The sequence below is a fragment of the Hemicordylus capensis genome, chromosome 4 (assembly GCF_027244095.1).
Source record: "Hemicordylus capensis ecotype Gifberg chromosome 4, rHemCap1.1.pri, whole genome shotgun sequence".
NCBI classification, from domain to species: Eukaryota; Metazoa; Chordata; class Lepidosauria; order Squamata; family Cordylidae; genus Hemicordylus; species Hemicordylus capensis.
In genome coordinates, this window is record NC_069660.1 from 251,798,341 (window position 1) to 251,920,236 (window position 121,896).

At 43.3% G+C, this 121,896-nt stretch overlaps 1 protein-coding gene and 1 long non-coding RNA gene across 7 annotated transcripts; one reads left to right on the forward strand and one right to left on the reverse strand.

Moving 5' to 3' along the window:
- Positions 1 to 53,454: 53,454 nt before the first annotated feature.
- Positions 53,455 to 119,149, reverse strand: LOC128325119 (opsin-5-like). 5 transcript variants are annotated; one of them, XM_053250592.1, is made up of 7 exons: positions 118,754 to 119,149; positions 89,255 to 89,467; positions 88,024 to 88,111; positions 84,899 to 85,061; positions 74,493 to 74,620; positions 69,643 to 69,977; positions 53,455 to 54,643 (listed from the first exon to the last, which is right to left on the reverse strand). In XM_053250592.1, exons 3-7 carry the CDS (start codon positions 88,109 to 88,111, stop codon positions 54,026 to 54,028), a joined length of 1,332 nt encoding a protein of 443 aa, XP_053106567.1. In that variant the 5' UTR covers positions 89,255 to 89,467; positions 118,754 to 119,149; the 3' UTR covers positions 53,455 to 54,025. The 5 variants fall into 5 exon arrangements, with proteins under 5 accessions (XP_053106567.1, XP_053106566.1, XP_053106568.1 ...); XM_053250591.1 differs by lacking the exon at positions 118,754 to 119,149 and adding an exon at positions 94,928 to 95,132; XM_053250593.1 differs by lacking the exon at positions 89,255 to 89,467.
- On the forward strand, positions 94,011 to 107,478 carry LOC128325120 (uncharacterized). Of its 2 annotated transcripts, none has more exons than XR_008307270.1 (4): positions 94,011 to 94,167; positions 101,916 to 102,106; positions 105,010 to 105,100; positions 107,327 to 107,478. It is a non-coding gene; the product is annotated as an uncharacterized LOC128325120 (long non-coding RNA). The 2 variants fall into 2 exon arrangements; XR_008307271.1 differs by lacking the exon at positions 94,011 to 94,167 and adding an exon at positions 95,995 to 96,099.
- Positions 119,150 to 121,896: the final 2,747 nt, after the last annotated feature.

Consider the following 121,896-nt stretch of genomic DNA (forward strand, 5'->3'; position numbering starts at 1 on the left):
GACTGGTCAGTGGATGGATTCCTTCTATCTTAACTACCACTTAGCTGATACTAACGATGAAGTCACCAAAGTTGTAGCCAAATTTATTTATGGGGCGATGAGACAGACATCCCGCCACGGTCTTTTATGGGTTTGATTTTATGGTAGTTTTAGTTTTATCTGAATATGTATTGTTATATTTCCTCTATTTACTGTAATTCTGAATTACTGAAGTGTTATTGTCAAGTGTTATTGTAAGTGTTATTGTCACTTTTGTTTCTGTTTGGCCTACGTGCAATAAAAGAACTAACTAAGATCATCTGCAGTCTCAGCTATCAGAGTAGTGTCATCAGTATAGCACAGGTTATTGATGTTTCTTCATCCAACTTTAAAACCATGCTCATCTTCTTCTAATCCATCTTCTCTCAGTATATGTTCAGCATATAAATTGAATAAAGAAGGAGAAAGTAGACAGCCTTGTCTTACTCGTTTGCTGATCTGGAACTAGTCTGTTTCACCATGTTCCATCTGGGCTGTGGCTTCCCGTCTTGTGTATAGGTTTCTCATGAGAACGATGAGATATTCTGGGATGCCCATTTTCCTAAGGATATTCCATAACTTGACATGGTTGACACAATCAAAGGCTTTTCTGTAGTCAATAAAACACATATTGACTTCTTTTTTTAATTCTTTGGCTTTCTCAGTTTTCTCATGCATCAGCAATGATGTCTGTAGTTCCTCAGCCTTTTCTGAAACCAACTTGAACACCCGACATTTCCCTTTCCATGTAGGGCTCTAATCTGCGTTGGATGATTAAAATAATCCTGAGCATTATTTTGCTAGACATATATTAACACATTAGCTATATGAACCCCATATACTCCATTTCAGCAGAACACCCATTCCCACCCAGTTCTGCTGGTTTTTTCCAAGTGATCCTCAACATTTCATGGTTCCTGGGAGCCAATGAGCACTTCTAGTCCATGTCATGTTGTTTTGTCTGTGTGTTGATAGCAGGAGTCCTTTTGCTTTTAAGCTACAAACATATATACTTCTGCATATCTAGGGATTTTTCCAAGACCACTACCTTATTTTTATTTCCAAACCATCATCATCATTATTATTATTATTACATTTATATCCCGCTCTTCCTCCAAGGAGCCCAGAGCACTGTACTACATACTTGAGTTTCTTTCACAACAACCCTGTGAAGTAGGTTAGGCTGAGAGAGAAGTGACTGGCCCAGAGTCACCCAGCTAGTTTCATGGCTGAATGGGGATTTGAACTCGGGTCTCCCCAGTCCTAGTCCAGCACTCTAACCACTACACCACACTGGCTCTCTCAATAGGCACTAAACCACCTGAGTTTACTAACAGTATATGGTGGACATCCTGACTATTGCTGTCTGCATGCAGAGGCTGTGTTCCTACTTCAACAGCACAGGTGGGCATGAGTGGGGCAGGGGTGTGTGATTTTTTCTGATCTCACCTTTCCCTGGAAGCATTCTGTGCAATCTGTAAATATATCCTTGAAGGCTTCTTTTTGGCTGTATACACACAATGTTAACTGGGATGTCGGCCTATATAATTATGATTCCATTAATTAAAAATATTTTGGTGTAATAAGTTATATTAAGGGCTTTCCATGTTTACTCAAGCTCCAAACTGCTGGAAAATGGTGGTTGTTAAAGGCCATGCCCTTAAGAGATGCATTATTTAGGCAACATGCTTGTTGTATCCTATGCTTTGGTTAGTTCCAGCTTCATTACTGGATGGCTGTTGATGACAGAGTGGTGAACCTAAGTCCCAGATTTGTCTCTTCACTGGAATAGGCACATTGAGTCTATGCTATTGAAGCTATCATACATTACAACTTCCTGACATTTTGCAGCTTCAGTGAACATAGAAAGCACTTAACACAATATGTTAAGGCTATTCTTACATCTCTCTGATCACTTGAAATTGAAATTGGGAAATTCAGTAAAGAAAAAAAAAGGAAGAAATATGATAATAAGGAATGATGCACCATTTAGAATGGTAAGAATTAAAATACAACTTCTTATATGCCTGTAAGTGGTTAATTTATTAAGTATATGTTTAAAAATTAAATTAAATTCACATATTTATTGCTACCACCATGGAGTACCACCATATTTATTTTTAGAATTTTCTGCTCATCCATTCATGACTTTAAAAATGTATTTTTATTTAAAATTTCATTAAAAAATAAACCAGGGAACTAATTTACTTCATACTGCACCCAGTTAATTATATCACTGTGGACTGCAACCATGAAAATTTTGATAACTTTCTGCCAAGTCATACACAACTTTATGTAAACCACTATGAGACTCTGTTTTTGGCAGTATAGAAATGTGAGAAATAAATAAATAAAAGTACTTGTTTTGATGGAAATTGGTCCTTGCCATCAATTTGGCAATTGCCAATCATATGCATTAGGTGTTGCCTATCAGAGTCTAACCACTGGTTACTCCACCTAGTTTGACAGGCAGCATCTCACTGAGAAATCAGGAATGACACTTGGAAAATATGCATTCCACAAAAATAGCATTGAGTGTAAGTAAGTAATAAGTTTATTGTTGTAACTACAGGTCATAACACAATAGCATTAAATGTGTGCAGTATGAGGGAGATTGTTCCATTGGTTTATTTTTAAATTTTATACATGGTCTGATGAACTCCCTTGTCTTAATAGTTTGCTTGGTTAAATGTCCATGTATTTTCATAATTATCCTCTGAAAGTTTTTGTTGAATATTCTTCAAATTGTCAATGAATTCTAAGTTCACAACTGACTGGAGAAATGGCCTATGCTGGTCTTAAGTCTCCTGATTAAAATTGCTCTCCTGAACTATTATTTGCCCTGTGGGGTGAAATGTACAAGTATCTATATGACAGGCAGGCAGAGAGGTTCAAACTTTGCACAGTAAAGGAGGGAGAAATTGTGTTGGAAGTGTGAACTCCTTAACAATAATTTTAGCTAAGGAACAAAATGGGAAAGTACAAGGAACCTTTAAAAAAAAAACATTATCAGCTCCCCTCTGCCAAAAGCATACAAACATACATTCACACTCCCCAAACTCCAGAGATATATCTGCTGTAGAAGTATTCACAATCCCAACAGTGCCTTAAGCAGACACCATTTCCCCCCTGTTGGGGAAACCCCTCCCCCAGCATTAAACCCAGAATTGTGTAGGATTCAAGTCTGTGTCTGATTACATTTTATTAAGAGTTCAATTAAATGCCTGAACTCAAGGTGAACTGACACCCAGGTCTCATGACTGCCTTTGCTAACTGCTCTGTGAAAGAGGAGGCAATCCAGCATTGTATTGTGAAATGGGCACTCACAGAAACACAAGGGCTAGGCCTGAGCTATCAATATGCTAAAATGTAACTCACTATCAGATAATGTCTGTGGAAGAGGCCAGAGGCTGAGCTCCCCTTTCCTGTTGCAAGAAGTCTATGTTAATCCTTGTCAATGATTGCTCTGCCGAAAGGGGATACTCAGTCGCTGTCTATAGAAATTCCACTCTAGGAAAACACCTGTAGATTTAGTCCTTTTATTAACACCTTTTAACACCTTCTGGGACCAGGCCAGAAATCTGGGGACAAGAGAAGATGCCCATTTGCAGCTCAGAGATACAGATTTGCTTGGGGCAAAATAGAACCCCTCCCCAAAATAACAGATAACAGAAGATGGGATTGAGATTACTCTGGACTGACCAAATATCCTGAGCTAATTTTGATAATTAAAGGACAATATCCAGAGGATAACAGGAATGGACACCTTTTGTGATCCAGGAGACTCAAATAGACATCAAAGGATGGAACCACTATAAGAAGGAGTCCCTGGATATGGCAGATTAGCAATCTTTTGCCTACAAGCAAGACTTGCTCATGAGCAATCCAAGGGTTTGGTGCCCAAGCCATGGGGCTAGAGGTAGGAACTCTTTCCAGGGAGGAGGGACTGTTTGTGACTTCTGCTGCACAGTGAGAAGTCAAGACTCCCCAGCCATGATACGCCCAAGCAATCTTGCCTAACAAGAATATTTGCTCAAGAGCCATCTCAGAGTTTACTGCCAAAGCCATGGGGCAACAAGCAGGAACTCTGCCCATGGACAGGAAATGTCTGTGACTTCTGCTGCGCAGTGAGAAGTCAAGAGTTCCCCAGCCATGGTACTCTCACTCTCTGCCTCACTTTGAGCAAACTGCCTGCTTGACCAGCCTGCTTGACTGCTAGAAGATTGTATCGCTCCCAAGCTGCTGTTCCCAGCTACAGCCTCTCTCCTTCAGCTGAAAGCCCCACTGCTCTCAAGCCTCTGACCCTGGTAATATGCTGCTCCACAAGCCTTGGATCTCTCTTCCTTCTTCCCTACTAATCACTGCCATCCCTCTCCTAAGCCCTTCCTTCTTTCTCTGCTCGCCTCTAAATGTTTTATTTAGGACTTGTTAGATTATTAGATATCTGTAATTACTGATTGCACACACATGTGTTAGTTAGGCACATCACACTACACTTTGAATCGGAAACATGCTTTTAATGTGGATTATTTTATCCTGATGAGCAACTTTCTATAATAAAGCCCATTGAATTTTCTGAGTGTGTCTCTCTCTATCTCTGTTTGCACGCCCAAATCCTACATGGTCACCATCTCCAAGAACCAATTCAGTTTGTGTATGATGTGACTTTGCCTCTTTCCCTCTGAGCATGTACAGAGTGCGAAACCAGGTGTAGTTCACAACACCCCTCTCTAGAGTTAGCTAGGTGAACTGGTGGTTAATCAACACAGGCTCATCGTGAGGTCTATCAATGGCTACTAGTCTGAGGGCTGTAATGTAGGCCACCTCCAGCCTCAGAGGCAAGATGCCTCTAAATACCTGTTGCAGGGAAGCAACAGCAGGAGAGAGAGAGCATGCCCTCACCTCTTGCATGTAGGCTTCTGAAAGACATCTGGTGGGCCGCTGTGTGAAACAGGATGCTGGACTGTTCTTATGTTCTTAATGTGCAACAACAGACATTTTGAACCCCATAAGGTAAAATGGGACAACTACATTGTTGTTGTTTTAAACTACAAACAGTACTACTGCTAGGGCAAAGCACATACTAGACATTCCCCTTGAACTAACAAAAAACCAGTTTATTTTAAGACAGTGCGGATGAAGAAATCACCAAATAAACTCTTTCCCATTCCCACTCTTTCTACCTCAAAATCAGCATGGATCATCAAACCCACTTCTCCTACACTGCCAGTTTTAAATCAAGCCATATTTTCTAACTATAGCACCTACTGCCCCCACCCCCCAATTTCTGATTATAATGGTGGGTTGCAATCTGCTCCTTTAACATAGGACTACTATTGCAGCCTTATAATTAGATTATTAAATGGGAGTTATTCGCACATGGCTTCATGCTGTGGGGTAAATGCTGAGCGAAGCCACTTCGAATTACATTCATGGCATTGAGTGAAGCAGCCCCTCCCCTCTGCTCTCGGTTTTTGTTTTTGCAAGTTCACATGGCATGCTTCCGTGTTTTCCTTCTAGCCAATGGCAGGGGGCAGGGGGAGAGAGAGATTACTAAAGAGCTATATCTGCATTTCAATGACAGTTTCCCTCTTATCATGCTAATGATTCTACCAGTGCCTCTCCCTATTTGCATTTTCAGAAAAAGTAGCTTAAAAAAACATTTTAAAAACCCCGGAAATAACTTGAGATAAGCTAGAATTCGCAAGACAAAGCCCAACATTTGTGTGGAGTGGGTCCAAGAATCTTGAAGGGACTTCAGGGTAAGTTTGGCTGGTGTGTGAACGCACACGCTCTCTTCTGAAGGAGATTCGGGTTAGAAGCCCTGTCTGTAAAGCCTCCTGAAGAGGTAGGACCAACAACTGGGCAGCAAGAATTTGAAGCACATTACTTGATACTGCCACCAGATGTCACCATTTTAACATATTCCAAAGTTTCTTTTCTGGAAAAATTGGAAAGGACAACAGGTTTTGTTAGAGCTCCTGTTAACTGAGCTCTAATTCATGTCATCCTTTTTGTAGTAACCCTGGAAGTTCTTTTTTCAGAGCATAAAAATTAAGAATAGCCTTAAGTGTTTGATAGAGATTTGGGGATGATACAAGTCCACCCTACTTTCTCCCTCTGGTGGTGTCCTGATTGGTGTTTCCGAGTCTCATGGTACTAATAATGTCTCCATTAAAATGTTGCTAAAGAGTGGTTAAGCCAGACCTGAAACAGAACCAGCCCTGAAGCCCTCGGGTCCCAGTTACACTGCGCTAAGGGACAGAGAGCTGCTGGCCAGTCTGCAATTTAAAGTGGAGGAGAGGAGAGCTGGTCTTGTGGTAGCAAGCATGACTTGTCCCCATAGCTAAGCAGGGTCTGCCCTGGTTGCATCTGAATGGGAGACTTGATGTGTGAGCACTGCAAGATATTCCCCTCAGGGGATGAAGCCGCTCTGGGAAAAGCAGAAGATTTCAAGTTCCCTCCCTGGCTTCTCCAAGATAGGGCTGAGAGCGATTCCTGCCTGCAACCTTGGAGAAGCCGCTGCCAGTCTGTGAAGACAATACTGAGCTAGATAGACCAATGATCTGACGGTATATGGCAGATTCCTATGTTCCTGTGTTCCTATGTTCTAATATGCTGTTTATTCAAGAATTAAGGCTTTTTTCATTGAAATCTGCACTTGCCAGTACACATTTCCCAAGAATCCCCTGTAAATTCTGTCAGCCTTCCCTCCAAAAGGGCTAGTTTATTTGTTAGGAGACCAGCTTGGGCCTTAAAGCTCAAAGCCAGCTTTGACCTGTGATTCTGAGTGCAAACAGCTGCCCTTTTAAACTCACATACACAGCTCACACACCTGAAAGAGACACCATCCAATTTCCCACTCCTGCAAAAAGAGAAGATGCTAACTTAGATGACTTTTAAGCAGGCTTAGTCAAATTCATAGAAGATACATCTATCAATGGATACCAGCCATAATATCCAAAAGGTAAATTTCATGTTCAGAGACAGTATACATCTCATACCAGATGCTGCAGAAAACACTGGGGAATGGTTCTCTCTCCTGTGCCCTGTTCATTATCTTCCCTGAGCCATTTGGCTGATCACTCCTTGATTTTAATTTAATTTGATTTTTACATTTCTGTTTATCCTCATGACAACCCTGTGAGGTAGGTTAGGTTGAGAGATAAATGACTGGCCCAGAGTCAATTAGTGAGGTCATTTATGCAATCAAAAACTGTGTTCTTCCTGGGTTTGGGAGATGGATGTGCTCCCAATTTTTGGTTGTGTGGAAGCAAGGTAAGAGGAAAACCTGCGTAGAGGTGATTGTGTGGAAGCAAGGTAGGAGGAAAAGCTACCCAGGTTTTCCTCCTACCTTGCTTTCACACAACCAAAAATTGGGAGTACACACAGATCCCAAACCTGGGTAAAACGTGTTTTTTGCTTTGTGAATGATCTCAGTGAGTTGCATGGCTGAATGGAGATTGAATTCATGGAGCTCAGAGCTGCTCTTACCCCTGGACTTCCAGGCCAAAGTCCAGGGCCTCCACACCCCCTGGGGGCCTCCAAATCCTCCTTAGTCTGTCCTGGGTGGCACTGCCCGCCACTGTGCCAGGCGGCCAAGCACTCCCCCCTGTTTAGCAACAGGGGGGAGTGAGAAAAGAAATATGTGGGGTGGGAATATTGCCTGTTGAAATGTTTTTGCTAATGCATATTTGCATAAATATACCTGTTTTATATTCTTACATTCTTCTGAGTTGAGTTGCCGTTTGTACCCTCAAGAACTGTGTGTGTGTGTGTATGTGTGTGAAGCGGGAGGGGGGAGGCCTCCAAAGTCCAGGCTCCAAAATTACCTAGTTGCACCTTTGGAGGAGCTCAGCAAAACTTGCCCCTCCCCTGTAGCGTCAGCACAGTGTTAGTTTAATGTGAACCTTTGTTGTGATGCAGCAGTTCTTATGCTGCTGGAATGCCCTCACTAGGAAGATCTGTCTAAGAAGATCTGCCTGTTTGTCTTCCTGGCCATCTTTAAGCAGCTGAAGGTGTGTTTTTTTGGTTGTTTTTTTAAATCAGGTCCGCTTTCAACTTACTTTAACATTGTGGGTTTATTACTGTTGTTGCTGCTGTTTTACTTGATGTTTTTCTTCTTCTTTTGTATGCATTTTGGTTTTTTTAAGAGTAAAAATACCTTAAATAAATTATATATTCTTAAATTATTTCACCATCTTATCTCATTTTCCATTCAATACACACTTCTTAGAAAGGGGTATACTTGTGAGTCAAATGGGCCGTAAGCCAGAATTTGGCTTTTTAAAAGCCAAATCTGGCCACCTAGTTGGGGATGGTGATCTTCAAAATGAGGGCCAGCCTAATGACCCTGGTTAACTGCCCCAAATACAGCTGTGAAACTGACAACTCTTTGCAATACCAGTCTGGAAAATGAAATGGGTTGGACCCAAAGGTGTCCATTCCACATGCAGAAGGTGTCTTTTGCTCACAGAAGGACTGCTTTACACCTAATGTCAAAGCATCATTTCTCTGGGCCCAGTGCAAACTTTGAATATGGCCCCTTCCCCACTCTCCTTCCCCTCATGAAAGGCCTTGTTTGTTTTCCATGGTTGAAGGATTGACTGGTGTCTCTTAGCTTCAAGTTCTCCTTGTTTAAGCTTCTTACATTTTTGGCCACCTGATCACATATTTATAACCTCACATAGCAATATGTCATGTATATTTATTCATTATGCACAACTGTACTGACAAGATAGATAGACAGACAGATAATACCCTTCAGACATTGTTCTCTGTCCCTGGGGTCTAGTGGCAGTACACTCTAGAGATCAGAGAGGCTTAACTCATTTGCTCATATATGTTCTGCAGCCTGTAAATCCCATCAACTGCATAGACTCTTGCTGTATCCAGGATCTCAAAGACTGTTGTCGTGCTTGTCTATCTGTCCTGCAGCCAGTTAGAGATGTTCTGCCTGCTTGTGTATAGAAAATGCCAGCAGGAATTCAGGAAATCTGGGACTTGTAGTTCTTGAAAGAGCATCAGAACTTTTTTCTGTTTCTCAGAACAGCAAACTTTCAAAATGGCTGGTCCAGCAAATCCTTTAAAATCTTAAAGAATTTGGACATGTTATAGATACGGGGAAATAGGTTTCCATAAACATCCTCATCTGCAATTTAACCTCAATTTTTCCCTCATGAGAATGGACTTGCAAACCAGGTCAGCCATCCCGGATAATATGATTCCTTCCTTCCCTCCATCCTGCTACTTGTGCCATGTTTATACCTTACATTAGAATACTGAAGGTGAAATTATATCAAAATATGTTTGTATACTTGAGCAGCTGACTGTGCAAAAGTTTATGTAGCCTTTTGCATAAGCAGAAGCATGAGACAGGTAGACTGTAGAACCTACCTATTGTAGCATTGCATGAGCAGTTGTGAAAGCTCTTGTACAACTGTTTGTGGAATACCACTAGCAGTGTTTTTCTATCTCTAGGTTCATTAGACCCAACCCTGAAGTATCTGCAGATATATCCTTATTTGGTCTTGTATCAACTTAGCAAAACTAATTAGAGTTCTGGTCTCCAACACTGACAGCCACAGTGGGATTGCAATGCTGAGTACAGTGACAGATTGGAATATGCTTATTTTCACCCACATTAGGATAAGTGTGAAATGTGGAGAGTGAAGTGTGAAACAATTAGGAACAATTGTTTTCAAAAAATACTTATCTTTTATACATATTGGAAGGTAAATATGATGTAATTGTGATTTTTGAAATATTTAAGCCATGATCCAATCATCTTCGTACCTCAAAACCAACAGTTCAGAGTAAAGTTACTCTCCAGCACTTGCTGCATAGGCCAGAGGGAAAGGGGAGATGGGAAGGGCAGCCCCAGACAAGTAGCTTGCCTATCCACATCTGAACCCGAGGTAACTTGAAGATACGGTACTTTTCACATGCTCAGAGTTCCCCATGGGTTGACTTCTGGTTATGTTCAAGATGGAAGCATTAAGGTGAAATATACTGTTATTTTTCTTTCAAAAATCTAACATTTAACAAAAGGTTCCCTCCCACCCAAAATGCTGTTCATTTACGGTGCTGCCACTGCCCTTCTGAAGATGGATGCTAATAATTTGTTCAGCCTCTCCACTGTGTCTCTCTCTTCCATCACTTCTCTTTGCATCTGTATTGTCTTGCTCCTCAAATTCCTTCCAGCCTTGCCTGGCTGTTCTTTGTCTCTGAGCTGTTTAGGAGAACGAGCTCTGGATAAGACATGCAATAGACTTCCTATTTCTCAAGCTTCTCCATATTGTCCAAATGAGAATGTTTATACCACATGCACTACACACACCTCATGCACCCACACAAATGAGTGAGCTGTTCTTTATCCTGCTGGTTTATCTTCCTTTCCAAAATGGCACTCTGTCTGATCATTGCAATACTGCCAGTTCTCCCTCAAGCCCCAAACCAGGCCCCTGCTGGCCCGCATGGATGGGGGGAAGTCAGGGGCGTAGCAAGGTTGGAGTGGGCCCAGAGACAAGATTGTAAAAAGGCCCCCTCTCACTGAAGCTCAGCTCATGAAGTAAAGAAATCTTAAATGAGGCTAAATAGTGGTAACAAAAAGCATGCATATATATATATATATATATATATATATATATATATATATATATATATATGCTTTTTGTTACCACTATTCAGCCTCATTTATATATGCTTTTTGTTAACACTATTCAGCCTCATTTAAGATTTCTTTACATATATATATATACACACACACACACACACACACACACACACACACATATATATATATATATATATATATATATATATATATATATATATATATATATATAAAAAACACCTATGTGCCATAATAGAACCTCATCCTAAATTATTATTTTTAAAGTTTTTGTAAATTGTGGATGATGCAAGTCATTTAATGGTACTAGAGAAAGACATGCTGTCCTAGTAGCTCCAGGTCTTAACACTCACATCAATTTTGAAGGATGAATACAACTGAAGGTCTGAATAGAACTGAAGGTCTGCACACACCAGGCGGGTGTGCAGCTGGGGGAGTCGGTCATGTGACTTGCTTCTGGGGGGGCCCCCAAGGCAGTGAGCCCCCAGACAACTATCTCCCCTTGCCCTGTTATAGTTACGCCCCTGAGGGAAGTGCCAGCGGGGCCTAGAAGAGCTGCCACAGCCTGCTGCCACGGTCACCCTGAAGATGCCACTCTTAAGGTGATCTCCCATCCACCCACCACTCTTTTGAACCCACTTTTAGATGTTAGGAATCCTTACTGGATTCCCCTTTACAAGCAACCCAACCGGTTTAACCCAATTCGTGTGCACAAACCAAACCTCCCCACTGGTTCTAATGAACCGGTTCACAGTCCGGCAGTTTGGTTTGAATTTGGTTCGAATTCAAACCAAACCACTGCTGGTGGTTCCATACACACCCCTATCCCTGGCATTTCCAGGTTGAGCTAGAAAAGACTTCTGCCTGAAACTTCGGAGAGTTGGTGTGAGCTAGTAGGCATATTAAGCTAGATGGGCCAATGGTCTGACACTTTATAAAGCAGCTTCCTATATTCCTAATGTGGCATTGCTGCAGCAGAGCAACTGTTACATTGCCATACTTCATCCATGTTACATGAATTACCCTGATTATTTCTACAACTGCCATCCTCTCTAATAAAACGCTTGGTGTCCGTCCGTGGACGGACACCAAGCGTGTGTCCGTGCCTCCCTGCCCTGTTCTGCGCCTGCGTGAAGCGCAGGCGCAGAACAGGGCAAGGGAGACATGACGGCCGGCACCCGGTGGCCATCTTGGGCGGCCAGAAGCGGCCGCCCCGAAGAAGCCGGGAATGCGGGGAAGGAGGAGACTGGCCGAGGCGGCGGCAAAGCCGCCGCCTCGGCCAGAGGACGCAGCGCGGCCAAGGTGGCGGTGGAGCCGCGCCGCCGAAGCCAGGCGGGGGGAGGAGGCGACGGGGTAAGCCGGCCGAGGCGGCGGCAGAGCCGCCACCGAGGCCTGGTGCCGCCGCCGCAGCCAGGCGGCTGCGAGTCCTTGGGGCCCTTGCCCGTCCGGGGAGACCGGCCAGGAATGTGAGGCGGAGGCGGACCGGACCGGCAGCGGCGCCCCCAGAATCTGCCCGGCCGCCGCCACCGCCCACTCTCCCGCCCTCCCAGCTGCCCAAATACTCCTTCCCCGCTCCCCCACGCAAATGATTAAGGGCCAAAACGGCCCAGAAGAATGCCTCCGCGGCCGCCGCCATGGCCGCCAACCGCCCTCCCAGCTGGCCGAGACTTCCTTACCCAAAGCAGCCCGCGACAGTCGGGCGATCAAAAATCCATTTTTTGCGAAGAAGAGAGGAGCTCCCGAACAGAGCTCCTCTCTGTGCTAAGCCAATGCCCAAACTGCTGCTATGGACGCAAAGGACGCAATAGGCGTCCTTTGCGTCCATAGCAGCAGTTTGGGCATTGGCTTAACACAGAGAGGAGCTCTGTTCGGGAGCTCCTCTCTTCTTTGCAAAAAATGGATTTTTGATCGCCCGACTGTCGCGGGCTGCTTTGGGTAAGGAAGTCTCGGTCAGCTGGGAGGGCGTGGGCGGGGGAGGCCAGAGGAAGTGGGGTGGGGGGGGAAACTCTCCCTTACTAGCGCCCGTTATCACAACGGGCCTGAAAACACTAGTATATAATACTATTTGAACAGCACTAGCCTTGCTGTTCAGCAGAATGCTGCTGAATATGCACACAGGTTCACAAACACCCCTGGCCCAACACTCACCCTCCCAGGCCACTCTTCAGGCTAATTGCAGCATTCATCTGTAGATATGGATGCTGTAAGCATGACTGTGCCTGTGTTCAGGAGACTATGGCATCCCAGTCTCCCAATCACGGAAATGAGCACTATCACGCTGATCGTTCATCTCTTCAAATGCTGCAGTAAGCGTGAAGAGCGAGTTGAGGAGAGTGAGTGATGGGTTGTCGGCAGGACTTCCAACCTGTTTGCACTGCTGTACATGGCTACAATGTCACTTTTAGAAACATCTTAATATAGCTACTGTTTCTGGTTAAATAGAAACAATCTGGATCAGTCACATTCATAGAGGCTATTCACATGTGCATGCAAAACCGGGCTAAGGGAGGCCAGCCCAGTTTTGCACATGCTTGTGAACCACCAGGATCAGGCCAATCCCAGCAATTCCACAGTGGCAAACCCACCTAAATAACACCCTATAAAATGTGATTAAGGGAGCGAGTGCTCCCTTTAACCCTGTTTTTTGGAGAGTGTGGCTGCTACGGCTGCTTGTTGTGGAATGGAGAGGAAAGCTGATCTTGTGGTAGCAAGCATGACTTGTCCCCTTTGCTAAGCAGGGTCCACCCTGGTTGCATATGAATGGGAGACTAGAAGTGTGAGCACTGTAAGATAGTCCCCTCAGGATGGAGCTGCTCTGGGAAGAGCATCTAGGTTCCAATTTCCCTCCCTGGCATCTCCAAGATAGGACTGAGAGAGATTTCTGCCTGCAACCTTAGAGAAAGCGCTGCCAGTCTGTGAAAACAATACTGAGCTAGATAGAGACCAATGGTCTGACTCAGTTTATGGCAGCTTCCTATGTTCCTAAGTTCCTTGCAGCTGTGACTGCCATACTGCGGGGAGCCTGGGGAGGGAGATCCCCATAATGCACTGCACACTCATTGACTACAGAGAGCCTGTTCTCCTGAATGTCCCAATTTAGACTGGAGAGTGGGTGGATGGGGCACAGAACTGCAGGACCATTGGATCCACGGTTCTGTGTTACATGCTAATATGGCCACCATGTTTAAACAGCTCTTGGGCCTAACATACCACAGGTTTGTTTTAGAGATCGGAAGGCATTTTGTGGGCTTGGAGTGTGGAGGTGAGAGAGGAATGTATCATGTGCATTACTTAACCATATAAGTGGGACTAGAAGCTATGTTTCCTCTTAGGCAATAGTTACTTTTTGTTTGTTTGTTTAAAGTGTAAATAGCTGAGTAGAGTGGGAGTAAATCATGTATCTATCAGGGCACCAAGACCGGGGGAAAAAAAAGGCCCAATCCCACCATCATTCCCACATTGCACAAAGCATCCAGGAAGGTCAAAGTCACCATGAGAGCATTCTCAATCTGCCACTTCACATCTTCCAGACTGAATGACCCCTTTCCAAATCTTGAAGCCAAACCTGCATTTACAGACTGGTAACTGACCGTGGTGTGCATGCAACCACTTTGCAAAGTGCTGGTCTATGTTGCAGTGCCGGATGGTAAAGACTTGACCTTTTCCTATACCAAATTAAGACACTCTTCACTCTTCGCTCAAGGACCTCCACTGCCTCTCAATTCCATGCTGCTTGCCTATCTGGCAGTTCTCTTCATATACAGTCTATTTCCTTGAAAACCTTGAAGGAAAAGACACGAGATGCATTTATTCTAGGCATGACTCTTACGTACAGTTTCTCCTTGGCAACATCTCTCTTTTGAGCTCTGCAGTTGGATTTCACCAGCTACTCCCTAGTCGATCATGGTGTTTAAAAAGGAGGAAACTGAACAAGCTTCTAATAGCTTTGACTTTTCATCGAGAGCTGCCATCACTCTGGGAGCCTGCAACGGCATCCCTTAATTGCCCGCACGTGAATTTCCACTGACAGGCAAGTGAGAGGCTGGGTAAAAATAACTTTTTCTACCAGGAACACTTATTAATTATCCATGAGAGGGAAAGTAGGTCGAGTATGTACCTCGACATTACAGGCTGTGACGTTTGTTCAACAGCCATAGTCTGCAACATAGGCTCCACGTGCCTGCCTGAAACGTTTCTTCAGCAGAGTACAAGCTGTGAATAAGAGTCCTGCAAGCAGAGAATATAGCCTGTACGTTCATTGAAGGAAAAACATGTTGCTTGCTCAAAAGAGGCAAAGCCTTTCCTGCTTGTAAGTCATTCAGCTTTTTTTCTACGTCTGCTAGGAAATGAACATGCTATTAATAACATTTTGAACTGTTTGGAGCATTACAAGTCTGGGGGCCATTTCCGATATGATTAAAGGTCCTACACCAAAGCTTCACCATGGACGTACAAAGCGATGCGTACCTCTTGAAATAGATGTGTGTGCATTTGTCACACCTAATGAACTTACACATGTGATTCACGCAATTTCCTACTTGACTTCTGTATAGAAAATTAATCTCATGGCAAGTGGCACAGAACACTTTTTGATGCCTCTTTGACCAGAGAATATTAGGCATACATACAAGCCTTCACTTTACTAGTTCCTTCCATCCCTACATTGAAGTGAAATAATGACTTAATTTATAACTTTCATTTGAATTTCTCATCGTACCTTGTTGAATGTAACTAAAAAAAATGCCTACAGAGAGGTTTGTGAACATACCGATAGTTCATCTCTTCTTCTTTCCTGATATGTTTGTGCCTATTGTTTTCTGCATAAAACAGATGACTCGAGGCTAATCTTGTGAATACAATATTGACTAATCTCATGGATGCAATACTAATACTAAATAAATACTGGGGCTATTTTCACGACCAACAAAAGTTGGGCTAGCAGAGACTAGCCCGATTTTTGTTGGTCATTAGAACCACTGGGCTCGCAGCCGAGCCCGGTGGTTCTGGAGAGGCTAACCTGCTCGAGAACCCCTGGCAAAAAGCAGGTTTGCGGAGCGAGCACTCCTGCAAACCTGCTTTTTGTGATCGTGAGTAGCCGCGGCGTGCCTTTGTGCCATGCCTACTCATGAGTAGACCCCCCCCCCGGCTGGGAGGCTTAAAAGCAGCCTCCCGGCTCAGGGGTCTCCCCAGTATGCCCTGCGCACTCGCGCAGAGCATACTGGGGCTTGCGGAGGCCATGCAGCCCCCGCTCCCCCCACACCCCGCCGGCTCCGTCTCAGAGCCTGCCATCGTGTGGGTGGCCGATCCAGCCACCCAGGGCTCCCTGCTCGCTCTTCCCGCTCACCGGACTGATCGTGAGACCCGGTCCACTGAATTTAGTTCCATTGATAAGGAAAAAAATGGAGTCTTCATTCTATCACTCACATGCCATCATTTTATCCACTGTTTATACAATTAGGAGTCATTAATATGCTTACTGCACATAGCTACATCTCCCCGGTTTCATCTGACTCTTAGGAAGCTATTCTGACAGTCACCAGAAAGCAGGCTAAGGGGTTACAAGGCAGCTAGCCCGCCTAATTCCCTTTCCTATTAAATGAGGTTAACGGAGCGAGCGCTCCATTAACCTCATTATTTTCTGCTCATGTGTTGCCGCAGTGCAGGATGACACACGAGTAGACCCCCGACCGGGAGGCTACAAGCAGCCTCCCAGGCTTGGGGGTCTCTCCAGAATGCCCCACACACTTGAGTGGCCCCCAATCCCTGCAGCCCCCACCGCCTCCATGTCGGAGCTAGTAGTCATGTGGGTGGCTGATCTGACCACTTAGGGCACCACAGGCGATCATTAGGAGTGTGCACGGAACCAGCGGGGACCGGTTCAATGGCGGGAGGTGGCTTTAAGGGCAGGGAGGATGCACTTACCCCCCCCCAGACACACACACGTCTCCCCCGCTGACACATGTCTTTGTAAAAGCCTGTTGGGTGGCAGCGTACTTCCCTGCCACCCCGCTCTGATGTTATCCAGAAGTATCAGCTGTGACTGCACGTGTCGCTCGCATGCACGTCACAATCTAACATGAATGCGAGTGTGACACGCACAGTCACAGCTGCTACTTCCGGTTACTTCCAGATAACATTGGAGCAGGGCAGCAGGGTGGTACACTGCCGCCCAACAGGCTTTTATAAAGACGTGTGCCGGCAGGGGAGACGCATGTGTGGGGTAAGTGGGGTAAGTCATGTCATGTTTATTTATGGTCATAGACCAAAATTTAAAGCATACATAATAATACACATATGATATAATAGTAATACACACAGAGATCCAATATTATCTCATAAGTGCATCCTTCCCCGCCCTTAAAGCCACCACCACCCACGCCGTCGAACCGTTGAGCCGGGCAACATTCAAACCGATTTGGAGGCCCATAAAAGGGCCTCCGAACCTATTCGTGCACATCCCTAGCAATCATCTGCGGAGAGAGCGGGCTAAGCTCTTCATCTTGCAGGTTCAATGTTTATTCAGTTTCTGGGTGGTGTTGTAGAGGACCAAATGAAGTGAGCTAACTGAAGCAGTATATAGACAAAACTGAAGTAATGATGAATGTATGAACATTTGAAGCTGCCTTATACTGAGTCAGACTGCTGGTCCATCAAGTCCAGTAGTCTCTGTTTGCTCTGACGAGCAGCTGCTTAGCTTAAAGGATGTCAGATGTGTGGTAAATTTCTTAATCATCATGACTTGAAGGACTATTAGAAGCCTGTTCTGTTACTATGGCTTATCTCTGGCCAGCCATCAGTAGGGAAGAGCTTCTTCTGTCGAATTCCAGCAGGAAAAAAATCCTGCTCTCAACCTCTCATTTTTTCCCCAAATCAATATCATTCACTTATATTTATAACTTTGTTCCAGCTGCTTGAATGGAAGCTGACTGAGCATCGCATCAATGATAGATATCTTGATTGGAATTCTTATTTGCTACATGTGCCAAAGAATTGTTTCCCTTTGACCACTTTCTCATTGTTAGTTGACCATGTCATCAAATATGCTGATGAAACTCAACTGCCTTTTTATCTAATCTGTCCGATGCCATGGAATAATGAAGAGTAAGAGCAGGACCCCAGTCAAGTCAATGTAGTAGTGCCAAATTACTCTCATGATTGATTGTCAACTTCATGAATGCATTTGGAAACTGGGTAAGAACATCTTGACTGAAGTTCTAGCTATACATAGAGAATGGAGGTGCTGGCAAAGTAATTTTGCCTCTTTTAAAGGTCTACGGCATAGCCTTGAAATTCAGGCAGCTCATACTCTTGGTTGTTTAGGGTCCTCAAACAGAGCAGTATCACCGGGCTGTTTTAATACACTTCTTAAGTGAAGGGTGATGTTGTCATGCCGCTGTAATATATGCCCAATGCACATTGAGAGCCAAACTAGACATGATGGAGCAGCCATATTTGTTGATTTATATATAATGATGATTTTTATTTATGTCATAACTTTGCACCATTCATATACAGAGTGAAGGAGGGTCTAATATTTAAAATTGACAAGGTGATTTGGGGAGCTAAATCCTCCCCTTACCTCCCTGCAACCCATCATTCCAGGTACTTTCCCCCTTGTCCCAGCTCTCTTCTGGTATTGGAGTATTTGAAGCGATGGAGCACAAGGAGGCAACATAGTTCCCCTCACCTGCAAAACCTTTTGTTGTAAAAATTAGACTCCACACACTGTATATGTGAATAGGACAGATACTTGAACACCAAATGTGCCTGTCCCTATCACATCCAGTTTGTTCCCAAAACTAGTGTGTGAGGCTGTTCTCACACACAACCAAGACCAGGCTAAGGCAGCCACAACCAGGCTTTGCTGCATGTAAGAAGAACTGCCGGCAGGTGCGTGGCTGCCAGTGGCACCTCAGCCGCAAACCCATCAAAGGGGCCTGCCCATTAATTGACATTAAGAGCACAAGTGCGCCCTTAATCTGGGCTAAATGATCATGTGTTGGTGCCATGCAGTGCCGACACAGGATCAGCCTCCCGGCCACTGCCAAACAGATCTCCAAAGTGCACCACACACTCGTGTGGTGACCCAGACGTGTCCCAGTCCCCAAACTTCCATGCTGCCGGGAAAAGCCAGTGTCCATCTGGGCGGACTCAACAATCATCTGTGGGGGAAGTAAGCTTCTCTAGCCTTCCTCCCCATATGCCCTCCGGGGCTCAAACCCTTCTCACTGATCATGAGTAAGGGCTCTATATCTTTTGTTTAAGATTGTTTGACTAAGCTATACTGCATTCCCTTCACCATGTAAACAAATCAATGTGACAAACAGGGCCTTGACTGTAAACACTGCAAGATTCTGGAAGGATCTGCTGATTGCAGTCAAAACTAGTTCCTCCCTTATCTCCCTTTGAGAGAACTATAAAAACTATTTTGAAAGACCTTTGGGAACTGAGATAAGAGTCTGTCCTGAATTTTATTTTCTGGCTGCAAAATGCTGTTTGTGATAAAACAAGAAAATAATGTGTAACTATGGTTTTCTATTATAGTATTGCCTTTGCAAAGTGACTTGAGCCTAGGAAAGGCAGCACAGACACATTTTATTTTATTTATTATTTTTATTTAGCGTATTTCTATAGCGCCCCAAACTTGCATCTCTTCCTATAGTGCCCCAAAATTATAATCATTTAAACATTAAAATCATTAACATCAAAATCATTTAAAACCCAATATTAAAACTATAAGTATAAAAAATTATAGCTTTTAAAGAAAGAGTATTTCATGCCTAACGCTGCTTCTCTTACAGCCTGTTTTGAGACTGCTAACAGGACACTTAGAGGTGGCACATCACAACAAAATGTGTCACTGACAAGATGTTTTTAATAGATTGGTTTTTCACACAAATGCCTGCTTTGTGGTTGGTAATGTGAAATGGACAAAACTAGAAGTTTGTTTGTTTGTTTGTTTGATTGATTGATTTCTATACCGCCCTTCCAAAAATGGCTCAGGGCGGTTTACACAGAGAAATAATAAATAAATAAGATGGCTCCCTGTCCCCAAAGGGCTCACAATCTAAAAAGAAACATAAATTAGACACCAGCAACAGTCACTGGAGGTACTGTCCTGAGGGTGAATAGGGCCAGTTACTCTCCCCCTGCTAAATAAAGAGAATCACCACGTTAAAAGATGCCTCTTTGCCAAGTTAGTTCAAAGTTCTTCATTCATATCAACCACGGGGTGGGGTGGGGATCAAATTAAACTACATATTACTTAAACACATGCTTGGAGCTGACATTCTTGCTTTTTATTCTCTGAAATGGCAGGGAGCTGGTCCAGAAAGTCAGTAGGGAGGAGTCAGTCATGACTGCAGCATGGGAAAATTTAATAAGGCTGTGCAATGTCAGATTAGGAATGTTTATTTATTTTATTTATTTTTACATTTATATACCGCCTTTCATTAAAAGAAAACCCCAGGCGGAAATGTTGGAAATGGCCCAATATGGGCCATTTTGGAAGAGGTTGGATACATTTCTGATCTGAACTAGGGAAGCCAATTTTGGTTCTCTGACCCTGGGTCAGACTTCTCTGACCCTGTTTGGGGGAAATCATTCCAAAGTTCCAAATGGCGAGAATTTACCCTCTCTCTCTTTTTTTTTTCCGTGATTGCGGCTGGCAAAATACCCCCATCATGTGCCCACCTGCCTGCCTGTGCATACATTATCTCCTTTTAAAACATTTTTTTAAAAATAAAAAAGGGTTTTAGCCCATTTTTAAACTCAGATTTTAAAAGCAGCCAATTTCCAAGTTTCGCTCTGTGATTCTCTGATGTTACACTACTTCCCATGCGATTCTCTGGTATTACATTACTTTTCTTCTTGGTTTCTTCCCAGTTACTTTTAAAAATTAATTGGTCAGGAAAACGCCTGACCCCCAATCCCAAACCTAATCCTAATGGGTCCTGAACTGACATTTGTAGGAGCCAGTCAGATTGGGTCAGATCTGATCTCAACATTTGCAAATATGCACAGCTCTAAAATTTAACCCCTGCTATGGCTCTGTTCTGGTTCTGCTTGCCTGCCCCACGACTGCTATTTGCCCTGGGATGGAAACTCTTTTTTGGGCTGCTATTTAAAGGGTTTAAAATACACGCACATCACCTTCAAGCATATTTTGCCCTAGACCTCTCCCCATAGCTTGCTTGCTTTGTGGCATATGAGAGAAGACCTAATTGGGATTAAATGGCTGCAAGAAATGAAGCACACGTAAACCTGAGTTTATATGTACAGCCCTATTAGAGAATCAATGCTACCACAAAGCAGCTGTTTAAGAAGAGGAGCTAGATTTAGTTTTTCCTTCTCCGAACCAAAAATTGGCTCAATGCTCTGTGTGCAGTCCCATTTTGGTGAGCATGCTTGCCCTTATATTAGGGTCTGTCTTTGTTCTGCATTCATTTTGCAGGCATTTCCCTCTCGGTGGGCCAAAAAGATGTACAATACATACCTATGGGATAAATCAATGCAGCTCCATTGAAGAGCCTGCTCTTGAAATCTAGCAGGACTGTAAAAGCAACACGTGACAGATCAGGTCAGGTTCATCATAACTACTGGAATTTAAGAAGCAGCTAGTCTCCTTGCCCTTTGCACTTTTCTGGGAATAACAGCCTTTCTAACTGTCACAGTTAATGGTATCCAAGCTGTTAAAAAGAAAAATTCATACCATATATTGTCTGGCTTTCACAGCCAACTTATCTTAGTGTGCTTGCGCTCTCTCGCGTGCTCTCCACACACACACACACACACACACACACACACACACACACACTTTATGCAAATTTTTCTAAGTTGACCATCTGGCTAACATTAGCAATGAGTTCAGAACTGAATCACATGAGGCTACACTTTCTCAGAGAGAGAGAGAGAGCATCTCCCCAGCAGAACAAAGATAGGCATAATAAACATCTTGTTGGGAATGAATGTAGTCACGCTCAAACTGAATTTAATTTGCATGATCTCTCCTGTGCTTTACTAAAGATAAACAAGAAGCCAACCAGCCTTGAGAACACAACCCATTTTTAAGCATGATCATCATAAGACCTTTCCTGATTGAGATGCCCTTAGAAGTGCATGTTCGGAAGGGATCTAACTGTATGTCTACAAAAATGAGTAAAGTTTTCCCCATTGCCCTTTATCAAACTTAAATAGTTGTATCATTTCTTTCTTTCTCTTTTTGGGGGTGTGGGGTGGGGAATAGCATGTGAGATTTAAGAGAAGTGGAGAAAATACCTAAGAATAATTCCAGTATGGGACTCATAAACTGCTTTTGCTGCAAAAGATTTTGAAAATAATAATAGCTCATTATGGACTCGTTCCAAAACCCACTTAATTTATCAAAAGTGTTCTATCCTCCAGCAAAGTTATCACCTGGGGTTCTTGTACTTTATTTAGCCTTATTCCCAAAGGGGATTGAGAAACATCAGTTCTGCAAATAAAATAATCATCCAAACGCACCTTCTGCAAAATCTGGAGAATCTCCTGGCATTAGACTAGAGGAAGAGCTCTGTCGAAGTCTTTTATTTTTGACCATTGCTGACTCAATTATTAGCAACGCAGCTGAGGCAAAACAGAGAATGTCTTATCAAGGTTCTTGACGACAGTTGTCTCAATTTAGAAAAGATTTATGGTCAGCCCATTTTCTAGCAAAGTCCAGCAAACAAGATATGGCCATTCGTTCTTCGGACTCCATCACGGCTTTTAGAAAGCTTGTAAAAACTTGGCTTTTTACCCAGGCTTTTACATAATCGTTTTTACTGCTGCTTCTGTGTGTTTTTACCTGTTGTATTGTTTTTATGCCTGTTTTTTATATGTTTTTATATTTTTTAGCTTGATGTTTTTATTGCCTTTTTATTGTATGTTTTAACTTTTGTAAACCGCCTTGGGGTTGTCTTTTAATGAAAGGCGGTATATAAATGCAAAAATAAATAAATAAAATAAGGTAATAAATTTTGCTTTATCTTAATCAGAGCAAAGAATTAGACATATCGGCAAAAAACTACTACCAGAGCTGCTTCTAGTGCGTCCTCCTTTCAGCGTTCCGGAACCGGAACCCCAAAAGTGTTCTATAAAGGCTTTAGTTTTTGACATATTTTCAAAAATGATTGAACTTTGTCTTCCATATCTCCTTCCAAATGTCACTACTAGGACAATGGTGGGAGCCCCCAAACAGAAAGCATCTTATTTAAAAAATATTTCTTATTGCAGGGTTTTTAAAGTACCATTGCTAGATAGGTTGCTCCACCACTACGTCAGTACTTCACCCCTTCCTCCACCTATATCTGTGGTTCATGGGTGATCAGCATAATGCAAACTTTGGTGTAGAGTGAATTCTGCATTTTTACACTGTCCACTCATGCAACTTTTTGAGTTCTCAGACAAGCTTGCCTCCAATATTTGATTCTGCAGTCACAGTGTAAGAAAGTTATCTCCATCACCAAGCTATCACTAGGGCTATGTGAAGTTTCAGTGGCATGTTTGCTTTGGCAGAGGTTCTGCCCAATTAAGCTTCCATTCAGACCTGAACAGCTAGACTACCACCAGTCTGGTCTAAGTCAAAGCCACCATGGCCTTCAGAAGGACTTCAGCCCCTTCTCCCACATCCACACTCCCTCAAGCCCCATAGTTACTTATCAGACATAGGCAGCAGGAGACCGGGCAGGCTGTACTTAATCTTCACTCCTGATGACAAAAGAGCAGCATTTTCCACAGCTTCAATTTTTAAATGAATGACCATCAGTAGGGGTTGTTTCCTTTTCCTCTTCCTCCCTGGGAAAGGTGCGGAGTTTGAGGGGAAATGTAGCCTTTTCTGAGGCTGTAGCAGTAGTATGTTGTGATGAGAAACTTAGCAAAACTGTTCAGGAGTAAAGGACCTTTCAGGTCAAGATAATGATATAAAATATATGACAGATAACCCCAGAGAACTCAAGAATTGGTGTTGAGTACCAATCTAATCAACTTTTATTCTAGTCATTGTATTGATAAATATCCCAATTCACCAGTCACAGAAGATAAGGATATGCAAAACTCAGGCTGGTTTGAATTTTTGTAGTGACAGATGCTGTATGAGCTACGGCCCCATCTCCAAAGGTGACATAGATGGGTCTTCAATCCATGCCACACCAAGACCTGCTCAGGTTCAGCAAGGTAGCTGTAGCATGTGCCCTTACTTGCACATGCGACATGCCCATTTGCTGACAGAGCTACACATGCACAACCCCAGCAGCTGGATTTTGGGAGGAACTGTTTGTTTACAGCACTCGTTTGCATACACAGTTCTTCAAGCAACCAAGAATATGAGGCGAGTCTCACGATCAGTGAGACCTGCCAGAGGGGGTTCTGCGGGGAGAGCGGGCTTATGCGCCGTGGCAATAGATGATCAGGAAGCCAAGGTTAGCGGAGCACTCGCTCCACTAACCTGGGCTAAGGGAAGGGCTACTTTGGTGGGCTAGCCGCCAGGGAACCACTTGGCTTGCCTGTGAGCCCGCTGGTTCTCACGGTGACTGGAAAGTTAGCTAAGCTCCCTTAGCCCATTTTCCAGTGATCATGAGTATACCCTATATGTATGCAGAAGCCTGCTTCTGCCTATTTACACTCCCTAACTGGATCAGAGCATTTTTGTATATACGCATGACTTCTTAAATGCTCACTGCACTTCCATTACATTCTCACAGTAATCTTCACAACAACCCTGTAAAATTGGCCAGGGGTGTCAAACTGCAGCCCTCCAGCTGTTGTTGACCTACAACTCCCACCATCTCCAATCACAGTCACCAGTATCCAGGGATGATGGGAGCTGTAGACCAACATCTGCAGGAGAGTCGCAGTTTGACACCCCTACGCTAGGCTATATCAGTTCTCATTACTATTATGTTCAACATCCTGCCAGGTAATATATTATACATGAAACTGTCTGATGAGCTAAATTGTTCATGACTGGATCTATCTAATTAATCAATATTGCCCACAATCCTGCACTATGCCAGTTCAATATATATCTTACTCAGATTGCTGTAAGTGCAAGTGGTGGCAGTTTAATCTCTTTCATTATCATTTATTTATTTATTTAAATAATAAATTTAAATTTATTTATTTAAGTGCTGCTCCTATTTGATGGTGAGTCTTAGTGAATAAATCTTCTCAATTTTTGTTCAGGCACTTTACAAAAATGATTGAGATCATATTGTTTCTGGAGTTTCCTAAAAAAGGAAACATATTTCCATGTTGCAGCACAAACTGCATTTTATTAGGCATGACTAATAATATAAAACATCATTACTTAAGGTTCCAGTTGTCCCACAATATCCAGCTTTTAGAACAACCATAACAAAAACTGACACACTGTTTAGTTCTGCTAGGCACAGATTTAAGACAAGAGTGGTGTAACTCCATGGAAGTACTAAATATCCCACAAATAATTACCATTATGCTAAAATAGAATAAGTGATTAAAGTCTGGAAAATAGGGTGGCTATTCCCATGATCAGCCGGAATCGGGCTAGGGGAGCCTAGCCCGATTTTGGATGATCATGGGAGTCACAGCTGAGCCCAGTTGCCTTCCGGTGGTTAACCTGCCTAAGTACCCCTCCCCTTAAACCGGGTTTGCGGAGCGAGTGTAGATATATTAGATATAGATATAACATGATATAACATGAGAGCTTAACCCGCTCTCCCCGCTTCCTTTCCCAAACCAGGTCTCACTGATCATGAGATCTGGCTCAACATGTTCTAAGGCAGATATAACATGATAGTACTGAACTTACGAGACAGGAGGGGCTGGTCCTTTTTCCTGGCCCCTGTAGCTCCAGGTGTAATATGATAAATTGGGGGGGATTCAGAGGTCGGGGCTTATGAATGTCATTGAGGATGTCCTGCCTATTCTCCCATAATTAGAGCACTGCAGGGCCAGGCAAATAGTCATAGGTCACACTCTTTTCCTTGCTCTGACTTTTCAGGATATCCCAGTTCAGTTAAATGCCCATTAAATGGCGAAAAGCACCATTATGATGTTGTCTAGCCTGAGTACATACCCCGCTAAGCCCAGACCCAGGGCTCACAAGAGTGGGACTTGGATATAGATATGACTGTGTGAGAAACTGATGTGAGGAGCTTGCAGAAGCTTGAGATAAGAATGTAATAAGAGCTCAGTCCAGACATGGGAATGCCAGACCATATTTATTGTCTATGCTTGAGATTAGATACAACATATTTTTTTTGTGTGTGTGTGTGTATAAAATATAAATAATAGCAATGTCTTAAATGATAGATGGATAGATAGATAGACACAAATAATGCGTTGAAATTCTATCTAACTATCTATCTATCTATCTATCTATCTATCTATCTATCTATCTATCTATCTACCTACCTACCTACAGAGATATTTTTTGATATAAAATGATGATTATAAACAGTAGGAATACGCCAAGCCCTATTACATTTAAAAATTGTTACTGTTTATGGATTCCAGAGGAGACAGATGATGCATTGTCTATTTATTTCAAGTATCTGCCTCCATTACTGTGACTGTGATGTGGTTTACATGTGATTAAGAGGACATCCCAAAATTAACTTTGTTATTCAGCCTGAGGCTCCTAAAAAGTGTGGGATAAACTTTCTGGACCACACTGAGGTAAAATCATGAAAGGAAAGATTGTGCCATCAAGTCAGTGTCGACTCATGCATGGATGGCATTAAATACTTTGCATTTCTAAGTTAGAGTTTTGCTTGCTTGCTTGTTCCAAAAAGCACTTGCAGGAAGCCTGACCTGGCAAAGTGTAGCCAGCCACTACTTCTTAGGAATCAGGGAGGAGATGGAGATGTGGGAGCCACAGCAACAAGTGACGACAATGAAGAGGAAAGGAGAGGAGGGAAAACCAGCAAGTACTCTGCCCAGAGAGACCCATACCTCCAAGGAGGAGACAAGAGGAAGCCGTGTATCTCCATGCAGTGATGCTCCCACAAGGGGCTGAAGCATCTCTATAACTGGAGCCATGGAGTATGTCTCTTGTCACTCAGCACAAAGTCACTGAGATCTCCTCGCTCTTCTGTCTTCCTTGTTATTAAACATCTTTTATTTGGATTTGTGATTATTTTTAAAAACAGTTGCACAACTGTTCCAAGGAAGAAGAAAGATATAAGAACATAAGAACAGCCCTGTTGGATCAGGCACAAGGTCCATCTAGTCCAGCATCCTGTTTCGCACAGTGGCCCACCAGATGCCGGTGGAAGCCACAGGCAGGGACTGAAGGCATGCCCCCTCGCCCGCTGCCACGCCCCTGCAACTGGTACTCAGAAGCATCCTGCCTTTTAGGCTGAAGGTGGCCTTTAGCCCTCCAACTAGTAGCCAATGATAGACCTCTCCTCCATGAAGTTATCCAAACCCCTTTTAAAGCCATCCAGGTTGTTGACTGTCACCACATCTCGTGGCAGAGAATTCCACAAGTTGATTATGCGTTGTGTGAAAAAGTGCTTCCGTTTGTGGGTCCTAGATTTCCTGGAAATCAATTTCATGGGATGACCCTGGTTCTAGTGTTATGTGAGAGAGAAAAGAATTTTTCTCTATCCACTTTCTCCACACCATGCATGATTTTATAGACCTCTATCATGTCTCCCAGCAGTTGTCTTTTTTCTAAACTAAAAAGCCCCAGGTGTTGTAGCCTTGCATCATAAGAAAGGTGCTCCAGGTCCCTGATCGTCTTGGTTGCCCCTTCTGCACCTTTTCCAGTCCTACAATGTCCTTTTTGTTGGAAATTCTCTGTGGTGAGAGAATCCCCTTCTCATTATAGCAGAGTGCACAGAGGCACAACACAGCGGAATTTAGTTAGGCATGCATGTATGCTGAGAGTAAAGTAACTTGGAGCCAGTTCATAGTTTAAAATCCATATATATGGCATTTATTAAAGAACTCCATTCTAGACAGGAAAGTGAGGAGTTAGGATCTCTAATCTATCTAGCTGGATGCAGATGGATTCTGCATCTTCTCTGCACACATGGTGCAGGGAGAGGAGCTTGCCATGTTGCAAGGTAGAAGGGCAGGTAGGGAAGAGAGAGAGGAAGGAAGTTAATCCCTAAGAGTACCAATCTACATTTCAAAGGGATAGTGTCAGAGCAGTGGAGAAGAGATGACCAGTGTCTTGACCCTCTAGCCTTCTGACTCACTAGTCTGTCCTCCACTGTCTGAGACAAGACAGCGCAAAGTCCTTAACTTCCAACACCCCCTCTCGATGTCTCGTGACTCAGTTTACAAGATTCATTTTCTCTCTCAGCTTTTCAAAGCGGGGTCTTGGTAGTGGCTTAGTGAGTATGTCTGCAAGCATTTCATTTGTTGGGCAGTAGATCAGCTTGATTAGTCCATCCTTTTGCAGACTTCTCACTACATGGTACTTCACATCAATATGTTTGGTACGCCTCTTTACATCTTCTTGTTTGGAGCGTTTAATGCAGCTTTGGTTGTCTTCATACACTAGTATGCGCTGTGGTACATCTGTACCTAGATCTTTCAGTAGTTGACACAGCCATTGTATCTCGTGACTGCCCTGTGCAGCTGATACATATTCCACTTCAGTGGTTGATGATGCTACTATGTCTTGCTTTGTGCTTGACCAGCTTATGGCCCCATCTCCATAGAAAATTATGTGACCGCTGGTGGATTTCCTTTTTGTTAGGTCTCCACCCCAGTCTGCATCTACGTATGCTTCTAGTTTTGGTTACCTGTTAGCTGGTAGCTTGAGCTTAAAGTGTGCAGTACCCTTTAGGTACCTAACAAGTCTCTTAATTGCATTCCAGTCCTTGACTGTTGGTGATGCAGTCTTTCTGCAAAGTAAGCCAACTGCTGTACTAATATCTGACCTAGTGAATGTACTAATGTATAGAAGCTTACCCAATGCTTCACGATATCTGTGGTTGTCAGATAGTTGCTCAGTTTGATCTTCTTGCTTTATGTAGTTCACTTCCATTGGAGTTGGTATAGGATTCACATTTTCCAGTCTGAGCAGATTTATCAAGTCTTTAATTTTCTGTTCTTGGTTGATGAGGAAACTTCCATCTTTCTCTCTATGTACTTGAATGCCCAAGTAGTGTGCAATGTTGCCAAGTTGCTTGACTTCCACATCTCTGTTCAGATGATGCATTGTTTCCTTGCTGTCATCTGGATTTTCATAGGCAAGAATCAAATCATCAACATACGCCAAAATGTAGGTCCACTTGCCATCTATGCATCTTGTGCATAGGCAGGGATTCGCGTTGCTTCTTTTGAAGTTTGCTTGAAGCAGCATATCATTTAGTTTTATGTTCCATGCTCTGGCAGCCTGTTTTAAACCATAAATACTCTTTTGCAGTTTGCATACATAGTCCTCTTTGCCTTTCTCTAAGAAACCTGGTGGTGGTTGCATGTAAATGTCCTCTTCTAGATCGCCATGCAAGAATGCAGTTTTCACGTCTAGGTGTTCAACATGCATTCCTTTGCTAGCAGCAATACTTAACAGAGTCCTTACTGTGGTATGTTTAACCACTGGTGCAAAGGTTTCATCATAATCTTCTCCATATTTCTGTGAATATCCTTTTGCTACTAATCTGGCTTGGTAGCGCTGAATCTCACCATCAGCATCATGTTTGAATTTGAAAACCCATTTGCAGCCTATAACTTTCCTTCATTGAGGTAACTTAGTAAGAGTCCAGGTTTTGTTTTTCTGTAGAGCCTCAAGCTCTTCAATTGCAGCTTGTTTCCACTTCTGGGCTTCTGGTTGTGGCAGCTGGGATATTTTCTCCCATGATGAAGGTTCTGGTTGTTCTGCTGTTCTTGCGAGGTATGACAGTCTCGGGGCTGGAACACCTCTGTTTGAGCGCGTTGATCGCCTCACCTCACCATCTGTGGTCCCTTCCATTACCTCAGGTGCGTCTGGTGGATTGCTGGAGGTCTCTGTGTCGAGTGTGGTTGGATCTGGATCTGCTGTCTCCTCCTCCTCAATTTCTCTGAGATCAAGAAACATAATCCAGTCATCAGGGTGTTTGGTCTGGTTGCTTGCTTCGGTGTAGGCCCCCTCTGAAGGTGTAGCTCTTTCATTCTCATCAAAATACACCGTTCTGCTTATGATTATCTTGTTGGTGTCAGAATCCAGAATTCTGTAGGAATTTGGATTGTGTTGAGTAGCCTACAAAAATCCCTTTTGTGGCCCTAGCCCCTAACTTAGTCCTTTTTTCCTTTGGGATGTATGAGTAAGCCGTGCTTCCAAAGACACGCAGATGCGTCATGGACGGCTTATGACCATGCCAAAGTTCATGTGGTGTTGTTCCTATAGGTTTTGTGTGCATTCTGTTTTGTATGTATGTAGCAGTCATGATGCCTTCTCCCCAGAGTTTCTGTGGGAGGTGTGCATCAGCAAGCATGCATCTTACCATGTCCAGTAGAGTTCTGTTCTTTCTTTCTGAGACTCCATTTTGGGATGGGCTGTAAGCTACCGTGGTTTGATGCACGATTCCATGTTCTCTCAGGAACTGCTGTGTGGCGCTGGACATATATTCTCCTCCATTGTCTGTGCGCAGGATCTTTGGCTTCCAGCCAAATTTGTTGCTTGCCATGGCCACATGGTCCTGGAGTTTCTCCAGCATCTGTGATTTCTCCTTCAGTAGAAATACAACTGAATATCGTGAGAAATCATCTGTGATTGTTAAAAAATAGTTTTGATTACCTATGGTTGCTGGTAGTGGTCCAGATATATCGCTGCGGATCAGCTCCAGGGGTCTTCTGGTCTTCCTTTCACTCTGCTTAGGAAATGGCTTGTTAACTGCTTTGGACTCAAGACAAAAAACACAGTTAGTTACAATGTCACATGGTACAAAATCAATGCCATTAGCTAACCCCTTTTACTTCATGTTCTGGATTGACTCATAGCTCCTGTTTCCTAGGCGTCTATGCCACAGTTGCAAGCTGTTTTCATGCAGGCATGACTTAGCAAGGTTCACTTCATTAGGCTGGTATGCCTCAGGTTTGGACTGGGCTGGTCTTTCTCTGTCTGTCTTTGATACAGGTTGCTCCTGCACACTATACAGGCCTTTGAATTTAGAGCCTACAAGGCAAACCTCTCCATTCTGGGTAACAACACATTGTCCCTTTTTAATATACAGTTCACAACCTTGTTTCTCTAGCTTGGATATTGAAATCAAGGAGCTTGAGAAGTCAGGGATATACAAAACATCTTTAAGAAAAAATGGTTTAACAGATCCATCCAGCAATTTACAATACAAAATTCCTCCGTCTTTCTTCTTGGCTTTAATTGTAGTATTATTGCCTAAATAAACAGTCTATTCAGGAATATCAAACAGTTCAGTATAGAAATCCAGATGATTTGATATATGAACCGAAGAATCAGTATCCAAAAAAATGAACTTTTCATCGCTTTGCATCAGGTAAACATTAAAACTCTTGTTCGAATATCTTTCTGTATGCTTAAAATCCTGATTCAAATTTCTCTCAGTAAAATGAATCCTTCTTGTCTGAATCTTGGGACAGTTTGCCACCTTGTGGCCAAATTGGTTACACAGAAAACATCTAAAGGCATCTAAAGGCATCAGTCCCAGTTGGCCTTACTTCAGGAGCAGTCTCCCTGCTGGCGGTCATGTGACCTCTCTCTCTGGACTGAGTTTCCTTGGCAACAAAGCCAGATCTCTTTGTATGTAAATGTGGGGGCCCCATGCGGTTTCCTCTTGCAGCATTCCCTCCCCACCTTGGATTTCCCCTGGAATGATCAATTGTTGCTTTAAGAGCAAAGTTACTTGCCAATTCACTTTCATAGCGAGAATTCAAAACTTTCCTTCTTCATATGCAAGGAATCTAGCTTGCTTAGCATTTCCTTTGAGGTTCAAAGATCACATATCGTGTAAAGATAATTTTTACTCACAGAAGCTGCGATCAAAGCTTGAGATTTCGCATCCTTGATCAGCCTATTTCCTTTGGCAGTTTTCTCAGCAGCTGTGGTTCCATCTGCGGGGGGTGGGGGTCTTCCTCAGTAACTTTTTCAAGTCCTTCTGCTTTCAGTGCAAGCCTCAATCTGGTTTTCCATTCCAAATAATTGTCTGCATTCAGGATAGTCAGCTTGAGTTTTCCCTCTAGGTAAGTAGCCATCCTCACTGGCTCCAAAAGGCAGTTGGTGCAGGTTAGCAATTCAAAGTGTCCATGCTAGATCTCACTGGATCTCCTGGAACAAACCTAACTCTCTAGTTGCAGTACACGCAGCTCAAAATACTGGGCTCCCATATCCTGTTGGAAATTCTCTGTGGTGAGAGAATCCCCTTCTCATTATAGCAGAGTCCACAGAGGCACAACACAGCAGAATTTGCTTAGGCATGCGTGTATGCTGAGAGTAAAGTAACTTGGAGCCAATTCATAGTTTAAAATCAATATATAAGGCATTTATTAAGGAACTCCATTCTAGATAGGAAAGTGAGGATCTCTAATCTATCTATCTAGCTGGATGCAGATGGATTCTGCATCTTCTCTGCACACATGGTGCAGGGAGAGGAGCTTGCCATGTTGCAAGGTAGAAGGGCAGGTAGGGAAGAGAGAGAGGAAGGAAGTTAATCCCTAAGAGTACCAATCTACATTTCAAAGGGATAGTGTCAGAGCAGTGGAGAAGAGATGACCAATGTCTTGACCCTCTAGCCCTCTGACTCACTAGTCTGTCCTCCACTGTCTGAGATGAGACAGCGCAAAGTCCTTAACTTCTAACACTTTTTTAGATGTGACCAGAATTGTACGCAGTACTCCAGGTGTGGCCACTCCATAGTTTTGTATAAGGGAATGATAATTTTAACAGTTTTATTTTCAGTCCCCTTCCTAATGATCCCTAGCATGGAACTGGCCTTTTTCACAGCTGCCGCACATTGAATCGACACTTTCAACAAGCTGTCCACCACGACCCCAAGATCTCTCTCCTGGTCAGTCACCGACAGCTCAGATCCCATCAGTGTATAATTGAACTTGGGGTTTTTCCTCCTAATGGGCATCACTTTACACTTGCCAACATTCAACTGCATTTGCCACTTTGTTGCCCAATCCCCCAGTTTGGAGAGATCCTTTTGGAGCTCCTCACAATCCGTTTTGGATTTCACTACCCAAAAGAGTTTGGTATCATCTGCAAATTTGGCCACCTCGCTGCTTACCCCTGCTTCTGGATCATTTATGAATAAATTAAAAAGCACTGGTCCCAGTACAGATCCCTGGGGGACCCCACTTCTTATTTCATTCCATTGTGAAAACTCTCCATTTATCTCTACCATCTGTTTCCTGTCTTTCAACCAGTTAGCAATCCACACATGTACTGGTCCCCTTATCCCATGACTGCTAAGTTTCCTCAGGAGTCTTTGATGAGGAACTTTGTCAAAAGCTTTTTGGAAGTCAAGGTATACTATGTCAACTGGATCACCTTGATCCACACACTTGTTGACACTCTCAAGGAACTCCAAAAGGTTTGTGAGGCAAGATTTACCTTATTGGAAGCCATGCTGGTTCACTCCCAGCAGGGCCTGTTCTTCTATGTGCTGTACAATTGATGTCACAGTTGCTAGTCAATAGCTGTCCACCACAACTGTCTTTCCCCCAAAATTTCCCCCTGGTGGCGCAGTGGTAAAACTGCCGCCCTGTAACCAGAAGGTTACAAGTTCAATCCTGACCAGGGGCTCAAGGTTGACTCAGCCTTCCATCCTTCCGAGGTCGGTAAAATGAGTACCCAGAATGTTGGGGGCAATATGCTAAATCATTGTAAACCGCTTAGAGAGCTCTGGCTATAAAGCGGTATATAAATGTAAGTGCGATTGCTATTGCTATTGCTAAAATACTATTAATCTGTAGAATTTCAGAAGCTCTGACTGAAGCCTACAACCTGGGACTATGCAACTGTAGTCAGGATTCAGCTATTGTTGTGGGACGCCATTCTCTCCTAATTTGTATTAATTAAAAACTCACCTTAAGTTGCGTATTTATTTGTTATTCCCTTTGCTTCCTCCCTCCACTGTTTATTAAATAATTATTAAATGAAATAAACTCTGATCCCCCTCCCTTTTATTAAGTTGCCTCCTAGTTTCCCCCATATCCTTTCAGGAAAAGTAGGGCTAGTCGGCTGGAGTCACTATGTACAGTACTAACTGGGGCCCTGGCATTATTCCCCCAATCCAGTCTGCTAAGGTGTGGGGGGAAAGTTAAAACCTGGGTCCCACAGTTGCTGTGGAAAGTGGTGTTAAATTTACAGTTGTATCCTAATGTTATCATTAGGATACAACTGTTGGTTTTAGTCTTTCATTCCCTTGGCACTGATCCTGCTTCTAGAGAAATGCTGTGCAAGGGCAGAAGGTGCTTCTTTCATTCCGGATCTCTTTCCCTACAGAATCTCCTCAAACCTCACACCTTTAGTCCTATTCAACACATTATGTCTAGTGCATGGGCAATATGTGTACAGTGCATGCACATACAGATCTGCAAACAGATACCATTGTTCACACGTTACAGTCAACATATGTACAGTAGGAAGCTTCCTATCTGTAGTCTGCATTTCAGGAGGCCTGCACCCAAGTTCACTTATAAAGTCAGACACATTTACAGCCTTTGTCTAAAGCATCTTAGGCACTGGAGCACCCCCCGCCCCGCCCCTGATCACAGAAACATCTGCCACCACGCTTACAGCCTGTGCCTCTTCAGGCCAAGGCTGTAAGTGTGACTGACCCGCCTGGCAGGGGAGAGTGATTGATGTGCCTGGCGGGACTTCCGGCTTATTTTCAGATGCTGTACATCTGAAGTCTCCTCTTATAAAGTCTGCATGTGGCTATTAAAACATGTACATGTATTCAGACACCTGTATGCACATCCAACATAATAAGGCTATTCACACGAGCAGCCCAGCCTGGGTCGGGCTGTTCATGTGGCGTGTCAGGATCGCTACCAATCCTGCAGCTTGCGCCCCCGCTAGCCTGACTTTTAATCCTGACTTTTAGAGGGCACAAGCGTGCCTTCAGCCCCAGGTTTGTGATCATGTGTGTGCTTGGGCTGCACACACATGATTACTCACAGGGTAATCTGCCAAGTCATGCAGTGCATTATGGGATTCTTGGAAGCCAGGACTCATTTTTCCAGCCTCTAGTGATCTGCGCTGCTGGGAGCAGCACAGATTATGTGGGCATCCAACGGCATGCTGAAGCAGAGCCCCTTGCTCCTCTGAGGGAAGTTTGGTTGACCCCTGCCTTCACCCTGTCCCTCCCCGGCTCCAAGAAAAGAACGAAGTCATGTGCACGAACTCAATGTCTTGTATTCTATCTAGTAATACTTTGTGTTTTGTTGTTTGGACTTTTGTCCCAGTGGGGATACTGTAGAGTGTGTGGGGGCGGGGGGGGGGTTAGAGTCAGAAAGAAAAGGGAGGGAAAGGAGAAGGAGAAAATGGAGTTGTTTCTGCAATGAATTCTTAGTTAAATCCACATAAGATTGGTTTGTGTTTATGAGGGAAGCAGTTTCAAAATGTCTCTGAACAGGACTAGTATCTCCTCTTCCCCCTAACCCTGTGGCAGGCAGCTTCCTGGGCCAAAAAGAGTCCTCCTCCTCTCTTGCCATTCCAGAGGGTCTCCTGGCCCTAAGAAATATTTTTTCCAGGTAGGCAGAGGTACAGCAGAGAAGAGGGCACAGAAAAACCTCACTGTGCAAACAATTCTGCTTCTGCTTCTTTGAATCTAAGCTACTGCTGTGACTCTTACTCAGAGCAGGTGCATTTTTAAAGCTTGCTTAATCTCTAAAGCATTGATAATTTCAAAAGGCTTCAAGCACAAAAGAGAATGGGAGAGAGGTTTTAGGGGGTCCTTTTATTTAGTTCAAAGTTGAATAATAAAGGGCTAGACTTTTCACAATCTCATTAATAACTTGGAAATGCACAAAGGAAAATATTCTGTCAGTAGTGCTGTTTAAAATGAAAATAATTAAAGAAGCTGAAGTATTTTAACGTACTTTACCTTCTTAATTATTATTTTTTCCTATTCAAGGAGGACTATTCAAGGATTACTATTAAACACAATATGAAAGGAAACAGTGGCCAGCATCCAGACTAAATTCACAGTTGCAGAACAGAATTTTTCATTACATAAGGAAGGGAGAGTCAATTTTCTGCTATTATTCCATTCCATCTGCAGCCACCTTTGTCTCCTGAAAACACTTTCTGGAGGCACAGACAGGTGACTTCAGAAGGAAGGGGGGATTTCTGACAATCACCCACTCCACCCCATTCCTGTGTGATGCAACTTTAGTCAGGATATTAGCGTCTGAGTTAAATGATTCTGCTGTTGGTTAACAGCCTGAGATTCATGTTCATGAACTTCATACATTATGTTCATTTTTTGGAAGAAAACTCTCATCTCCCCCGCTATACACTTGTATATGTGTGCGCGTGCACACACACACACACACACGCACATGCACATGCATTCCCCTGGGTTTCATCTCATACTAGTCTGATTTCAAGGACAGTAACTGTATACAATCAGAAGAATCAGGTGGTAGACCTTTCCCATTACTTTTGTTCTTAACTGTTGCAGGTTTTATCCTCTTAGCTTCCTCTTGAGCCTATTGCCCTAAAGATGAATGTGTACTGTATCTCTATAATTCCAGTGTAGAAGATTCGGCCAGAGATTGACCTTCTTCTGGATAATGACTTGCAAGGTAACTCGTGTCGTTGGTGCTGGTACCTAAATAAGAGAATTGATCATGCACTGGAGATCCTGGGAGCAGCGAACTGAACTCTTTATTGTATTGCTGTTATGAATTCCTGCAGGAGATTTTGACTGATATCCATACTCATAACATGTGCTTCAAAAAACCACTCTGTGCACGCAGTGGGGGAGAGGTGATTCTACAGCCTTCTACAGCCTGTTGTTCCTGCAGGTTGTGAGACTCTTCTATAGCTGTATCTTATGGATTATTTCTGTTTAATTTTTTAAAACTTTTGTTCTCTAGTAAGCAACAGAATATGCAACATACTATTAGTGTGTGTGTATATACACACTATTAGTAGTATATACTAATATACTATTAGTATATTGCAATATACAGCTATAGATATCTTGCTGTTAAATGATTATTACAAACATTTGTAAATTTGCTTTATTTTAATTACGTAATTTTTACTGATTTTACTGGTTGCAGTGGCCTGTGGGTAATAGCTGTAATGTAATGTAATATACCTCACTCTTTTTTGCTACACAGGTAACTTATTGGACCAAATCTGCTTAGCTTCAGAAGCAGAATTACATAATGTGCCTCCAGACCACCACCACCACCACCACCACCATCATCATCTCCTCTTGTTTGCTGAAACAGGTGTTATTGACTGGTTTGTTTTATCCAGACATCGAATCCTTCCCAAGGACCTGGGATGCCAGAATTTTGTTATCAATATTGTTGTTATAGGTATGGCTGTAAAATGTAGGCTGTTCCCAGTAAAGTTGTTTTTTGTAGTTGGCTGATGGTGATTTCTGTGGCCCCTGTGGTGTTGAGGTGCTCTTCAAGATGTTTTGGAATTGCATCTAAGGCTCCAATTACTACTGGGATTATTTTGGTCTTCTTCTGCCACAGCCTTTTGATTTCGATTCATAAACAATGTTTCTTCCAGTAGTCCTGCAGTCTCTAGCCCTGGCTGTACAACTGAAGATCCTGAGTCCTGTAGCCCACTTGCCACGTTGTTGTTGGTTGTTGTTGTTAATTCGATTTCTATACTGCCCTTCCAAAAATGGCTCAGGGCAGTTTACACAGAGAAAAAATAAATAAATAAATAAATAAATAAATAAATAAGATGGATCCCTGTCCCCAAAGGGCTTACAATCTAAAAGAAACATAAGACAGAGACCAGCAACAGTCACGGGAGGTACTGTGCTGAGGGTGGATAGGGCCAGTTACTTTCCCCCTGCTAAATAAAGAGAATCACCACGTTAAAAGGTGCCTCTTTGCCTAGTTAGCAGGGGTGAATAACTTGGAAGAAATGCATCTCTGAAATGTATGAATGTGGCTGGAGTTACACTCAGGGACAAGTTTATGGACTACTAGTATGATATGTGATAACATTTCTACTTGCTCCTCATTTCTTAGGAAATGGTGTTCTAGTCTTGCATGAATTTCCCCTCATTATTCCACTGATCTCCTAAATTAGTAATTAACACAGAGTGAAATATCTTCAGTGCCTCTCAAAGCAGCTTTCTCTTAGCAACCCTAGAAATATGTCGAAGTTATGCTATTGCATCCTCCCTATCTTCCTTTGAGGCATTTTTCAGGAGCCAGTGCGGTCCAATTTTCGTTGTTGTTTGTTTGTTTGTTTGTTTTATTCGATTTCTATACCACCCTTCCAGAATGGCTCAGGGCAGTTTACAATTAAAACAAAACCATTAAAATCAATTAACTGTTAAAACAAATTATAAAACAGCATAAAACACCATAAAACAACAAACAGAACAGTTTTAAAACCCTGAAAAACCAGGTTACAACATTAAAACCATTTACAACAATTTAAAAACCCTGGAAGGCCAGGCCAAACAGATACTGTAGGTTTTGAGGGATCTCCTGAAGGCCAATAAAGAATTCAAATTACGGATTTCTGGAGGGGGCGCATTCCACAGTCCAGGAGCGGCTACAGAGAAGGCCCACCTCTGAGTCACCACCAGACATACAGGTGGTAACTGGGGACAGACCTCTTCAGATGACCTTAACATGTAGTGGGGATAATGCAGAAGAAAGCACTCTCTGAGGTAACCTGGACCTAAACTGTTCAGGGCTTTAAAGGTAATAACCAGCACTATGTATTTTGACAAAATGACATTAGAGTTTAGCATGCTCGTTACCAGCTGCCTAAGGGTCAGAACCCCGAGTGTCTGGGAAGCAGTAGCGGGCTGCAGGAGCGCAGTGTGGTGCTGGGGATGGAGGAGGAGGCTGGCAGGAGCACGGTGGCCAGAGGCAAGAGCATGGTAAAGTGCTAGAGTGCAGCAGTCGCGGAGTGGCAGGCCAGCAAGGGCAGGGAGGCGAGTGAGGCGGCCCCAGGGTAGTTTCCAGATTGTGAGCTCTACAGCAGTTAGAGGTGGTGTAAAATGCTTCTGCTCAGCAGGATCATATTCAAAACATAAATAAAGGGTGGGAGCCATTTATTGTTGTGGTCGTTCATATTGCCACCCATAATGACATTTTTCCCAACAGGGACTGTTCATATTGTTTGTAAGACATGTTCTCCGTGCCCTCCTACTGCCCCATTTGTGGCTAATGCGGTTGCCGGTGGGTGGGGGACAATGACGTGATGAGGCTTTAAAAAAACAACAACCTTTTTTCTTGGTGGCTTTACGCAAAGCCACCTGCAGGGGGAGCAGGCTTTTCTAGCTTGCACAAACCTAACTATTCCTTGGCATGGCTGACAATTAGTGTTTTAAATAAATACAAAAACTCACTGATGAAGGCTGAAAGAGAAAAGGAAGAACAGAAAGAAACATAATCACAGAAGTATAAAAAGAAATATAATCACAATGTGCTTAACATTGACAGAAGAAGGAGAGGAGCACCTTTGCACAAGAGCACCCAGGGGTGGGGATCATTTCAAAAGCTGAGAAGAGATTCAGATATTGAAACATCAAATTGCTGGATGAACTCTCCACATTACACCAGGCAATCAGTGGGGCAGCCCTCTTAAAACAGGAAAATACAGCTATTTTTTTGTAATGCCCATGCAATGTTGTAACACTAAAATGTAAAGATAAAACCCAGGAGAAAGGTTTGCAAATGGCACCTTGCTGTCACTGCATTCCCAACTGTGTCAGAACACAGTATTATTCCGGACGCACACTTAGCAGATACATAGCAAAACAATTATAACATGTAATTTGGAAAGCTCTCAGAGGCAGGGCGGTGTGCGTTTTTCAAATGCATCTGCACAATGAAAAATAGACATTAGCCACAAAGTCAGGAATTCCTACTCTAACTTGGGTCCTACTTCATTTGCAAATTGTATTTTTTCTGATTTGGGTTTTCTTTTTGTTTTTTGTGGAGAGGGCACCAGTGCTCGGTCCTAGCTTGTTTTCATGCAGCCTTAAAGTTTTAGGAGTTTGTGGCTGGTGAGAGGTCAGTTTAATGTATGTTTCTATCAACATTTGCTGAGGTTGTAGGCAGGGAAAGGAATCATGGTATACCTCATATCTCACTGAATGTTATTTGTTTATTGTGTTACTTACAGTGATCAGCAGATTAGCAGATTCAGTGCTTAATGTCCCCCTCTGTTCCTCAGGAGAGTTCATACACATACAATTGGCTTTCTGTTGTTTGTGGGGTATGTGTTGGGCTTCAAAGACAGCTCCACACATAGCACATTACAGTAGTTTGTTGTGGCCAACTTGAGGCTCTCCAGCTATTGTTGGACTACAATTCCCATCATCCCCAGCTGCACCACAGCATGGACATCAGTAGCCAGGCTATCTCCTTCCAGAAAAGACTAGAGCTGGTACACCTGCCACAGCTGGTGAAAGCCATTGCCACAGACTTCAGTAACAAGGCTGGATTTAGGAGCAACCCCCTCCCTAGGCTGCAAACCTGATCTTTTAGTGGGGAGAACAGCCCTGTTCTCTAAATTCATGTTATCGTAGTAGCTCCACTTATTATATTTCTCTCACAGGAAATATTGGCGCAGGAAGGATGCACAGTAGAAGAGACAATGCAATCATGCTTATCCTGAGATGTGCACATCAGAGAAAGTTTTGTGAGGCTGAAAGCCAGAATGCACAAGATTGGTATGTGTCATATGTTCAGAGAAATGTTTGTAATGCATTGTGCATCTCATTGATAATGCATTTTAAAATGTTGTGCATAACTAAGGACATGATGGTGTTTTCTTGTCATTCCCAAGTTTCCACTGCTTCCTAACCTGGAGATTATTACAGGTTCTGGGTTCCCAGGGAGCCAGATCAGTGAGTCACAGCCTCCTTCCCTCAGGGCTGGAACATCCAGTTCATCGTCTGTAACACGTCCCCTTCACAAACTAAGCTCATCCACACCAATGGATCATCTGTAAAGGTTAATCCTATAAGAACTGTAGGCAGACTTTGCACGTGAAATATTAAAGTGTTTGAATGTCAAGCACCTCTAGTTGTGCCCAGGATTTTTCCTGGAGACAATTTTAATGAACGGTCTGTTTGATGAGTGAGCAATAGCAACATTTTAACCACCTGGTGGCTACTGCAAACCTGTTAAGGAATTTACTGTTCGCATAGGTTTTATTATATTTATGATTTTAACTTTATATTTTCATAAGCCACAAGAGCTTGTGTTTAGGCTAGCTGGTGGCATGTATATTTAGTATAAATAAAATAATTGATCCATAAATAATTTGTGTGAGGTTCAAAAAAGCCAACAAAACCAACTATGCTAAACCATGAGATAGATATCTACACGTGTAGCCTTTTTTGGCTTTAAGGCAGTGTTTGACTACATCTCTAGGGAGTACTTATGGAGTAAACTTGCCAGTTCCTCCATCGATCGTTGGCTGCTTCTCCTTATCTGAATGGTGCATGAGAACACCTCACTGAGGATGAGATGCAGTGTCCAAGGACATCTGACCCAGTTTGTACCCACACAGAAGGGAGTAAAACAGGGATGCATTTTGGCCCACTTCTTTTCAATCTTTATATAAACTCTCTTATTGACTGCATGGATAACCTGGATTTCCACCCTCATTAACTAGCCAGTAAATTTATCACAGTCCTGCTTTATGCTGACAATGCAGTTATTCTGTCTAGAAAATCCGTTGGCATGAGAAGAGCTTTATGTAAGTTATCTCTGTATTGTGCAGAGGAGTATTTATCTATAAATGTCCAAAAGACAAAGATCATGGTTTTTGCTTGGGTGGGGGGGAACCCTAAGAAGCATGTCTGGTGGTTTAATGGGGATCAAGTAAGGACTTCTAAATACCTGGGAGTGGTCTTCAGTGAAAATGACTCTGGGAGGGTCCACTGTGAGCATGTTGCAACTAATGCTCAGAAGAGTGCCTCTGCTATTGTAAAGTTCTTCTTTCACAGAGGTGGCTACTGTATACCAGCTGCAATTAAGGTCTATGAGGCTAAAGTGCTCTCACAATTGATGTATGGTGCTGCTATTTGTGCCCCACATTCCTTTAAATAAAATTCTTGTGTGTTCTATTCTCAGCCCCCAGATGTATGCCCAATGTCATTCTAAAGCTGGAGGCCAGCCTAACAAGAGTGGAGGCCAAGGTTTGGATGCATGTATTTAATCTTTGGATTAAAATCATTTTCCATCCCAATGCACTAGCCCCACTTGTTTTGGAAGACAGCTTCCAATCTAGCTGGCGTAAACAGAGTTTCAGAGTTTGGGTGGATAATACTCAGTGTGATCCATTCAAAGAAGCCTGTCTGTGACTGCTGCCTTTTAATCCACACTGCATCTTCACTTATGTGGCTGACTGATGCATAATGCAAGCTGTGTTCAGTTAATTTGCCCAATTCACACCTTTTCAATTAATGTAGGTTTTAGCTGCAAATTAGAAATAGGTAAGGAATTACCTGTTAATTAAGGAATTATCTATTCCTTAACATGGCTTGCCTCTAACATTTCTACCAATAGGCCAGAAAAATGGCTGAATTATGCAAAATTAAAATATAAATTTCATTGTTTTTGTAACTTGTAAGCAATCAGACCTCAATCTATGACACACAACCACTGTGGTATACCATCACTATTTCAGCAGAGCTTAATGTACTGTTCTAAGTATTTATTTACTTATTAAATTTTTCTTATATACCGCCTCCTCCAAAGACTTTAGGCAGTGAACAACAATACCAAGAACAGTTAATTAAAATAAAATAAAATAATAATTAACAATTAAAGGGCAAACGCCAGGTGAAACAGGTGGGTCTTGAGAAGAGCCTTAAAAGCAGCCAGGGAGGGGGTTGAATGAATTGGAGTGGGGAGAGTGCGCCAAAGAAGAGGGGGAGGCCATAGAGAGGGCCCTCCTATATGATCTGACCTGTCCTCTGTGGCCAGCAGGTGAGGCCCTTCTGCATAGTTCACCCCCATCTGAAGAATGGTTGGTGGTAACAAAAGAAAGGACTCTCTCTCAGTTGTAGCATAAGCACCCAGAATATGGAACTCCCTGCCCCAGGAGATCAGTCACACCTTTGCTTTAGTGGTCCTCTGATGCCAACTGAAACCAATTGGTCTGACTTCTGCTAGCTTTTTCATCTCCCTCCAGATTTGTAGCTTCTTACAATCTGCTGGTGTTATTTAAAGTTTCATGTTGTGTGTTAAATAGTAAATGGTTCAGTTTTCATTATTTTAATTGTTTTTAACTGTATGAAGTTAACTATCTATCTTGAGCACTTTGTCTTGAAGTGGAAAAGTGGAGGGAGGAGGTAGAATCCAAAACTAAATACATAAAATAAAAGTAATTTTAGAAATGTTGCCAGACTGCACTGTAAGTTTCTGGACAGCCAATGGATACCATGGTTCACAACTCCATTTTTGTCTCCTGAACTTCTATGAGAATCAAAGATTTGTTCTCTCTCAGCACTGGAGAGACAATAATATTATATGTCATCTGGAATTCATTATTTGAACTGTATGTGACAGGGTATCATGGAGTGATTGCTATTTTTATAGCACACACAGTCCTGGAAAGTTTTGGCATTTCATATCTGAACTAATAAGATTGAGAAGGCCAATGCACACACTATTCTTTTCACAGAATGTAGATGTACAAGGCTCTTGAATATCTATGTGCCTGGAAAAAATGTAAACATACTGATGGCATTCATGGCCAAATCAGTGCATTTTGGAAGCCCTTTTAGTAAAGGATCTAACAGTGAGTAAGAACTCTATCTTCCTCTGTGATGGAACGTACATGTAGGAGCTGGAGAGTGAGTGCATGAGAGTGTGTTGCCATAGTAACCAGGCACAGAATGTGGGGGGGGCGGGTTTAGCTAAGGACAGTTGGTTAGGATAAGACAGTTGGGGTTGGAGGTAGTTGGAGCTGAGGGCTAGGAATGAGAGGTTGGACAGAGTGTAGCAGAGGGTTGGTTTATGTGATCTGACAAGAGAGATTTTTCAGGGGTTTGTGTGAGACTTGAGTGGTGAATGTGTGGAGACTGTGGGACCAGCAGTACACTGGGGCGGTGCTCTAAAAGTGGGGGAGTGTTAAGCCTGGGAAAGAAACCTTGAATATGAAAGGTGCCCAGGAGTGAAACCTCCTGGTGACAGACAGGAGGATCTGAGTTGATTCACTAAGTCTGCAAACCGAGTTTTATTTACCGCTCTGTCCCAGTTATATCACCTCTCATTACATTTTATCAAAAAGGAAAAACCACTCAGATTTAAACAACTGTTGTACTTAGCAACTTTGTAGAGAAGTTGATGTGCCCTGCCTTATATCAATCTAATTGAATGTAAACAAATTTATAAGAACATAAGAACAGCCCTGCTGGATCAGGCACAAGGCCCATCTAGTCCAGCATCCTGTTTCACACAGTGGCCCCCTCTCCCTCCTCTGCAACTAGTATTGAGAGGCATCATGCCTCTGAGGCTGGAGATGGCCCACAGCCCTCAGACTAGTAGCCATTGACAGACCTGTCCACCATGAACCTGTCTAAGCTCCTTTTAAAGCCATCCAAGCTGGTGGCCATCACCACATCCCATGGCAAGGATTCCATAGATTAATTATGTGCTGTGTGAAAAAGTACTTCCTCTTGTTCATCTTAAATTTCCCAACCTTCAGTTTCGTGGGGTGACACCTGGTGTCTAGTGTTGTGAGAGAGGGAGAAAAATTTCTCTCTGTCTACCCTCTCCACTCCATGCATAATTTTATACACTTCAATCATGTCTCCCCATAGTTGCCTTTTTTCCAAGATAAAGAGTCCCAGATGCTGTAGCCTGGCCTCATAAGGAAGGTGCTCCAGGCCCCTGATCATTTTGGTTGCCCTCTTCTGCACCTTTTCCAGTTCTATAATATCCTTCTTAAGATATGGTGACCAAAGCTGTATGCAGTACTGCAGATGTGGCTGCACCATAGACTTGTATAAGGACATTATATTAGCATTTTTATTTTCAATCCCTTTCCTAATGATCCTAGCATGAAATTAGCTTTTTTTCACAGCTGCAATGAATTGAGATGACACTTTCAAAGAGCTGTCCACCATGACCCAAAGATCTCTCTCCTGGTCAGTCACTGACAGCTCAGATCCCATTAGTGTATATGTGAAGTTGGTGTTCTTTGCCCCAATGTGCATCACTTTACCCTTGCTTACATTGAACCGCATTTGCCATTTTGTTGCCGCAGTCCAGAGAGTTGTTTTTGGAATTCCTTACAATTTGTTGTGGATTTCACTATCCTAAAAAGTTTAGTGTCATCTGCAAATTTGGCCACTTTGCTGGTCACTTGATCATTTATGAACAAGTTAAAGAGCAGTGGTCCCAGTACCAATCCCTCCCTAGGGAACCCCACTTCCTACCTATCTCCATTGTGAAAACTGTCCATTTATTCCTACTCTCTATTTCCTGTCCTTCAACCAGTTACCGATCCACCCATGAATCTGTCCCCTTATTCCATGACTACTAAGTTTACTCAAGAGCCTTTGGTGGGGAACTTTATCAAAAGCTTTTTGGAAGTCCAAGCATACTATGTCAACCAGATCACCTTTATCCACATGCCTCTTGACACTCTCAAAGAACTCCAAAAGGTTAGTGAAGCAAGACCTTCCCTTGTAGAAGCCATGCTGATTCTCCTTCAACAAGGCCTGTTCTTCTATATGCTTAACAATGTTACTTACCCTTAAGTATGCTTTCCATCAATTTACCCAGCACCAAAGTTAAGCTGACCAGCCTGTAATTTCCCAGATCCCTTCTTGAAAATTGGAGTCACATTGGCTACTTTCCAATTCTCTGGTACAGAGCCTGATTGTAGGGACAAGTTATATTATTTTTGCTACGGGATTGGCAATTTCACATTTGAGTTCCTTCAGAACTCCTGGATGGATGCCATCTGGCCCTGGCGATTTGTTATTTTTTAGCTTTTCAAGACAGTTTAGAACATCTTCCCTTGTCACCTCAAATTGGCCCAATTCCTCAGCTGCTAAACCTGAAAAACTTAGTTCTGAAGAGGGTATATGGTCAGTATCCTCCACCGTGAAGACAGATGCAAAGAACTCATTCAGCTTCTCTGCAATCTCCTTATCCTCCTTCATAATCCCTTTCATACCCTCATCATCTAAGGGTCCAACCGCCCCACCCCCCGGCAGATTTTCTACTTCTGATATATTTTTTAAGGTTTTTGTTATTCCCCTTGACACTTCTAGCTATATGCTCCTCAAACTCTCTCTCTGCATCCGTTATTGTGTCCTTTTGCCAGAATTTATGTACCTTCCTCTTCTCTTCATTTGGGCAGGACTTCCATTTTCTAAAGGAAGTCGTCTTCCCTTTTATAGCTACCCTGACTCTACTTATTAGCCATGCTGGCATCTTCCTGAACATGGTGGTACATTTCCTCCTTCTTTGTATACATACCAACTGTGATTCTAGTACTGTGGTTTTAAATAGGTTCCATGCTTTCTAGAGTGATTTAACCCATGTGACTTTCCCTTTCAACTTCCTTCTTACCAGTCCCCTCATTTTTGAGAAATTTCCTCTTCTGAAGTCTAACGCATCTGTGTTGTACTTCCTTGACAATTCTCCACTCGCATATATGCTGAATTTGATCACACTATGGTCACTGCTACCCAATGGTTCCGCACCTCTGATATCTCGCATCAGGTCCTGGACACGACTCAGGATTAAATCCAAAGTCACCACCTCTCTGGTTGGTTCCATGACTAACTGTTCTAAGGCACAGTCATTTAGCACGTCTAGAAATTTGGCCTCTCTGTCATTACCTGAACCCTGTCTATGTGGTGGGTTTATTCTTCTTGTTGTTCTACACCTCAAGTTTTGCTTCATTTTTACATTGAACATATACACCTATCCTGATGAGTTCGTGAGGCTAGGTAACCAAGGTGTTGAGTACTGAGAGCAGGGTAATAAGTAATCATATGATGGCTGCGGAAGAAAGTAAAAACTGAATAAATTCTCAGAACCTGGAGACTAAGTTGTTATAAAACAATATAAAAACATCACCTCCCTTGGCCTTGAGAGGGGCGTCAGGGTGGGTTCCTGACATCCTCTATGGTTATTTCTGGTCACGGAGATGCACATATAAGGGATGTGCATTAACTGTGGTTTGAACTGCCATTAAAGCACAGTTAGTGTGCTTTAAGAAAGAGGAGAGCAGGTCCTTGCTTGCTCTCTGTCACCTCATTCAGCTTCCTGATGTAATATCTCCTGATAGAAATGTAAAATTTCCTGCTAGGGTGGCACACATCCCAATAAGTCCCATGCAGCACCAGCACACACATGGCATGTGTGGGTGCCATATGTGTGCTGATGCTGCATGGGGCTTCTTGAGATGCGCTTAATTGAAAATAGGGAGAACAATCTGCAGCATTAGTAAAAAGATTTGTAATCAAATCAAGCTGATATACCATTACAGAAGTTCAAACTGTTTGATTTTGTGATATGAGAAACAATTTAGAATGCAATTGAAAACATAAGAACTGCCAAAGCAAGAGGATTGATGAGTATCTTCTGCCAGCTTTTGCAATGGCTGTTGCAAACACAGTGGGGCTATTCTCACGATCAGCACGATTTTTGCTGATTGTGTAAGCCACCGGGCTCGCAGGCGAGCCTGGTGGCTTACAAGCGGCTAGCCCACTTTTGTAGCCCTCCCCAAAGCCCAGGTTTGCAAAGCGAGCGCTCTGCAAACTCGGGCTTCCCGATCGTGAGTAGCCACAGCACGGCTCCACGCCATGGCTACTCACAAGTAGACCCCCAGAGGGGAGGCGAAAAGCCGCCTCCCGGCTCCAGGGGTCTCCCCAGTATGCCCTGCGTGCTTGTGCAGGGCATACTGGAGCTTCCGGGGGCTGTGCGGCCCCCGAGCTCCCCAGCCCCTGCCGGCTCTGTCACAGAGCTAGCAATCGTGTGGGCGGCCGATCCGGCCATCCAGGGCCCCCTCTCTGTTTGTGTGCGGGGAGAGTGGGCTTAGCCCACTCTCCCCGCACACTCTCAAGAACCTCGTCTTGCTGGTCGTGAGACACAGCTCCATAGCTATTACTTAAGAATAGAGCTGTAAAATTTCACAAAATTTTGAAATCATGGGGGGGGGACCAAGGTTTTAGGGGGAAACTGCAATTTTGGGGGGATATTGAAATATATGCAATACCTTTCCCCCAGCATCCTTTATGAGTCTAAAGTCACATTGTTTCTTTTGATTGATTGGTCAGTTGATTGATTAAGTGCTGTCAAGTCGGTGTCGACTCCTTGCGACCACATAGATAGATTCTCTCCAAGACAATCTGTCTTCCACTTGGCCTTTTAGGCCTCTCAGTGGTGCAGTCATTGCTGTCATAATTGAGTCCATCTACCTTGCTGCTGGTTGTCATCTTCTTCTCTTACCTTCAACTTTTCCCAGCATTATGGATTTCTCAAGGCAGCTGGGACACATTTACACAATGTGTCCAAAGTAAGATGAGTAAGAGCTCATACCTTAGCTCATTAGACAAATGAGCCTGGTCATTTGTGCCTTGAGTGAAAATTCTAGATTGATTTGTTCTGTGATCCATTTGTTGGTTTTCCTGGCTGTCCATGGTATCCTCAAAAGTCTTCTCCAGCAGCAACATTCAAAAGCATCAAAACTTTTGCTGGCCTGCCTCTTCAAAGTCCAGCTTTCACATCCATAGAGTGTCACGGGAAAAACCATTGTCCAAATGATTCTAATCTTTGTAGGTATAGACATGTCATGGGAGCATTTATTAAGTATAACCAGCTTTGCTCACAACATTGATCATGTTTGGTGTATTACATTTAGAAATATTGTATCACTATCAGCAGTTTCTGCTTCTTCCGATCCTTCATTTTTATCATCTTAATTTTTATCATCTTAATGACATAGAAAACTGTATTGCCAGTATTGAGACAAGTCTCTCTACCTTTTCACATGTTCTTTTATTTCTTGATCTGGTATATTTCCAAACATAGACCCATTTCTTTCACATGCTATAAAAGATGGAGGAATCTGAAGCCAGCAAGAAGCTTGGGAGAGTAAAAGGTCAGAACACCTTTCCTTATATGAATATATCTGAACACCTTTTCTTAAATATTTTATTCATAATTCCAAAATAAAATGTTTCATAATCCAATTTATTTTCAGTTTTTCCAATTGGGGGGGAAACTGGGAAACTGTCCCCCCCCCCAATTTTCTGGGCGTTCACATCTCTACCTAAGAACATAACCAGATCTGTGCGTATATATATTTAAGCTACAGTGCATTACAAAGGAGCATTCCTGTGGATGTAGTTGGGCAGTCTTAGCTGATCTCATTCAGTTTAACCACTGCACACATTAATTCCAGTACTTTAGTTAAGAGCTCCATTTCCATAAGACCACATTTCTGAGGACTGAAATATCTTCCTGCTTTAAAATGTTCTTCTTATCCTTCCATCTGAAGTGGATCATAATACCAGAATTGGCTGTATATGTGTTTTATCAGGCATGTTAAGATCCACAGAAATGCTAAGACCTAACAAACTGAAGAGCCAAAGTATACAAAGTGGGAGATCATCTGTGGCTAGATCTCCTGCCATGTTCTTTTCTTCATTCAAAGCAGCTGTAGGGGCTCTGAATTGGTTCAGAGCAGCAGTGCTGGAACAGGGGGAATTAAACTCTTTACCACCAGTGTCATTTTTCCCTAATGTAAATTGAAGCTACTGTTGGCCATTAAACCATTAACAAAATTCCACTATGGGGCTAAGTAGCTGCTTCAGGGAATTGATTTAGATCTGAAAAATGGCACAGGGGAAAGGGCTGGACCGCTCCTTCCATAATACCAGTGCTCCGATGAAATTCAGAGCTCCCATGGCTGCTTTAAATGAAAATTGAACAAGTTGTTCTAGTAAGAACTAATCAGCCTACTTTCCTTTCACTGTCTCTACAACTGGACTAAATTTGGTTCAAATAGAGGTCCACAAGTTAGATCTCTTGCACCTCAAATGTTCATGCATCCACTATCTTGGATCGGGGTGGATGACATCATTACAAACTACACCACTGAGGTGTCCCTGTGTGTCATTCACTACAACTGTACCAAATTTAGTACAAATCGTTTAGACAGTCCTCACGATCGTGCACTTGCATCTCAAAAGTTCACAAGTCCACCATCTTGGATTGGGGTGGATGACATCATCACAATCTACACAACTGGGGCATCCCTATGTGTCCCTACAGCTGTAGCAAATTTGGTTCAAATAGGTTAAATGGTTCACAAGTTAGCTCATTTGTGCCTCAGAAACTTACACGTCCACCATCTTGAATCGGTGTGGATAACATCACAAATTATGCCATTGAGGTGTTCCTGTGTGTCACTCACTGCAACTTACCCAATTGGGTTCAAATGGGTTAGATAGTCCACAAATTAGTGTACTTGCGCCCCAAAAGTTTACGTGTCCACCATCTTGAATTGGGGTAGATGACATCATCACAAACTACTCCATTGAGGTGTCCCTACAACTGTACCCTGTTTGGTTCAGGCATTGTGAAGTTGATGGGGGACACATGGTTGGACACACACACAGAATGCTGGGTGATCTCATAAGCCTACCAGAAAGTAGGCTAAAAATCAAGATCTATCATATCTTGTGTAATTTGGCCTTTAGGCTATCAGGATTTTTTAAAAAGGAAAAGAAGGGACACTGCTTGTTTTGTACTCTGTGATGCAGGACATACTGGTAAAAATATAACACACTTCACACATTAGAAATTAGAACACAATTGTCTTTTTGGCCAATGCTTTATAGATGTGATGAACCAAAACAGCAACAAAATCTTGAAGTAATACTAGAGAATGAAGCCTTTGCTTCAGTAGGAACCTTAAGGCACGTAGTAATAGTAAACAATAAAAACCAAGCATATAGGCAGTTACTTATATTGTTGGGATAATTGTAATTTCCCACAATGATCTATTACAGCCCAGTATTAAGCATGGTTACTTGGAAATAAATCTGGGGGGGGGCGCTTACTCCCAGGTAAGTGTGAATAGGATTGCAGTCTTAATTCTGAAGTCTAATGTTTAAAGGTATTCTGGATATTTGTGTCATCTTTTAACACTGATAGTGTGTGTTTTGTCATACTGCCAGCACAGTAATACATCAGCATCTTCTCTAGAATGATTCAGGATTCTCTCACTCTCTTTGGTCACATATTTTCTCGATAATAGCTTCAATAAGGCATTCTTTACGTTAATATTCTTGATTAATAACTTTTGCTACTTAACTAAGCTTATTTAGACATTTGACCATCTGACATGCAGAGTGATAATTTCACCCATGTCTAATGTGATATCAGTTATCAGTATGTGCACATCATAAAATAACCTTATTTTAAAATGGTATGTGTATGTTTAGTATTTGCTCTGCATTGCATTATTTTGAATGGCTACCAATTAGTTTAATAGCTCAATGATAGTTAAGTGAGCTGGGGCCCTAGGCCAGATTACCTCTGCTCCCTCTCTGCAGTCTAGAGTGAGGCTGAGGTCTACACCAGCATTTACAACCCTGATATTAACACCATGGGCTTCATTGCTCTGACATTTCTAGTAACATCAGAACTGCCAGCATGTCTTGTTTTAAGAGATTCCAGATAGTGAGATGTTTATTTAAGATAGTAACTCCCATTCCTTGATTCTGTGGCCCGATTTTACACTTCGCTTCCTACAACAGGCAGGGGAACAAGTTGCCTCAGCCCCAGGACAGGAGTCTGTCATCATTCCTAAACGGTGTTTCATTGCCCTGGAGCTGCTGAGAAGTAGGTACTATCTTTAGGTCAGCAACTAGAACCCTAAGTAACAGGTCTTGAACAATATTATTCTGATTCCTCCCTGCTACTTTTCTACTGCATTATTAGAACCTACCTGCTTCAGTAGGATTTTTAGCTTGCTGGGAAACTGAGCATTTTGCCCAGCATGTTAACATTTTTCCTAACTGGCTGTCATTGATTGCTGTTTGTTGTTGTTTTCAGCTTATTTAGTGTAATTACAATTTTATTGCTAAGTGTTGCCTTGAGCATCAATTGTGATGGAAAGGTGGGATATAAACTTTCATGATAAGTTAATAATAAATGTCAGGTAAATGGAAAATGATAGGAACAGGAGTTTAGTTCCTGGCTGGACAGAATATAAAGCAATCCCCTTGTGAGCACACTGGCTATTTTCCTAACTATGGCCTCGGAACAGCTGGAATATTCTGCACCTCATCCCAAATGGCTGTTTCCAGGTTTTGCTGCCAGAGTCAGTGCCACTTTAACAAGGTAACAACATTCCTGCAATGATTCTTGAACTGTACGTTCAGAAACAGTGGGAAACACTTGTTCTCTTGCAAGCTTGTCCTTGAAAGGACAGGCTGGGGCACTTACCCATCAGTATAATTGTCTGTAAGTGCAATATGGGGTTGTACTGGGGGTGGGGGGAGAGAGAAGATTTCCCACTCCTTATCCTGGAAAGAAGTATGCATTCTCAAGTGGAGATGTGGCCATAGCCTAATTTGAAAGTGGGAAGAACTGTCCATGGCTTCCTGAGGGAAAACACACACAGAATTTTAACAGTATGTACTTTGTGTTGTTAATATCAGTTCAATAACATTGGGTTTTCTGAAAAACCCTTCTAACCACCAACCTATGCCACACTTTTTGTCAGATATACAGAATATAAAATATAAATACCAATAATCAAAGGAAAACACTTTATAGAAAAGCCCCACTGGTATGAAGTGACTTGCTTCAATGAAGCATAGTATATTCTGAGACTCAAACTTAGAAGCAAATGGAGTACAGTAATCCATGATTTGTTCTGCATACACATATCTATATTGTGTGCATGGTAAAAGTCAAATATTTATGCCGCATTGCTTCATCCCCCAATGCACAATAAGGAAATAAAAATAACTATATAGAAAATAGGGTAGTGAGAAAGCTGCTTAGAAAAGTTTTACATTCATAAGTCTGGTGCACTTAAATTATTGTCTAGAGCATTTTATTTAACACTAGTATGTTTAAGCCCGTTACGGGCGCTAGCTTTTTTTTTTTTTTAACCTGTCTGTCTGTTTCTTTCTCTCTCTGTCTCTTCCTCTTTTTCTCTTTGTGTTTGTTTTCCTGCACTTCCCCCCCCCCTTCCCTCTCCCTTGTTTTGGTTTGTTGTTGTTGTTGGTCCTGGAGCCGCCGGCGCCTCTGACTTCCAGCGGCTCTCGCAGCCGCTTGCTAGCTTCCCAGTTCGTTTCGTTTTGAAAATGCCGCCCGTGGGTGCTTTGTTGCCGCTACCACCTCAGCCTTTCAGCGGCTGCCACAGTCGCTTCTCTGAATGCCGTCTGCGGGTGGTCTGGTCCCGCCACCCCCAATCCAGCCCGTGACAGTCGGGCGAAGTAAAAGCATATTTTGCAAAGAAGAAGAGAGGAGCTCGTGAACAGAGCTCCTCTCTGTGCTAAACCACTGCCCAAACTGCCGCTATGGACGCAAAGGACGCAATAGGCGTCCTTTGCGCCCAAAGCACCAGTTTGGGAAGAGGCTTAGCACAGAGAGGAGCTCTGTTCGCGAGCTCCTCTCTTCTTCTTTGCAAAATATGCTTTTACTTCGCCTGACTGTTGCGGGCTGCACCGGGTAAGGAGGGCTCGGGCAGCTGGGTGGGCGGGAGGGCGGTCGTCGGCTGTGGCGGCGGCCGCGGAGGCATTCTCATGGGCCATTTTGGCTCTTAATCATTTGCAGGGGGGGTGCGGGGAAGGAGAATTCGGGCAGCTGGGAGGGCGGGAGAGCGGTCGGCGGGAAACATGTGGGGCAAGGGCAAAGGCAATTTTGGGGCCAGGCAAGGGCCCCAAGGTCTCACAGCCGCAAGTCCTTGTTGCCGCCACCTCGGCCAGGCTTCACTTCTTTGAGGTGGCTGCTTCTGGCCGCCCAACATGGCCGCCTGTTCCCTTTTTTTGTTTCTGACGGCCAATTGTCCCCGCCGCCTCCTCCCCGGCTTCGCGGCGGCCGCTTCTGGCCTTTCCGCAGCTGGGCGAAGTGACCAAGATGGCTGCCTGGTGCCTGTCTCCGTTTCTGCATCAGCCTGTTCTGGGCATGCGCTCCACGCATGCCCAGAACAGCCGAGGGAGGCACGGACAGACGCTTGGTTGTCCACGGACGGACACTAAGCCTTTTATTAGAGAGGATACCCTAGAGGTTGCTTAATCTAGCGTCCGTAGGAATGGTTTCTAACATTACTTCCAAGTTATCCATTTCTGTGCTTTTTTCTCCTCGGACAACCACCTTTATAGATTTTTCAGAGGCATGTCTTGTATTTGACTGAGTGCTATTTTCCAAGCATATGCTTTCTGGAGGAATATGCTCCACAGGATTTAATCTCTCCTGGCAGCACTTCGGGTAGTTCTTAAAGCATTCAAAAGTATCGTTGCACTTTTCACAAGGAAAATAAGAACATCCTTCCACCGTCTGCACAGAGTTACTGCTAGACTCATTTCGTCCTTTAAATGATTTCAAGTTGACCTCAAGAGCTGACCTATAACTACAGTTCTGCACAGGTCTGAGACAAAAGCAAGTCTTGATGCACAATTGCTGGAGAACCGCAAAATCTTTGGCAATGATGCTTCGGAAATTGGGCTTAAGAACAAGGTACATAACTGGGTTATAGATTGTTGAAGACTTCGCAAATACAGCTGGCACAGCAAAGGCTAGTGGAGGAATCCTCTCTATTGATCCAAAGGCTGCCCACATAGCAATGACAGCATATGGGCTCCAGGCAGCAAAAAATCCAATGCATACAGCAATGCTTAGCTGGAAACAAAAAAATAAAAAATACTGTTAGTAAAACAAAAAAAATAGTGGGTCAGATCTATAGATTGCCTGCTCCTGCCTCCCATAACTACCTACATTTGATACATAAGAAAAAGGGGATGGTATTCAAGTTGTCAACTGATTTTTGATCATTAAATTATCAAGCTTTTAATCAAGCTCTAATAATTATGGTAATTTCCATGAGCATAATTTCATTAGCTCTTATTTTTAATAGTGCATATTTTAGACTGCTTTCTAAATTAGATAACTGAATTATATGAAACTACGGAAAATAAAATAAAATCCTTCATTCATTATATCTAGGAGTCAAAGGTTTAACAACTTCTTTAGTATTCCCCCCCTGCCTTTAATAATGAATGAAGGCTCAATTCTCTAATACTCAGCTCTCTTCCACAAGTTTCTTTGCCAACAGAACAACCAATACACCACCACAGACATATCTAGCTTCCTCCATTCACTAGGTTCGTGAATGGAGCAACGTGGGTCCTGACTCCCTATAACTCCCTATAGGACAGACTGAGATAGTATTGTGTGTCACTGCACTCTCTCCCACCCAGCAAAGGGAGGAAGGTTGAGAAAGGGCACTGGAAGAGCACTCAGGGTCACTACTCAGACTCCAGAGAGCACCCTCCAACAGGTGCTAACAGGGTCTGTCTGCACCTGAGGCAGGGCACCAAGTGCAGTTCCCCCCACCCCATCTTGCCCAGGGACACACAGCCTCTTGCCTCATCAAATGTCATCTCCCTCTTACCAGAAGCAGTGTCACGGCTACAAATTCTCACTGTAACCATACTGATACTGTGTCACAGCACACACAACAAAGGGCTTTTCAAACATTACTGCACAATGGGGACACTCATGAATGTTGCACAATTTTTGCTCCTTTACTTAAATTCCCAGAATACATTTGGAGCAATGTGCTTGTTCTGCAGCTCTTCAGCAGCCTTCTTTGAGGAAAAATCAGGGGTTAAGAACATAAGAACAGTCCTGCTGGATCAGGCCCAATGCCCATCCAGTCCAGCATCCTGTTTCACACGGTAGCCCACCAGATGCCTCTGGGAAACCTACAGGCAAGAGCTGAAGGCATGCCCTCTCTTCTGCTGTTGCTCCCCTGCAACTAGTATTTAAAGGCATCTTGCCTCTTAGTTTGGAGGTGGCCAATAGCCCTCAGACTAGTAGCCATTGAGAGACCTGTCCTCCATGAATTTATCTAAACCCTCCTTAAAGCCATCCAGGCTGGGGGCTGTCACCATATCTTGTAGCAGATAATACCATAGGTTGGTTAAGCATTGTGTGAAAAAGTACTTCCTTTTGTGTCAGTCCCAAATTTCATAGCAATCAGTTTCATGGGATGACCCCTGGTTCTAGTGATATGAGGGGAAACATTTTCTAACTTTCTCCACACCATGTATGATTTTATAGACCTCTATCATGTCTCCCCTCAGTCATCTTTTTTTTCTAAACTAAAAAGCTCCAAGTGTTGTCACCTTGCCTTGTAAAGAAGGTGCTCCAGGCCCCTGATAAGCTTGGTTGCCCTCTTCTGCACCTTCTCCAGTTCTATAATGTCCTTTCTGAGGTACAGTGACCAGAATTGTACACAATACTCCAAATGTGGCCACACCATACTTTTGTATAATATTAGCAGTTTTATTTTTAATCCCCTTCCTAATGATTCCAAGCATGGAATTGGCCTTTTTCACAGCTGCTGCACATTGAGTTGAAACTTTCAACAAGCTGTCTCCCATGACTCTCCAAGATCCTTGGAGGATTTACTGCCTCCAAGCCACACATCTTCTCCCTTCCCAGAAGCTCCCTGAATGCCTTTCACACCAACCTGACTCTGCTTGCCAAGGCTGCTCTGCCTCCTCTCCATCTGCTCTGTCCTCTGAAGGTCAGAGCTTTCACACCTGTCACTTTGCAGTTGTACAAAGAGAAGTATATGCAGCTGGGTGAAACATGGTATGCAGAATTGCTTCTAAAATAAGTACATACCTAACAAACTGGACATATACAAGTTTTCTGTAGCAAATATGCCCTAACTGATAAATCACTATAGAGGAACTTTCAAGGACTTTAGAATGATGATGATGATGATGATGATGATGATGATGATGATAATAATAATAATAATAATAATAATAATAAAATATAAGTGGAAAATCAGACATCACCAAGACATGGCAATGGCTTAAGAATGGCAACTTGAAGAAAGAAACAGAGGGTTTAATACTGGCTGCACAAGAACAGGCACTAAGAACAAATGCAATAAGAGCAAAAGTCGAAAAGTCAACAACAAACAGCAAGTGCCGCCTTTGTAAAAAAGCACATGAAACTGTGGACCACCTAATCAGCTGCTGTAAAAAGATCGCACAGACTACAAACAAAGGCATGACAAGGTAGCAGGGATGATACACTGGAACATTTGCAAAAAATACAAGCTACCTGTAGCCAAAAATTGGTGGGACAATAAAATTTTAAAAGTTGTAGAAAACGAAGATGCAAAAATATTTTGGGACTTCCGACTACAAACAGACAAACATCTGCCACACAATACACCAGATATAACTGTAGTCGAGAAGAAAGAAAAACAAGTTAAAATAATCGACATAGCAATACCAGGAGATAGCAGAATAGAAGAAAAAGAAATAGAAAAAATCACAAAATATAAAGATCTACCAACTGAAATTGAAAGGCTGTGGCAGAAAAAGACCCAAATAATCCCAGTGGTAACTGGCGCCCTAGGTGCAATTCCAAAACAACGTGAAGAGCACCTCAACACCATAGGGGCCATAGAAATCACCATCAGCCAGTTAGAAAAAGCAACTTTACTGGGAACAGCCTATATTCTGCAACGATATCTATAACAACAGCAACAACATTGACAATAAAATTCAGCCATCCCAGGACCTTGAGAAGGACTCGATGTCTGGATAAAACAAACCAGTCAATAACATCTGCCTGTGTAAATTAATAATAATAATAATAATAATAATAATAATAGATATAGCTAAATCACTTTCAGTGAGCTATGGAACCTTGCCCACAGACTCATCATGTGCAGCATTCAGAGGACTAGTCATTCAATTATATGTGTTTCTCAACGTTTTTGGAGTCATGGACCGGTACATTATTCATGCGCAGTTTCCTGGACCAGCAGTTAGTAAGGGGGTCACCCCCCTCATCCTCACCCCCAGGCACCTCCCAAAAAATAATTTCAGGCAGTTCTCTGGAACTCATTTCCAGGGAGCCCTCTTTTCTTGATAATGTTCATTACAAGGAAGTGAAATGGATGTTATCCAGCAGCAAGGACTGCCAGGAAATGAGCTCTGGAGAGCCCCCACCGACCCAATTTTTTTTGGGGGTGTGTGTGTAATTTTTATTAGTGATGTCGCACGGACTGGTACCCAATGCATCGCGGACCGGGACCGGTCCATGGACCAGTGGTTGAAAAACAAAGAGAAGGAGTCCATGAGGGACACCAGCATATTGATAAAGTGAAACTGAGACCCACAAACCAAGTTATATAAAGATAACAAAATAAAAGTATGACTAATGGTATCAAGAGCAGAGGAAATATGCAACAAGAGAACTGAAAACAGACGGCCTTGTTTAGGCAGAAGTTAAACTTGCCTGAGTAGAATGTGCCTGCTTCAAGACTTTAGAAACAAAAAACTGTAGAGAGATAATAGCTAGAAAGATCAAGGAAAGACTTTTTCATGAAAGGACTAATAGCTGACTTGGAGTCAAAAGAAAAACTTGACATCAAAGAAAGATTAATATGAATGAGAGGGAAGAACAGTAGTTGAAAAGAGATTTTTTAAAGGAGGAAGGGATTTGACCTAAAGAACAGGTGGTAGCTTTGGAGGAAAGACAGACAAGTATGAGTAAAATGTATTGAGCTGTACCTTCATGAAATGCACCTCTGTCATTGAGAGCTCCTTCTGCTCACAGATGGGAGTCTTGAGCTTACACAAGGATCATTTTATATGTATGGAAGGACCTTTGCACATGCATAAGTCTCCTTCCACAAGTGAGAAGGACTTCCAATGACAGAGTTACACTTTCCAGAGGGTTGAATACACTTTCCAGGATACAACTCACTGAAAATAAACAAAGACAAAGAAGATGATGGACCTAGGGTCAAACAAACCATTAAGAGATGGTAGAACGCAGGTCATCTAAAGCAGCAAAGTGCTTACATTTTAGTGAACATGTATGATTCTCGGACTGAATGGTTCACACTATACTGTTCCAACGAACCTAGTATCCTCTGCTGGGCAAGTACTGAGAGAGAGAGAAACAGACAGATTTCAGCACTAGCAAAAAGGAAAGATCTTAGCTAAATGATCTACCACAGCTTGGCCTGGCTGCTTCTGTAGATCGGAGGGTGGGGCAGCTACCTTCCATTTATTTATAAGACAGGAATATCCTTCTAGCTGTAGCTCTTTCCCAATCCTCACATGTTATTTCTGAAGTGTGTCCCTGGAGGGCTCAGGTGGAAACAGAATGCAGCAGAGGTAACTCTAGAACAACTAGTTTTGGGGAGCAAAAGGCGTGGCAAGGAATGTTATTAGGGGAGTGAGGATCTTGCTATACATTAAATACTTAAAGAGATATGGTAATGTATGATAGTTTATTTATCTTATTAATGAATTGAATACATCTTTTATGACAAGAAGTAAATCTTTCTACAACTTTCTTTAGATCAAGAGATTTTAAAATTCCTATAGAATTTTCCTATAAAAATATTCCGTAGAAAATACTGTCTCTTTGAATAAAGCCAAAGCTTCCAGTCTGCTTTCTAGGCCAGTTTGCTCTTCCTGTCCAAGATAGTATAGCAGGAAAAACCGGAGTGGGGAGAGGTCAGTACGTTGTTGACTACAACTCCCAGAATCCCCAGCTGTAGTGGTTTTTGCTTGCGGATTCTGGGAGTTGTAGTCAACAACATCTGGGAATCCCTGTTAGAGGGAACACTGGTCAGTACCAGGACAGCTAGAAATCTGAAGGGGAGATGACCCTGCAAGTCCAGTTCCTGGCCAAGATGAAAACTAAGGGGCTGGGCTGGCTCTCAGGAGACTAAAGGAGTATCCTACATACTGGCTGCACTGGCTTCAGTTGCTTATTCTGGGGTAGAGGAGTGAGTGAATAAGGTTTCTTTAAACAATGGATGCATTTGAAAATAATTAATTCAAGCTATAGGATCATAATATATTATAACTACATTGTCTGATACTTTGCTGTAAAGTTCCAGTCTGGTGGATTGGGGAGCAAGAAATATATTGGGGGCAACACCCACTACCTGTTGAAGTTACCCATGCAATGTGGAGACAAAAGCTGTAACAATAACAACAAATATTTATATACTGCTTTTCAACAAATGTTTCCAAAGAGGTTTACATAGAGAAAAAACAAAGTCTGTGAACAAACTATGCCCAAGTCTTGCTTACTGTCTTTACTGGAACAAGATACAAACATTGGCTTCATGTTCAATGTGTGTTTAACATAAGTATTTCAGTCTAATTTAATTTTAATTAGTTTTATATTTTTACATTCTATTTTAATATTTTTATTGTGTGATTTTTATAGTCTTATATTGTTTCAAATGTTTTGTAAAGAGTGTTGGGATTGTTTTAATGAAAGGCTGTATAATAAATAAATAAATAAACAAATAAATAAATAAATAAATAAGTTGCATTGTAGCTTGCCCCATCCCAAAAGTTCAAAAACACCACCAACACCAACACCAACACCAGAGAGGAAAGACAAAATTTAAACTATAAGAATAATGATACTTCCTGGCCACCATATGCCAGGCGAAACAGAAAAAAACCCTCACCTTTCAGAAAAATACTTGGGCTCAGCGTATAGTTTAGTATAACCTTGCCCTTTTTGAATGCATGTCCAAAGCTTCAAACAACTCAGTGAAGCTCAATAAAGATAAAAGCTAATAAAGGTAATTTCTCCCCAGCTATAAACTTGTTTTAAAATATCAAGGGAATATTTTCAAAGGCGACATATCTGCCCTGTTTGTTAACTACTGATCTCCATTATTTTACAGTGCTATTTTTAAAATGGACCATTCAATGCAATGTAACCTCCAAATTGGTGGTGGTCATTTTTTTACATTAGCACTTAAGGATATTGCTTGCAATTATAAGTAAAGGGGAGATATATAATCAATTTTCCTAGCAAATAACAAATTGCCTATACATCTTCATGCCTGCATCTTATCCGTTAGTAGAGCTTCAAGCTCTAACTGATTTAATCAACTAATGTTTTAATCACAGATCAACTCCTTACTACAGCTGATATGATTGAGATTGAAGGGCACACCACCATGTAGGTCTCAAATGTGTGTGGGTTCCCTACTCTATGTTAGAGTGGGTAGATACTTAAAACATTAAGGTTCCCTAAGAATCTGCCTAATTGTAAATAAAGGGACTGGTAGTAGCAACAACCAGGAAGTTTTTCACACCCGGCTTTTAGTTCGCATCTCTTCCGGAATGGAGGTGTGTGTCCGCCAAATTACCCCAAAGTCCCTGCGAGCTATCAGGGAGCACTTCACACACAATGAAGGTTTTTCATCGTATGGTAGAGTGTAGCCCGATTTATATCCGGGATTTTAAAAATCCACTTTTTGTGTTGGGTTTGTTTGTTTGGCAACTTCAGACTCGCAGTAAAGCCTCACAGTAAAGCCTGCTTTCTGGGAAAGCTCCTTGAGTTTGGTGCCAGTGTGAAAACTGCTTAACTACTCTTTATGAGTCACTCCAGAACAGTCCTAGGAATAGCAAACATATAAATCAACAAGAATAGTCTTTGGTACCATAATAAGAGTAATAGAAAGAGAAATAACACAGAAACTAGTATCTACTAGATAAAAGTAAAGTGTGCCGTCAAGTCGATTTCGACTCCTGGCACCCACAGAGCCCTGTGGTTTTCTTTTGGTAGAATACAGGAGGAGTTTACCATTGCCTCCTCCCGCACAGTGTGAGATGTTGCGTTTCAGCATCTTCCTATATCACTGCTGCCCAATATAGTAGCAGCGAGGATTCAAACCGGCAACCTTCTGCTTGCTAGTCAAGCATTTCCCCGCTGAGCCACGTCTACTAGGAATGCTTTAATAAAATTTCAAAGTATCAGCTTTGCACACGGGTGTGGGCAGTAGGGATATGCGTGGAACTGGCTGGCTCAGTTCGGTTCGAGTCCGTACCGGACTCAAACCTGACCAGACCAGTTCCGTCCAGTACCCCCCTCGAACCACCCCCAGTTCAGTTCGGTCCAGCGGGGGGGGGGGGCACAGACCTTATTTTAAAAAAAAGAAAAAGAAAAAAATTGTTTTTACATTATCCCCTTTGGGAAAGGTCCTTGAGGGGGTGGGAGGTGGGGTCTGCAGAGGTCCCCCCTCCCCACATCAGCCTCCGTTGTCACCCCCTCCGGCTGGTTCAGTTGGTTCAGGTTTCCATATTTTGGCACAGTGACCATTTTGAGCACTGCTGCACATGCACAAATGGCCTCTGTGAGGCTCTGGGTCATGCCAGGCCTCGCAGATGTCATTTGTGCATGCACGGAGGCATCCAAAATGACCGTCGCGCCAAACTACGGAGGCCCAAACAGGCTGAAGAACCAGTGACAACAGAGGCCGGTGGGGGGAGGGGGAACCTTTGTGGACACCCACCACCACCACCTAGAGGACCTTCCCCAAAGGGGATAAGGTTAAATTTTTTTTTTAAAGTTCATGAACCCCTCCCACCGAACTGTCAGGGGTGTGTGTTTCGGTCCGGGGCCAGACCGAAGAGGGGGTGGTTCACGCCAACCCTGAGCTGTTGAACCAAACTGGTTCATCGTCAAACCCGTTCTACGTCAGGCCAGTTTGCACACCCCTAGCGGACAGTGCTGAAGCTGCCCTCATCCTCTTGTGCAGTATGGAAGCTATGGTAATTGTTCTGCAATAAGTACTTTTTGAAAGCATTTATCCCCACAAATGTGAAAAACAAAAGCCTTTCAGATAATCTTGATACAGGTTTCTAAAATTTCTAAACTATGAAGTAGTCTGATCCTTCAGTATTTTTGCTATCATATTTCCAAAGCCTGCAACTCTATAACCATAATGGATATAAATAGAGTGCAGCCAATTACTGAAGTCAATAGCAAAATCTCCATTTAGTTTAATGGAGCTAAAGATTGCAATATTTTGGTTTGTTTGATTTTAACCCATTGTTGTGCATGCAAGTGCCATAGCGGTCAAACTGGGCTCCTCAACCCTTTACTATCCACTTTGGCTACTGGACTTGGACTTGGTGTCTCTTCTGGACCTTCTGACACAGCTGCCCCTTTCCTGATGAGTCAGTGTCAGATCAATGCTGGTGGTCTGGATCATGAAGTGATGTGGTGCTGCTGGCCCTGCTGTACATGTATTTCAGGAGTGGGAGAGAATCCTCCACCTATTGTCATGGCCACCTCTCAGTAGTTTCCACTACTATTTTGGCTCCCCCTTTCCCCCTTCTGCACCAATGGACCCCGTAGAGCTGCAAAGGCAAGTTGCTAAATACCTCCTCTCTCAGAAGAGGGAGTGGGAGGAAGGAGAGAAAAAGCCTCTTTCCCTCCACCATCCTTTTCTGAGAATGGAAAGCATGTGGTAGGTTGCTTTGATGGAAACAAGCTGCCTGTGATCTAGCTGGAAGATTTTCACATGGGATTTTTGAAGCCCTTTAATTCACATCTCCTCCGGAATGGAGGGGGTGCGTTCACATATAGGCTAGATTTGCCCCAAAGGGAGCAATTCACTCACAATTTGGGTTTTTCACAGCTCGTTAGAGTGTAGCCCGGTTTATATCTGGAGTTAAAAAATCCACTATTTGAGGTGGTTTTTGGGGACAACTTGAAGTTTGCAGTAAAGCTTCTCCATAAACGTGCGGTAAAACTTGCTGTGCGTAAAAGTCCCTGGTTTCTCTAATCCACCATTGTATGTGAGGCTGGAGGAGAACTGAAAAGTGGAAATCAGAGTAGGTAGTGGGGTTCTGCCCTCTCTTCCAGGCTATTGGAGCTAAGGTTCTTCTCTTCCAGAATATTTGGTAGTAATTTGAGCTACTGCTATTGACTCAGAGCTAGTCCCACACTAATAGTCAGAAGGAACTTGCTCCCATTGCTTCACAGACAGGGGCATATCTAGGGTAGGGCAGGCAGGGCACATGCCCCGGGCGCCACTTGAAGGGGGCGCCATTTCTAAAAAAAAAAAAAAAAAATTAAAAATGGATGACTGCTGAAAACAAAATGGCCACCATGCATGCTCAAATGGCCTCTGCGAGGCCCTAGGCCATGCCAGGCCTCACAGAGGCCATTTGAGCTTGTGCAGCAGCCATTTTGTTTTCAGTGGCCATTTAAAAAAAAAATTAAATGGCCACCGCACATGCTCAAATAGTCCCTGTGAGGCCCTAGGCCTTGCCAGGCCACACAGAGGCCATTTCAGCATGTGTGGTGGCCTCCAAAATGGCCATCATGCCAATCTTTGCAGGTCCAAACAGGCCCAGAAATCAGCCTAGGACGGGATGTGGCAGTGAATTAAGAGGCTGGCAGGGGGAGGGGGAACCTTTTCAGCCCCCCCCAGCCTTTAGGAAGCCCCCCAAAGGGGCTACAGGTAACTTTTTTTAATGAGCCCCAGCATACTGAAATTTGTAATTTTCCAGCATTTTTTAGTCTGGCTACATCCACTGCCAAATAGTTTTTGAAATATTAAAAGATTAAAGAGCTTGAATTGTATTTTTGAGCTGATATTATGGTAAAATTATCTGAAAGATGGGTGTCATATGTTTGGACAGGGGGCGCAATTTCAGTGCTTGCCCTAGGCGCTATTTTCCCTAGATACGCCTCTGTTCACAGAAACAATCTGCACACAGCCAAGTTTCATTGAGCAAGTTGGAAGACTGCAAGCCAGAAACAATGTAGTCTCAGATGGTTAATATAAAATTGTGTTTAGTCATTAAACAGAATTTCTGCAGGCATTAATCATCAGGACAACAAACTCTGCATCTACAATGTGCCTTGATGATATATTGTACTCACACTGCCGGCAAACAACCTATGGTGTTGCGTGGATTGTAGCTGCAAGGAACTACAATACCCCAAACACACAACGATATACAAGCCACATTAACTGATGTGAATTGATCTCAGTTGGACTAGAGCGGGGGCTGGGCAAATTGTTTGTGAATTGTCCTGAGGCAATTTGATACATTTCCACTAAGAATTTAACTTGAGCATTTAGGCTCAGAATCCTGGCAGAAGAGTTCATTTGTATCTCCACACCACCATCAAAGCAGAGTTATGCTTGCTGCATTTAGCATGTGTGCAAGGGGAAGAATGTTTAGGACTGATCTAAAGAGCAACACACCACTGCCTTTTATCTAGTTCAGTCCTTCTATGCTTTTTGTTGTCACTCTGTGGTTTTTATTCCCCTTTGAAACCCACTTGATTACAAAGAAAAACAAGTCACAGGCAGCTACGATGCTTTTTGCACTTACCAACTGTATCGCCTTTTGAAAAACTTTTGAATAGCATGTCTCCTGAAGCAAGGGAGTAATAGTCTACTCTGAATGTTCTTCTAAGCTGTATTTCATAGTGCCATTTTGCCCACCCTCATAGACCCAGACAGATGCAGGTCATCTGGCCTCTTGTAAGCCATTCTTGAAACCATTAACAGTTAACTGTCTTTGTTCAAATATTAGTGAAGGTGGCTATAAAACAGCTAATAAAATGGTACACTATATCGTGATAAATGATTTGCTCTAGCTTTTGGCCTGTCATTGGGATGATCCAAGATCCACTTAAGGCCCTGTGGAAATGCAGGTTTAGCTGAGTTGGGTTCCTGAGTGATCCAATGAAATTTTATTACACTATGAACCTCCCTAGTGATAAACAAAAGTGAGAAGAGAAATAAAAGGAACTAGAATCATAGAATGTTACTGTAGACTTGGAATCAACCTTCAAAGTCTCCAGTTCCCTGCTCACTGCAGGAAACAGATAAGAACATCCCTCACAAATGGTCACCTAGCCTCTGCTTGAAAAACTCTATGGAAGAACAGCTCAACATTTATTTATTATTACATTTATATGCCATCCTATCCAAATGGCTCTGGGCGCTGCACAGCAGCAAAAATAAAACCCGTGAATCAGTCCTTTAAAAGCAATCATTACAAAATAATGTAAAAACAGTTTAAAACCATTAACAATTAAAACATTTAAAACAGTTTAAATCCCCTGGAAGGCCAGGCCAAACAGATAGGTTTTAAGAGCTCTACTGAAGGCCAACAATGAACTCAAGCTACGGATTATTGCTGGGAGTAGATTCCACAGCCCAGGGGCAGCTACAGAGAAGGCCCGCCTCCGAGTCGCCCCAGATGTACCGGTGGTAACTGGAGACAAACCTCTTCAGATGACCTTAATGTGCAGTGGGGATCATGCAGAAGGCGGTGCTCTAAGGTAACCTGGACCTAAACCATTCAGGGCGTTAAAGGTAATAACCAACATTGCATGAGACAAACAGCTCTTACATTTAGGAAATGCTTCCTAATATCTAGATAGAAATGGAAGACAGAATCAATAGAATTTGATGAACTTAAAATAAAAAGACAAGGACATTTAACAACTGAGCTGAACTAACCCCAACTAATCAGATTTCAAAGCAAATTCAACTGATTTCAATGAACATTTTTTTAAGCAAGCCAGAACACTTTCCAGACTAGCTGCTCAACAGCAGCAAAATGCCTTCGTTCAGGCAAGCTGCATTTGAAACGTAAACAGCAGGGGGAGCAGTCTCATGGAAACTAACAATCCGAAAAAACAGGAACTTCCTTACATCGGATATATGACATCCTAGCTCTATATCACAGTGATTAAATTTGAAACAAGGTATTGGAAATGTGAACGGCACCCTGCTGTCCACATAGGGACTGTGGTGTCACAACACAGAAAGTGTGGAAGCACACTTCTGAGATATGACGTGACCCCATTGCTGGATCTAATCTGGAATCTCCCGTGTTTAAGAGTACAACCCTAAACTCAAAACCCGATAGCATCTCACATACACACAAAACCACCTCAATTCATATTGACAGTCTAACAAAGCAAAGCTTGAGGAGAACAGGAGGATGACGACTCAGGTGATAAACTAACTTCCTCCCCTGGCTTTGGAGGCTGGCGTTTTTGGGGGTGCTCTAGTCATTCTGTAGTTCAAGAATGGCTAGGAGCCCACCTCGTCCCCTGGGAGTCTGACAAGAACATAAGGGTTCCCTATTCTCCGCTTTTCTGCAAAAAACGTAGACTTTCCCCATCCATTTTCCCAGCACTTCTGCAAGAGGGAAATAGCCCACAATTTACCTAGCTTAAAATAGGCTTGGATCCAGCAGCCTGATCGGGAAGAAGGTGGAAGTTGCAACTAGCCACAGAATAGAAAAACTGTGTGATATTCAAATCAGAAAAATGGTGTGTGTGTGTGTGTGTGTGTGTGTGTGTGTGTGTGTGAGAGAGAGAGAGAGAGAGAGAGAGAGAGAGAGAGAGAGAGAGAGAGAGAGAGAGAGAGAGAGAGAGAGAGAATTTATAACAATAATCTACCCTGCACTACTGTCACCAGTTTTCTGTCTCTGCCACACTGCAAAGGTTTGGTAAAAGGTTGCCCCTGCCCCATCCCCTCTAGTTTCTGGGTCTAAAGGTAAAAACAAAACAAAAACCCCAATTCTATTGCACACATATTCCATTTCCTATCTGTCGCTGTGACAGATACTAAGGTAGTAAGAGCATATGGCCTGTGATAGTGTGTATTGGATGGAGAACACCAGCTACCTTCATAGTATTACAACCCTTTCAAAAGTGAGTTCTGCCATAAATGAACCAAGTAAGCACACAAATACGGTGCCTTGGATAAGTTTCACCTCCCTTGTTCAATATAGAAGCAGGCAACAGGCAGACTGGACAGTAAACTTTATGTCTGGCTTATCAAATGCACTAGTCAATCAGAATCACAGCATGACTATTCAATGCATCTTTTAAAAACAATTGGGTTCAAAGTAAAAAGGGAGTTGCATTGATTTTTTTAAAAAAAATTCTAAAATATAACTATTTTAGAAGGCAAGAAAACTTGAGCAAATCTACTTGGGATGCACAGGCAATAAAAACCCAAGTACAACTAAGCTAAATTGAAGAGAATAATTTGTAGCACATTGACCACTTATTTCAAAAGACAAGCCATTTCTCAGTATGGTAAGACTGCACAGCACAGGGATGGTAATACATTGCAAATGCAACACTGTGAATTCTTACAACAGTTTTTTTTTTTTTTTAAGCACCACACAAGTTAAAGGCAGGCACTTTCCAAGTTTGAAATCCCACAAAACTTATAATCAGATTGCTTTACAAATATGCAGATAAAGGTAGAGCTCTGTATAGAGAATTAAACAGCATGTGCCCCACCCTTCAGTTTTGCCAGCTTACAAGGTATTAAACCAACATTGTCTTTTTAAGGGATGTTTTGTCCAATTACTTTTGTGCCATTTATATCTGTTTTTTAAATGCCCGGGTCCCTTGCCAACAACTTTGCATTCTTCTGACTCCCTAGATCAGGGAAAAATCTAGACTTGGGTCTTGGAGAGGCCATTTGAGCATGTGCGGTGACCATTTTTGTTTTCAGAAGCCTTTTAAAAAAAAATTTAAAAATGGCCACCGCACATGCTCAAATGGTCCCTGCGAGATCCTATGCCTTGCCAGGCCTTGCAGAAGCCTTTTGAGCATGTGTTGTGACCTCCAAAATGGCCAACGCACTGATCTTTGTAGGCCCAAACAGGCCTGAAAATCAGCCCGGGACGGGCTGCGGCAGTGATCTAAAAGGCCAGTGAGGGGAGGGGGAAACCTCTGCAGAAACCACCACCCCCAGAGCCTATATTATTATTATTATTATTATTTACATTTATATCTCGCTCTTCCTCCAAGGAGCCCAGAGCAGTGTACTACATACTTGAGTTTTTCTTTCACAACAACCCTGTGAAGTAGGTTAGGCTGAGAGAGAAGTGACTGGCCCAGAGTAACCCAAAGGGGCTACAGGTAAAAAGATTTTTAAAAAATCCACAAGTTGGGGAGGGGGTAGGGGGCAGCATGGCACTGGCACCCCCCCCAAGTGGTGCCAAGGGCACATGCCCTGGCTGCCCCACCCTAGTTTCGCCTATGCACAACAGGGAGTCGGCAGCTGAGGTGCATAAGCCAACATTGCTGACATTTCCAATCCTTGATCAAACAATATATAGCCAATTAAAAGAAGCAAAATTTGAAGTGGAAGAAAACTTTAAAATTTTACTTTGGTCAATATGACTTTTTTTTTTTAAGGCCATCTTCCCATGATACTTGCTGGGTGACTCTGGGCCAGTCACTTCTTTCTCAGCCTAACCTACTTCACAGGGTTGTTGTGAGGAGAAACTTAAGTATGTAGTACCCCGCTTTGGGCTCCTTGGAGGAAGAGCGGAATATAAAATGTAAAAATAAAAAGACCATCTAAAAACTTTTCAAGGTAAATAATCTGCATATTTTATAAATCTCTTTTAAAAAATTAAACCTGGCCATAGCTCGTCTCTGTATTAATTAACTGTCTTCAGCAGGGCTACACAATTTCAGCCCTCCTGCAGATGTTGCACTACAACTTCAGGCTATTGGCCCCTGTGGCAGGGGATGATGGGACCTGCAGTCTAGCTCAAGCTGGAGGGCGAAAGTTGTGCAGCCCTGGTCTACAATAATGACTAATAAATATACAATAATCACAACACTTAACATTAAACAATTTGGTAGAAAGTGAACCTGCACACTGTATCTGGGAAACATAAAAATAACATAGCTTATAACATTTTATTTTTCCACTCCACATCTTCCCTAGCCTTTGAATGCTGTTTGCATATACATATAAAGAACATAGCTGAAAAACAAGAACGCAAACTTTCAAATACCTTGGCTGTGATAGCCTGCACACTGCTCATCCTGGTGGGTCCCAAGACATGTTGTTCCACTGCTTTTCTGGATTCTTTCACGGTAATCAGAATAAGAGTGTAGGAGGTAACAATTACGCCACAGGGGATTATAAAACAGAAAACAAAGAGGACTACAGTATAAGACATGGCTGTCCTGTTTATGTTTGATGAGCGCCAGTCAATGCAACATGCTGTACCATAAGGCTCGGCTCCATATTCTCCCCAGTGAGCAAGTGGGGAAAAGGCAAAAATGGCTGCATAGACCCAGGTGCAGGCTATCAAGATCCACCAGTGTTCTCGCCTAAATCTATTCCCTGAAATACAAAATATCCACATTTTCAATAATTAGTGAATTTTTGCTTCTAACAGTGCAATTGGTTTTATATATACTGACCTATCCCTTGTATAGAGCAAATCTTGTGATACAGTATATGGAAACAATTTACAGTGTCTTCATCAAGGGCGATGCATTCCCAAACTTTGATTTGTCTCTTAGGGCGTTCGCAGCTACGAGAGTTTTGCTGACCAGAGATGCAGATCTGCTTCCAGGGAATCCCTGGAGCCCCCTTTCTAAGCAAGAGATTACTTCATCTGGTTCTTGAGCCTGGCTGACATTTTGTCTTTCTTCCTCCCTGAATCTGCGTCAAGTCCTTGCTGCTCTTTGCCCTCCTATATTAATTCTTCACCTGTATCTGCATCCTGTTTCATCTTGTTCAGACTGATAGATATTTTGGCTTGTCCCGCACTCTCAACAGACTCTGTGGCTCCTGATTCAGTACATCTCCAAACTGGCTTTTGCCTCAATCTTTATAAGTTGCTGGTGTGTGTGTGTGTGTGTGTGTGTGTGTGTGTGTGTGTGTGTGTGTGTGTGTGTGGTGGCGGTGGTGGGAGACAGACTCTTAGACATCAGGTTCTGGCATCTTACCTCCTGCAGCACCAGTGCCCTGTTTCTATTGCAAGCCTGGTAGCCTGAACTCTGGATTTTGAGGAAGCCATCTAGGCTAACTGCCAGTCTGCTTGAGCACTCAGTCAGCTAGCACCAAGTGCCAAGCCTGGAGCACAACACCCTAGCCTTAGGTCTTGCGCCTCTGTCTTGAGCAATTCACCTCTGCCTAAACTCCTGCTCCCTTTCCCTAAGTGCTGCTTTCAATCTTAACTCTTGCCTGGTTTTGACTATGCACCTGCCTCTGGTCCCTCTGCTCTTGGTTTACTACTCTGGAGTTTGTCTCCCACCTGTTGTGGAACATGCACATGCTCTCCTAGACTGAGAGCCAGTTCCTCCAGGACTTGGCTGCCTGGAGTCTGACTTCTGCTAAAATCTGTCACATTCTCACAGTGGACTTCTTGGCAGGGACCTCAGAAGTGTTTTGAGGGGGGGCTCATGGTGGTCACTGAACATTGCCTACTTTTAAGGCATACAATTACGTCTGCTTAATAAGTGGGCAAATAATAATGTGATATGCTTCCATAAGAATATAAGAAGAGCTCTGTTGGATCAGCCCAAAATTCCATCTAGTCCAACATCTTGCTTCCCACAATGGCCAGCCAGATGCCACTAGGAAGCTGAAAAATGACACATACAGGCAATCGCTGTCTCCTGCTGTTACTTCTCAGCAACTGATATTCAAAAGTTTTGGGCGGTATAAAAATATGTAAAATAAATAAATAAAAGGCAGGAACACCTAGCAGTTGGCTGCTGGGTTCTAGAGAATGGGCCACACCACTCCCTCTCCTTTATTAGCCTTGAGTATAATACTATTCTTTTTATCACCTCTAGGGATCTTAGTCCCCACCGCCGCCACAAGCTAGTTTTAGGGTGGTCCTCTAAAGGGCCACCCTCGTCCACCCCTCTTCTGGGGTCGACCAAAAGCGGACCCTGCCAGCAGCCAACTGGCCCACACTGGAACTTATTCCTATTTCTGTATTTTGATCCTGAACTGAAATCATGAACAGCTGTAGGCAGTGGATAGTCAACACCTATGACTCAGCTCATGACAACAGTTTAAGTAGTACTTATCCTTCAAATATAAAATGAAGCAGGATGAAGCAGCGCCTCTAAGTCAGCAATTGCTCACTAGGGATGGAGAAGAGAAGATCAATCATCCTCTGCTTTAGCAAAGATACTATGCTTCCTCCACCACCACACCCCCAAAGTTTTGGTTTACTGGGATTGCTGTATGGGATTTTAACTATGTTGTTGCTATATGGGATTTTAACTATGATTTTAACAACTTGAGGCTAACACATAAAAGAGAGTGAAGCTCTTCTTGTGATCAGTGAGAAGAACTTCTGGTGAGTCTGCGGAGAGAGCGGGCTTAGCCTGCTCTCTCCGCAGACAAGCAGCCTCCAAGCTCTGGGCGGCCAGATCAGCTGCCCACACAACTGCCGGCTCTATCACAGAGCTGGTGGAAGCTGCAGGGATCAGGGGCCACCCAGCCCCTGGAAGTTCTAGGATGCCCCACCCAAGACATTCTGGAGAGACCACTGAGGCCTGGAGGCTGGCTGCAGCCTCCCGGTTGGGGGTCTACTCATGTGTCACCACAGCAGCACATGAGTAAAAAAATGAGGTTAATGGAGCACTACCTCCATTAACCTCATTTAAAGGGGGGGATTAGGTGGGCTAGCCACCTTGGAACCACCGGGCGACCCCAGTGGTTCCAATCACCAGTAGAAAGCGGGCTAGGTTCCCTTAGTCCGCTTTCTACTGATCATGGGAATAGCTTCATCGACTCTAATCCCAGCCTTCTTGATTCTGAAAACAATTGCTTCATCTGCTTGCAATAATGAACTCTCATTCTGGAGCCTCACATATCTCAATTTTTGCCCAGAACTCTTGTACTCTGAGGGGCTGGGAGGAAAAGGAGAAATCCTAACCTTAGCCAGCTCCTACACCTTATCCTCCTATTTTTTCACAGCAACATCATAACTTGCTTCATCTCATAAAAGTGGCTTGGTAGAGCATAGCTGCCATGTTCCTCAGTAGTGAGCGCAGACATATCTGTTGCCTTTCATATCTAATGCAAAAGAACTGTCGGGATGACATGTTCCCTGGTTGCTTGGGTGGCTCTGTGGGGTCTGGAGAAGGGCATAGCATCCCTCCTCTGAGGCTTTCGTTCCCTTCAGGGGGCAGTAAGGATGAGAAGGACCCAGGCTGGTTAAATTCCAGTGTGGTTGAGAGAGCAAGGCAGGGAGAGCTGCAGGAAATAGCTCTAGGGAGACAGCTAGGTTAGGTATGGCAGGAAACAGGAAGCAAGGTCATGAAGGGGGCGGGGCTGGAAGTAGGCTTTAAGCCCTGTCAGCTCTGCACTGGGGTATTTAAAGACAAGGCAGCTGATGATGAGGAGCTGCTTCTGAGTATGAGAGCTAGGAGTTCTCCAGGAGAGGGAACTGGCTGAATGCAGCAAGCCAGGAGGAGGATGACTCAGTTGATAAACTAACTTCCTTCCCTGGCTGTTCCTGAGGCTGACCTTTTTTGGGGTGCTCTAGTCATTCTGTAGTTCAAGAATGGCTAGGAGCCCACCTTGTCCCCTGGGAGTCTGACAAGAACATAAGGGTTCCCTATTCTCCACTTTTCTGCAAAAAACAGACTTTCCCCATCCATTTCCCCAGCAATGCTGCAAGAGGGAAATAGCCCACAATTTACCTAGTAAACCCAGAAGAGGGGAAGCTCTCCCTGCCCCCCAAACTCCAGTACTGCAGAGAGATGGACATAGGAACTCTTGCCCCTGTTGGGGCAACAACTGCACTGGAAAACAAAAATCCCCACCTTCTCTCCAACGATGCAGCACAACCTCCCACACACTTTTTCTTGAGACTCATGAACCAGTTGGTACCACAGTTAGTATTGCTCTGAGCAAGTCTGAATTCTTGCAAATGAGACTGCAGAAGATCTCATACTCATTTGGAGCCCCCAAGCTCTTGTACATATACAGTTGTCCCTTGTCAATTGCGGGTTTTCCAATTGCGGATTTGAGTATCTGTGACTGGGGAAATTGCCACTACCTTTGCCAACCATGACCCAAGTATCTGTGGTTTTGTGCCTTTAAAAAAGGGGGGGCAGTTTTGGGGGGAATTTCTGAGGTCAGGAGGTCATTTCCAGGATCCAGGGGGTCATATCTGGGGCCAGGGGGGATTTTTTCTATGTTTTCTTTATTTTTATATACTTTCACAGTTGCGATTCCCCTAACCCTCTGTTTCCCATTGATTTCAATGCCTTGTCAACTGCAAATTCACGAACCACGAGGATTTCCAGGAACAAAACCCTTACGGTTGGCGAGGGACAACTGTATAAGAATTACTGTATTCATGGCAACACTGGAATGAATAATCCAGATCTTTAAGGAGAGTTCTATATAATTTTATCCTTGTTTGTAGATATAAATGTGCTTTCGAAATGATTTGTGATGTAATAAAGCAAGGCATAATGGAATAATTGACAAAACCCACTAGACAAATCTCAACATCTCATAGGAACACAGTAAATTACAGAGGGTTTTAAGTACTGAAGTTCCCTTTCCATCCTCACCGAGGACAGATAACAAGCAGAATATAAATCTGTTCATGTACCAAATAGAGTAATGAACCCTGAACTACACCAACTTAGCCAAATTTGGTTTCTGTTTATTTCTGAGTTGTGTATGAAGACTTAAAAGGGCTCTGAGTCTGTAAGAATCAAATCTAACTTCTATATTGGTGTATTCTAAGCTACCTGCCTAGTAGTAACAGACAGTGACAGAGTTTCTGTAAAACTCTCCAGGATAAATCCTGTGACTGCATGCTGCATATTTAAGTGTGTGTGCATAAATCAGCTAGAGAGAGAAAATATTTACCATAAACTGGGAAACAAATTTTTAGACAGCACACAGTACTCAGTAATGTTAGTGTAGACAGACTGCAGATTCCAAAAAATACTCCACAAAATGCATAGAACAAGCAAACTCGTTGACCAAATAACCACCTGCAGGGGGGGAAAGAAACAGCAATTAACATCCAAATCGATTTTCTGCCTAGCAATATCTGCTTGGTAATCACTCGTCTTGAAAAAATAACTACCTGCAGTTGGGTGGAGAAAAAGCTTATTTGAATATTTCATCGTATTAAGACAAACTACTGTTCTCTAGATGTCTCATGAGTTACAGAGGCAACTGCTGGCCTCATATTTATATTTTATGTATCACACACAGCTATTTTTGACATATTTCTTCCTAGGCTGGACTTTAGCATAATTTGGTACTAGACCCATTTCAGACCGGCTTTCAGGCAGGCTATGGGATAGAGAGTGCCTTGGCCGGCCTGATGGATGATCTCCAATTGGGAATTGACAGAGGGAGTGTGACTTTGTTGGTTCTTTTGGACCTCTCAATGGCTTTCGATACTATTGACTACAGTATCCTTCTTGAGCGCCTGAGGGGGTTGTGGGTGGGAGGCACTGTGTTGCAGTGGTTCCGTTCCTACCTCTTGGGCAGATTCCAGATAGTGTCACTTGGAGACTGTTGTTTTTCAAAATCTGAACTTTTGTATGGTGTCCCTCAGGGCTCCATATTGTCCCCAATGTTGTTTAACATCTACATGAAACCACTGAGAGAGATCATCAGGAGTTTTGGTGCAGGGTGTTATCAATATGCTGATGACATCCACATCTATTTCTCCATGTCAGCATCATCAGGAGAAGGCATAACCTCCATAAATGCCTGCCTGGAAGCAGTAATGTGCTGGATGAGAGAAAACAAACTGAGATTGAATCCAGATAAGACTGAGGTATTTATTGTGTAGGGTTGGAACTTGGGAGATGAGTTTGATCTGCCTGTTACAGATAGGGTCACACTTCCCCAGAAGGAACAGGTATGCAGTCAGGAGGTGCTTCTGGATCTAAGCCTCTCCCTGGTGTCCCAGGTTGAGGCAGTGGCCAGAGGTGCTGTCTATCAGCTTTGGCTGATGCACCAGCCGTATAAATTTATTGAGATAACCTCAGAATGGTGGTACATCTGCTGGTAAACTCCAGACTTGACTACTACAATGTGCTCTATGTGGGACTGCCTGCAGTCTGGAAACTGCAGTTGGTCCAGAATGCAGCAGCCAGGTTGGTCTCTGGGTCATCTCAGAGAGACCATATTACCCCAGTATTGAAAGAGCTACACTGGCTGCCAATAAGTTTCTGGACTTATCAGATGCTGGTTATAACCTATAAAGCCCTAAACACCTTAGGCCCTGAGAATGTAAGAGAATGTCTTCTTTGCAATGAACCCCACCGCCCATTGAGATAATCAGGAGAGGTCCGTCTGCAGTTGCCGCCGGCTCATCTGGTGGCTACTCAGGGACAGCCTTCTCCGTTGCTTCCCCCAGGCTTTGGAATGTGCTCCCTGCTGAAATAAGAACTACCTCAGCTCTGATAATTTTTTAAAAGGTAGTCAAGACACATTTGTTCACCCAGGCTTTTAATTAGATACTGTTTTAATAGTTTTTAACATTGTTTTAAATTGTTATAATGTTTTAATCTTTTTGTTTTGTTGTAATTTTTATTATTTTATTGTAAACTGCTCAGAGACCCAAGTTTTGGGCGGTATAAAAATATGTCAAATATAAATAAATAATTTAGCATGCTAACCAGAATGTTTAAATTATCTCAAGTATTCCCTGTCTTAATAGATAAGATTTGTTAGACTCATGACAGCTATAGTAAGAACAATAGTATTCAGCTACTCTCTAAATAAGTTAAAACAACTACTTGTTAATTGTACTCTCTTCATATTGAGCATTAGCAAATAAGAACTCTAACCTTTGCTCTTGCCTCTAAAATAATTTTAGGCTGCATGACTAATAATGGTGGCCAACATAATGGACAGCCTTCCATCCACAATAGGGACCCACTGGGACTGCTGTAGCTCCTACACTGTCAGGGCTGTTCTTCAGACATAAATGATAAGCAACAACATCAGTGCTACAGACATGACGGTAAGCCAGTTTCATTCTGATTTCAGCTTCCTGAACGATATGAAGTCAAAACACATTGGTGCTTAAGGATCCACACTGCTTCCTGGCTGCCTACCATAGACTCTACTGTGCTCCTCAATTTGACAGCACTAAGCAGAGGAAATAGGTATTTCCATCTGACACTGCTTCATTAACTTAGTGTGGCTACCTTGTGCAAACTCTTCATTAACTCCAAGTCTTCAAAACCTGTGTCTCCAAAAGAAGCTCTTAATACTGATCTTCAAATATTGTTCATGTGAACACAGAAGGGAACAATAAAGAATTTTTCAAAAAGCACACCTTTACAACAGCTTAAATCCCAATGACACAGGTTACAATCTAGTGTTGTAATAAACTCTCACCTCAATGGCTGCCTTTGGATGTAACATGTAACAAGTCTGTGCCCCTCTCCCCCGCTCTCCTGTCTGCATTCGGACAAAACTGAGAGCTCCTTCTCTGCAGTCTCACTGACTACAGAGAAGAGGAGGAACTGGCTGTGTGGGCTTCTGTCTTTCATAAAGGACAGCCTGCACAGACAATAGCAGCTGAAGCGAGGGAGGAGCTTCCTCCCTCAAGTCCAGTTGGAAAACAGGAAGACTGCAGTACCAGTATTCAGACGTAACACAGGCACTGCGAAAGCAGAGATCCAGCAAGCGGACCTCACTACAAACTGAAGGTACAATTCTCAGTCCAGGGAGGGAAACAACAGGTCCATTTTTTGCCGAAACTGTGGTTGCCCGCATTCAGACTGCAGTTTCCAAAATGGAGGTGAAGGGACCTCTGGTTTCATGTTACATGTGAATGCAGCCATTGAATCAATCAGAATCCCTTGGAGGATATGATGGAAGTTCTACATAAATGGGGTAACGAGACAGTTTGAGAGGACTGAGTGTCCACTGATGAACTAAAATTCTAGAATGTCTTGAAACTGCAAGCACAGAACAGCCTGCAGGACTGCACAGATACAATGAATTCTTAAGTAAGCTTCTAGGCGACCTTTATGGGATTATAGCTGTGACATACCATTCTGGCATTCTCTCTATATATTTTTTATTATATTGGCTGGGGATTTTTAAATAAATCAAAGTTTTATTTTGTGTCTTACACTAGATAACTGTTGATATGCCTACATATCATCTGAAAATCTATTATATTAATTCTCGTAGACGTGCCTCTGTGGAGATGCGTCCCGGCAACCCAGCGGATTGGCTGGGCAGCGAACGCGCTGGATTGGCTGGGCAAGGGAAGTGGAGGAAAGGAAAAGAAGGAAAGTGGGCAAGCGGAGAGGAGAACTGAACGGACTGGGGTGGGGGAGGGGGGAAGCTGTGGGGAGAGAAAGCGGTGGAGTGGCTGCTTCGGAAGACTCTCACTAGAGGGAGGGCCAGCTTGGCTCCCAAGGAGGTGGTGGCAACGGCCAGCTGGGAAAACACAAGCAGCCTAGAAAGCTGGGCGGAAGCATGAATAAGAGAGAGAGAAAGAGGGGGAAATGGAGGAGGGCGCGGACTGGGTTGCAGAAGGCTGGGGGGGAGGGCGCGGACTGGGTTGCAGAAGGCTGGGGGGAGGGCGCGGACTGGGTTGCAGAAGGCTGGGGGGGAGGGCGCGGACTGGGTTGCAGAAGGCTGGGGGGAGGGCGCGGACTGGGTTGCAGAAGGCTGGGGGGAGGGCGCGGACTGGGTTGCAGAAGGCTGGGGGGGAGGGCGCGGACTGGGTTGCAGAAGGCTGGGGGGGAGGGCGCGGACTGGGTTGCAGAAGGCTGGGGGGGAGAACGGACTGGGGCTGAAGGCAGGGGGGAGTGTACTGCGGAGGCAAGCGGTTGGCTGCGGAGCCGGTACTTGGCCCAGCAGCGGGCCTGGCCCGCCCGCGGAGGCCAGGCGGCAGTGGGCCCGGCTTGCCCATGGAAGCCAGGCGGCGGCAGGCCACAGAGGCCAGTTTGCCCATGGAGGCAAGACGCCCGTGGGAGGGCAGGGTGGGAAGGATCCGGGCGGCGAAACGTCCCTGTTCGCCACCTGGGAGGAGGACAGCGGTGGCGGTGGGGCCCTTTGCGGCCACCCGCCACCCGGTAAGGCCTGTGGCAGCAGAGATAAAGAACTCAGTGCGGGGAGGGGGAGGGCAAGAGAGAGTGGGGGTGGGGCAGGAGGGAGGGCAGGAGAGACAGAGCGAGCAAGCGAGGCACGCGGGGGAGAGACAGAGCGAGCGAGGCGCGCGGGGTAGAGACAGAGTGAGCGAGCAAGGCGCGCGGGGGAGGACCAGCCAAACAAATTCTCCCAAATAACCCCCCAAAAGAAGTGAACTACCTGGGTTCAGCTAGTGTCTAAGTAATTCTGCAACGAGTAAGGCACATTGGCTGTGTTTCTGAGGGCCATTCAGAAGAGCACTTAGGGCTTTCTCCCAAGTTTTCACTGGCAAGGGCTCATTCACATAAGACAACACCCACAACACATTTTACTACAAACTTATTCTATGAACAAGATAGTGAAGAGTTGCAGCTGAGACAACCAATCGTTTCAGGTGTAGTTTTCTTAGCTGCTCATCCATAAACCTCTTTGCAACTATTGAATGTATACCAGGTGGAAACAGTGACTTTTCCTTTCTCATTTATCATTAACTTTTACTACTTCTGTTATGCACTTATGTGCACATAACTTATGTTATTTTATGTTTCTTTCGAGTCTCAGATGAAGCATCTCCCCATGAAAGATCCAGGTGAATTATCTAACTGCTATAGTGAAGAGTGATGCAAATAACTTATTAACATCTCAACAATGTCTTACGCTTAATTAATTATTCCTTGGTGACTCAACAAATTAACCTGACTACTGCTAAGATATGTAGAATTTCCCGACACTTGTAAGTTCACTTCTTATAAATTGCCTACCAGTTACCCTAGAGATGCATATTCAGATCCTGATGTAAAGTATCTCCCCTTTCTTCAGTTGAATTCTGCCATGACTTCATCTAAAAAATTTCTGCTTGTCATGCTATGGTTAAAGGTGCAGAAAAGGTTGGCCAACCAGAACCCCACGTGAACTGCACTTAAAATAAAATATGATGTCTGTGTGTGTTTACCCCCATATACAGATTGGTCAAACATCAATATTTAGATTTAATTTTACTACCATTGTTCCCCAATTTGCTTCATTAACACAATTTCCCCTCTAAGTTAAGGCTTCTTTCTTCTTAGAGTAATCCCAGCCAATCTGAGATCATATAGTGAACAAAATAATATCATGACACTGCATGGGAATCAGACTTAGCTATATGCAAATATATCAATGAGGACAAACAAAGCTATTTATCATGAGAGCATTGCTTGCTGAATTGGTCACATCAATTATCCTAGCCAGTTAGAAGTGTGACTGAGTGAACACTCTCCTCACTTTCACAGCATTTCCAGAAAAAATAGAAAGATGGAGGTGCTTTTTAATACTTACAAAAGTGTTCGTGAAAATCAGGGGTGTAACTATAATAGGGCAAGGAGAGACAGTTGTCTGGGGGCCCACTGCCTTGGGGGCCCCCCTGCCTTGGGGGGGCCCCCAGAGGCAAGTCACATGACTGACTCCCACAGCCGTGCACCCGCCCGGGCTTCCTTCAGTTGTATTCATCCTCCAAAATTGATGTGGCTGAAGATCTGGAGCTACCAGAACAGCATGTCTTTCTCTACTACCATTAAATGACTTGCATCGTCCACAATTTACAAAACCTTAAAAAAAATAACTTAGGATGATGTTCTGTTGTGGCACATAGGAGAGATAGATAGATAGATAGATAGATAGATAGATAGATAGATAGATAGATAGATAGATAGATAGATTTTACTATGCTTTTTGTTACCACTATTCAGCTTCATTTAAGATTTCTTTACTTCATGAGCTGAGCTTCAGTGAGGGGGGGGGCACTTTAAAATCTTGTCTCTGGGCCCTCTACAACCTTGCTACACCCCTGGTGAAAATTATACACACTCCATTTGGCTCAAACTAAGATGTAATAAGTAAAGAACAAATTCAGGTTTTGAAAAGTTGTTGCAAATACAAAAGGGGGTCTAATGGTATAGTGACAAATGGCAAGGAACTGGAAAGGGAAGAGCAAACAAGGAAAAACCAACCTCACAGGGACAAAATGAGAAAGCATGTCTAAAACCCATCAGAAACTAACTCTTAAGGGAAACATGATCAGCAATTCCACTAGTGAACTTCCATTCACTGTTTATTATAATTCAATAAAATCCAGTGCCTGACATCCAGAGCAGCCTACTAGTAGTACACCTGGAAGACACAACTGTGTGACTGAGAGTTGTTCTGGGGCTGCGTGTGCAATGCGGGGTGGGGGTGGGATGAATTCTGAAAATTTGCTCTGCCTCCAGAAGTCCTATAACACCCAAAAATAAGGGTCATGCAGCCCTTAGGAACATATTTTCAGGTGTTGCAGGAAATTTCTAGAGGGAGAGGAAATCATCAAAATTCACTCTCCCCTGCTGTGTGCCTGAGGCTGTGGAACCACAGCAGTAGTGGGGAAGCTCTCTGTCACAGAGTAACAGAGGGTAACAGATGAGCTGGCTGCTCTGGATGTCAACCACTCTATTATAATTAGAGATATAAAGTTTCCAGAAATGTTGAAACCATGGCAAAGGGGGGCCTCCCCCCCCCCCGCCCCCGAGGCAGCGGGGTTTTCAGAAAAACTGACATCTTGGGGGAAACTGAAATATATATGATACTCTTTTTAAGCGCCTTTTCAGATCTAAAGTCACTTTGTTTCTTAGGAACATACAATGTTTTATATAAAACTTCTGCCCATAACATTGATCATGTTTGGTATATTATTTAGAAGTATAGTTTATTCAGACAATAAGTACAAAGGTACTAACTGAACTTTTAAATGTTTTTAATTTTTGTTACAAATGGCCAAGCTGCTGAACTCCAAGGAATCTCGCATCGCTTAGATTTTGCCAGTTTATGAGATGCAATGTTGAAAACAGAAGAAACTGGCTACATACAACATAGCACTCTATCCATCAGAGAGCAGGGCATGCACACTCATTCTGTGCATCCTCAAACTCGGCCCTCACTTCTACTGAGTTCACAGAGGCTCCATTGCTACCAACAACTATATGATAAGAACATAAGAATAGCCCAGCTGGATCAGGCCCAAGGCCTATCTAGGCGTGCGCATTGCGCATGGGCACGCATGGGCATGCGGCAGGCACAGTGTGTACGTCCCTGCACCAGAGCATGCAGGTGCACCCGATACGTCGAGGTATATCTGGTAAACGGGGGCAAATGGGGCGGCAGGAAGGTACGCTGCTGCCCCATGGACTTACTGAAAAAGAAGCGCCGGTGGGGGAGGAGCTGCGGGAGGGGTAAGTTCACCCTCCCCCACACTTAATATACACACCCGCCTTCGAGCCTCCCCCACCCGGTTCCGTGCACTTCCCTACTATCTAGTCCAGCATGCTGTTTCACACAGTGGCCTACCAGATGCCTCTGGGAAGTCCACAGGCAGGAGGTGAGGGCATGCCCTCTCTTTTGCTGTTGCTCCCCTGCAACTGATATTTAGAGGCGTCTTGCTTTGGAGGTGGCCTGTAGTAGCCATTGATGGACGTGTCCTCTATGTTTGTCTTAACCCCTGCTAACTGGGCAAAGAGGCACTTTTTACCGTGGTGATTCTCTTTATTTAGCAGGGGGAGAGTAACTAGCCCTATCCACCCTCAGCACAGTACCTCCAGTGATTGTTGCTGGTGTCTATCTTATATTTCTTTTTAGATTGTGAGCCCTTTGGGGACAGGGAGCCATCTTATTTGTTTTATTTCTCTTTGTAAACTGCCCTGAGCCATTTTTGGAAGGGCGGTATAGAAATCGAATTAAGAAGAAGAAGAAGAAGAAGAAGAAGAAGAAGAAGAAGAAGAAGAAGAACACTCTTTTAAAGCCATCCATGCTAGTGGCCATGATCCCCACAGCGACAAGCCTCCCACTATTACCAATGGGAGGCTTGTTACCGCAGTGATTATGCAATTCTTAGGAGTCCTGGAGCTCTGCAAGCTTGGTAAGACGCAGTCTGGATATGTACAGAATGAATGCACAAGCCCTGCTCTTGGATCAGCAGGCTGCTGTGCTGTATCTAAGCCACTATCACTATTATATGGATTATCAAGCAAAGAAGGTTATGTGCAGAGTTGATAAAAATTGATGGTTTAAAAATATAATAATTCAATTTTTTAAAATTTAAATTGGATTTTAATTTTTTTGAACAGAATTCATTAAAAAAAAAACTTAGGTCAAAAAGTAACGTCATGAATGTTAATCATAACTTATAATTATATCCAATGAACATGTTAACAGCAGTATATGGGAATGAGAGATCAGACTTGATCAATCCTATCCTGCAGGTGGTGTACATGCAGTGTACGCATGCGCATGCACACACGTGCATGTGCACACACACACACACACACAGTCAAGCCCTTGCCCCACCCCCACAAAGTGCAAAGACATTAAGCTCATTTGCACATTATGTTCAACACTCATACAAGTGTACAGTGTACACAGGTATAGATCTGTACAGAGGTACAATCATTCACATGTTATGCTGAAGGCAGTTACAGAAGTACACTACCGATCTGTACTATGCACTTGAAGGGCCTGTATCCTGGTTCACTTTTAAAATTTACAGAGGTACAGTCATTCACAGAAACAAGTTTACAAGTGTACTGACAGGTACTTTAGCCTGTTTGAAGCAGGCTAAAGAAGGCCAATAAATGGAGGATTTGGGTGGGATGGAGTAGATCTGAGCAAGGAGGAGGAGTTTGTCTGGATTTTATTTATTTAGATGTTAACTGCCCTGAGCCTTTTTGGAAGGGTGGTATATAAATTGAATAAATAAATAAATAATAAATAAATAAATGATATAAATGCAAGGGATAGGGGAGGGGAATAGAAAGTGAAGCCAAAAATGAACAGAACATATTCATGCAGTCCCGAGGAAACTTTTTCTGAATGTATCCTCCATTGTAGAAGGGAAACACCTATCATGGCAGCAGTCTGTAAAACAGACACCATTTGGGAATATTTTTATGAAGTTCCTGTACCCGTAGATAAGATAGGCATGTGTGCGAAATGCCAACAGTACCACAGAGAAATTCAAGAACCTGGTTGCCCAAATGAAACAACATTATGAGACGTGTGTACCTATTACAGCATGTACTTCTAAAAATGAAACCTACATCTATCCCTGAATATGTATTAAGATTATATTAGACAACAAGAATGTACTTTTACTAGAAATCATTCTTAGATGGAATCTTCCTGACTACTAGTTTAAATAATTAAAATTGAGTCATCCTGATTATGTGTTCTGGACTTAGTCTCCTCCAGCATCAAGCAAATGCAGAAAGCATTCATTTTCAGAAAGTAGGGTGAGGGAGGTGGAAAAATGCAAGACTTCAATTACAGGTTTTTACATGAAATTTTGTCTTAGTCTCATTTCTGATTTGCCACCACCAGCAGTTTCTGCTTCTTCTAATCCTTAATTTTTGACATCTTCATGTACTTCCCTAAAAACTGTAGGTTTGCATGGATTGAGATAAGCGTCTCCATTTTTTTACATGTTAGTTTATTTCTTGAACTGGTGTATTTCCAAACATAGACTAGTTTCTTTCATATGTTGCTGAAGATAGAAGAATCTGAAGCAAGCAAGAAGCTTGGGAGAATATGGAAAATTCTGGCCTTTTCCTTTCTGGAAAAGGCCAGAACACCTTTTATTATATGAATATATTTGAACTTATTTTCATAAATGTTTTGTTCATAATTAAAAATATATATTTCATAATCCTCCCCCACCAATTTTTCAGAAAGGAAACAAAAAGGTTCTTTGGAAAAATGGGAAACTGTTCCCCCGCCCCTGAATTTCTCTGGTTTCCCCCCAGGCCTTCCCCAGCCTCTAATTATAATTCAGTAAAAATGGGATGTATAACTTTAAAAAGCAGCCGATTCTTTTGTTATTCCTCCCACAGAAGATTAGGATCAGCAGCTAGAGTAATTGTATTGAATAAATACTCACTTTCCCACTAAGACATTCTAATGACAACAGTGTTGTGTAAATTAGAATACTAATTACTGTCAGAAGCTTGGAAGGCTGCTGTTTCATGACATGCTTTTTCTCAATCCCTCTAATTAATTTTCATTATCACTAAAGCAACTGAAGAACAACAGTTTGCTTAGACCTTTCCCACTAGCAAAGAACTCCAGTGTGTGCAGTGGATGCATATTGAACAAACCTGTGTGAAAGGCTGGATGTAACAGCTAGAGGATACAAGGTCAGAGTCATACCAAGATCACTGATGGCCAGGTTGATCATGAAGTATTCTGCTGGTTTTAACATATTCTTTTTCTTGTAGGAAACATAGAGGAGGATACTGTTCCCACAAAAGGAGCATATGCCTATAGGACAAAATATAAGGGAATAGCCATTGTCAGTCTCATTACCAGTTTGACATACTTTGGGGATAACGCAATGACAATTCCTAGTTTCAGGTATGTTTTTGTTTGTGTAACTTAAGTAATTTTAAGGCCTTGAAGCATGCTCTTACTGGTTGCTCTATTTCCTCTAGTGCCAGTTTATTTTTATGGTCCTTGTCTCCAAGGTGACTGAGCACTTAGCAATCATTAATGGACATGACCTCTTCTTTCTTTAATATACTATCTATACAGGAAGCTTGCAGATTATTAAACAAGACATTAGGTAACTAAGGGCACTTCAAGCATACAATTTAGTTAAGGTTAAGGCAACCCAGACTGCAGCCTATTTCACAAAACGTTGAAGAGCCAGTCAAGCCATTTACCATATCAACTAGCTTGTCATAATGACCTGACTGACTGTATTGTTCTGTTAAGCAGTGGAGAATTTGTTCACGGCACTAAGTCATATCATAGCAAAGACCAAGTATCCCATAAACAATTTCCAGGGGACAGGGAACCATGGTTTTAGAAACTTAACTATGGTGCCTAAACTAGGAAATTCAGAGCTAGGATTGTTGAATAAACTCTTCAGCTGTCCCATGCAGCCCTGTTTCTGTTCTAAGTGTGTTACTTGTAAAGGGGACAGAGAAGCCCATTTATCCAACCTTCCACCCACCCATAATGTCAATTAGGGATGTGCAAAACGTTTCAAAGTTGAAACATTCCAACTTGAAACAGGCAGTTCTGAGTGTTTTGAGCTCAGAACAAAACAAGCCCATTTCGAGTCGAAATGTTTTGACATTTCGAGCACCATTTTGGAGGCCTGTTTTTCCCTTGCTGATTGGTTTCTCGCACTGGTTTCTGATTAGCTTGCAATCTCCTTGCTTCTTGGTTGGCTTGTCATCATACAAATCAAGTAAGGAGTCATAAGTTGAGAGAACAACTTGTGCCAAAGATGTTACTGCAGCACGGACACTGTGACTAGCAGCGGATTCTGCGTCAGTGATTCTTTTTTGGCCACTTTTGGACCATGTTTGTAATGAGTGTTCTGTGTTGGGAGGGACAGATTCTCTTTTACTGTGTGCTTCTGCAGTGTTTTTCAAGGCAGGGTTGGCAAAATACATTGCAAATTCCAATGCAAATTTTGTATGCATTCTGTGAGTGCAGCGTGTCCTGGCCATAGGGAACAATGGGGAAACTAGAAACACCCCATCGTTCCCCATGGGTAGTTCCTAGGGACACCAAAGTGGATTGGGCCGTAGAGCATGATGGGTCCTACCTACCACCCAACCCATAGGATCCTATGGGGATTTGAGGGAAAGATTAAACCTTTGTTAGAAATTGCCTGCTTGCCCATTTCTTGTGGGTTGTGTGGTAAGTAGAATCCATCATGCCCTACCATCTAACCCACTTTGGTGTCCCTAAAAGCTACCCATGGGGAACAATGGGGGTTTTCAAGTTTACCCATTGTTCCCTATGGCTGCACACGCAAAATGTTTCAAGTTGTGTTTTGTCAAAACGACCAGTTCGACCACTGTTTTGACAAAATATTTCAGCCATTTGCATTTCGTTTCAAGCTCAAAACAAAGTGCAAAATCTGTTTCCATGCACATCAGTCACTAAATCTGGTAATTTTGTCAAGTGTCCATTGCCTGGCTCCTAAATCTTTGAGCTGGCTCCTAGATCCAAAATAAAATTTCTTAAGGCCGGCCATATCAATATATGCTGCTCCTGGCTGAACTGAACACCTTCTTACTCCACCTACAGATCTAACATAAGCAAAGAGCCAAATCACATAATGCTGAGCTTGTATTTCATCCTAGCAAGATTAAAAGCTTCTTCAGGAGAGTTTCTGAATGGAAGAAATGGCAGGTGATAGGAGAGGCAGAACCCTTCCTCTCTAGTGCCACTGCTCTGTCCTGGTGCCCTCTGCACAGGGTCGTAACAATGCTGGAGTGGGCCCAGAGACAAAATTTTAAAATGGGCCCCTCGCTGATACACACACACACACACACACACACACACTTCACAATATATAGTCATGTGACTTGCCTCTGGGGGGCGCCTCAAGGCGTGGGGGCCCCCAGGCAGCCGTCTCCCCTTGCCTAATAGTAGTTACGCCCCTGCCTCTACAGTTGGTTTAAAAGTAAAAAACAAAAACCAGCAGGAAATCCCACATTATGTATGGTTTGGCCCTAAGTATATGTGCATGAATTGAGATTCTTGCACAGATTTGGCACCTTTAAAAGTGAGGAGGGAATGTCCTTACCTGCTCCTCTGCCACTCCACACAGTTTCCTGCTTAGGCGGGCCCCCCAGCAGTCCTCATGTGGTGGTGGCATCATGCCTCAGCGCATGTGTGGTGGCCATGTGTGTGCCACCGCCACACAAGGTCTCCAGCGCGTTGCACCGCAGCAGCAGGAAGCTGTGTGGAGCAGCGGAGGAGCAGGTAAGGATCTTCTCTCCTCACTTTTAAAGGTGCCAAATCTGTGCTACAAATCTTGATTTATGCATATCCCTAGCCTTAAGAAGCTATAAAACCCTAGGCTATCACAGGTGTTAATGGCTGAACAGGAGCCTGAGCCCAGGTTTCCTAGGCTGAGGTCCATCTCCAAACAACAGGCCAATCAGATTCTCCTCTCCAGCGGATAGTCTTCAGCAATTTAGAATACAGGTCCATGTGTACATTTCAGATTATGTCATTCCTCAGCCCTTCCCCTAATATCAAAGAGCACGCGTACACACACACACACACCACTAAAGGGCTCAAATTGGACAGGAATGGGGAGACACACAGGCAGTCACACATACTTCTGCTTTGTTTCAGTGGGAAATTAGGACTGTGGTAAAGAGGCAGCATAGAAAGTGCCAACAAACCTACACTTTCCGAATTGTGAAATATACATCAAAATAATATGAAGAAAATCTCTAACAATCACACTTACCAAATACGATATAGAATACTCCAACAACAATATCAGCTGCTTCGGTTATTTTAGAGTGAAATGTTGCATTCACAAAGTAAGAGCCCATCTGAAAGAAAGAGAAAAAAACCCAAACTAAAATATACATGTGTTGCAGGATTGTTAGTTTTCTATTAGTGTTTTCAAAACACAGCCCTTCAAGTGGGGAAGAATTTCCTCCTTAAGCCTCATAGTAATTTAAAAACTAGCTGTTATGAGAGATGGACAGCACCAAATACCATATGAAATATATCCAGGGTTTTCATAATTTTTTCCATTCCTTCAGGGGCTTAAACCCTGGTTACTAAATCCAGTCCAAATAGAAAAAGCTATTTCTTTTTCCATGGAGATAAAAAGAAACCCCATTCTCAGTATCAGACTTTGCCAGAAACTTGAAGGGAATTTGATCATTTTGGGACAATAATCAATTCTGCCTCTTTAACCTGCTTTTTAAGCTGGCCCCGTCTCATGCTGGCATCTCTGTCACATATACTCCATTCTAAGAGAAAAGTGCATTGTGGCCTCTTGTTATCAGCCCATTACCACTATTACCTTTTTCCTTCTCTACATCAATGCCAGACTTGACTTTCCCTCCTCCTTCACAATTACCTGCCAGACTCTTAGGATAGATAGAACAAGTTACACACAATTCTAGGATTATTTTTTGAGACTTATTTTTGACTTTTGCATAATGCAGCCACTGAGGCTCCTACTTGAAGGGGGAAGACTGGGAAATGCAGGGTGGGGGGGGGGGGGAGTCCTTTTAACCCTTTCCTCATTTTGTTTTCTTGCTGAAAATCTCTCTCTCGCTCTCTCTCTCACACACACACACACTTCACATTCACTGAGGGGAAAATATGAGCACATTTTCCTGAGTAAGTGTAACTTTTCATAAGGTGGAACAAGAACAAAGGGTTAGGTCAGTAAGTCAGTCTCCAGCCCACCTCCCTCCTATGGTTTTTCCCTTCATATTGCAGTCTCACCAGCTGCATTTTGCAAAATAAAAATCCCTTCAGAAGTAGAACAGAACTAAGTGTAATATTTATTCTGCCCTCATTTTCTCTCCTTTTATAACAATCTTCAATTCACTCTGAAAGCTAATGCTCTCTTATTATCCCTTTGGCCTTATCCACTTATATTTAGCAGAAGGATAGCTACTGTCCCTGTTCATCCCTGCACAGAATCTTTTGCCGTGGCTGTTGTTGGTGTCTACTTTGTTTTTATTTTCAGGCTGTGAGCCTCATGACGGCAGGGGATCGTCTTCTTGTGTTGCTGTTTTCTATGTAAACCACTTTGAGAATATTTTTGTTGAAAAGCTTCATCATCCTAATAACAACAACAACTTCAGCAGAGGGCCAAAGGTCAGCAATGAAAAATCTTTGAAGTAGCCAAGGGTATTCCATTTGAGACATGAGTCTTGTGGTGTCTAAAAGAAAGGTTTATTGAAAGTGGTTACAATTTAAGTAGTGTTATTACTAGGTTAATCTGAATAGGAATAAGAGCTATAGAAATTTCTTCAGCAACAGACAGGAAGATATTCCTGTTTTAAACAGAGCACAAACTAAACAAATTGCTGTGATTTTGGGATAGTTAGTTGGCTGGCCAATGGGGAGGTCACCTAAAAAAAAATTGTTCAGTTCTCACCAATAAGTAATTACAAGCCACCTAGTGTTTTGTTGTTGAAATCTGTTCATATGCAGCTGAAATCAATACTTGAAATACCTATGTGGCCACGTCCCCCAGAACAGGCATCAGCCATGTTGGCTCTGCTATGACATCATCGCTGCTCTTTTTCTTTGAGACCTTCCAAGTATGGAAAGTGAAGTTTCCTGCAGTTATCTCACCACAAACCACTACAATTTTGAAAAATCTAGAAGGTACAAGTGCCATATAGTACCTGTGCAAGAGCACAAGCAGCAGCACACTGGAGGGAAAATATTTGTGCATGTACCTAAAAAGAAGCAACAGAAAGTTTGGTTAGATGTAGTAAGAAAAGTTGTTCGTGAGAAATCCAAGTTTGTGTGTCAGGACAATTGCAATGTTAGTACAAATAAATTATAACATGTTTATTATCCTCCAATATTGTATTTTTATTTATTTTTATTTGATTTTTTCCTGCCCCTTCTTAAAAACAGGGAACAAGTGTGTGTCGGGGGTGGGGGATGGGAGTATCTGTTTCCTGCTCTTTCTGCCTTTCACTCTAACAGCTGAGAATAATTTCTTTCGGGGCTTGTAAAATCTCTTGAAAATAGTGATTTAACTCAGGACTCTGAGGTAGATTGGGCTTGTTCCCCTATATCATGTAGGCCTCAAACGCTTAACAAGGGTAGTGTTGCTGCTTCTGACAATCTTTCATTTTATCTCAAAACTGCTAGGCCTCCTATCTGTCTTTTAAAGCCCTCCAATCTTGTACCTTAAAGCAGAAGAGACTGCTGAGTTCCTTATAAGGACTAGAGGGCCAAGGACTTTTAACAGTTGCATGACATCCAACAGGTACAACATTACCTACCATATGAGGATGGAAACACCACCTGATGATATTTGGCCTGTACTTCAGCAGCACAACAGCCAGAAATTCAACCAGTGATGTTCCTATCTCCAAATGCTCAAAGAAGCTACACCTGATGACTTTCTGCCTGTCATTCAGCTATTAGTCAGAGAGATCGAGGCATGACAGAACAAAGAAAGGTTTCAACTATAAAAATTACCACCCAGAAGAGAACATTAATAATTCTGGGCAGAAGTTGTCAAAGGAAATGTCTGTAGAAATATGTGATATCAGTTTCTGATGATATGAATTTTAAAAGTATTAGGGCAAATTTAAAAGCAGTAGCATTCATTAGGGCCGCCAGGGAGAGAGGCAAAAACAGGCCCCTTCTCCCCTAGTTACATCCCTGCACTGTGGCCTTACATATTGGGGAAGTGAGATTGTGCTCTCCTGCCTCTGGGCCCACCAGATGTCCATGTGTTGGACATGAAGACCCAAACTGCACTGTGGTTTCTGTGTAGGTCCTATGTAAACATTGCATCTAATGCATGGACATGTCCAGTGAGTATGATCCTACTCCCTCACTAAGCCTAGATTATTCAGACCCTTATTCAAACCAACCCAAAGATGTGTGACAAAGCCCACACTAGACTTACAGTATGTGCAAAAACACATAACCCTTCTCATTTGTCCCACTGCAAATAGAGCTGTGATTTATTATTTTTTTAAGAAATCAGCTATAAACATAGTATGCTTTGATATTAATCTTTAAAACATTTTCAGGAATGTCCACCCCTTCACTTTTCACTTGTACCTCATCACTTAAAATAGTAACACTCAAAATGGTGTTTTTTTTAAAAAAAAATCTTATTTTTCAAATCATAGGCAAGTTATAAATAGCACAGAACATTGTCTCCAAAACAGTCCTTCCTAACAACTTTTTATTATTTTTGTAAATCAGATTTCACAGGACCATATTGCAACATTTGTGTAAAGCTACAGTGGAAAGATTGCCAAAATAAAACAGACTCAAAGTCGTCCAAAACAAAGGATCCTTTTACCAGGTAGTTTTTAAAAACATGAGCATGTGATTTTTGGCTACTGCGAGTGGTTTCACAAAAATAAAGGATGTCATTATGAAGTTTAAGTCAGTTGTGTATTGAAAGCCATCACAGGACCACAAAGACCCTATAGATGGTTCACCAGGCTAAACTGAAGTTCTTCTTGTGGTCTTCTGTGCATTCTCACTGATAGACTTGTGCATGTGCAGAGACCACACATCGGAACCTGACCCAATGTGTGCTGACAATGAGAGAGGCTTGGCTGTCAAGCACATGGGACAGGGCCTTCTCAGTCATTACCCCTAGGCTTTGGAATGTTCTCCTGGCTGGCATCCCCTCCTCAGCCGCCATCACAGTTTTTAGAAAAAAAGTTAAACCGTGGCTCTTCACCCTGGGTTTTGTTTTTTTAATGAAAGTACAGTTTTTACTGCTGCTGCTTTGTGTTTTGTGTGTTACTGTTTTATATAGGCTTTTAAAAAGGGATATATTATGTATATATATTATATTTGTACTTTTAATTTGTATTTGAATTGCACATTGTTTTAATTATATTGTAAAATGTTTTGGGTGTTGTTTTTTTTAATGAAAAGCAGTATAGAAATGGAACAATAAATAAACCTTCTAGAGAGAGTAAAGAAACTTTTCAGTGGAAGCCCTACCCCCATGCCTTGTCTCCAAGCAGGAGCCATCCTAACACCTTAGTCGGAGCTGAATGCCACAGTAAAAATACAGAAACTGCAGACAGAACTGCAGTGGGGATGCGGGTGGGTCGTGTAAATGCACAGAAGACCACAAGAAGAACTACAGTTACAGTTAAGCAACCTGCCTTTCTTCTATGTGGTTTCTGTGCTTCATACTGCACAGAAACAGTATGACAGGAATGATGGTCAGCTCTTACCTAGTGGAGGATGCAGTGGAGTTAGCAAGTAGCGGACTGAAGAATGGTTGATCCAAAATGTTCATTCCTTCTTGTTCAGAGGTCTAAGGCATAGTGTTCAATGAACATGGTCAACTGAGCTGACAGACAGCTTCCAGGAAGAGAACAGCAAAGAAAGCTGCAAAAGTGGCCATGGATCTTGTGGAATGGGCACAAATCCGGGCAGGCAGTGGCCTGTGAGGTAGTTCATAGGCAAGTTTAATGGCTGAAGTTATCCATGCTGGCAAATGCCAAGCCTAAACTTAGAGACCCTTATTTGGCCCAGAGTGGCAAATGAACAGAGAAGGCCAGGGGCGTAGCAAGGTTGGAGTGGGCCCAGAGACAAGATTTTAAAATGGGGCCCCCCCACTCAAAGTCCAGGGCCTCCGCACACCCCAGGCCCCCAAGGATTTAAGTCTGATATTCCAAAATAAGTATGCTGCCTGGAAATACATTTCACTGAATACACACACGCACACGTCACAATATATAGTGATATACATTGAGTACTATACATTTGTTTTACTTTTAATGCCTAGAACACACTAGAAAGATGAATGATTAAAATGGCCCCCTCACTGCAGATTAGCAAAGGAGACTTTCAACCATGCAGGGTGAGCCTATGTTTGTTTTCTCAGAATTCTGAACAAATTCAGTCAAGTTTGATTCCAGGAGGTTTTTCACAGGAGGCTTTTAAAGCCCTTTAACACACATCTCCTCTGGAATAGAGGTGCTGCATTCACATGTTGGCCAGATTTACCCTGAAGTCCCTGCAAATTATTGGGGAGCAGTTCACACACAAGAAAAATAAAATAAAATAAAAGCACAAGACATGCTTCACAGTTCTCACTCAGACCTTCTGGGTTGCAAAACAACTTGAACATAAGTGCATTTATAAATGAACTAGTATTTTTAAGCCCGTTATAATAACGGGTGCTAGCTTTTTTTTCTCTTCCTTTAATAGTTCTTTCTTTCTATTGGCCTTTTAAAATTATTATTTATTTATTTTCTCCTTTTCTATTTTTTGTTTTTCTCCCAGACATTTTCAAGACATACATCCCATATGCCACCTACTGGCTTTTACAGCGGTTTTCTAGTGTGTGTGTGTGTGTGTGTGTGTGTGTGTGTGTGTGTGTGTGTGTGATACTATCCATCCAGCCTTATTTTTAAAAGCCAGCTGCTAAATCCCTTATGCACTTAATGCTGTGAAAAAAGATTTAGCATTTTAGGTGCAAGCGTTATTTTGCATGCTGTAGCATTACTTGGCATACATTCGTGAAGCAAATGAACGAAGACTACCACATTAGAAACCAATGAATCAGAAGCCACTTGTTAATTAGCAAAGGTAACCCCTTCAGGCATACAACTGGTAAGTGCTTGCAAAATGGGACAAAACTACTATTCCTGGCATGCATTTTGAGGCTTGGAGGAGACAGCCTCAAGTGGGCAACCTCCCAGCATGCACTGGGCTCCTCCAGTTTCCAGAGAGTGCCCTAACAGGTAAAAGAGGTCAACAAATCCTCCATTTTTGGCATGCGGCGCACAACGGGAATGCGAGTAGTGCTATTGGCCGGTGCCTGCCCCGCTTTTCGGCGAGCTAGGCGGGCACAAAGTGATAGCAGCGGCCGAGGCGGCCCGGTGGAGCAGGAGGCACCTTGCGGGTAAGTCCTTGTTGGAAGCGCCCGGTTTTCTCAGGGTCTGCGAGCCCCTCTGGCCGAGGCGAGCTCCCAGCGACCGGTCTGAGTGCCGCCCCCGCCGCCCGGTCCCGCCGACTGTCCCTTCCTTGCGGCTGGTCGGGACCCTTTGCCGCTGCCTCTGCTCTTTTTGGCGGGCGGGCCAGAGCCTGCGCCGCCTCTCCAATCTCTGCGGCTGGCCTGGAGCCGCCGCCGCCTCTGCCTCCCTGCGGCCGCCGCAGCCGCTTCTGCCCTCCCCGTGGCCGCCTTTGTCGTCTCTGCGGCCGGGCAAGCAACTGCCGCCTTTGCCCTCCCCGTGGCCGCCTTTGTCAACTCCGCGGCCGGCAAAGCAACCAACATGGCTGCCTGGTGCCTGTGTTCGTTTTTGCCGCGGCCGTCCTGCGCATGCGCGGAGCGCATGCGCAGAACAGGCCAGGGAGGCACGAACACACGCCTTGGTGTCCGTCCACGGACGGACACCAAGGCTTTTATTAGAGAGGATGAATGAATGAATAAAATAAATATAATACTGTTTCTTCCAGAAGTTTTTGTAATTTTCTGCCATGAAACAAGCCACTTATAGGACTTTTTAGATAGTTTTTTTTAAGCCAGCAAATTTTCCAAGCTGTTTAAAAATAAATATTTCTCAGTCCCTCCCCCCCATATCAAAGCCCTATGGCAAGCAGATCCCTATATATCTGGGCGGGGGGGGGGGGAAGGTAACCACAAAAAGGAGTTCACACTCTACCTGGCAAATGCTGGGCTGGGCAGGGCAGCAGGGGGTCTTCTGCTGCAGAGAACAGTGGTGGCCACTCTGGCTGCCTCCTCCTTCCTGGCTGGCTTGGGCCCTACTGGAGTTCAGGCTTCACAGAGGCCTACACGAGGCCTCCGTGGAAGCCCCGCCCACCCGCCGATCAGCTGAGAGGCGGGAGAAAAGGAGCTCTTTGCAGCTTGTCTGCTGCCTCGATTGCCGGCCAGGAGAACAAGCTGGAGAGACGGCGAACAGGGCAAGTGGCTGAGGGGCCTTGGGGCTGGGCAGGGGGCAATGGGGAGTCACGTGAGGTGCCTCTGGGGGGCCCCTCCAGGCAGTGGGGCCCCCAGACAACTGTCTCCCCTTGCCCGATCGTTGTTACGCGCCTGGAGAAGGCAATTTCCTAAGGTCTCTAGTCCTGTTGAAATAGAAAGATAGAGCTCTGTGGAGGTCGAGGGAATGCCACTTCCTCTCCTCTGGGGTAGAAGGAGAGGGATAAAATACTGGGAGACAAATCTCTTGGGAGAGATGAATGGTTGAAGCTACTTTAGGAATGAAGGTTATATCAGGTTGTTGTGCCATGGTAGGGCTGCACAAGACCTTTGCACAAGACCACTGTATCACGAGGGAACTTTTAGTGTCTGTGTCAGGATCTCAGCCATGAAATGTAGTATAACGCATCTACCAGTCCCTGTGTAGAAGGCACTGGACAGCCATCTTGCTTGAGAGTTAGTGGCTTATGTAAAGCATTCTCTCTCCCTATCATCTCTGCTGGCCCCCGTTGCTTTAGTTAGTTATATAATTAGCTGCATCATCTTATCAGCGTTCTGTGTGAGAACCTTGCTCATTATACTGTCTCTCTGTGCACCTGTACAGGGCATGCTTTGCTCATGCATGTCTATTCGCCAGCAATTGACGCTTATTTGTAAACTACTATAAAAGACAGCCCCTTTAGATCCCCTTTATTTGAGTCTCACCGATGGACTAGTGCACAAGTGCCTTGGACCAACACAAAGAAGAGCCACATCCCCTACTGCAACGGAATCCCCAGTAGTGTGTGTTTCGGGGGATGTAAGCCTTTTATCTTTATCTGATTAAAATGACATTTATTCACCTTTGTAAACCTTTAACAAAGAGATGGACAGACCTTGTTTCTGAAAGTATAAGAGGTAAGTGAGAATAAAGGTTACAGAGACTGACAGAATTCATGCTCTTAGCAGAAGCATAGGAAGAGAATCTGTGCCATTTAGTAGAATAAGAACAGCAAGTAGATGGTTTCATTGCATTAAGGAAGACCAGATGGAGCTCCTCAGATTTTGTGGTTCATCAAGTTCCAGGCCATTAAGTTTAGGGCTTCAAGGTCTGGATGCCAAACTGTCCCCTCTTGGAGGGATAATAGATCTGGTCACTTGAGTAGGTGAAGAATTTGACCCACACTAGAGTGGTGAACCAAGACTGAAATGGCCATCAAAGTGTGATTAAAATGCAATGTGCTTGATCAATTTGGATCTTTCTAACTGTTCTTGGGAGGGGAATAGGGGGAGTGATAGAGGGGGTCCTGAGACTAGTCACTGAGGAGAACATTTCCTTTGGATTCTGCATCTGCACCCCCTCTGCTGAAGGAATTGTGGCATTGATGGTTCATGATGTCCACAAAGCCATCAATGAGGGGAGTACCCCACCTTTCAGAAAGGTGATGTGCTATGAGTGGGTGACATTTCCAATCATGAGATGGGAAGCACTTCAGACAGAGACTCAGCTAAAACATTCTCCTTCCTTGGAATGTAGATTGCAGAGATGGTGATGTTTCTGTTGATGCACCATTCCCAAATCTTGATGGCTAGACTGAGGCATCTGTGCCACCTTAGTTGAGGGGTGAAGGGGCAACCTTGTTCAGGTCCATCCACCATCAAGCAGCATTGCAAATGTGTGATGGCAAGTGCAGCTTCTTGGACTGTGGGTGTGTTGCTGGTTTGAAGGCACCAAGAAACCACTCCTGGATTATCTGCATTTGGAGTCTTGTATGAGGGAGAATGGTGATGGTGGAAGCCATAAGATCAAGTGTTCTCTGGCCTCGATGATCTGTCATTGTGGTTGAGTGAGACATAATTGAGGAGACCTGGTGAATGTCTGTAACACGGCAGGTTGTCAAGAAAGCTTTGGCCGCTTGGGAATCAAAGATGACACCTATAAATTCTAGTCTTTGGGTTGATATTAAGGAGGATTTCTTTATGTTGACCCCAAGGCCTAGAGAATGTAATAGGTTCAAGGTGGTTCATACATTTCTGGCTAGTTACTAAAGGGGGCTACTAGGAAACAATCTACGTAAGGGAAAACCTGAATTTTCAAACTGTGAAGGTAAGCAGCTACAATGGACATAAACTTCGTGAATACCCTGGGTGCTTTTGCGAGTCCAAAGGGTAATACAGTGTATTGGTATACATTATGTCCAATTTTGAATCTGAGGTACATTCAGTGGTGAGGCCAAACAGACATGTGAAAATAGGCATCTTGGAGACTGATGGATATGAACTAGATACTGTTGTATAGCAGTTCTAGGATAGACACTACAGTAATCAAGCAAAAATGGCAGCAGCAAACGAAGGAATTGAGGCGCCATAGACAGAGGATACAGCACAGACTTCCATCTCTTTGGGACGGTGAAATATCTGGAGAATAATCCAGCCTGAGGGACCATGGGAATGGGTTGGATAGTGCCTTTGCATAATAAAGTGGCTACCTCGTCTTGAAGTGTGGGGCTCAAAAGGTATGGTATGAATGTCTGAGAAAGGTGGAGATTGTAAAAATTCTATACTGTAGCCTAGGTATATGGTGGATAAAACCCAGGAGTGTCTGGTAGTTTTGGACCACCAGTAGAGATAAGGCGATAGACATAAATCCATGGAGTTATTGTAAGGAGTTATCTGCTTGGAGGCTGGTAGTTTGAAAGATGATGCTGTTGCTGGCTTCTGAAAGGACTGGTATTTTGTGGCATAGATTGAAGTATGCCTTGGGCAGATTGGTGTGGGGCCACTGCATAGGGTTTCCTGGCTTTTTACCCAGGCTTTTATATGATTGTCTCTACTGCTGATCTTTGTATTGATTTTATGCTTGTGTTTTAATTTTTTTAATCAGATTTGTTTTATATTTTAGCTTAATACTTTAATTGTGTCATTTTTACAATCTTGTTTTTAAATTCTGCTGTAAACCGCCTTGGGATTGTTTTAATGAAAGGCGGTATATAAATTCAACAAACAAACAAATAAATAAGATTGGCCATGGTATGTTGGTAGGTCATAGATCTTGCAGTGATATACAGCTTGTGAACGTGTTCTAAGATCTCCTCCATCTTATCGCCAAAGAGGTTTTCCCCAACAAAGGAAGATTTTCTATGCACCTCTTTATTGATGTACATAGTAGAGCAAAGCCAAATGTGTTTCTGATGAACATAGCAGTTGCAATGTTCAGACTCCAAGACCAGAAATAAACCTAGCTGGAGGTAAAATGGCCAGAAGAGTGACACATTTGCAGGGGAGAATCAACAGGACAGCAAGGACGGCTGATCAGTAAGGGCAAACAAAAGCAAACACGGGATCCAGCAGGATATCAGACTTGCTGGCAGCCAGAGAACTCTCTCAAATACCCTTGTGTTTCCTTGGTAAACACAAGTTTGGGGACATATTTGCTGATATCATTGCTTTAATGGTGACTGGGAACAAACTTGGGTTTTTTTTGCAAACCAAGCATCCTCTTTTATTAGGTCAGGCTAGGACACAGTATTAACTGATAATGGGCAAGAGAGACAAACAATAAATAGCAGCACCTAGTGCCCAAATATAGCACTCTGCTTCTGAAAAAGAGGGGTCACAAATGGATGGGCTGGTGACAAATGCTTGTCCCCTCCTCCAGCAACTGGCTGCCTTGCACAACCAGCACAAAGATCCACTCTCCCAAGTTTTTCATGAACTGCAAATGGCTCAGGTGAAAGGAAAAGGTACCCACAAATAATGGTTGCTATGGCAACTACAAATAACAAAGTAAAAAGACAGGTGAGCAGGCAGCAATGGTAAAGAAGAGCAGGAGCCGGGGACTTTTAATGGATAATTTATCCTTTACTCAGTCTCAACAAACACTACAAGTGGTTAGCACTCACCAGGTTATTTATTTATTTTTAGAAAAAGTAAAACAATTAGATTAATACTTTTAAAATGACAAATATCAACTTTGCAATTATGAACTTAAGCAACCTTTTTTAAAAGGTTGTCCTATAACTGAGAGTTTGGGCACCTTGTTCTCAATTATTTTAATGGAAACAGAAGGTCATAAACTGAGCCAAAAGAATCTGAGCATGCTGTATTTTTACTGAACAGACCTTATATGATATGATGTTGAACAGTTCTAGTAATCCCTTATGGTTTTACATCTGGCTAGCATGAGCTACATCATTTTTGGCTTTCAGTCAGTGAGTTATTTATAGTAAAAGCCAACAAGAATATGCCAAAAATATATAATTTTAGAAATACACATTGATTAGGACAATGAGTGCCAGTCCAAGGTTGTTAATTAGATACCACCCTACTTCTCTGTTACTGTATTTTTATAGCTTTGCTAGTGTATTGAACATATACCCATTCGTCAGAGCTGTATCATATAGCATTTTCACATGCTCCCCATCACCACCCCATTAGAAGGTGTCCATCTTGTGGCCATAGAATGCAATTAATCCAAGGAAGCATCAAAAACAAAAGAAGGCAATTTTTTCAGCTAGACCATTCTCATTTAGCCTCTAATGCCCTCAAACCCCAACAAACAAAACAAGCACTTAAAAAATAAGTGTATGTGAGATTTCAGGTACTGGGACAATACAGGTGGCCACAAATTATTTAGTCGCAATATGGAAACTAAGGACAAATTTGTCCATTATCTTTGCTGTGTGGGCTACTACAAAATTGTTTCTCTATTATCAGCTTCAAGTTCCAGTAATAGATAAAGTAAGCCAATCAGAAGAGTCACTTGGATCATGTGGCTACTCCCACCTCACAAGCAGCAGTGTGGCAGTGGCATAAAGTGTCACATTAGTGCCTTCATAAGTCAATCAATGAACTTTGTGCCTTTTTTGGGAAGCTATAGCAATGAGCACATAAATATTTGTTTAAAATAAATAAATATTTTTATCCTAACTTCCCCCAGCAACTCACACGTTGGTGTATAATATGAATTAAAATTAAAATATAAATAAAAACATGAACAAAAAGCCAAGGGGAAAAGGCAAAGTAACTAAGAGACTGCATAAAAGGTTAACACTCAAAGCAGATGAGCAAAAGCTTGCCTAAGCAACCAGGTCTTTGAGAGGCAACAGCAGTTCTTTATGTCATCTGAACCGGCCCTCTCTAGCATGCACTCCACACTAAGTAGCATGCATACAGTATGCATGGGCAGGTAAACTACTAAAACCTTTGAGGGCTAATAACATTTGTTGACTTTTTTACAAGCTGAGTATAAACAGAACCTGTAGTTAACATTGCAAATACTATGTGACATCACAGAGTATGCACTCATTCAGGAGGTCTTGGAAGATCTGCATATTCTCCCAGCAACCATGATGAGCTCACTGGGGTTTGTGTATCTTGCTACCCCTTTCTCCACCAGCAGGCCAAAAGACACATGCTTTATTATGTGTGCCAAATCAATTCCTAAACAGCACCACATCACAGAACCGTAGCCAACTTTCAAGAAATAATTAAGAAAAGAAAGACCACTGCATAAGTTGAGGAAGAGGATAGAACACTAACAAGATAAACAGCAAGGGCTCTGTAGTGGAGACTTGCAATGTGCAGGCTATGTTTATTTTCTTGTCTGAGATAATGTAGGAAAACATTAGAGAGGATAAAGAGTTCTTGGACAGGACACAGGGGACACTACAGCAAGGACAACAGCAAGAAAAGATTATAAAGGAGGAAGATTAGATTGATAAGAGGGAGGAAACTGCATGGAAAAGTGTGACTGGCAAGAGAATCAAAAGGTATTCCGAACTACTGGCAAATAAGAAATTGCTTGTAGTTGCCCTTGCTCACTCATGGGGGTGGGGAGCAATTTTTGCAGATTTCTCCTTCCCCCAGAAGTGCTCTGTGAAACATGCAGAGAGAAGGAGGGCTGGTCTTGTGGTAGCAAACATGAATTGTCCCCTTTGATAAACAGAGCACTCTGATTTGCATTTAAATGGGAGACTGCATGTGGGTGCTGTAAGATATCCCTCTTATGGGATGGGGCCAATCTCGGAAGAGAACCTGCATGCAGAAGGTTCCAAGTTCCCTCCCTGGCATCTCCAAGATAGGGCTAAGAGAGACTCCTGCCTGTAACTTTGGAAAAGCCACTGCAAGTCTGTGTGGACAATGCTGAGCTATGTGGACCCATGGTCAGATTTGGCATAAGGCAGCTTCCTATGTTCCAGATATGTCCCCAAGGGCTGTGCAACCCATAGGGACATATTTATGCATTGCCCAGAGCACCTTTTGGGAATGCATCCATTGTACATGTGCTAATTTTGGCTGTGTGCACATAATGTTAGTCCAATGCAAGTCAGGATCTTTTAAACAAGGGTGGCTCTGGGAATCCCAGTGGGGTACACCTATAGCAAGCTATATTAAATGGGAAGGAAAACTCTCAACCCTTTAAGGACAGTGACACCTCAACCACCACTTTCAGGAAGAGGGAAAGAGTGGTGGTGGTTGGTGACTCCCTGCTGAAAAGTATAGAAGAGACTGTGTGCTGCTGTTAACTTGTGAAGTGAGATATATATATATAGTAGATTTAGGATGTGGTAGGCACCTGCCAAGGCTGATCAGTCCCGCTGATCATTATGCTTTCTTGCTCATCAGTTTGGGAACACATGACACACAACTGTGAATATATCACATCTGACTCTCGGGAGGAAGGTGAAAGACCTTGGGGCTCATATAATGTCCATCAGTTCTTCTTATCACAGGGAGAAGATTACAGAGACAGAGAGATGCTTCAGATGACTGACTGACTGACTACACAGATGGTGTTGGCACAATCTAAGCTTCCTTAATGAAAGACTGCTGGCAGGAGATGGACTATATCTCATGAGGACTGAGAAAAACATTTGGCAGAAGCCGGATGAACCTGATCAAGAGCATTTTTAAACTAAACACTGTAGGTGGTGAACACAAAATCCCAACATTAAGTACAAAGATAAGTGCTAAAGATAAAGACTTGGGTGTTACAAGAGAAACTGGGGAGGTTATGGGCTTGTCTAGCAAACCCCACAATAAAACAGCAGCAGATGCACTGGAGCATGATATCTATGGCTTGTCCTGTCTATACCCTAATGTACGGAGTGTGGGCAATAAGATGAATTTGAACTTCTAGTACAGGAAAGTAAATATTAAATTATAGGTATACCCAAGACTTGGTGGGATGACTCCCAGGATTGAAATGTAGCACCTGAAGGATATAACTTGTTTCAATAAATAATAATTAATTAATAATAATATCAACCAAAAGGGAGAGTTAGCAACAAAAATGAGTATACCTGCAGATACTTTAAAGAGAGTGAACATGGAAGTCTAGTTGTGAGCATTTGAGTACAAATATATGGCGAGGGAATAAAAACAACACTGAATCCACTAAAGACCATCATACCAAAGGAGAGGAGGTGGATGCTTTCCTGAAACAAATCACAGGTGTTTCAAGCAAGAATTAACAGTAATGTGGCAGCAGCTTCAAACATCTTTTGGGAGATAATCTACTAAGCATCAAACCTCTAAGAAATTCATGGCATTAGGTTGTTGACAACTTATTTCAGGAGGAGGAGGAGGAACAAGGGAATCTGCTATCCTTGACTTGATACTAACCAACAGGAAAGAGATGAACAATAAACACAAAATAGTAGGGACTTGGAAGGGGGCGGGGGCGGGAATGACCATGTAATGTTGGAATTCTTGATTTTATGGAAAGCTCAAGATGAGCATGGTCAGTTCAAACATGCATCTTGAATTTCAAGAATGCCAATTGGAAGAAGCTCAAAGAAGCGGCAGGCAAGATTTCATGGCTAGTTAGGGGGTACATTATACCACAACACCCGAAAGGCTGTCAGATAGAAGTGGGCAACAAATGCTGCCCCAGAGGGCAGGATGAGATCTAATGGGGTTAAATTAAAGGAGCATAGATTTTGGTTGAACATTTGGAGAAACTTCTTAATAGCAAGAGCTGTTCAACAATTGAACACATTACCAGGGTGGTGGCGGGGGCGGGGGGGGGCTTTCCTTTGCTAGAGGTTATCAAGCAGAGGATGGGGAGGCTTTGGCTCAGTATTTCCTGCATCAAGCAGAGGGTTAAACTAAATTATCTACATGGCCCTTTCCAACTCTTTGAACATTTATAGTATACTTGCTTATTGATCTATCTATAGATTAATACACATAGTGGGACATAGTAGCATCAGAGTAATATTAGTCTAAGTCATACAGTAGTCTGTGAAGAGGCTAGTGAAATCAGAAGAACAAAGATAGTTTTAGATGTTTGCCTATTATATCATTTGGAGGCAGAGGGGTTATTATATATGTCACTGGAAAAGTAATATTTACTTTCATGTGCACACGTTTTACCACATCATTCCACTGAAGAGCTCCAGACAATATACACAAGTGTTTACCCATATTCATCCCTGCAACAATTCTGTGAGGTAGGCTAGGTTACGAGATTGCGACTAGCACATTGTCGCCCAGCAGTCTTCATAAATGAATGGGGATTTGAACCCAGGTTTCCACAGCCCAGTTCCAACAGTCTATTAGAACACCACACCAGCATGTGACTGCATGGAGGGAGACACCGCACATATGATGAGCTACACATGACATGACACTATGCACTGTGGCCACTTGTGATAATCCACCTTAAGGAACAAGATAGACTGTCTCCAACATATATGTTTAGAACTTTAAAGAATCACTCTGGAATGTCCCCTCGGGAAGCCATAGAGGCCAAGACTATCAAAGGAGACCTCAAATATTTTAACCAAAGCAGAACTATGCATGGATTAAATTTAGCCCCTCATCAGGAGTCCACTAATTTTATTTATTTATTTATTTATTTATTATTAAAAAATTTATACCACCCTTCCAAAAGGCTCAGGGCGGTTTACATTAAAACACCATTAAAATCAATTAACAATTAAAACAGAAATTATAAAACTGCATAAAATAATAATTAACAATTAAATCATCATAAAACACCAATTAAATAGCCAAAACAATTTAAAAACAAGTTTTAAAAAGCTGAGAAAGCTTGGATGAAGAGATGTGAAGAGAAGAGAATATATGATTGTTAATGTGGAAACTTATTTTTTATTTTATTTATATATCACCTGACTCCAAGGGCTCTAGGCGGTTCACAAAAACAAACGCAAGAAAAGAAATAAAATAACACTTCTCTATGTGGCTATAAATATATGAATTTCCTGTTTAGGTGCCAGGGATATTGATGAAAGAGACTGTTTAGGAATGTAAAAAAACCAGGAAAGGCCACTAACTTTTTAATGAGACTGACTTTGGGTGGGGAAAGACAGGGACAATTGAAATCCAAAGGTAATCCTGAAAAACAGTAAGTACAAATATGGCTGCTTGGAAAGTGATCAGATTAAATACTGTTCTTATTTATTTTTTTAATGTAGTTAATTGAAGCCTGGAGAGGGGCCATAGCTCTGTGGCAGAGCACATGCTTTGCATACAGAAGGCATCTCCATTTTTAAGGGTCACCTAGCAGTGATGGGAGAAATCCTCACTTAAGGCATCAGAGTAAACAATACTGGGCTAGGTGGATCAATACTCTGACTTAGTGTAAGGCTGCTTTATATGTTCAGCCCTAGTGTATGTAGATAAGACATTTTTTAAAACAACTATGTTCCCCTCAAGCAATTATCCTCTGAAAGCCTGGTCTCCAGTTATGTATGTAAGTGCAAGACAGGAAAATTGAATTCACTACTGCTCACTGCTGTAGTTCATTGTGAAATATGTCTAATCAAATTGACTTTTAATAGTGTGTGTTTGAATGTGCAGGTTTACTCCTACCAAAACCCCCAAGGTGAAATATGAATTGACAGAATCTCTTTTCCCAGCTGGAAGGATTTCTCCATCACCTCCTGCTCCAGTAAGTGCCTCCTCTCAGTTTTGCTAAATCAAGGACTTTACGATTTCTCAGTATAATAGTAGAGCTTTTCTGCTATCCAACATAGGAACATGGAAACAGCATGTTCCCCTCACAGTTAAGATCCTAAAGGATAACATTTCATTCCCTGATATTAAACCTCAGGTGCATTGTGATAAGGCAAAAGTAAGTGTGAGGAATCCTTTGGGAATGGTTCCTCGTAGCAAGCCTTGGCAGCCAACCATTATCTATGGTCAACACTTGCCTATCTCAAACTCCACTGAAGTTATCGGCGTTCTTTTCTCTGCCTCTCCCAGTTCAGAAACTGCAAAACAGCCTTGTTCAGAGCACTCGGTCCAAGGCCTCACTCCTGCACGTGAACTGCCAATTCAGGAAAAGTGAGCAGGTTCAAATGCCATGTGAAACCAAAGTTATATCTTTGTTCCATGCAACATCTACTGGCCTCAGGATCATGCACTTCCCCCTCACCTGCCTGAGCATGAGCCAGAAGAATTCTACTGTGGTTAGAACATGAGAATCCCATTGAGTTTAATGGGGTTTACCACCAGCTTTAGGACTGAAGTCTTAATGTGGTTCTTTCCTCCTTTGCAAAGCAAACTATTAGAACTGCACAGAAAATATAATGAATCATAAAAACATCTACATTCCCTATGCTTGGGTGGGTGGGTGGATATAATGAGGCTGTTCACATGAGCAACCAAACCCAGGCTTGGACAGCCCTGCCTGGGTTTGGCTGCTCATGTGAAGAGCTGGGATTGATGCTGATCCCAGCACTGCCTGCCCCATAAGCCCCAGAATTTACCCCAGGTACAGGGTCATGTGTGTGCTTGGGCTGAACACAGCCCAAGCACACAGACAGTTGGACACCTAGTACACCCAACTCAGCAGGGAGTTGCCCAATGCATTGAACTTGTCGTCCAAAGCACCACGCTTCAGCACGGATCGTGTGGGAGAAGGCAGGAGCGATCCTGCCTTTCCCACGTACCTTCCCAGCTCTGAGAAAAGAGATCGTGTGCACGACCTCAATATCTTCTTGAACTGAATATCTTAGAAATATAAGATACACGTTTATAAAAATCATGAACTATCAAGGGCTAAGGATTGGCATGGAACCAGTTTGGAGGCCCACGAATGACTGGCGCTTCCACCGGTTCGAAGGTAGGGGGCATACCTTTAAGGGTGGGGGAGGATGCCCTTACCCCTCCCATTGCATTTCCCCTGCTGGCGCTCCACTGAAATAGTCCCCGTTGAGGCAGCAGCATACCTCCCTACTGTCTGTTGTCCTCCTTGACTGGAAGTAAAAGGAAGTACCTGGCACTCACATGCATGTTGGGCGGGTGTGCAAGCAAGCGTGACGTGTGCACACATGCATGCGTACACACTCCCAGCATGTGCACACGTGCCAGGTACTTCCTTTTACTTCCAGCCAAGGAGGATACTGGGGTGGCAGGGAGGTATGCTGCTGCCCTGATGGGGACTTTTTCAATGGAGCGCCGGTGGGGAAACGTGGTGGGAGGGGTAAGGGCACCCTCCCCCACCTTTAAATATATCCCCCCCCCTTCGAACCACCCGCTGGTTCCATGCACATCTCTATCAAGGGCTTTTAAAAAACATCCACAAAAAGAAGACCCACTTTAAGGCTGCAATTCTATACCTGGAGCTGGAGGTAAACCCCATTAAACTCAGTTAAACTTCATTCTGAGCAGACATAGGACTGCACTGTACAAGAGTGTATGGCACTTGTTTGGCACTTTGCTGGGAAATGCAGAAAGGGCTATAGCTGTGCTCATGATCTGGTCAGCATTCACTGTGCTATTCAGAGTCTGCTTCGCCCACTCTCTCAGCAGACTTGGCTTCAAAGCTGTTGCTAACCTCACAACCTACCCAGAAGCCTCCTCAGTGAATACATCCATTTGTCTTGAGAATGAACAAGTCTGAAGGCAAAATGATCTAATAGTTTAACACAAGATTAACAAGTTATTGCATAATTGTTTTTACATTTGGGCTTTAAAGTGGGTGATCTACTCAAGGGTAGCAATTAATGTTATTCATTCTGATTTCCTGTTTAGTGTTAGAGATAATTTGATTAGCCAAGGACTAATGGAATTCTGTCTCATGTATACAAGCCTCTGGCAATGTATAATGGAAACAAGAAGTGGATCAGCACATGAGAAAAAGTGGTATTAATCTTTTTTTCTCTTTTTTTAGGATGTCAGAATCCCTTCATCACTATTACGGCCATCAAATTTTGGACTGCAGACTTAATTTTCAATCTTGCTCTGAACACACACCTCACAGTCACTATAAGACACTTGTATGCATCTCTTCATCCAATAAAAGATTCTGATTTGCATGGCTAAGTGCAGCATACTTATGAGAATGTGACAGAATAAATGCAGCGCATAACACCAAGGAGCCTTATTTTTCTTTCCATAAGATGTCTTTCCCCTAATTGTCTTTTCTCCACTGGGAAACAGGCTATCAAAAGGTTTTCTGAGTAGTTAGCAAAACCAGTAGCTGGAGCACACCAAAAAGCACAACCTTTTATGGAAGGTGTTTTATTTTTTACAGAAGAATGTTTTGCCATAGTTCATTATGTAATAATTATTTACCTAACAAGTCTAAGATAAGGAGCAAATGAGTAACAATAAAATGTTAGCAAATATTCTTCATAATTTGGATGTTCATGGAAAGAAGATTTCAATTAGTTTTATTTGGGGGTAGGGGAAAGTTACTGCTAGATTTAAAATATCTTGCATACATTTGTTTTATTAGGACATAGGTCATGAAGACAATCAGCTACTGATTTTCAGAGCAAACTACTGAAGGAACTACTGCCTTCCACAGCAAACTTGTAAACACCAAAGATCTCCCAACAAATACTGTCCTAGCTGTTAGAGGGCTTGGAGGGGATATTTCTTTATCTATTTAGCTGCAGTGGACGTGCACAGGTGAGGAGAGCACCACTAATTAATATTGTCTGGAGACATGTTGTTAAAGTTCTAAATAAAGTTGTTAAATTTAGGAAATCCATCAGAGATAGATTAAGACCTATCATGCCTCATGGCTAGCGACATACAGGAAGTGGGGAAGGGAAAGGAGGAAGTTTGTCTCTCTCCAGGTGAGAGAATGAAACCTGAGACTATCAGTCTAACAAAGGGGGAGTAGAGTAGAGAACGGTAGTCAGAGAGGGAATGCCCTTACTGACTGTCTCTACCCTAATGCCTCCAGAGGTCAATATGGTTGCTGGTGTGAAGAGTCAACGCCATCAGGAGCTGTATCTCCAACACTAGCCACCTTAGATGTAAAATCCCTTTTCACAACCGTCCTCATGAAGATGGATTATTGGCTATATTAAAACATATTCCAGACCAAGTAATTGCTGACACTGCTGTTAGTCACATTTTGTCCTCTCTCACAACTATTTTAAGATCATGGATAAATTATTCCTAGTACAGATTCATGGTACTGCAATGGGTACACGTACAACTTCATAGTATGCCAATATATTTATGGCCAACTTTATACCAAGAAATGTCACTAAGTACGAAATAAAAAGATCTAAGGGTTGCAAAGAGAAGACTGGGGGAAAGACTATTAGTCTCCAGCACCTTTTATCTATTATTAATCTGATATACCATTTTACAACAAAAAGAGTTCTCAAAGCAGTTTACATTTTAAAAAGAGAGAGATGGTTCCCTGTCCCCAAAGGGCTCACAATCTAAAAATATTTTCCATGTGGCAGTCAAGCTTCTCATACCAATTGACTGAATTTATGAAGTGGCACAGAACTTGTCAAAATGAGCAGGAAACGAATCTGTCAGAATGCTTACAGTTCCTGTCCAGCTTCTGGGAAAGGGTAAAGTTGTCAGTCTGGCTGGGATTCAAATCTTGCACAAGACCTAGGGGCAGGTGTAGCTTTGTGGAGCAGTATGAGGAGTGGGAAGAGGTTCTAAGAGAAAGGAAAGCTAAAGGACAGGGAACTCAGAGGCAAGATGAATTATGGAAGCATGAACAGCAAGAAAAGGACTAGAAGTACCTTCCAGAAGAGTAGATGGAAGAGGCTTAAGAAAAGGTAGGAGAGATTGAGAACTGAGACAAGGAGGGCTGAACGCAGTGATTGTCATTTTTTTCCAAGTGGGGACCAAAACCCAAAAAACCCACCACACTTCAGTGTGACAGCCATTTCCCACCACACTGACCTGCATACAGTGTTCCATTTTCCCCAGCACCAAGGGAATTCCTTTAAGAGAAACAGATCTCTGTTAAACCCCGGAGCCACCTTCGAAGACATGCACAGAGTGCTGGGAAGTGCAGTCCCTCAGAGCACTCCATGTGTGCCTTCCAAGATCATGCTGGGGCTCAACTACTACTACTACTATTTACATAGTAGACTCAACATAACTCGGTTTCCCATAATGGAACCCCACCAGTGCTGGTCAAACCGCAGTACTGTGCAGTGAGAATGGCTGCTTCTGTGAAGTGCCAGGGGGCTGAATGGAGCACAGGTAAACCCCAGTATCCATGGCGATTCCATTCTCTGCTACAACTGTGAATAATGGAACCGCGGATACCGAGTCATTAAGGTAATGGGACTCAGGGGGTTAGGTTCCTGGAGGCTGCGGAAATGGTGAAAAGGGGCCCTAAAATGGGGGGGGGAGTGCCCTACCATGCTTCACAAGTCTCCAGGTGTTCAGGAGTGCCCCCCAAAAGTCCCAAATCAAGAGGTTTTTTCCATGAAAAATCAAGTTTTATTTTTTAAAACAAACGAGCCACAAAATGGCTCTTCGCCTCAAAATGGCAACTGCCTCGGAGGTCATTTGCAGCTATCCCGAACCCACAGATATGCAGCATTAACCCTTTGTGAACAGTATTTTCCCCCGCGTATGCCAAGGTCGGGTGTCAATTACCCAACTGCAGAAATGCAAAACCACGAATGTTGGATCCGTGAATGGCGACGTTCGCCTGTATCCAGAATCAGCTGAAACTTCTCACAGACCTAAGGAAAAATTAGTCAGAATGTCACACTTAGGTTTGATCTGAGCCACCGCTGGCTCTCAGGCCTTGCAATAAAGAACACTGGGCTAATGGGAGAGAGGGCTGTCAAACAAAAAAAAATTCATAGCACAATCAGATGGTACTAGGGATGTGCAAAAATGTTTCAGTGGGGCGAGGAGCAGTACATTTTAGCATGAGTAAAGAAGGTCCTTGCCTGCTCCTCCACTGCCCCACCACTCTTCCTGGCACAGCACCGCGCTGCTGCTCTGTGCGCGAGCACAGGGCTTCAGCCAGCATCCTGCGCACAGCCTGCGTTCCGTCACAGCCCGAGTCCCACCACAGCGCACAGGCTGCTGGGTGAAGCCCCACGTCTACGTGCAAACCTCTGAGCAATGTAGGGTCACGCCTAGCAAATCGGTGGGGTGCCGCAGGAGCAGGTAAAAACCTGCTTTACTCATGCTTAAAGGTACTGCTCCCCCACATCACTGAAACGGTTTGGCATGCCGTGCCAAATTGATTCATGCACATCCCTAGATAGTGCCATATGCAATGGGAATGGAGAAACAAGAGGCATCGAGCAAGAGGCAACAGCCCCGTGGAAAGGGAGAAATGGGATCATGTGTCCAGTCATTCATAGTCAGATGTGAACCACCACATATAAAAATGCACATTATGAGGGGTCTTGTGCAATCAGGATCCCTAAAAAAGAAGGGGGCCCAAATGAATATAAAAGCCCTACATGCATTCAGTTGTAGGCACAGGGACTCTTTTCAATCCTCTTTTGAATGTGTGGAGGTCAGATGCATGCAATTCCCCTTTCCCCATATTATCTGCAAGAGGCTACAGTGAATAAAAGAGATTTATTTAAAATTTATTTTATTTTAAATATTTATATCCTGTCCCTCCAGTACAATAATCCTCAAGGCAGCTCACAAAAATGGTCAACATGATAAAATGTAATAAAATAAGTAGCATACCGAAAAATAGAACCCAGTTAAAACCAGATTTAAACATTGAAAGTTAAAAAAATTTAAAAGATGCAAACCTACCAGATACAACTGCAGATAACACCCTAAAAAGTCTTTCCAAAAAGATGAGCTTTCTGTTTTTGTTTTAATGTGAGGGAGGGAGAATGGCAAAGCTGTTCTGAGAATGTGTTCCAACATCAAGGTGCCGCAACAGAAAAGAACCTGTCTATAGTCCCCGCCAACAATTTCTTTTTCCAGTCTCCATGGAATTTTTGTTTGATGGACAATACAAGGGGTTCCCAATCTTAGGTCCCTAGATGCTGTTGGCCAAAACCCCAAAATTCAATGGTAGAAGGCTGAGGATTATGGGAGTTGTCCAGCAACATCTGGGAATTCAAAGTTGGGAACCCCTGCACTACATTATTATTCTGTTTGTTGAATTTTCTCCTTTTTTGTTTTTTTACACTGTGCTCATAGCTTACTTTTCCAGCATCATTTCCTATGGTTCCTTTGCCAGTATTCCTATTGAGGCCACAGAAAGAATTTTGTGAAGAATTTCAGAAAGTGACTTCACTATGCTATTAAAACAGAAATGCTCTGTTGGGCGACACTAAGCCATCTGTGAAGATCTAATTGTAGGACAGATCCATTTGTTTGAAACAAATCCTAAAATAAATTGTAAGAAAGAACTACAATACATAGAAGACACTTGGGAAGTTGAAGCAACTGCACAAAGCACCTAATTGGAAAGACAAGTGTCCTGAGACTTAAGCATACCTAACTTTCTTTTATTTGTGTCCTCTATATAGAAAAGTCTTAACGTGTGCAAGCGTGAGAGAGAGATTTTGAAACAGCTGCAAAGAGTCTGAAACACATACAAGAAGATTCTGGATACATGGCTGAAAAGCAGACAGCTGCTACCTTCATCATCATCATCTGTTATTTATAAAGCACCCACAATTAGTAAGCACCAAGCAATTATTTTTTCTTTAACAAAATTCCGTATCTGCAATTTTACAATTTAAAACTGATTGACTAGAAGGAAGGCTAAAGATGTGGACAGAGAAACATATTCCCTCGTCTGCTCTTGCTTCAGTTCCCATCACTAAGATTTATAGAAGGAAAGCACCTGGAGTGCCCTGTCCATATTCCTGTGGGCACTGGAACTAGCTAGAGCATATATCCTTGGCCTGTTCTAGAGCAAAACAGGAAACTGAGCATCCAGCTGATTTAGTGAGAGATGTCATTGGAAGGAAAGGCTACACTACACTTTCATCATCATTCCCTTAAGTGATAAGGATGCAGGGGCGTATCTAGGGTAGGGCAGGCAGGGCACGTGCCCCGGGCGCCACCTGAAGGGGGACACCATTTTAAAAAATTAATTTAAAAAAAAAATTTAAATGGCCACCAAAAACAAAATGGCCACTGTGCATGCTCAAATGGCCTCTGTGAGGCCCTAGGCCATTCCAGGCCTTGCAGAGGCCATTTGAGCATGCACAGCAGCCATTTTGTTTTCAGCTGCCATTTTGGAATATATATATAAAATGGCCACCGCACATGCTCAAATGGTCCCTGCAAAGCCCTAGAGGCCATTGAGGGGTGGGGGAACCTTTGCAGACCCACCCCACAGCCTTTAGGAAGCCCCCAGAGGGGCTACAGGTATTTTTTTAAAATATATATATAATATAAGTCACTATACACATATTCAGTTTGGCACTATGTACAGAGAATCAGGGCTTGTGAATAATGAGCTGAAGCTTATGAGCTAGGATTGTATTCATTTGCTCTTACTTTGCTTCTTATGATAAGTGAGTTAAATGTGTCTTTCTGAAATACTACAATAAATTCCAAGCAGTGACACAGTTTACTCTGCATATCCTTTAATTATTTTCAGAGTATCTGGGAAAAGCCAAATTCTCCATTTATTTTTAAAACTTATGTAATAGTGATGCTACAATGCATAGTAGAGAATTAGACATTAGTTTTCCAAGTACACCTCCACATAGTATTTGGGTATTTCATGAGCCCCAGCATACTGAAATTTGTAGTTTTCCAGCATTTTTTGGTCTGGCTACGTCCACTGCTAAATAGTTTTGAAATTTTAAAAGATTAATGAGCTTGACTTGTATTTTTCAGCTGATATGATGGTAAAGTTATCTGAAAGATGGGTGTCAGATGTTTGGACAGGGGGCGCAATTTCAGTGCTTGCCCTAGGCGCTATTTTGCCTAGATATGCCTCTGTAAGGATGCAAAGGGATTATTAAGGAGGATAAGGAAGTTGCAGAGAAGCTGAATGAATTCTTTGCATCTGGATTCATGGTGGAGGATACTGATCATATACCCACTCCAGAACTGAGCTTCTCAGGCTTAGAGGCAAAAGAATTGGGCCAATTAGAGGTGACAAGAGAGGATGTTCTCAACTGTATTGAAAAACTTAAAATGAGCAAATTGCCAGGGCCAGCTGGCATCCAAAGAGTTCTTAGGGAACTCAAATGTGAAATTGCCGGTCTCCTAGCAAAAATATATATGTAACTTGTCTTTACAATCAGGCTCTGTACCTGAGATCTGGAAAGTAGATAATGTCATTCCAATTTTCAAGAAGTTATCCAGGGGGATCCAGGAAACTACAGGGCAGCTAGCTAAACCTATGTGCTGGGTAAATTGATGGAAAGCATATTTAAGGACAAAATTGTTAAACATATAGAACAGGCCATATAGAAGAACTGCAGATACGGGGGCGGGGGGGATTTAATTGCATGCTGCCTAGTAATTGTGAGTACTTTATAAATAAAATCTGATAAATCCTGTTGTATGAGTTTCAGACTCCTTGTATCTGTTTCAGAATCTCTCTCTTAGCAGAGAGAGAGCAGTCATGGGATAAGGGGACAGGTACATGTGTGGATTGCTAAACAGTTGAAGGACAGGAAACAGAGGGTAGGTATAAATGAAGAGTTTTCACAATGGAGGGAAGTAAGAAGTGGGGTCCCCCAGGGATCTGTACTTGGACTGGTGCTTTTTAATTTAGTCATAAATGATCTAGAAGTTGGGATAAGCAGTGAGGTGGCCAAGTTTGAAGATGATACCAAACTATTTAGGGTAGTGAAATCCAAAACAGATTGTGAGGAGCTCCAAAAGGGTCTCTCCAAACTGGGGGAGTGGGCGACAAAATGGCAAATGCAGTTCAATATAAGCAAGAGTAAAGTGATGCATATTGGGGCAAAAAAACCCAACTTCACATATACACTAATGGGGTTTGAGCTGTCAGTGACTGACCAGAAGAGGGATCTTGGGGTCATGGTCGACAGCTCATTGAAAGTGTCAACGCAGTGCGTGGCAGCTGTGAAAAAGGCAAATTCCATGCTTTTCATTAGGAAGGGGGTTGAAAATAAAACTGCTAAAATTATTATGCCCTTATACAAATCTATGGTCTGGCCACTGTACTCATGCAGTTCTGGTCATCATATCTTGAGGACATAGTAGAACTGGGAAAGGTGCAGAAGCGGGCAACCAAGATTATCAAGGACCTGGAGTACCTTCCTTATGAGGCAAGGCTACAGCATCTGGGGCTTTTTAGTTTAGAAGAGGCAACTAAGGGGTGACATGACAGAGGTGTATAAATTATACATGGAGTAGAGAAAATGGACAGAGAGGAAATTTTCTCCTTCTCTCAAACACTAGAACCAAGGGTCTTCCCATGAAACTGAAGGCCAGGAAATTTAAGACCGAGAAAAGGAAGTACTTTTTCCACACAGCGCATAATTAATTATGGAATTCTCTGCATTGGGATTTGGTGATAACCACTAGCATAGATGGCTTTAAAAGGGACTTAAACAAATTCATGGAGGACAGGTTTATAAATGGCTGTCTTGTGGCTGTGGGCCACCTCCAGCCTCAGAGGCACAAGCCTCTCAATACGAGTTGCAGGGGAGCAACAGCAGGAGAGAGGGCATGCCCTCAGTTCTTGCCTGTGGGCTTCCCAGAGGCATCTGGTGGGCCAGTGTGCAAGACAGGATGCTGGACTAGATAGGCCTTTGGCCTGATCCAGCAGGGCTGTTCTTATGTTCTTCTATATGAGCACTTGTGATAGGGAGAACAATAAACCATACTTTCTCAACTTGACAACCATGAATGAATAATGCATAGAAAGAGGTTGCAGTGATACTACCTGTCTGCCGAGCTTGCTGGATGTGAACAGAAACTCTGAGCTATTTTCAGCACCTCTATTACAGCGACAGTGTTGTGCATATGGCACCTAGTTTGATGAGGGTGACCAGATGTTAGCTACACAATGCTAACAAGGCTAGAACAAACATGATTTCCTCAACACTAGAAATTCACAGAACAAGCACTACCACTTCAAGATGTCCTATCCTTCATGTTTTTTCTTTTTGATCTTGGTACCTTCTTGTCAAACTAGCAGAAGTGAGAGAGAAATAACTCATGGTACTTAAGGTAACTGCCTACCTTCCAAAATCTTTCATGAAGAGATCCATAGAAAAACAGACTCACAGTGATACCAAAAGGAACTGCAATAACCTCTCCCATTTTGCTTGCTACCTGACCCAACCAGAAGTAGGACAAACAAAGATAGAAGGCATAACAGTACAGAATTGTGGTGACTGGCTAGTACAACACAGTCAAAAGGAATTTAAACTTAGGAACCTCCTCTGGAGAGAATTCCTAAGGGAGGGGCTTTGGAATGGAGTGAACAGATATCTATAAAATCCAGTTGGAGCTAACTAACATTCTCAGATAGGGCTTGGAGGAACCAGACTAGATAGGGCTGGAAGGAGCCAGAGTTAGATTGGGCTTGGGTGAGCCAGAGATAGGGATGGTTAGGGCTAGGGAGAGGATCTCTGGTTAGGGCCTCCAAAGCAGGACTGAGCAGGGGCGGAGCCACCAGAGGGCAAACGGATTCAATAAACCCAGGCCGCCACCAATCAGGGGCCGCGCCTCACACCCCAGACATGCCTCCCGCACCTGACGTCAGACATGGGGTGCGTGGTTTTGCTCCCCAAATGGGGCCGCACAGCACGTGGGGGCATAGCTTTAAGCTCCCTGTGTCTGATATCAGATGCAGGAGGCTGGGCTGGGCGGGGGGGTGCGGCAGAGGCAGCACCTGGGCCACCGCTTGGTTCGCTCCGTGCCTGGGACTGAGGCTGGAAATTGGAGGTTGGTGGGTAGGTTGTACACATCTGGGAATACCTCCACAAATCAAGCATCTGTGGCGGCAGCTCCCCAGTGGTAGCAGTGGAGGCTTTGCTGTGACAGCCCCTCTCAGCCCCACCAGCGCTCCTCCCTGCACCACAATTTGCCCAGTGATGTAAATTGCCTCTGTGCATGCGCAGAGGTCACACAAATGTCATGTGTGCATCCACACATGCACAGAGGCCCGCAATGTGGGGGGGAGCACCAGCAAGGCTGAGAGGTAGCACTGCCGTGGAGCCGTCACAGTGGGTAAGGTGCCCTCTCACCTGCCCCCCAACCCCATTTAAGGTAGAGAATCCCCCTTTGCTTATAAAGGGGAATCTTTACCGGATTCCTGCCTGCAACCTTGGAGAAGCTGTTGCCAGTCTGTGTAGACAATACTGAGCAAGATAGATCAATGGTCTGACTCAGTATATGGCAGCTTCCTATGTTAGTATGTGTGTGACACTATATTGTAGAAAATATAAACTACTGAAGCTACTGCACCACAATACAGTTATTTTCTTTGGTTTTGAATTTGAAAAACTGTTTCAGCTATGTCTGTTTCTCCCCACATTACAGCTCTTGCACAATACCAGAGTTTGATTCCCAAATTAATTAATTAATTTATCATATTTCTATACCGCCTGATATGTACACCTCTAAGCGGCGTACAAAATTTAAAATATTTACAAGTTACAAATTAAAATACAGGACAATAAAAACAGCAGAATAAAATAGATATTAAAACAAGTTTTGGATTTAATTTGGTGGTGGCAGCGAAATTATATAATGGGTATAAAAGGAAATAAAAGGGTCACAAACATCTAAATATAAAATTCTCTAAGGCGTACCCATGGCTAATCCCATGCATGGCAGCTCTCACGAGAGTTGGCAAGCAGAAGCACCGAGATCATTGGGCAGTGGGGATTCCATATGCAGATAGGGAGGAAGAGCCTTTGAGAGCAGAAGCACCATGGTGATTGGGCAGTGGGGATTCCATGTGCAGATAGGGAGGAGGAGTCTGTGATGATTAAGATCAGTTGGAATGCAACTGTTACTGGTTGGAAGATATTCTTGATTGTAGAGAGAAATCTAGATAGATAGATAGATAGATAGATAGATAGATAGATAGATAGATAGATGGCAGGAGTCTGAGAAGAGAGGGGTTGTGAGGGAGGAAAGAGCCCCTTCAGGAGAAGGAGACTGCTATAGAGTGAATTAGATGAGGAAACAATATGAACAAGATCTGTTAACCCAGGAAGGGAGAGAGAAAGAGAGAGAGAAAGAAGAGAGGGGAAGAGTGAGCGGAGGAGTGAGAAAGAGAGAAAAAGAAGGGAGGGGAAGAGAGAAAGAAGGAAGGGTGACGGATGGGCCCAAGCCTGTCAACGGCCTGAGGGAACCAAGTGGCTTAACAGCAGCGGCAAGTAAGGGCCCAGTCAACCACTGCTGCTGTTTGGGCTACTGAGGCCATTGGCAGAGTGAGTCAGGCAGGCAAGGGACAGGCCTGGGCCTGTCAGTGGCCTGAGGGGAATGAGCAGCCATGGCGGTGGCAGCAGTGAGGAAGGGCCCAGTCAACCACTGCTACTGCTGCTGTTCCTGTGGGGAGAAGCAGGAGCGGTGCTTGGATGAGGAGGTCTCTGGGGATAGGGGGCTGCTGCAGCTTGTCCAATAGGCGCCAGCAACACTGCAGCCATGACCAAGAGGGGTGAGGAGGATGGAGTAAAGGGATGGAGGAATGACCAAGATGGGTGAGGGGGGTGGAAACAACTGGATGGAGGAGGAGGAGCAGGAATGCGGCTCAGTTGAAGGTGGAGAGATCTCTGAGGTGAGGGGAGCAATGAAGTTGTAGTGCGCAGATGCTCTGCGTGGGTTAAGCCAGTATTTATTGTTTCTTTTCACACACACACACATACACTTTAAACATCAGTCTCTCAGTCCCAACCTCTGGCGAGTCCCAGACAAGGATAAAGTAAAAGCATGAACTACAGCCCCATTCTTTTAAAACTGCTCTCAAGTTGCACTTTCTTTCTGCTACTTGTATGCTTTGCATTAAAAGTGCCAGCCAGCCCATTTGTTCGAATAAGAGCCTTCACTGGCTGAATTCACTACTCTAGCCTTGCACCCGAAAGCCAGCCGGGTTGCCAACTCTTGGTTTGGATTTTTTGTTTAACTGGCAGAGGTACGGCGACTTGCAGAAATTCAACAAAAAGTAATTCCCGCTCAAACCTCATGCTCGAAATGCCCCGCCTGTTGAATTTCCGCCTATCACGCAGCTGTGAACAAGCTGGCAAAATGCAAGTCGCCAAAAGGCTCGGTTCAGGTTGCAACAAGCACCACGCGGGGGCACCGAAAGAGCGTTTCCCTCGGCTTGGCTGCGCTGCAGAAGGTCTCCTCCCCTCCCACAAGGCGCTAAAGGACCAGATGTGCCGACCGGCGTCTCCCCAGGGCGGGCGCGACCTGCAGAGATGTTTTTCCTTACCTTGGCCAGAGCCGAGCGGACGCGCAAGCCAGCGTGGCTGTACCTCCGCCTTGCATTCTCCTCCGCTGCGCCTCGCTAGAGAAGCCTCGCGCTGTACGCCAAGAGCCTCCAGAGCGCGGGTCAGGACGACGCGTCAGCCGAGCAAATGCCCCGCCGCGGGTCTAGGCTAGGGAGCCGATTTTGGCGGGCATGCCTCGGCGTTGAAGGCAAGGAAGCGTGGCCGCCAGTCTTCGCTTTGGCATCCGTCGCCCGCTAGCCCAGGAAACAGAACTTTCTGGGTCTTCTTCGCCTTCTCCTCCTGCCTGCTGAAGAATGGCCATACCCACGACGACGAAGTGAACCGCTTTCTGGGGTTCTCCTCTTATAGGAGCAGGCGGGAGCTCGGGGAAGTTTCCCCTCCTCCCCCAGATTGCAACACAGACCCTCAGGCACGACAGGGCTTCCACTCCCAATCTTCCCTCCTTTGGAGGGGGGGAAAAACCTGGATTGGTTATGAGCTCGCTCGCGCCCCCCGAGGTGTCGCTTCCAATGAGAGGCAAGAAGAACTGCTCTGATTTTCCTCCCACGCAAAAATCCAACCTTTGCAGTCTCTAGAAAAGGGTGTTCTGAGCAGGTGCGTAACAGCTCAATGTTGCACGTCTCCCTATCCTGTATATGCGGTGCGGGAGACGGGACGACGCTGCTGCGACCCGGAGCCGAGCACAACTCCACGTTTCCTAGGAACTTTGAGGCCGAGGAGTATACACAATTATAGCCCCTAACTGAAGGAACCCACTATTTTGTTCCTATTCTTTTGGTTTTTTTAAGACTCCTATCGCATCACTGTCAATAGGACTTGCTACTGAGGGAAATAGACGTAACTTTCATTATTCGTGCGTGTCACTGACTCTGGCGTGCTTGCTTTTTCTTAAGTGCAGCGCGGAGAGAAGGAGAATTCGGATCGAAATGGTGGTGCGCGCCCAGCCGCATTTCCGATCTGGATGGTCTTTCCTGCGGCGATTTGTTCAGGGGTGGGGAAGTATAGCTCCCATCATAAAGCTGCAATTCTGTACGCAAGTACTTTGGTAGTAAGCATGGCTGTAGTGGAGGGCGGACGCGCAGGGAGCCCCGGTACTTCTCGTCTTCTCTGGCTATTGGGGTGGGTATGGCCATGGGCAGGGCTGCCGAGAGATGGTTCGGGCCCCGGTTCGGGTGAACAAAATCCGCCCCCCCAGTTTTTGGCATCCCTTGCCGGGACCCCTTCCAGACCGCCGGCCCCGGTAAGTTGTACCGGCTTCTCCCCCCGCCCCCACCGCCTCTCGTCGGCCCTGGCCATGGGGGCTGTCAGTGTCATGGAGATCTCCTGCACGTCTGAATTTGCAACTACATCACTGGTAGTGTCACTGAACTCAGTGGAACTTGCTTCAGACTCAGAGTGCGCATACTTTGGAAGTAAATTCCATGGAAGTCAGTCAACTAGTTAAGAACACTGGTCTCTACTTGCTGCAACAACTTTATTTGTAACCAAAGGCACTACCTCCAGATTTAAGGCACATGGGCACACGTGTTATGCCAATCTATTCTGGGGCCAGCCTGAACAAGCTGTCTTTAAATAATCCAAACAGAGGCCACGTTATAGTGATGTCAAACTGATGTATTTGTAATCTGGAGCAGTGTCAAAGAAGAAAGCGTGGAATTGAAGACCCTAACACCCCATGACTTGAGTCTTGAAGACTGTATGTAAGAGAGAGGAGAAGGAGAGAAAAAGATAGGCAGACATTTCGGTTGTTTGGGGTTTTCTATGTAAAAGTGTGTGTGTTATTTATATCCTGTTATTCATCTGAGGAGTTAAGGTTATCTATCCCGTTTTACTCTCGCAGCAGCCTATGAAGTTTCATGGCTGATAACCTCAGTCCAAATCCAGCAGTATTCTGAATCGTGGATGTTCTGCTCAGGAGAGGCTAAGAGGGTGGCATCACCTACAGAAATAACACCGTTGCTTCCAGAGAAACAAAAACTGGCAAGTGCATGATGCATATACTTGGGGAAAGAAACTCGAAGTTGTGATCCTAGGCTCTGTTGCATAATTATTGTTCTTCTTCCCTCCGTTCGACCACCTTAAGTGGCGCAGCGGGGAAATGCTTAACTAATAAGTAGAAGGTTCCCGGTTTGAATTCCCGCTCGCTGCTGCTATATCGGGCAGCAGCGATATAGGAAGATGCTGAAAGGCATCGTCTCATACTGCGCGGGAGGAGGCAATGGTAAACCACAGGGCTCTGTGGGCGCCAGGAGTCGAGATCGATTTGACAGCACACTTTACCTTTTCCTCTCTACTTTCAGATCCACAACTCTTCTTTTTTTTAAAACAAACAATACTTATTTCATTTGTATACCACGCAATCACAAAATGGCTCAGGGTAGTTCGCAGTCAAAAGGCACATTTCTTCTAGACTCCATGTCCTGGAAGTTCTTCTTATGGGTGACAGACGCTGTGGGGAGTGAGCAAGTGGCCCCAAGACAAATAGCTTGCCTCACCACCACCACGCCCCGTTGCTGGACCCTTGTGGTCACTTGAAAAGCGCATACAGTACTTAGTGCTTTATATAAATAAAAGAACAGCTCCCCACGAATCCATTTCTTAATGTTCAGGATTTAAGCAATAATGCGAAATGCACCTTTATTTTTATTTTTATTTTATTTATTTATTTTTAAATCTAACATGCGAAATTCTCCCCCCGCCCCCTGAAATGCACAGTTTGCCCCTTCTGTGCTTCCCTCCATATATATTTTTTTCTACTACCACCACCGATCCTAATGCTAGAAGTGATTGGCTAGATGTGATTCCTTGGTTGGGGTGTGTTTGTGTGCTCTGCACATGCTTAGATGAAATATTCATTCATACCGAGAAGTGAAGCTAGGCAGATCTCAAACGCGTCCGTCCTGTGGTTCAATCAGCCTTGTTACAAATAAAGCCCCGCCCCCTGAAACCGGGTCGTCCGCAGAAAGCCTGCAAGGACGGCAGAAGGAGAGTGAGACGATCGTCATTAGCAGCGGAATCCCCGACGCCTAGGATAATCTCCCTCTAATGTATAACTTCAAGAAAGGAAAGTAGCTGTTAGAGCGGCGCGAACTCGCAACTGTCTCTTGTTCTCCCTTTTGTCGCC

Coding starts and splice junctions, on each gene's coding strand:
- LOC128325119 (XM_053250593.1), bottom strand. CDS start 88,111: ATGGGCTCTTACTTTGTGAATGCAACATTTCACTCTAAAATAACCGAA. Junction 85,062..88,023: donor AGTATTCTATATCGTATTTG/GTAAGTGTGATT, acceptor TTTGTCCTATAG/GCATATGCTCCTTTTGTGGG. Junction 54,644..69,642: donor TGCAGGCTATCACAGCCAAG/GTATTTGAAAGT, acceptor TTTTGTTTCCAG/CTAAGCATTGCTGTATGCAT.